Below are 103,584 nucleotides of genomic sequence, written 5' to 3'. Positions count from 1 at the left end.
CCTAAGTGAGGATCAGCAATTACATAACAATAAACAAACATTTTAAATAAAACAGAACATTTGCACATATTAGAATTTCTACAAAAAAAATATTCACCCAAATTCCAAATGTATACAGTAAGTTTTGTCTCCCTCCAATTGAGACAAAGAATTTAAATGACAGATATACTACTAGAGTTATGGTGTTACAAGTTGATAATAAAAATTGTAAAGAACAAATTTTCTATTCACTTGGTATCATTCCAGTGTCCTAAAGAAAGCTGTCCTGAACACTCTTATACATAGGGCTAAAAGCATATTCAACGAGAGCCGCGTCCACGCCAAAATAAATTATCTGACCTCTATGTGCAGAAATATTGACTATCGGGCAGATGTCATCCAGTCGCGCTCTCTCTCTCCCTCCACGAAATACAAACCAAAATCCAATCAATTAATGCAACAAGACCAGCACGCAACGTACCTCCTGTTGTTTAAGTGAAATCGGACGAAACTTGAACAGACATGGGACACTAAGAGTCTTTCGGTGGCCCTAAAAAATCGAAGATATACTGCACCCCACGAAGGACAGTCATGGCCTCAGGGCCTTAATTACGAAGGAGTCTATGGAAGTTGTGATGTGTGTCGATAACATTTATAGAGACACATGTTTGTTTCTTTATTTCTTCGTGTTCCGTTGATCCAATATACAAGAGAGTTGCATGGATATAGAAAGAATCATAATTATATGTGAGTACAATACTTAGAGATGCTAGTAGATACAAATTGTAACATGCGTATAAGAACAAAATGCGCTAATAATTACAAGTTTAGATATTTCCATTAGTGAACAGAGTTGTAAAATGATCAAAATCGTAAATTACAATTATTCCACATTACAAGATACAAATTTGATTGAACTGAAATACATCACTAGCTTGAGCGCCAATTTACGTGTCATCGGCGGTTATAGTGTTCCGTTACAAAGTGGTAATAGCAAATATTACAAGTACAATGTGTCATATCTAAGTTACAATGTGGAAATGTTTACATTAAAGAATTCATTGAGAGGAGTAAAACAGTTTTCCAGAAGATAACACTTTAATTTACTTTTAAATTGCGGCTGTGCACTGGTAAGATGTTTTATGTTCGATGGGAATGCATTAAACACCTTTATATTTGAGTAGTGTAACCTCTTTTGTACTAGACTCAAGTTTTTTCTATCAACATGCAAGTCGTGCTTTGAGCTTCTGTCGTAGTCATGAAAGGCACTAATGGTTCTGTGCATCGAGAGGTTCTTAATAAAAAATCACATAAGGGATAGGATGTATTGTGAGCTCATTGTTAATATTTTATGTATTCTAAAAAGATTTCTGCATGAATGATTTCTGTTGACTCCGCTTAGAATTATGATTGCTATTTTCTAAGCGACAAATACTTTATTTCCATTTGTTGAATACCAAAAATATTATGCCTCGGGATAACAATCTATGAAAATAGCAAAAATAAGCATACTTAACAGCGTCAGTATTAGCAGCTGCTGCTATAACGCGTAGAGCATAATTTGCTGAACCAAGTCTTTTTCTGAAGTCCTGGATATGGTAAGAGCAATTACGTTTATTGTCGATGGGAGGCCTACAATTTTTGAGAAACAAATTTTCTTTATATTATGTTCATTACAGCTTAGACTTACGTCATCCTGAACGTATATAGTAAGCAATACGTGGAAGATTACGCAGCTTATTATTATTATTATTATTATTATTATTATTATTATTATTACCTGTCATTCTCTTGGTGGAACAGACTGTTCGAGGGATGAGTTACTGAGAAGTCGTGGAATTTTCAGCTAAAAAACAGACGATCACGTAGTGGACCCAAGATATATAAGTTTGATAGACGGAAATATGTCCCATATTATACATCAGGTTGGAAACAAAGAGGTTCCGAGTGACTTAACCGTTGGTATCAATGCGACGTCTGGTCGTACTGTCCATATTGGGTAAGACATTATGCAGCTGTGGGTTACAGATTTCTCCAGAAAAACTAGTAATTGTTTCTTTCATAAAACGAACTAGACCAGTCTCTTTGAACAGTGTTAAGTCACTCCTCTAATAAAATAAAAATAAAATCTCAGGATAGGTGTCTTGGAGTTGTATTTGAATCATGAATCGGTTGGGATCCTCACGCGAAAAAAAAAAATGGTCGCCAGTCAGAGTGAAAAACCGCTGATCCTTACGAGACCAGTGACAAAACTACGGCGACGAGCCCAGCCTAAAATTCTGCTTACTTTATAGCATATAAATGTAAATGTCGTGTGGCTAGGGCCTCCCGATGGGTATACCGTTCGCAAGTCTTTCGATTTGACGCCACTTCGGCGCCTTGCGCGTCGATGGGGATGAAATGATGATTAGGACAACGCAACACCCAGTCCCTGAGGGCAGAAAATCTCCGACCCAGCCGGGAATCGAACCCGGTCTCTTAGGATTGACCTTCTCTCGCGCTGACCACTCAGCTACCGGGGGCGGAATTTATAGCATATAGCAAATAAAAATAGTAGAAACCTAGTTGAAAGTGTAGTTCCACGACAAGTACTGAAGAAGACACGTTCAATAATGCTAAATTTAGGCTGGTGTGCCGACTAGGAGCTTGTAAGTGGCCAGTACGCAGCAAGCCACACAAATTAATGATGCCTACACATCCTGTAGACTTTCTCCTTCCAAATCATTTCGATATACAAATCGTTCTAATGACGTATTGAACATAAAACTAACTACGAACTAGAGTTGGACGCTATACATAAATATGCCTTCCTACCTTGTTTAAGCTACAGTTTTAAGTGGCCATCCGCTATTTCACACCTACAGTTAGTGGACTCGAGCGGAACTACTTTGAAGGGCGTAACCAATGTAATACACTCACAAGTAACGAAAACAAATTTTGTAAATTTATAGTGTAGCTAATTCCTGATCTAAATCAACTGCAGTGATCCAAGCCGACGACCAGAAAATGTTCTGTCGTTGAATCACCCACAGGGAAAACAGACAACATTGTGATAGGTTATGAATTATGTGGTGTGATGATGAAGGAAAAAAAATCGCTCTTATTTAGGAAATTTATAAGGCAGTCTTTATCAGCGAAACAAAACACTTGGGCACAGTCACTGATTTGTGAATTACCTTGACATCAAGAGCTGCTCCAAAGTGGCAAACCGCCTACTCCGTTCGGTTTCGCCATAAATATGTCGTTATATGTACCCTTTATGAATCTCACAGTATTACCTGCGAAGCACCACCATGACAACCACTAGCCAGAATTGTTTAAGTAGCTAATTCAGCTCACCAATAAAAATAATAAGCTTTCATCCGATAAAAGTCTTAAGTGACCAGATGCACTCTGGGACAAACAAATTCGGCAGTGCCGCCTTCTTAGCGTATATATGAAAACTAGGTGTACTTCGAAGGTATTTCAAAGAGATTACACAGCTCATGCGAATGAGGCATTGTGAAGCCAAGGACAGCTTATCAAACAAATACTTAGGTTTTTGGTAATCTGGATAAGACACAGAGGAATAGTTTTTCCCGATATTCAGTACGAGTACGTCATCTGACAGCACTGATTAACGCAGCTCACAATCAGATTTCGAGGACCTCGCGTTGTTCTTCTGAAATTTTTGAAATAAGAGCCAACTGATTGGCAACCAGAAGGGTGTAGCGAGTGAGGTCGGAGGGGGAACACGCAGACGCCCGAAGAACCAAACAATATAGTGTATGGCCTTTGCGAGCACGCAGAAGTGCTGCAACACGGCGTGGCATGGTCTCGACTAATGTCTGAAGTAGTGCTGGAAGGAACTGACGCCATGAATCCTGCAGGGCTATCCACAAATCCGTAAAAGTACGAGAGGGTGGCGATCTCTTCTGAACAGCACATGCACTGCATCCCAGATATGCTCGATAATGTTCATGTCTGCTGACTTTGGTGGCCAGTGGAAGTGTTTAAACTCAGAAGAATGTTCCTGGAGCCATTCTGTAGTAATTCGGGACTTGTGGGTTGTCGCGTTGTCTTGCTGGAATCGCCCAAGTCCATCGGAATGCACAATAGAGATGAATGGATGCAGGTGTTCACACAGGATGCTTACGTACGTGTTACCTGTCAGAGTCCTACCCATCCACTCCAAAAGCATACACCCCACATCATTACAGAGCCTCCACAAGCTTGAACAGTCCCCTGCTCCATTCCCCGTCCGTACATGTCCATCCACTCGATACAACTTGAAACGAGATTCGTCCGACCAGGCAAAATGTTTCCAGTCACCAATAGCTCAATGTCGGTTTTGACGGGCCCAGGCGAGTCGTATAGCTTTGTGTCGTCCAGTCATCAAGGGTACACGATGTTTCTTTGAATGGTTCCCACGCTGAGGCTTGTTGATGCCCCATCATTGAAATGTGCAGCAATTTACGGAAGGGTTGCATTTCTGTCACGTTGATCGATTCTCTTCAGTCGTCGTTGATCCCGTTCTTGCAGGATCTTTTTCCGGCCCCAGCGATGTCGGAGATTTGATATTTTACGGATTACTGATATTGACGGTACACTCGTGAAATGTTCGTACGGAAAAATACCCACTTCATCGCTACCTCGGTGATGCTGTGTCCCATCGATAGTGCGGCGACTATAAACCACGTTCAAACTCACTTAAATCTTGATAACCTACCATTGTAGCACCCGTAACCGATCTAACAACTCCGCCAGACACTTGTCTTATACAGGTGTTGCCGCCTGAAGCGCCGTATTCTGCCTGTTTACATATCTCTGTATTTGAATACACATGGCCGGCCTTTGTGGCCGAGCGGTTCTAGGCGCCTCAGTCCGGAACCGCGCGACTGCTACGGTCGCAGGTTCGAATCCTACCTCGGGCAAAATATGTGTGATGTCCTTAGGTTCGTTGGGTTTAAGTAGTTCTAAGTTCTAGGGGACTGACGACCTCAGATGTTAAGTCCCATTGTGCTCAGAGCTACTTGAACCATTTTTTGAATACGCATGCTTATAGCAGTTTCTTTGGCGCTTCAGTGTATTTGTGGTGGCAGCTGCACACAGCAGGGTGAGTTACTTTACTTCTCATAGGGATCATTCGTGGCGCAAGCTTTCCACTTGCACTTCATTCCGGTTGCATTCTTAACCCACATGTCAGATACGTAGTTGTTAGACACAAGTGTCTGTCCTGAGAGTAGAGCGTAGTGACGTGTTCTTTCTGTCGATGGTGAGACAGCAGCAAATCTGTTGAGCATAATGTCGCGCTCTGACCGAGAAATCATCATTATCAGTGATGTTTATATTATGTATCTACATCTACAAGTACATCCGCTGGACATGAACGCGATACTTCGGCTGAATATGAAAAGTGCGAAACTCGTCGAATGCTGCGGCAGATCGGCGCCACGAGTCGACTGATAGTCAGAGAAGATTTCATCAAAGAAATTCACTGAGAAAACGTTAACTCCCCCAATAACCCTTCTTGCTTGATAATAAAGGTCGATGAAACGATATAATCACTCTGAGTTTTACGTTGACAATAATGGGAGCAGATATTATCGATAGATTAGGCTCCTTATCTGAACTGATATTTCTTGATCGCCAAGGACAACCTAACTTTCTGTTGCGCAGCTCCGTCTACTTCACTGATAAACATGTCCGCAGACACTCTTAAAAATGATACTGTCGATTATTTTATAACAAATATTAGCAGAGTAATACAATAGCATTTCATAATGTTAGGTTATTTGATTGGGTTGCTTATATAAAATGTACGTCTTTGATTTTTTTTCACATCCCACATTCCACATCTCACCCTGTCGGTGGCATCCATGGATCGTGCATGTTGTAATCTAACGCAAGACCTACTTCAGAAATCACACTTCAACTTTGGTTAGCAGTCAGTTCCCATGTTACCTGAAATATGGAATCAACCTCAAATAATTTTTGAGCAATGTACACTGCAGCACACTCTTAAGGACGACTATGTCGGCAGAAAGAAAAGAGTCGTGGTGATTGGTAGGAGTCACAGGAAACCTGCAAGACAAATAGTACAGGAAAAGCTAAGCGTAGAATAACAGGTCGGAAGAATCGTAAAACCCAGTGACTATGATTATAGGGGCGGCTTTGTGCAGGGATGTTGACGAAAGGGATCAGGTGCTTGTAGTAGTAGGAGCCGGAAAAAGCCTGGGTAACAACTTAGATTAGAGTAATACAAGGTGAACTAGATAAAGCAGCACACACTCGTGTGGGGTTTGTGGAATTTTTCAGCGTTTGGTTAACACAGCTGTCAGTCGTGTTAATATACAGGATGTTTCCGTAACAGCGTGCAAAAATTTAACAGGACATAGAGAATGCTCCAATGAACAATTTGAGGTAGGGAACCTGGGGTTGGAGAAGCCAGCTTATGGAGATTATAGGAATAAAGCCACATTACTGTGTATTCTGCCACATCTTGAGGCTTTTCCTCATTCCACACATGGCTATTCCCATGACCCGACTTTCTTGCCGGTGGATCCAACTTCGAACGTAGAACACTTCTCCGAACGTAACGCGCGGCAGGTCCACATTCAAACCAAATGTGCCACGAATTTCTCTTCTCTCCCATTCTATTCAATACCTACTCATTAGTTATGTGATCTACCCATCTACTCTTCAACATTCTTCTGTAGCACCACATTTCGAAAGCTTCTCTTCTCTTCTTGTCTAAACTATTTATCGTCCACGTTTCACTTCCATACATGGCCACACTCCATACAAATACTTTCAGAAACGACTTACTGACACTTATATCTATACTCTTTGTTAACAAATTTCTCTTCTTCAGAAACGTCTAGTGTGGATCTGCGTCCCAACATCGCCTCGGATATAACGCTTGGTGGATCATCAATGGAACACTAACTCGGGTCTGCTCTTGGTCGTGGGAGCCTTCCGCGACACAGACGAACCGAAAACAGAGCAAACGCACTGCAACTGTAGAATATATGGTTGGAGGTGACTGGATACATCTGCGTACAGTGATATACAGTGCCGTCCGACCAGAGAAAAAGTGCATCTGCGCTGGCTGGCAAGTGTAATGCAAGCAATTTTAGAATACGGAACGAGAAGTGACGTCATGGTCGAGTGGGTGGAAGTGACAAAGTCGGTGTGTGTGTGTGTGAGTGTGTGTGTGTGTGTGTGTGTGTGGTCTTCTGTCCAGAGACTGGTTTGATGCAGCTCTCTATGCTACTCTATCCTGTGCAAGCTTCTTCATCTCCCAGTACCTACTGCAACCTACATCCTTCTGAATCGGTTTAGTGTGTTCATCTCTTGGTCTCCCTCTAGGATTTTTACCCTCCACGCTACCCTCCAACACTAAATTCGGGATCCCTTGATGCCTCAGAATATGCGCTACCAACCGGTCCCTTCTTCTAGTCAAGTTGTGCCACGAATTTCTCTTCTCTCCCATTCTATTCAATACCTACTCATTAGTTATGTGATCTACCCATCTACTCTTCAGCATTCTTCTGTAGCACCACATTTCGAAAGCTTCTCTTCTCTTCTTGTCTAAACTATTTATCGTCCACGTTTCACTTCCATACATGGCCACACTCCATACAAATACTTTCAGAAACGACTTACTGACACTTACATCTATACTCTTTGTTAACAAATTTCTCTTCTTCAGAAACGCTTTCCTTGCCATTGCTGTAGATTAGCATTTTATATCCTCTCTACTTCCACCATCATCAGTTATTTTGCTCCCCAAATAGCAAAACTCATTTACTACTTTAAGCGTCTCATTTCCTAATCTAATTCCCGCAGCATCACCCGATTTAATTCGACTACATTCCATTATCCTCGTTTTGCTTTTCTTGATGTTCATCTTATATCCTCCTTTCAAGACACTGTCCATTCCGTTCAGCTGCACTTCCAGGTCCTTTGCTGTCTGACAGAATTACAATGTTATCGGCGAACCTCAAAGTTTTTATTTCTTCTCCATGGATTTTAATACCTACTCCGAAGTTTTCTTTTGTTTCCTTTACTGCTTACTCAATATACAGATTGAATAACGTCAGAGATAGGCTACAACACTGTCTCATTCCCTTCCCAACCACTGCTTCCCTTTCATGCCCCTCGACTCATAACTGCCATCTGGTTTCTGTACAAATTGTAAATAGCCTTTCGCTCCCAGTATTTTACCCCTGCCACCTTCAGAAGAGAAAGGTTTGAGGTTTGCCTTTCCTTAATTTATTTTCTAAGATAAGTCGTAGGGTCAGTATTGCCTCACGTGTTCCAACATTTCTACGGAATCCAAACTGATCTTCGCCGAAGTCGGCTTCTACCAGTTTTTCTATTCGTCTGTAAAGCATTCGTGTTAGTATTTTGCAGCCGTCTCTTATTAAACTGATACTTCGGTAATTTTCACATCTGTCAACACCTGCTTTCTTTGTGATTGGAATTATTATATTCTTCTTGAAGTCTGTCGGTATTTCGTTTGTCTGATACACCTTGCTCACTAGATGGTAGTGTTTTGTTAGGCCTGGCTCTCCCAAGGCTGTCAGTAGTTCTAATGGCATGTTGTCTACTCCCGGGGTCTTGTTTAGACTTAGGGCTTTCAGTGCTCTGTCAAACTTTTCACGCAGTATCATATCTCCTATTTCATCTTCATCTACATCCTCTTCCATTTCTATAATATTGTCCTACAGAACATCGACCTTGTATAGACCCTCTATATACTCCTTCCACATTTCTGCTTTCCCTTCTTTGCTTAGAACTGTGTTTCCATCTGAGCTCATGATATTCATACAAGTTGTTCTCTTTTCTCCAAGGGTCTCTAATTTTCCTGTAGGCAGTATCTATCTTACCCCTAGTGATATGCGCCTCTACATCCTTACATTTGTCCTCTAGCCATCCCTGCTTAGCCATTTTGCACTTCCTGTCGATCTCATTTTTGAGACGTTTGTATTCCTTTTTGCCTGCTTCATCTACTGCATTTTTGTATCTTCTCCTTTCATCAATGAAATGAAATGTCGCATGGCTAAGGCCTCCCGTCGGGTAGACCGTTCGCCTGGTGCAGGTCTTTCGATTTGACGCCACTTCGGCGACCTGTGCGTCGATGGGGATGAAATGATGATGATTAGGATAACACAACACCCAGCCGGGAATCGAACCCGGAATCTTAGCATTGACATTCCGTCACGCTGACCACTCAGCTACCGGGGCCGGACTCCTTTCATCTATTAAAGTCAATATCTCTTCTGTTACCCAAAGATTTCTGCGAGCTCTCGTCTTTTCACCTACTTGATCCTCTGCTACCTTCACTTTTTCATCTATCAGAGCTACCCATTCTTCTTCTACTTTATTTCTTTCTCCCATTCTTGTCAATCGTTCCTTAATGCTCTCCCTGAAGCTGTGCACAACCTCTGGTTCTTTCAGTTTATCCGGGTCCCATCTCCTCAAATTCCTATCTTTTTGCAGTCGATAAAATTACGAAAAATGACGGAAAATACGTAAAACTTGAGGGTATATACCTCGATATGCAGGGATATTGAAGGAGTACTTGCATGTATTCTGGTAGGTGCAGAACAATTCTTGTACACGGGAACGAATATGTGACAGCAAGAGGAATACGAGAAAACATGGAAGCACTGGGAATCAGGAAAACAGTCATTTTTTTTCGTCGAGACAGAACTCGACTGTGTGTGTTGAGGTAATAGTGATACACACGACTGCTGCCTTTGATGCTGTCCTGGCAAAAGGAGAACCATCTGCCTCTAAACTTACCTGAATCTGCATTAAAGGATGACAGAGAGTGAATGAAGTGATCGGTTGAAATGGAGCTGTAACGAGGTACGATTTAATGGTAGACTGATGATGCATTCTAGAGAGAGGTGGAATGTCGCTGCAGGTCATTTGACCATTATTTTCCGTTGCTCTGGCGGGATGCATCTGTTGTGTGACATGACCTGCTTTCGACTCGTATACAACTGCGTGTTCTGTGTGTGACTTAGAGCTCTGTCTACTCGCAATCGTTTCAGCAAAAGTCTCAGTCATCAGAGGACTTCCATCTCATGTGTGATGAAACGTGTCCATCCTGTTTCGACACATCTCTCTAGACGCAAGAAGATTTATACGACGTAGTCCATTTCCCTGTCTTGTCTTGGGCATCAAATCGAGTCTTCAGTTTCGTAACTACGGTGATTCTAAGTTAGCGCCGTGTGTTTATGAGGTACTGAAATCCCCGTGGATACATCTGCTTGATAGATGTCTGTCTACGTAGTTAGTTAACGGAATGACGTGTAATTTCACATATTAAACACCACTGCTATGCGTTTGTCTCTTTCTTTGTAAGAGATGTTCTCCGTTACTAACGATCATTTTGTATAGGACTGATGTGAGCATAGTGTAATTTCTGAACCGTGATCGGATGTGAACTGTGGGCGCTATACATCTCTGGAAAGCTATATTGTGCATGTATCACACAGAATCGATGTTTTAAGGAAGTAGTTTTTTTCATTTAACAGTTTGTCTCTATAGTTTATCGTAGAGAAACCTGCAAGGAGAGTGTATGTCATGCGCTGGAAATATATTTCTTACATTGGAATATTAACAGCGTTGCATCTCACACGACTAATAGGTCGGAAACCGCGCCGCTCTAACATTATAGCCTGTTTTAAGTGCAGAACCGTGTGGCCTTAGGACTGCATGTGTTTATGTTCTTGGTACAGATCCCAGACACTAAAACAATAGAATTTATAGCGCAGTTGATTTACGTAAAGCGCTTCAAACTCATTCTGTCTGGAGCTTCATCATGCATAAAAACCACCCTTTCTTCTTCTTCCTAATCGTCTGCTATTACATAACAACACTTTCATATCTACTACTATACGCCGATAAGGGTTGCTAACCTCCTCGACATGCAAGCATCTCGGGAAGTCTTGTGCTATTGGATGGGTGTGGGACAGTAGTTGCATACTTGGTTAACTCTAGTGAAGCGTTGAGTGCTATTGACAAGGGATTTCAGATCGATTCCGTATTTCTGGATTTCAGGAAATCTTTGTACCACACAAGCGTCTCGTAGTGAAATTGCGTGCTTATGGAATATCGTCTCAGTTATGTGACTGGATTTGTGATTTCCTATCAGAGAGGTCACAGTTCGTAGTAATTGATGGAAAGTCATCAAATAAAACAGATGTGATTTCTGGTGTTCCCCAATGTACTGTTATAGGCCTTTTGCTGTTCCTTATCTATATAAACGATTTAGGAGACAATCTGAGCAGCCGTCTTCGGTTGTTTGCAGATGACGTTGTCGTTTATCGACTAATATAGTCATCAGAAGATCGAAACAAACTGAAAACAACTTAGAAAAAATATCTGAATGATGCGAAAAGTGGCAGTTGACCCTAAATAACGAAAAGTGTGAGGTCATCCACATGAGTGCTAAAAGGAACTCGTTAAACTTCGGTTACAGGATAAATCAGTCTAATCTAAAAGCCGTAAATTAAACTAATTACCTGGGTATTACAATTACGAACAACTTAAATTGGAAGGGATACATAGAACATGTTGTGAGGAAGGCTAACCGAAGACTGCGTTTTATTGGCAGGACACTTAGAAAATGTAACAGACCTACTAAGGAGATTGCCTACACTACGCCTGTCCATCCTCTTTTAGAATACTGGTGGGCGGTGTGGGATCCTTACCAGATAGGACTGACGGAGTATATTGAAAAAGTTCAAAGAAGGACAGCACGTTTTGTATTAGATCGCGAATTATGGGAGAGAGTGTCACAGAAATGATACAGGATTTGGGCTAGAAATCATTAAAAGAAAGGCGTTTTTCGTTGCGACAGAATCTTCCCACGAAATTCCAATCACTAACATTCTCCTCTGAATGCGAAAATATTTTGTTGACACCGACCTATGTAGGGAGGAACGATCACAATGATAAAATACAGGAAATCAGAGCTCGTACGGATAGATATAGGTGTTCATTCTTTCCGCGCGCTATACGAGAGTGGAATAATAGATAATTGTGAAGGTGGTTCGATGAACCCTCTGCCAGGCACTTAAATGTGATTTGCAGAGTATCCATGTAGATGTAGATGTAGATGTAGATACTCCTTCACGAATCGCGGAATGTAGCGGTCTACTTCCAGTCAGCTGCAGATTAAATCGGTGACAGTGTTGCAGAGAGTGTTGGTCAAAGAGAATGCGAGGTGATCTTTCAGTCTCTACCTTTATCCTAAGAATGCGAGAATGCTCTGTAACTCCCATCTGCATAGGGAAAGATCGTAAATTACGCACTATGCTCGAAGTGCTAGAAATAAATAGATCGCTGTTGGTATACTTTGATGTATATGTTCAAGAATTAACAGTGAATGGACGTACTGCATAGTTATCTGTCTACATTCGCAATGGAACTCTCAAGTAGAGGAGGGGTAGTTTAATTATGATACAAAAACTAGGAAGCATGCTGCTGCGTCATTGGTCGGTGTTGAAATTATGTTAAAATTGGTAAAATTGGTCACACTATCAACTGTGATGCTTATTACAGTGCATCGACGGTGTCTTTCCCATCCCATCCATTCACTCTTTGAGCTGGAGAAAGAGTCTCGGTGGAGAACCAACGCCTTCCGGGGATGGCTAAGCACCGAAACAGTGATCGCGTGCATGACTGCAATAGGAGGAATTAATCGAAATTGAGCACTGAGCCATCAACTATTCTATCACTGTGAAAGATGAGTTTAACTGTAGAGGCCGTCAATCACCCTCGGACGCTCCACAACGCCGCAAAACTCTTCCAGTTAACCATACGTTGTGGCTGCCTTTTTTAAAAAAATCATTCAATGTATGTGATGTGGTAAAAGCAGCAACATGATATACAGCGGCCGACGTCTAGTTTTCTGTGAGAGGCGGTGGATGAAAACGTGGTAATGGCAGTTTAGAACCTGACACAGACATCGAAGTGGAGGCGGAAAAAACAAAATATTTGGCAGTGTACATACAGTGCTACAGCACAAAAAAACAACAAAGCAGGGACCCTCGCCTGCGACTGAGTCTGTGGGGATGGTCCTCCTACAGTACACTGGTCTGTGCAAGAGACTTCGATCACGGGTCACCTGCTCCTATGGATCAATAACTGTATATTTAATAGGATCACCACATATGCTCGATGCTGGTACTTAGACGGTATTTGTTTTCGATATCGGATGAGAGAACTGCGGTAAAAATATTATCGGTCTCTATCGGATGAAGTTAGCGGAGTTTTCATATTTCGTAATATTTCTCTGTTGGATGGTACAGAATAATGATGATAAAATGTTTGGATGGTAGACGTGAATGGACCCTTATGGATGCAGATCTGCTTGAGACTGCAGTACCTATATGATGTGGGGTCTTCCTAATTTTCCCAATAATAAACACCACCATAACTCTTCGTACTGTCTTTTATTCTACTTCGTGTTGCAGGAGTAGGCATCGTTTGACGCTGACCTTACACTTCGTACATGGTTGGCGGAGCTACGTCAACATTTTCCCATTTCCATTGAGTGGTCAAAACGCTATCCTGTCGCATTAACTCAGCTCACTCCATTTCTACACGGGTTGCAGAAGATGTAGATATAGCGCTCTCCGACTTCTGCTCAGATCTGACTTAAATTAGAATGATCAAATGATCAGAGCTGCAGGGATGCTGGGGCAGAGATTGAGGAGCAGATACAAGATGCATAGGGACTATTTAAAACCAAGTTGGAATTTTACTGTTGCAAATAGATTCGAAAAAGGTGACTCGTTTCGAGACATGAGAGTGGGACGAATATTCGCCAGTGGCTGTAATCATTAAAAGACGTCTCCATAGGATCCAACCCAAGTATGTGACTGAATGGAGAGACTTGATTCCATCTACATCTACATCTACATGGATACTCTGCAAATCACATTTAAGTGCCTGGCAGAGAGTTCATCGAACCACCTTCAAAATTCTCTGTTATTACAATCTCGTACAGCTCGGAGACAACAAATACCTATATCTTTCCGTACGAGCTCTGATTTCCCTTATTTTATCATGGTGATCGTTTCTGCCTATGTAGGTCGGTGTTAACAAAATATTTTCGCATTCGGAGGAGAAATTTTGTGATTGGAATTTGATGAGAAGATTCCGTCGCAAGGAAAAACGCCTTTCTTTTAATGAAGTCCAGCTGTGATGCTATCTCCCATTCTCCCATATTTCGCGATAATACAAAACGTGTTGCTCCTCTTTGAACTTTTCCGATGTACTCCGTCAGTCCTATCTGCTAAGGATCCCACACCACGCAGCAGTATTCTATAAGTGGATGTTCAAGCTGTCTACGTAGTAGATCTATTACATCTTCTAAGTGTCCTGCCAATAAAACGCAGTCTTTGGTTTGCCTTCCCCACAACATTTTCTATGTATTTCTTCCAATTTAAGTTGTCCGTAATTGCAATACCTACGTATTTAATTGACTTTAGGGTTTTAGATTAGACTGATTTATCGTGTAACCGAAGTTTAACGAATTCCTTTTAGCACTCATGTGGTTGACCTCACCCTTTTGTTATTTAGGGTCAACTGTCAATTTTCGCACCATTCAGATATCTTTTCTAAATCGTTTTGCAATTTGTTTTGATCTTCTGATGACATTATTAGTCGATAAACGACAGCCCCGTCCACAAATAACCTAAGACGGCTGCTCAGATTGTCTCCAAAATCGTTTATATACATAAGGGACAGCAAAGGGCCTATAACACTATCTTGGGAAACGCCAGAAATCACTTCTGTTTTACTCGATGACTTTCCGTCAGTTACTACGAACTGTGACCTTTCTGACAGGAAATCACAAATCCAGTCACATAACTGAGACGATATTCCATAAGCACGCAATTTCACTACAAGCCGCTTGTGTGATACACTGTCAAAAGCCTTCCGGAAATCCAGAAATACGGAATCGACCTGAAATCCCTTGTCAATAGCACTCAACACTTCCCGTGAATAAAGAGGTAGTTGTGTTTCACAGGAACGATGTTTTATAAATCGATGTTGACTGTGTGTCAAGAGACATTCATAATGTCTAAACACAATTATGTTCCAAAATCCTGCTGCATATCGACGTTAACGATATGGGCCTGACAGCATTTCTACCAGAAAGCGTTATACTGTCTAGACTCTTGTGTGGGCCTATAGAACCAAGACTGCTTTTCTATGCAGGGTGACGGCAACAAAGTCGTTATGATCTTGTTTTTAATAGCGCGGACCTTATGTGTGATGTATTTCCCTGGCGGTGGAATCCTTCTGTGGTCAGCAGCAAATGTCAGTTCCTAATAGTGTTCGTCGAAAAGAACATCGTCTTCCTTGCATGGATTCCCGTTTCAACTGCGTGGTGAGTGTAATTCGATTACTGGAAAAGGAAGATTACCCGCCATGCAAAGTGACTCTCATTATCAATTTAATTAATTAGTCTATCAATTTGATATTAGTGATATGCCACCTGGCTGGTGTAGGCGATGGCTAGGGCACCATGGATATGATTCTTCAATTGGTGTTTTTTTATTCATTGCGGTGATATCTTTTAATAATATTTCAATAGTCCACCTATACAAGAGGAGACAACCATCGTAATAAAAGTAGATGTGTTACTGATTTCATAAAGTAATACGTCGTATAAAACTTATATTTACAATTTCTCTGTGCTGTTACTTTAAGAGACTTGTACTGCATGTGGAAAAACATTTGGTTACCTCAAGAGGGAGTTCGAAAGAAAGGGGGTGCCCTGTGACAGTGGCAGATCTTGGCACTCTGTCATGAGCCAAAAAGGAGTTTAATATTCTAGTCCTGCGATGCGTGACGTGGCAGGTAAGGAGAGATATCTTTTTGTACTTGATGAATGAATACTTAGAGGGAATATAGTCCATGCCATAGTCCTGTATGGGGTTTTCACAACAAGTAATGATACTTTAGCGACGTGAAAACGCGTGTATTGTCCGATTTCTTCTGCCTTCGAAAATAACTCGTATAAACGGGAGGAATCTACATTTCGCGTGAGAAATTCGAGGTGTATGGTCAACAAAAACGCTGCCTCTGATTGGTTAAAGTAGATTTTTCAAACTGGTGGGTGTATATGGGGGTGGGATTGTTTACAATTAGTGTACATGTCCAAGCTGCAGCTGCTCGTTTCGCAGTACGTCGTGGCTGCCTGCAAGGGCGGTCACGAGGAGTCGGCGGCCGGAAGTGCTGGATGAGCTCAGCCTTTAATGTGTACAAAGAATGCGCCTACCTGTCTGATCTTGCCCACGGTAGCGAGGGCCGGCGATGTGACCAGTGTGCTGGGTGAGCGCCACAGAAGCGAAAGTGTGCGTTTTACATGAGAGAAGATTCAAAACGATGGACGTTTGCGATGGACGTATTGATAACATCCGGATTCTTACCACTCCAGTCATTCCCGGATACCCTCCGTGGCTGGGGGTGCTGTACTCTGGCATACACGTGTGTCCACGCCTGCGACTGCGGCCGCGGCGAAAATTTTCACTGACGTCTTTGCGTCGGAGCTGGCGGTGTACATGGGACGGGGGACCCCGGGACAGGAGCGCGTGGAGAGGTACGAATGTTCCCAGCTCTCTCCGACATCTAGCCCTGACAGCTTCTTGCTACGGACTGGATAGTGGTTTAAGTGTGTCGTATGTAGTGCTTCTCAATACATGACAGTGGACTCTGTCTTGCCTCTTGCTGTTGCCTCTATTCTATCATGCAGTAGAACCTTCCTTCCTCCTTCCAAATGTAGTGGAGAGAATCAATTTAGCAAGTCGATTGTAGTTTTAAAAACACAGTCGCGACGTCAAATTCCTGATTGATCAATTTATTGTTTCAGATAGTTGTATTGCATACATGCATGCGGTCAGGTCTGGGTCTCTCTCCCAACTTGCGCGGACGGGGGCTACGCTGTAGACGGCGGATAACACTCGCCTTGCGTTCGCGAGTTTGTGTGATCGTTGGGAATTTTTTTTTCATCAAATATGTTTAGTGGAAACGTTGTGGTGGAAGAGGGCGCGTACAAGGCATCGGATGCATTTAGCGCTAGGATCTATTTGTGACAGAGATCTCATTACTTGATTTGCATAACGTTTGCGTATGATACTCAAACATTGAAAATATGTATTATTACGAAGAAGGATCAATGTAAGGTGGAAGTGAGTGTTTTAAGCGATCTAATTGAGTTGTTAAACAAATAATCTGACAGGGTAGTGCAAATGAATTATTTCACTCAATTTTTGATATTTAAATTGTGTCAGACTTCCCTTTGTCTCCAGCATGAGCCAATAGAAATATAGTATTCTGAAGAGAGATGAAAACCTTACTCTTCGTTTTTGGAGACTTTGGTTCAGACAGACAAGCGGGGAGTGGCTCCTTGGAAGCGACAGAGACAGAAAGCGGGTCTGGAATTTGCCGATCAAGAGAATGCCCCCACTTGATGTTTGATGTTTGGGGGCCGCCAGATCAACGGAGGCCGATATCTGGTCTGTGGTTGGTGGTATTTAGTAACATGATATGTAATTAGGAAATGGGGTGTTTTGACCTGCGTGGCGGGGCCCTGACTATAGACACAGACGTGGGAGGCCTCAAATGATGATTACTATATCATACTCCCAATCCATTCCTTTGTGATTACAGCTGTTATGTCATGGGGAGTAAGGCTTGGGGGGGGGGGGGGGGTGCAGTGATGATGTCTGCCTAAGTATGGGAACCCCGTCCCCCGCAAACTGATTAAATCAAGAATATGTATCAAAATAGTTACAGGATGTATGTATAGCCACCCTGGTTTTTCACATATGGTGTAATTACATGTAATGCTTTGCAATAAAGACTGCCTTAGCTACGGTCGCAGTTTCGAATCCTGCCTCGGTCATGGATGTGTGTGATGTCCTTAGGTTAGTTAGGTTTAAGTAGTTCTAAGTGACTAATGACTTCAGAAGTTAAGTCCCATAGTGCTCAGAGCCATTTGAAGCAAAGACTGCCTTAGTGCAGTCGAAACCCTGATCAATTTGACAATAATTTTGAACAACCAAGGTGGCTATACATACATCTTGTAACTAAACAACGTACGGTTGCTGGATCTCAGCCAATAAAAACGTTTAATTTTATGTATCAACATATTATTGACTTTGGTTTGAATTTCGTGTCGTTAGATATTTATTCTCCAGCACATAGTGAGTCTCTTTCCTACCAATTTGTTCTGGGAGGGCGGGGAGGGAAGGGGCGAGGGACAGCGGAGTGGAATGACCTCTGGTGGTGGCATCGTGCACTAGCTCAGTCGATCCCTGCATCTCGAGGTGAGCACACACAGGAAAGTTTTCCAATAAGAGGTTCAAATGGTTCAAATGGCTCTGAGCACTATGGGACTTAACATCTGAGGTCATCAGTCCCCTAGAACTTAGAACTACTTAAACCTAACTAACCTAAAGACATCACACACATCCACGCCCGAGGCAGGATTAGAACCTGCGGCCGTAGCGGTCGCGCGGTTCCAGACTGAAGGGCCTAGAACCGCTCGGGCACACCGGCCGGCATCCAATAAGAGGACACCTTCAAGCTGTCACTGTGTAATACGTAATAAGGACATGTAGTTGCTGGATACGGGCTCTTCCCACCAAATAAAAGTGAGATACAGCCCCTGAAACTTGAATTTTATAAATAAACAGTACATCGCATGCTATATAATTAAATTTCTTGCCATGAGATCCTTTCACTCCAGTACAGACGGCAGCTTAGAGCCCATGGCAGAATCCATTCTGTCAGGAATTTGCCTCGGAAAGGAAGCATCTTGCATACTTCGGTATTCTGCAGGAGTCTACTGGGTAATTGCTGCTTTGTTTGTCGTTCAGTCTGACCGCAACTGACGGCGCGTGCAGGCTCGACAGGACACGAGGAGAAATAGAGAAAGAGCACGTGTTTCGACAGTAATTTTTTGATTTTTTGTTCGAGGACTAGCCTGGCATCTGGCATGTCAGTCACGGGGCCCAAGTGGACACTGTCAGATAGGTGTATGGTGCAGCCGTGCTTTGCGGAACGCGAGTGAGCTGCTGGTACAATGCTGTGAGATGGCATTGGGTGTGGGATACGAGGCGGGGGACGGCGGATAGTGTGTGCTTCATGATCGAAAGATTTTTAACAGTGTAATTACGTGTGATGGGTGTATCACGATGGTATCCCATGTGAAATAGGGATAAAATGAAAAGGGATCGTTTTAATTACTTCTTTACAAGATCAGCATCTTCCGAAACAGCAGAGAATGATGAGCAAGACAATTTTTTATAAATAAACAAAACACCCTCTTCTATGTAATTGAATTTCCAGCCATGAGATCCTTCCTCTCCACCACAGAGCCGCCAATTCGCAGGTAGGGAAGAGGAGAGAGGTGCCCGGAGCATTGGGGGGTATACCAGAGGAGGAGGGGTTAATTAATTGATCAGTTTAATTAAATGGTCAATCAGATTGATAGAGTGAGGGGTGGGGGGGCTATTTGAAAAACTCAGGCCTGAAAGTGTACCTGTACCAGCGAAGGGTAGAGGGAGGATTCAAGGCTTTCTGAGGGGATGGAGGAGGAGGGGGAAGGGGAAGGGTGTGTGAACAGTGGGTTAATGATCTTTCAATCAAAAGGAAGGATTATCCTGAGGGTATCAATAGGTTAAAGGCCTGTCAATCAGAAGAGAAAAATAGGTTTCACCCTGAATGAATACTTGCCCCTGATGTAGGCAACACGCACTAACAAAATGTACCTGTGCCCACTTTGTGTCCCTACTCAAGATGTCCAATAGAAGATAGAGGCGAGGGAGGCGTGTTGACTGGTCCACTGTTCTTTACACTGCTCATATAAAGGGCAGTTGCCTGTGCTTGGACAGTTATCAGTTCCAGCTCTCCAAGGCATAGGCGGGGGGGGGGGGGGGAGGGCTGAATGTCATAACGTACTTTAAATATGTGTTCTGTGGATAGATAATAACTGAAAGCTGCCTGAAGTCTGCGACCTATCGCCGCTGGTAGGAGAGAGGACCTGTGTCAGGTGATTGAGTTTTGATGCCACGTAGCGGTTCAAGTATTCCACATGTTTCATCTGGTTCAAATCCCAAAGCAAGTTCTTGTGCACCATCATGTGTGTAACCTGTAGTAGCCGTCGATAGTTCGCCACAGCCGTTCCGTGCCTGTTCTTCATAAAAGTGACCCTCGTACCAATAGGCTATCAGAGCATACTCCACAGCCAGACCGAAACTTCCACATGTCGTCAACCATGCGTCTACGTGGCATATTCGTACATCCATTATGTATATTCCCATACAGAGGAGACATTTTATTTGAACATTGACAGAGTATTTTTGTTTTTCCATAGTCCGTAGTATGGCCAGTCTTTATACAATGGTCAGCCACGGCTGATTTAGTGGCCTGGCGTAATTCAGTATGGCGCTTGTGTTCACGGCACCTCTCTTCTACAGTGCGGACTGTCTCCCCAATGTATAAGTTTCCTCACTGACAGGGAATTTGATAAACGCCTGTCAATACTATGTCAATCCTCCTACTTCTGGGACTGCGTTCCAAAAAGGCCATCGAAATCCGACTACAGGACGATCTAATTAACAAAGACAGCGGTCTTCAACTTAGACAGGCTTGGAACCCTGCACTCAGCCTGGAGAGAATGATGCGGTCCCAGAGATCGAGGACCGCCCCCGACGGCGGCAGCAGGGAGACTGCAGACCCCAGTTCAGACCCAGGCGCCGCTACCCCCACCACCTCCAGTAGCCGCCGCGCCGGCCGCACCAAAGACACCAGCAGAGGAACGGTGGAGGGTGTAACGGCTAGTATATATAGGACGCCGAGAGGAACAGCACAGCATCCGTCAGGAACCGCCTGAAGATGGCAGCGTGTACGTCTGCCGAAGTATTGTGGAGAAATTACCCCGCTACCCGGTCGGATACCCGAGTACTGTTCAAAATGACTATGAATGTTGCAGGGAGTCCATTGTTTGCTGTCAGACGACAGGCGCAATATGAATGGGTTTACGGTGTGATTGTTGCACAGTATGGCGATCTTCCCCTGTGATGATGGGACGTAGTCGAACGACTCCTTGACGACGACTGTGCATGCCCTCACGTTCCCATGCAGTCTCACATAAGAACACTGTCGCATCCGAATGCCTCACAAATGTGGAGATTGCGCGATTCGATCTTGTAGCCCTTTCAGACACTGTACTGCTAATGCAGTCTTACACGACATACTCGTGTTCTACATAGCAGTCACTCAACAGCTGACGCTATTCACGTCCATTACAGGGGTTGGTTATAGAACATTTTTCTTAAGAAAAAACTTATCCTTAGACTCAACCCCTCCCTCCATTTTCCCTTATACCCATACATTCGCCTGTGTCAGTTTTCGCTACTAATTGTGATACGCACTATATACTACGAGTGTTGATATTTTTAAAAATATCGGGAATCGATTATATCGATACTTAAGAGAATTGGGTTGTCGGAACTCGATATATCGACAAAAGGTACCGATCTATCGAAGGAAGTAATACCGACGTACCTGCATGTAAAAATATCGGCTTCACATTGTAAATATAGTGCCGGTTTCAGAGTTGCATATTTAAGTATTGGTTTATGACTAGATATTCCGTACATCTACATCTACATCTACATTTATACTCCGCAAGCCACCCAACGGTGTGTGGCGGAGGGCACTTTACGTGCCACTGTCATTACCTCCCTTTCCTGTTCCAGTCGCGTATGGTTCGCGTGAAGAACGACTGTCTGAAAGCCTCCGTGCGCGCTCTAATCTCTCTAATTTTACATTCGTGATCTCCTCGGGAGGTATAAGTAGGGGGAAGCAATATATTCGATACCTCATCCAGAAACGCACCCTCTCGAAACCTGGCGAGCAAGCTACACCGCGATTCAGAGCGCCTGTCTTGCAGAGTCTGCCACTTGAGTTTGTTAAACATCTCCGTAACGCTATCACGGTTACCAAATAACCCTGTGACGAAACGCGCCGCTCTTCTTTGGATCTTCTCCATCTCCTCCGTCAACCCGATCTGGTACGGATCCCACACTGATGAGCAATACTCAAGTATAGGTCGAACGAGTGTTTTGTAAGCCACCTCCTTTGTTGATGGACTACATTTTCTAAGGACTCTCCCAATGAATCTCAACCTGGTACCCGCCTTACCAACAATTGATTTTATATGATCATTCCACTTCAAATCGTTCCGCACGCATACTCCCAGATATTTTACAGAAGTAACTGCTACCAGTGTTTGTTCCGCTATCATATAATCATACAATAAAGGATCCTTCTTTCTATGTATTCGCAATACATTACATTTGTCTATGTTAAGGGTCAGTTGCCACTCCCTGCATCAAGTGCCTATCCGCTGCAGATCTTCCTGCATTTCGCTACAATTTTCTAATGCTGCAACTTCTCTGTATACTACAGTATCATCCGCAAAAAGCCGCATGGAACTTCCGACACTATCTACTAGGTCATTTATATATATTGTGAAAAGCAATGGTCCCGTAACACTCCCCTGTGGCACGCCAGAGGTTACTTTAACGTCTGTAGACGTCTCTCCATTGATAACAACATGCTGTGTTCTGTTTGCTAAAAACTCTTCAATCCAGCCACACAGCTGGTCTGATATTCCGTAGGCTCTTACTTTGTTTATTAGGCGACAGTGCGGAACTGTATCGAACGCCTTCCGGAAGTCAAGAAAAATAGCATCCACCTGGGAGCCTGTATCTAATATTTTCTGGGTCTCATGAACAAATAAAGCGAGTTGGGTCTCACACGATCGCTGTTTCCGGAATCCATGTTGATTCCTACATAGTAGATTCTGGGTTTCCAAAAACGATATGATACTCGAGCAAAAAACATGTTCTAAAATTCTACAACAGATCGACGTCAGAGATATAGGTCTATAGTTTTGCCCATCTACTCGACGACCCTTCTTGAAGACTGGGACTACCTGTGCTCTTTTCCAATCATTTGGAACCTTCCGTTCCTCTAGAGACTTGCGGTACACGGCTGTTAGAAGGGGGGCAAGTTCTTTCGCGTACTCTGTGTAGAATCGAATTGGTATCCCGTCAGGTCCAGCGGACTTTCCTCTGTTGAGTGATTCCAGTTGCTTTTCTATTCCTTGGACACAAGCTAGCAGCCCGCCTATCCCCCTTACAGCGGTAACTGGAAGGAAAACTATACACGTTCACGCTTGGCGATTACCACTTTCCTAACAATGGTAACTGCTTGTAAGTGGCACAGTAAAAGGTGTCCGACGGTCCGTCGTCAGGTTTCATGGGAATTGTATTGAAGACTTCATGTCGACTTCGCTGTTTCTTTTTTTTTCTGCCGACATCAGTGACCTAGCAGTTGTAGTGTCAATATTGAGTACGGGGGCTAAACGACGGAGTTTCTGTTGGTAGCGCCGAGCGCCGATTATGTCAGCATTTGCCTTCAAACGTCTCTACCCACCGCAAAGAATGTCTTGTCATTTAGTTTTTTGTTCATAATTTTCAGTAACCGTTTTTGAAGAATGTCGATGTGAAGAAACAGCACACAAGTAGATTGAAAAACAGTTTTTTAGCACAACTGGTGTGTGTTTATCTTCACATTGTAAATCTTGTTATTCCATTCACACCGCTGCCGCCCAGTGCACTCGGACTTCTTCTTTTGTGCCGCATATATTTGCTACACGCAGTCAAAACTCAAAGACTGGACTTGATGAAAGCTCAAAAAATAGTAATATTCCTTCACACAGTGAAAATAAAATTATGTTCTGTTACAGCTACAAAAGAAAAACTACAAGTACTTACTAAAAATTGTGAAGAAATATAGTAAAAAATAAAAATATCTCTGTTCGATTTTGCTATTTTCATATCGATAGATCGGTGGGAAAAGATATCACCTATATACACCCATACTCTTTGGACAAAATATCGATATTTTATAAATAGCACTACTGTATACAGATATTGCAGAAGATAGCCTATAGCGCTCCTCTCAGCTTTGCGCCCCAACAGACCGCTGCTCTCTGTGTTACGTCTTGTATAGAAACGTTACAGCTGTGGCAGCCCTCCCAGCCTGCCAAGAGGTCGCTTGTGTCACTTGGGCGTTAGACGGCGTTTGGTGTCTTGTATACCTTACTAGGCCCGGTAACAACACTAGTACACTCTGGTGGCTGCTCTAGTAGTCACAGAGAATTGCGACGCTTATCATTGTAGTGTGTGGGGTACGTGTACAAAGTTACGTTCACATTTGATCGTGTCTACTCGTTCTTTCATTATTTTGTCCGGCTGCAGGCTGTCACTTGCTTTAGTAATAAATATATGCCCCAGTGATGGTAAATGTTATTGTCTTTATGTAAAGAAAAGTATTATCTTCTCAATAACCTTCCAATCGTGAGCTACATCCTTAATTTTTTATTTATAAAAATTAGTGAATTTCCTCGTGGTACTTTTTTTGCCTACGTCTGCACTCACTTTCAGAACTCCGGTTCATAATCATATTAAATAATTTTGTAAAACTGAACCCTGAATTGCTGCTTTACCCAAGTACAACCACAATAAAATAAATACAGTGAATAGTTTTGGGAGTATGAATCAGAACAGTCTCGCACAAAAGTAATGACAAGTTTTTATTCATCCTTTTATAACTACAGCGAGCTGATTAATCTTAAAAAAAAAACGACAAACACAAATCATAAATGCTGCTTGATTGGCAAAGCATTCATTGGGGTGGAAACTATACAAATTCTCCCCTAAATTAATTCATTTTACATCGCAAATCTGACTATTTACATGAATCCACCGTGATGCCCAATTCTATTCAAATCGAATATCTATGACCAAGTGCACAACAAACTATGGTTCACCGGAGAACTGGGAGCTGCGTCAACCATGTATGGAAGTGAAACGTGGACGATAAGTAGTTTGGACAAGAAGAGAATAGAAGCTTTCGAAATGTGGTGCTACAGAAGAATGCTGAAGATTAGATGGGTAGATCACATAACTAATGAACAATAGGAATAGGATTGGTGAGAAGAGGAGTTTGTGGCACAACTTGACAAGAAGAAGGGATCGGTTGGTAAGGCATGTTCTGAGGAATCAAGGGATCACCAATTTAGTATTGGAGGGCAGCGTGGAGGGGAAAAATCGTAGAGGGAGACCAAGAGATGAATCCATTAAGCAGATCAGAAGTATCACTAGACGTAAGATAGATACTGCCTACAGGAAAATTAACGAGACGTTTGGAGAGAAGAAACCACAAGTATGAATATGAAGAGCTTAGATGGGAACTCAGTTCTAAGCAAAGAAGGGAAGGCAGAAAGGTGGAAGGAGTACATAGCGGGTGTATACAAGGGCGATGTAGTTGATGGCAATATTACGGAAGTGGAAGGGAACGTAGATGAAGGTGAAATGGGAGATACAATACTGCGTGAAGAGTTTGACAGAGCACTGAAACACCTGAGTCGAAACAAGGCCTTGGGAGTAGACAACATTCCATAAGAACTACTGATAGCCTTGGAAGAGCCAGCCCTAACAAAGCACTACCATCTGGTGAGCAAGATGTATGAGACAGGTGGACTTCAAAAAGAATATAATAGTTCCAATTACAAAGAAAGCAAGTGTTGACAGGTGTGAAAATTACAACTGTCAATTTAATATGTCACAGCTGCAAAATACTATCCCGAATTCTTTACAGAAGAATGGAAAAACTGGTAGAAGATCGAGGAATATCAGTTTGGATTCCGTAGAAATGTTGGAACACATGAGGCAATGCTGACCCTAAGACTTAACTTAGAAGATAGATTAAGGAGAGGCAAACATACGTTTCTACCATTTGTAGACTTACATAAAGCTTTTGACAATTTTGCCTGGAATTCTGCCTTTCAAATTCTGATGGTTGTAGGGTTCAAATACAGGGAGCGAAAGGCTTACAATTTGTACAGAAACCTGATGGCAGCTATAAGAGTCGAGGGGCACGAAAGAGAACCATTGGTAGAGAAGGGTGTGAGACAGGGTTGTAGCCTATCTCCGATATTATTCAATCTGTACACTGAGCAAGCAGTAGAGGTTACAAAAGAAAAATTCCGAGTAGGAATTAAAATCCATGGAGAAGAAATATAAACTTTGAGGTTTGCCGAGGACATTGTTATTCTGCCAGAGACAGCAAAGGACTTGGAAGAGCAGTTGAACGGAATGGACATTGTCTTGAAAGGAGGATATGGGATGAACATCAACAAAAGAAAACGAGGATAGTGCAATGTAGTCGAATTAAATCAGGTTAGGCTGAGAGAATTAGGTTAGGAAATGAGACACTTAAAGTAGTAGATGAGTATCGCTATTTCAGGAGCAAAATAACAGATGATGGTCGAAGTAGAGAGGATATAAAATGTAGACTGGCAATGGCAAGAAAAGCGTTTCTGAATAAGAGAAATTTGCTACCATTAAGTATAGATTTAAGTGTAAGGAAGTCTTTTCTGATAGTACCTGTATGGAGTGTAGACATGTATGGAAGTGAAACATGGACGATAAACAGTTTAGACAAGAAGAAAATAGAAGCTTTCGAAATGTGGTTCTACAGAAAGGTCCTGAAGATTACAGGGGTTGATCACGTCACTAATGAGGAGATACGGAGTATAATTGGGGAGAAGAGGAATTTGTGGCACAACTTGACTAGAAGAAGGGATCTGTTGTAAGGACACGTTCTGAGGCATCAAGGGATGAAAGTTTAGTATTGGAGGGTAGCAAAGGTAGGGTAGGATAAAAGTCGTAGAGGGAGACTAAGGCATGAATATACTAAACAGATTCAGAAAGATGTAGGTTGCAGTATGTATTGGGAGATGAAGAAGCTTGCACAGGATAGAGCAGCATGGAGAGCTGCATCAAACCAGTGTCTAGACTGAAGACCACAACAACAACATGCAGTTCCACCATCGGTACAGTTGAAAACTGCCACTGGCTCTTAGCTCATCACAAGTTACAGACCACAAGCCTCATCCACTGGCCAACCCTTGTTACGGGAGTCGAATCATCATAAAAAAAAGAAAAAGAAGAAAAGTCGCCTCCACATTGTACGAGCCAATCAAAATGCTCATTGAACCTCACCTCTTGACTGTTCTGCTGACCTGGTAGCCGATCCAGACACAGCACCGAGGTTCCCAAGCTGGGGAGGCAAGCGCCTGTTTTGTGTATCCTGAGAGGAGCCAGTCAGCGACTCAAAATCTCTCTTGTCTGAAAAGGAAGATTTTAGACTATGGAGGCGTCGTTCGCACGCATACATGACCGTGTTTCGGCAAAAAACGTCTACCTAGTTGGAACTTCAGTCCTTCGTTTGTGGACAGATGTAAATTTTCTAGGCCGACTGTTTCCAATTTCTGGAAGAAGGTTGTTAAGCTTCCCGGACAGCCGTACCCGTGGAATATATGTTTTTACCACTCGCTAAAGGAACATGGTGACTTCTTGGCATCGGGGGAGCTACAGTCTTGCTTCCACTAAACACATGCACCAGCTGCTCTGTCTGTATCGTCCCAGCTTTTAATATGAGAATGCTTGGAGTCATATGAGCATTCCACCGTTTGCACGAAAGCTAAGATTACAGAAATCCCACTTTCTGCCAACTGGCCTCCTTTGCAACGGTCTGTTGCTTCGTCCAGGTAAAATGTTTTGTGAACTCGCACCTTCCTGCTCCGACCCTAAGTGGGAAGAGGGGAGTGCCACTGCCCAAAAAAGTCTCTCTGCAGGTATAATCCACAAGGCACTGCTTCCCAGAATCACTCGCACAGCCAGGCCGTTGGACGCAGCATTTATGGTCCTCAATCCATCTTTCTTCCTGTTCTGCATTACCCCCACTACCGCCCCTCGGGTACAAGTCCTCTACAGGCCACAGATGCAGTTATATGAACATTCTGCCTACATTTTCCTCATTTAAAAAGTCATAAACCTCAAATAACAAATTTAATACTGGGAAATACCGAGATTATCACCAAAAATATGTATATTAATCTGACAGTGTTGTTAAAGTGAGAGAGTGGCGTGCCACCTCTCAAGGCAGTGTATATGAATGATCTTCAATTTAACGTTTATCAAAGAGGATTAGAGAGTAAGCAAGAGAAGAAATTGTTAACAATGTTTTTCAAATGGAAATTTTACTTTGAGAAAACATGCAGTATTCAGGTCAGTGCTTCAAATAGTCATACCTCCACCTGATGTACCCTGTGCAGAGTACTCAGTAAACTGAGTAGAATACATCAAATCTTTGGATGTACATATTAATCAAACTTCATGCTGGAAGAAACATACAGCTAAATTGCCCAAACAATGAAGTTAAGCTACTTTTCCTCTGAGGATAATTGCTTGTCTTGGAATCAAAGGAATTAACATCCTGGATATTATGGATAATTGTACTCAATAATGTCGTATAGAATAATTTTCTGGGGCGTCGCATGACTTATGACAAAGTACTGATTGTCCGAAAGCGAGCGGTAAGAATAATATTTGTTGTTTCACGTGCAGTTGTCTTTGTAGGTACCTCGCCAAAGGGTTCGACTTTTTAACTGCAACTTTACAATATATATTATTTTCATTTAGGACATTAATGCTCCACTGTTTGTCATTTAAACAAAATATTTGATTTGATTGATGAATTTGTAAGTTATGTTGCTCAGAAAGAAATTCAATATGCAACAACTACAGTTATTGATCATTTCCCAGGTAACACAAAGTTATGACAGGTAGTAAAGCAAGTTTTAAACAAAGGCTAGAATCGTTTCTTCTGGACAACTGGTTCTATTCCATAGACGAATATTTATACAAAAACGTATAGTCTGTAAAAAAGTAAAAAGTAATTGTAATTATAGTTGCATGAGTAGGGTGAAGAAATATATGAAGAATAAAGTTAAATTTAGGCCAGTGTGCTAAACTTGTAGCCTCCCACTCAGACTGATCATGTATACATATTCTGTAAACTATCTTACTCCAAAAAATTTCGATAAAAATTCGTGATGACGTATGGGACATTAAACTGACTACGAACAGCGATTCCACTGCCACGGATAACTTTGTCTACCTACTTTGCACGTCCGCTAATTTGCTGTGGGAGATACTTTGAAACACGTAATAATTTAATATACTAATAAGCGGTGAAAAAAAATTTGTGTATTTATAGTAAAACTAATTTCTTATTCAAATTAACTGCAATTATCAAAGTCGACGACCAGCAAATACTTTCTTTCACTGAATCATCCACAAGGAACTTCGTCAACATTATGGCAGGTTATGAATTAGGTACTGTGATGATGTAGAAAAAAAATGTCCTTATTTAGGAAATTTCGAAGCCATTCTTTGTCAGCAAAAGAAAGCGTTTGAACAGAGTAGTGGATTTGTAAATTAAATTGGTATCAATAGCTGCTGCTAAAAGCGCAAAACACTTGCTGCCATCACTTTGGCAAATCATATATCGTGATATGTACCCTCTATGAATTTCGTGGTACTGATTGTGAAATGCCATCATGAAAAACAACTAGACAGTTTTTTTAAGTACTTCGTTCAACTTACCAATGAAAATGAAATATTTTCATCTGATGCTAAGTCTCAAGGGGCCTGATGAATACCGGAACATATTTAGTAGTGCCAACTTCTTAGTTTTTATACCAACACTATATGTACTTCGAAGGTGTTTCAGGGACTTACACAACTTATACGAATGAGGCACTGTTAAACCAAGGTCAGTTTATCAAAGAACTACTTAGATTTTTCGTAATATGGATAAGATGTAGAAGAAAGGTTATCTCCTCTTATCGAAGTACTGATTAACACTGCTCACGATCATATTTCGAGGACTTTGAAATCACTGCTATAAGAGTCAATTGAGTGGCAGGCCAGAACAAAGCAGCTGCTCAGAACAGAGGGAGAACATGCAGACGACGGCGTCGCTTGTACTGCTGCTGGTGGCAGCCGCAAACTGTGTGGCGGGTAAGTTAGTTTACGGCTCTTTCATGAAGAATGCCTACCAGTTGCACTGAATTCCAGCCGCATGCATGTCCCACATGTCAGATGTGTAGTTGCACAAGATTAGTGTCTGCCGTGAGTGCGCAGTGTCGTGTTCGTTTCGTCGATGATGAGAGAGCAGGAAGTCCGCTGACCTTAACGTCCTGCTCTGGAGGAAGAATCACCATCAACAGTAATGTTTATCACGTATCTACATCTACATGTAGACCCATACTCTACAAGAAGGTGTGGAGTGCATGGCAGAATTAACTTCCCGTTGTAGCATTTATGGGAATTCCTTTCGCTCTATTGCGGTATGGAACGCGGGAAGAATGACTGTTTAAATGCCTCTGTACAAATTGTAAGTAATATAATCCCTAAAGGAGCGATATGCAGTTTATTGTGGAATATTCCTAGAGTCATCTTCTAAAGCTGGTTCTTGAAACTTTCTATGTAGGCTCTCTCTGGAGAGTTGGAGTCTTTCCTCAGGTATCTGGCAGTTCATTTCTTCAGAAACCTGTCAACATTTGTGCTACTCATCTCCGTATACCTCCAATACGCCCTGTTAAGCCTGTTGGGCGTCGGTCCTATAAATTTGAGCACCATCTTAGGAGGGGCCCCGCAAGTGATTTGTACGCAATCTCCTTTGTAGACTGATTGCATTTCCTTAATATTCTACTGCGAAGGGGAAAGTTATAATGTGACTAGGAGCCAGAGACTGACGCTGTTCGGGCCTCACTGGAGTCAGCCAGTGCCGGTCAGTGACCCGCGTGTTGAGTGGAGCGCCACCTCTTCCGCTTCGCGCCTTCCACATGACAAAACGAGACAATTCATCAGGAACTACCACGGCTGTTGGTTATGACACCGTGTCATTGCCTCACTTCCAGATAATTTGGCGTGACACACAAACGTCAACATTAGCGCGAAGTCAGTGGAGAGTAGCAGCATTTAAGCCCACCCGAATTAGCGCGTCAACACTCACACAGCTGAGGCGGTTAGGTGACGTCGAGACAATGGTGCTCGGCAGCGTTCCGATGACGTTCTCCCACCACCAGGATACGAACTGCTGCCTCCTGCATAACTACCAGGGGGGCCACGGCAGCCACGCACTTTGCCGCCATCCACGGAGCACGACGTGAGGGTCCAGTCATCCCTACCCTGTGTACACCGGCCACTGGAACGTGACGCAGCCAGGCGTCCTCGAAGTAGCCGGCACTGGCCACACCTTCACCGACAAGTCAATCCGAGAATTCGATGACGCAAAAGTTGTAGCAGCAGCAGCAGGGCGTGCCGTCAGCAACAGGAGGTTGATGAACTGGGGATCAGCGAGGTGGAGATTTGCGCCTAACGTCTCGTCGACAAAGAGCTCATTAGAGGCGGAGAACAAACTCGAATTAGGGAAGGGTGTGGAAGGGAATCGCCCGTGCCCTTTCAATGGAGCCATTCCAGCATTTTGCTGAAGCTATTTAGGAACATCACGGAAAAACTATATCGGGAACAGAGCGAGCTGAGTTTCGCATGATCTCTGTTCGCAGAATTCATGTTGATTTTTATAGGAGGTTTTCGTTCTCCAAAAACGTCATAATTCATGAGCATCAAACATGTTCCATAATTCTACAAGAAACTGACATCAGAATGAGATTTTCACTCTACAGCGGAGTGTGCGCTGATATGAAACTTCCTGGCAGATTAAAACTGTGTGCCGGACCGAGATTCGAACTCGGGACCTTTGCCTTTCGCGGGCAAGTGGTAGAGCACTTGAAACTTCCTGGCAGATTAAAACTGTGTGCCAGACCGAGATTCGAACTCGGGACCTTTGCCTTTCGCGGGCAAGTGGTAGAGCACTTGCCCGCGAAAGGCAAAGGTCCCGAGTTCGAGTTTCGGTCCGGCACACAGTTTTAATCTGCCAGGAACTTTCAATTGACATCAGCATTATGGGTCTATAATTGTGTGCAACTCTCCTAGAGCCCTTCTTGAAAACGGGTATGACCTGCGCTGTTTTCCAGTAGCTAGGTAACCTTCGTTGTTCCTCCAGCGACCTACGATAAACTTCTGTTAGAAGGACAGCAAGTTCTTAGCTATAATCTTTGAAGAGTCTGATTAGTATCTCATCTAGTGCTGAGGCCCTTTCACTAACTACTAAGCGACTGTAGTTGGCTCAGCCATCGGTTATCACAATATTTGCACGCTGATTGAAAGGAGGGGCCGTGTTACGATCTTTCGCAGTGAAACAATTTCGGATGAGCAGATTCAGTACTTCGGCCTTCTCTCTTTTGTCTTCCGTGTCGGTGCCACTATGGTCTCTAAGTGAATGAATACACTGTTTCGAACTGTTTCCAGATTTTAGGTAAGACCAAAACCTCTTAGGGCGTTTAGTCATATCAATTGGAAAAATTTTACTTAAAGAGACATTGAAAACTTCTCTCATTGCTCTCCTTACGATCATTTTCGCTTCGTTCAGCTTGTATTTGTCAACTAGGTTATGGCTTCTCTAGAATCTGAGATGAAACTCTCTTTGTTTAACGACCATCTGTCGGGTGATTGAACTGTTTTCAAAGATCTGGAGGTCAGTACGCCCACGCAGCATTACATCTCTCCGCACCATAGCATAGCACCAAAACGATCATGTTCGGCAAAGTTTGTGGGTACATTATGTGTTACCACCTATCGCCGGATGACGGCACGTCAAGCAGAACTAACATATTGTAATGCGTGAAAATTTATGATTTATTTTTAGTTGTACGACCAGTTCCGGCCAGACTCAACTTTCCAGTATAGTCCTCGTTACTCTCTGGTGTTATACCAACACATCATAAAACCGGCTATTAACAAGAATTGTATTGTAAAATGATCTCTGACTGAAACCGGTCGTACAATTACAAATAAACAGCAGCTTTGCACGTTAGATAATGTCATTTCTACGATTTATGGAAGCTCTGGAACACGACCAACAATTTTGTGGTTTGTCGGCGAGATTGTAATTCTATAAGAGATGGAAATGGTCCCGAAAGGTAGTTGCAGAGAGTGGAAAATGAAACTTCATGGCAGATTATACTGCGTGCTGGACCGAGACTCGAACTCAGGACCATCGCCTTTCCTGTCAAGTGCTGTACCGACTGAGCTACCCCACCACGACTCACGACCACGACCCCCCCCCCCCTTCTCACAGCCTTACTTCCACCAGTACCTCGTCTCCTGCCTTCTTTCCATGAGTGGAAGCCTTGCATGTTTCGCAGGAGAGCTTCTGTGAAATGTGGAAGGTAGAAGATGAAGTACTGGCGAAAGTGAGGCTTTGAGGATAGGTCCCGAGTTCGAGTCTCGGTCCGCCACACAGTTTTAATCTGCCAGAAGTTCCATGTCAGCGCACACTCCATTGCAGAGTGAAAATTCATTCTGGAGAGTGGATAATGCCTTGAAAACAGGTTATAACATAACTATCAACAACAGTAAAAAAAGAGTAAAGAAATGCAGCCAAATTAAAACAGCTGATGATGAAAATAGTAGACGAATTTTGCTATTTGGCAACGAAACAGCTGGTGATGGCAAAACTAGAGAGGATAGAGACTGGAGACTGGCAACAGCAACTAACATTCTGCGTGGTTTCTCTTTGTTCTAAGTCGTGTCTCCCTACCACTTTCGCACAACGACGCTCTGAGTGTGTTTTTTAGGGAATTGACTAGTTTGAATCTGGGACGTGTTAAAGTAAGGAGACGCCAGACCACACATGACATGTAGAGTTTAGAAGAGTTCAGTGAGACTAGTAATGATATAACCAAATACTTAATGGTTTCAGCGTCAGCTCCACTGCACTTCCTGTAAAAGAATCTTAATGCTAACTAAATTTAGTGGAAGAGGTTCAAGGCTTTCCTATTTTTAGTTAGCTGGTAAAATAACGTCGAAAAAGCAGTTAAGTTTACCATTGGAAATTTTATTATACTCACAAAACATTGTTTATAAATTGCACTATTGATAAATGGAAATGTTTTAATACAGGATGATAAAAACCAACTGCGTTCAACAAAAATGTAAACGAATATTCCCTGAATGGGTTTACAAGTTCTACAATGGATCGAAGGATGACCTATTCCATATCACATCTATAATCTAGGTTTAAATTAAATTTCACAAAAGAGAAAACTATCAAAAATGGTCTACAGTGACCCTCAATTATCTTTAATTACTTATCTAACTTGTCGTAAGTTACAGTGGCTGATGTGGCTTCGCAATAATTATATAACAGAAAAATCATCGCGTTTCAGATTTTTACTTCAAGTAGCAAATGTGAACACCATGAGATTTAATTGACGATCGACACTAGTATTACGTAAAAAGGGGGTGTAACAGATTCAGACTTCTGCAGTTCTGAGTGAAGCTTTATGCGCTGTTATGCGGCATCGCATGCGTTCATTACCTTGTCGTTGGTTAGGCAGCGTCAGGAGGCGGCGGGCGGCGCAGCTCCATACAGCTCGCCATCTCGGAAGCAACTCATCCTAATTTCTCCTTACTACAATTTACCGAAGTTGGTTTAAAAAAAAAACTATCTGGCTGTGTTTTCATCTGACCAATCAGGGTCTCAATGTTAACCTTAAGCTCTGCCTACAAAAATTCTGTCTATCGAATGAGAAACGTTATACTTTTCGTGGCGGGGCAATGTTTTTAACGTTTGCAACGTAACAGAGTCGCGAAAAAGTCTCACGCTAAAACTTGCAGCTGGTGTGGCCTATTAGTGTTATCGTAAGATCTATACTGTTCTTCTGGAGGGCTCTATATTTTAACATGGGCTGGGGGGTGGTCCTGGCGGTTGGCTGGCGACGTGGGTGTCCGTCCCTTATCGTAGGGCCTTCTAGCTTAACACGGTTCTGCTCTCGGCTTCTGTTCTCGTTTCTCCCTCGGAACTGCGTCTGTTTCATTGTGGGAAGGTATGACATGCATTTAGGCATTCTTATGTAAGTCTGTGGTATTCCATTTGCTCACTCGTTAATCGTATTACTTTGGTTAATTTAACGTCACGATTTATTCGGAGCTATGTGACATACTGCTGGATTTGCTTATCATGTCAGGGTTTTCATGGAAGGTGTTGGGTTTGCCTGACACCTTACAAGCAAGAAAAGGGATTCTGAAAAAGAGAAGTTTGTTAATACGGAATATGAGTTTAAGTTTTACGAAGTATTTTCTGAAGGCTTTTATTCGGAGTGAAACCTTGCACTGAAGTGGAACGTTGTCGATCAACTGTTCAGATGAAAAGAGTGCGGAAGTTTAGGAACGACTTGCTACGAAAGAAAGCTGAAAATTTGATGGTTGGATCAAACAATTAATCAGGAGATAAAATAAAATAAGGTTCTCATCAACCTGGAGATTGATTTAAATACCACAGTGCTTTACTAGCCATTCTTCTATAGGATTTGGTATTCCTTTACCTTCCTTCCACATTTGACATGATTTACCTAATTATTTTATTTATTAACGCAGATTTCGAACCATAGCGCAGCCCGGCCAATTTTTTGTTAACAAACATTGCCATAGGTGAGGGAAGTGATAAGCGGCGATCAGGCGACAGTGAATCGAACTGCATAGAAAAAAAATTTGTGACACAACAAATTAGAGCCAATACAGAGGCTTACCGACAATCATTCTTCCCTTGCACTATTCGGGAGTGGAATAGGGTTGGCGGGATCAGATAATGGTACTGAAAGTACCTTCCGCCACACACCATTAGGTGGCTTGCGGAGTATGATGTGGACGTAAATGTGAACTCGACTAAAAAAAAGTACCGGTCGACAGGACATATCCTGAGGTGTCATGGAACCATTCATTTGGCAAAGGAGTGAAGTGTGGGGAGGTAAAAAATGTATGGGGAGAATAATAAGTGAATAAAGTAGGCAGGTTGAAAAGGATGCTTGGTGCGGTAGTTATGCAGACACGAAGAGGTTTTGCGCAAGACACACTAGTGAGGAGAGTTATATTCAAACAGTCTTCGGACTTGATGATACATGGGAAGGAAAAGAGGAGGGTACATAGTTAGCGCACGAGGAAGTTTTGAGTCAAATGCGAGACGCTCGTATTGATCATGAGGTTATCATATTGCAGTTGTTATGACTGTACTGAACAACTTGTTTATCTATTCTCTGGATCACGTTTAAATGTAAATTTGTTCGTTGAACTGCGGGGGCAGCTTCCTGTCAAACGCATTTCTCGTATGCCCTCTAGCGACACGATGCTGGTTGAAACAACAGCGGGAGACATTAAAGCTCCGGAACTCTAGGCCATTAGGACCTGCTGTAAATGAGAGCTGAAGATGGTCATTTCTGGTCGAAAACGGTAGTCTAAGGACCAAAAGGTTTTCTGATCCATGACAGAAATTAATGATATCTATTCTTCTTGAATAGCACAGTTCTGGTTGCAAAAATATTGCATTAATGACGCATTTCGTCTCTTTAGGACATCAGATTGTCAACTACTGAGGAACATGCGTAGAACTATTATGCTAAGGAATAAGCATGTGTCCAGGCGGAGCTAACTGGCGCGTGTGCTTATTCCACATCATAACTGTTCTACAAACGTCTCTCAATCCATGTTAGTCTTATGACGCCCTAGAAAGGCGAAACGATTCATTAAAGCAATATTTCCGCAACCAAGACTGTTGCATTCAAGAATAATCTTTATATGGTTACTGTACCAGTCGGCCAGATGGAGCGGGAGATGTTTTATATCAAACTCTGTGCCCGATGCTTCGCTCGCGTAGACTGTATGATCTGCAGATGTTTTTCTTTTTTTTGTTTTATTTAATAAAATTTTTATGTTGTTCACAAACTGCAACAATTCTGAAACTTCCAGGCAGATTAAAACTGTGTGCCCCACCGAGACTCAAACTCGGGACCTTTGCCCTTCGCGGATAAGTGGTCTACCACCTGAGCTACCGAAGCACGACTCACGCCCGGTCCTCACAGCTTTACTTCTGCCTGTATCTCGTCACAGTTTTAATCTACCAGGAAGTTTCATATCAGCACACACTCCGCTGCAGAGTGAAAATCTCATTCTTGCAACAAATCTGTTTTTCACCCCAATTAACGCAATATAAGCACGGTCTTTTCCGAGCGTACTTCTGAGCACAAAGCGATTCTGGCAGCTGCAGTACAAAGTTTTTGTTAATCATGGCTTTTGGGTTCTTGCGCAGATACTTCCATAACAACTTTCATCCCAAGACAAATATTTCTTTACATCTAACAGAGAATTGAAATATAAATTTTCATAAATTTAGGTTTAAAATTTTTTTTAATGCAACGAAATATTTTCTTAAAAATTTTCACCCCTACTGCACTTTCTTAGGGGTTGAATTTCGAGAAACACCTATTTTTTTATTGCTAACCTAGAAGTCAAATACCATCTTTCAAAAATGTATCCTTAAAAATCCTTTAGTAGGTCTTTATCAATTATTTATTTTAAAAAAAAAACTTTCACCCACTGTCTTACTTAGTGGTTGAATTCCCAAAAAATACTGTAACACGTATTTTTTTATTTTCTGACTGAGAAACCAAATACAATATTTGGTAAGTCTAGCTTTAAAATTCCCTTAATAGTGACATACTTTCGAAAAGCCTTTCATCCCCTATTTCATCCACTTAGGAGTGGAATTTCGGAGAATCCCTTATTAAACCATGCCTACAGTATAAAACCTACACCCTCCCCAAACTTCAAGTTTCTGTCCTTAACGGTTTCGGCTGGGCGATGATGAGTTAGTGAATAAGTCTGACCCTATTTTTACCCCGTTAGAGGTTGATTTTCAAAAAAACAGTTAAACACATATTTTTTATTACTAACTGAGAAGCCAAATTTAAATTTTCATAGATTTAGCTTTAAAAATGCTTTCATAATAAACATTTTCATAAAAAAACTCGTCCCCTATTTCACCCCCTTAGAGGTTCAGTTTCCAGAAATACTGAAACATGTATTTTTATTTGTGTCCAAGAAGTCAGAAATCAATGTTCACACATGTAGCCTTAAAAATACTTTAGTAGTTTTTTTAAATAATGACATATTATCCAAAAAAAGCTTTCTCCCAATATTTCACCCATATAGCGCTAAATTTCCTAAAATGCTAAAACCGGTATTTCTTTATATTTCTGATCGGGAAACCAAATTCCAATTTTTGTATGTCTACCTTCAAAACCGCCTTAATAGTGACATTTTTTAAAAATCCTGCGTCCCCCATTTTATCGCCTTAGGGTTGGAATTTCGAAAAGTCCCTTCTTAAACGACGCCTTTAGTATAAGATCGATACTCTGTCCAAGTTTCAAGTTTCCGTTCTTAGCGATCAGTGAGGACACTGTCCTTTATATGTATTGTTTATTGTACTCTAGAAGACAATTGTTGTCATACGATGCTCTGCTCTGATTGTTCCAGGTGGAACAGCGCCTCGTGCTGTGTCCGTAGTGAATGGCCGCATAATCAACGGTGAGCCCGCTGCTGTGGGGGAGTTCCCTGCGCAGGTGAGTCCAGACTCCTACGTAGGCCGAAAGGCGCTGCCTCACTGTGCGACATACGTAGGCTACAAGTAGCGCAACTGCAACACAAAATTATATCAGCCCTTTGAAAAGGTACGCTGTTCATTTCACTGTACGTTACGCCTCCCATATTAGAGCGAATAGCCACCACTCACTGAATAACTGCCTTTTATACGAGGGCTTTTTCTTTTTCAAGGTCCGGTCGGTCGCGAAATGGAAACTACAATGAGAATCAGATATGTTTTATTTGCAACGTTTAGCTACACTTTCCAACTACTTCTCCACATAGCAGCCGCTGCGAAATTTGTGGTAGCATGATACCAACTTTCCAATACCCTCAGCATAGAAGGCAGCCGCCTGTGCTTTCCGCCAATTCTCTACTCTCGCATGCAAACCGCCGTCTTTGCCAACACTCTGTCCTCGAAACCAGCTGTTCACGTGAGCAAAGAGATGAAGATCAGAGGCAGCTAAGCCCGGACTGTATGGCGTGAGGTGGAACGCTTCCCACCGAAAACGCTCCAGGAGCATCATTGTTGCAGCTGCAGTGTGAGACCAACCATTGTTACGTAGGACGATGCCTGATGACAACATTCCTCTTCGCTTGTTCTGAATTGCCCTTAGTACACGATTTTCTCGAAACGCCTGATCCACTCGCTGAACAAGATCATCATTTGACAATCGCTTCCTTTCCTGAGCGCCTGCACTATGAACGTCTGTACGCGCTGCTTCCAAATTCCTGCACCACTTTCGAACTTTACTGTCACGCATGACAGTTACGTTATGTGGGTTGTGTGAAATTAGGCGGAACACCTCAGCATGAAGAAATCGAACGACAGCAGGCACTTTTCACTTGGTGGGAGACTCTGTTGTTCTGTTGTTGTTGTTGTGGTCTTCAGTCCTGAGACTGGTTTGATGCAGCTCTCCATGCTACTCTATCCTGTGCAAGCTTTTTCATATCCCAGTACTTACTGCAACCTACATCCTTCTGAATCTGCTTAGTGTATTCATCTCTTGGTCTCCCCCTACGATTTTTACCCTCCACGCTGCCCTCCAATACTAAATTGGTGATCCCTTGATGCCTCTCTGTTGTTCTATGCAACTTAAAAATACTCACTGCATACTTAGAACTGAAAACTGCAATGTGACGTGATCGACAGGTATACTCAACACATCTGCACAAAGCTTCATTAGATTTTCACTGTGGTTTTAACTTCGCTCCTCGCGTGTTTTATCCCGCCAATGTGCAGCGGTTCCATGTGATAAGCATTCTGAATGTCTATGGAAGTCTCATAAAGACGTGTCCATCCAAAGCGTTAAGTCACTCTTTTGTCTGAATGATTAATGTTGATCTTGCATTTCTGCAGCATCGAACATAATCGATAGTGTGTTTTACGTACTCTGATCCTTTCCTGTCCCTTCAGTTTCCTCTCTACAGCCTCCAAATTAACAGTTCTTCAATGATTAATGTGTTATTTCCTATGCAACTAGTTTCCTAGGGATTTCTTACTTGTTCGCCATAGTGCTGTTCAGTCCATTAGACGTTCATGATAATCCACTCACGATGTGTGATCTTGCTTCTTATGTAGTTAAAAATCTTCTGTCTTATTTCTCGTTGTACGAATATCAGTGAAGGTATAAAGGAAATTCGCATGGATTTAAAAGTTATTTACTAGCCATTTAATAATGTTTTCCAGTCCGACACCACGTAAATTTTTTTATATGCTCGGAACAGTGCAGAACTCTATCCAATACCTCCTGGAACAATAAATCTGTCTATAAAACTTAACTAAACAGATGGAAAACTGAAGTGATGTGTTTCACCTCGTAACGTTTGTCGCGGATATGATCTGTAATACATAGATCGCTGAATTTCACAATTACCATAGCTCCAAAAAATTTTCTGAAACATTTATCCACTTGCAGATGTGATTACACATCATAAAAAATTCACTGACCCTAACCGGTCGATTACGGTTGCCAGCAAGATCTATTGTTCTCACAAGTGCAAGCTACTGACATCATCGTAACAACGTTATCAGTAACAAGTACGCATTCTACTGTGAAAAATTTGATCGACACAGCAGCTGCATTGGAATACTGGGCAAGAAACCTGAACACTTCCCTGTTTTCCCACCTTACTGTACCCAGGTGCTGATGATGCAGGTGTTTGGTGTTGCAGCTGTCCTTGCAGAGGAATGGTCGCCATTCGTGCGGAGCGTCCATCCTAAACGAGAACTGGGCCCTCACTGCTGCTCACTGCGTGGATGGGCTCGACAGGTGAGTGCATCTCTGAATGGCTGAGTACCGAGCAACTAATGCCCACAACTGTGAAGTTACGAACACTGGGCGACTTTTCGTTGACCTTCGACAACAATATCTGAATGACATCCAACAGATATTAAAAAATGCTTGTAACCCTACAACCTAGTGCCTCAAATATTTTTTGAGTTCCTTCAATGAAAACATTCTTTTTAAGTATATGTATTTATGAATGTTTGTCAGTAATTAGAGTTTCTGAAAATATAATTTATGCCAACAGAAAATTAAGAAATAATTATCTCAAATCGTTGTAGTAAACATGGTGGCGACCTCAGGGAGATTTATAGTGTACTAAACCATCGAGATAAAAGAAAGGGAGATGGCGCTTGTTTTGAAGACGTTGACGCGGTCTGCCGCCATTTTAAACAGACCAAAACATTAGCAGACTGCTGTTTACGATTGCTTCTTGTTCATTATTTATGTTGTGTGCACGCAACAGCTGTTTTGAATACTAAAAATTATAGCGCTTACGTGAAAAACAGTGTCAGGAAGGCAATTTCGAACTTTTTTCTGTCCTTGAATGAGTATTTGCCCTAGCAATACGACAAAACTGGGTTCCTTGAAATAACTTATTTTTCTTTGATATATTTTGAATAACCAACGAGAGACGGTTGTGATGTGAAAAGGATGCTTTCGTAATCAATTTAATTCCACTTCTAGTGTATTTGAATTGATTGACTATGGAGCTGAACTCCAAAACCAAAGCTTATTTGCTTTCTGATCACGTTTTCAACTTTCAGCTCGTATGCACAACATTTTTAATATTCGCGTTTGTAAAAAAAAGTTACCTGCGCATTCTTTGCTAGCCCATAAACGTGTGCGCTGTGAAAGGAAGAAAGGCATGCTGTCGTATCTTGTTCATGTCAACAAACTGAACGATTATTGAAATGTCAACGAAACAGAACTGCACAGGGGTCGATAGGCAATCTGATGTCAAGGGACAGAAATAAAATGATTCAAATGGCTCTGAGCACTACGGGACTTAACATCTGAGGTCAGCAGTCCCCTAGAACTTAGAACTACTTAAACCTAACTAACCTAAGGACATCACACACATCCATGCCCGAGGCAGGATTCGAACCTGCGACCGTAGCGGTCGCGCGGTTCAGACAGAAGTGCCTAGAACCGCTCGGCCACACCGGCCGGCGACAGAAATAAAACCACTACAGTAAACGTAAACAGTGCAAGCATAGTTCATTTATACAAAAGAAAATATTGCTTGAACGGCAACACTTAAGAATGAAATGTGAGTCCTTTAAACTTTAGATTACGATCGGATCGAAGAGTACACCCATAAACGAGACAAGCTAGCATTTTTGACGAAATGCACCCGACGCTATTTGGGACGCGACCACGAAATTCAATAGATATCCCCAATGGTCGAAACTGGGCACGAACAAATCAGTGACGTCACGGGGATGTACCATCGCGGTGAACCACGGAGGCATAATTGCGGTGAACCTAATATTTTGGACTAACGGCAAATGTCGGCTTCAAATTTGTGTCGTAATGACAACTCCCTTAGCTTTTTACCTCCATGTATGAAACACAAAGAATAGCTTCCATGAAACAATAACATCGTTATTGTTACGAGCAGCCGTAGAAGTGAAGGCAGAGAGGAGTTGCCCAGCATATGTGTATCGGCGCGCAGATGTCAAACGAGGATTGTGCTGTAAACGGTATTATAATATGTGGCAAGGCGTAAATATAAGTAAGCGAGTATGGGCACAGGACATGGTCGCAGGGACATTTTGGAATAAATGAAAATATACTGTGTGGCCCACATTAATTCAAGCTTCTCGCTGATCAGGAAGAGCTGTTTGCCAATAATGAATTTCATAATAAGCTTTAGGTCGCACCAGAAGCAACTGATCACAAAGTAAGTTCCAGCCAGTATATTTTTAGCCGTGTAATAGGCATGCCAGCGTGACAGTGACTTTTTTGGAACGTTAGAGTGTGCTTAGTCAATGTATGAACTTTGCGAGTGATAGTTCATTGACCCAAGTCTTAACCATCAGCAACGTCCTAACCTCTTCACCATATATTCCGATGAAGTTTTTAGGGCATCATTTGAAAAATAGTAAGTAAAGAACATTAAATAAATTTGCCTACGTTTATGCAAACATCCAAACGGACAGCATTACCCTGATTTACACAACAAGTACGGTTTTCGAGAAGCGTTGCTACTCCTTGCACGTTATCGTTATTCGTGATGGTAATTACAATTAATATCATTGTACACCGATGTGCCAAAACATTATGACCATCTGTTTAATAGCTTGTTTGTCCATCTTTAGAACTAAATACATCGCTGATTCTGCGTATCAGGGATCCGACAGTCTGTTGGTAGGTTTGTGGAGAATACGTGGCATTAGAAGTCTATGCACAGGTGATGTAATTCGCATAAATAACGTGCCGCTAATATGCGTACGAGGTGATAGTGCGAGATAGCGACGCAGATGGGGTCCATACGATTTACATCAGGCGAGTATGGTAGCCGAGACATTAACGTGCGTTCACTATAATTCTCCTAAGATCACACGGTTCTGACTCAGAGATACGGACAATTAGACTACTGAAAGATAACATCGCCATCAGGGAAGACGACATCAAGCGTGGAGTTATGCAGTTGGTTCGCAGCTGTCAGCGTGACTTCGATTACTACCACGGGTCCCAACAAATGGCAGGAGAATGCCTCCCATAGCATAATACTGCTCCCACCAGCCTGCGTTCGAGGGCGGGCTGCACATTTCGAGCCGCCGTTCCCCTCGATGACGGGATTTGTAGAGATGACCATCGACCTAGTGTAGCAAAAATGTGATTCACCCCAACAACCGACACTTTTCCATTGATCGACGTTCGAAATCCGATGGTCCCGTGCCCACTGCAATCGTCGTCGGGTCAACACGTGAGCTCGTGGGAGCGGTCAACTGCGGAGCTCCGTGTTGAAGAGTGTACGATAGTTGATGTGCTCCGAAACACTTGTGCGTGCACCAGCATTGTGCTCTTTCGGTAGGGATGCCACAGATCACTATCTCCCCAACTTTACAGAGAAGACAAGCCTCCGAACACCACGTGCTGTGAAGAGTCGTGTATGTCCAACCATTTAGCGCCTAGTAGTAGTTTCACTCACTGTCCTACCCCTTTCCGTAGATGCTGACGACAGTAAAACGTGGACATTCGAGCAGCTTCGCCATTTTCGAGATACTCGTTCAAAGGTTTATCTAATAATAATCTGCCGTCGCTATGGTGATCACCCGTCCTTGTCTGATCGGCTTACATGCTTTTGTTATCGTCTCACTCGCCATCAACGCCACCAGATGGCATACAACGTTGCGGTGGGCAGTCATCATAATGTTTTGGCTTACCAGTGTGTACTAAATTAACGTCTTTAGCGTTCATGTTAGACGTGTTTTCTGTATCTAAGCACACGAGAGTGCGCATTGTTCCACTGCTGCATTGTCATTCTTGCCGAGTATTTGCGCGATTTCAAAGTCATTACAGGCATTTATCAAATACAGCTTTTGCTCTTTTTGGTACTGGCGTTCGCTTTTATTCTGCAATCCGAATTCATTCAGACATTTTCTATACAGGATTACGGCTAACGACGTTGAATTTTTAACTTACTACTATGTTTTAGATTTAGATCGTTGTTGCGCACAATAAACACTCGTGTGATAACGATCAAATTTTAATTACCAATATTCAATCAGTAAGCACTGATTTTCGGATTTGATGGCTTGTTTCCATTAATTAGGGAACATTAGGAACACGTGTCACAAAAAAACTTTTGTACGCTCAACAGTACAGGTATGTTACATGTTATTTTTTTCATAAGGACAAAGTGTAAGTACTATTGGACAATCTATTACGGACAGTCAAATGAAAAGGAGACAAGTCATAAAAGAGTAAGTAAACTGTTCGTTATTTCAAAATTAATCGCGATAACCGTTAATCCATTTATCCCACTGTGATTCAAGTCGTTCGATACCTTCATGGAAAAATGTTTGCAGGTGGAAACGGCTCGTCCAGGTATTGGCAACGTTGTTTCAATTAGGATGCAGAATATTTGCTGGGAAGCCTTTACATTTCCTCCATTATGTCCCGATCTTCCCCGTGTGATGTACGTTGTTTAGAGTTGGCCACAGAAGATTTGCTGGGCATCCTCTAAACATCCTCCATTAAGCCGCGATCTCTCCCCAAGTGATTTATGTATTTTCGGAGCCCTGAAGGAAGACATTTGTGGCGTTGCTTCGTTACGAGGAGGTGCACGCCTGGGTAAAATCATGGTTCCGTAGCAACCACAAATATTTATCCATGAAGGCATTGACCGCCTTCTTTCTCAGTGGGATTCATGTATTAACAGTTCTGGCGATTACTGTTGAAATAATTTGAGTGCCCCTTACATATAGCAATCAGATGTCCGTAGTTATTTTCTACATGGGAGTTAGACTCTTTTAAGAATCAGGGGACTGAGTGAGGTGGCGCAATGGTTAGCACGCTGGACTCGCACTCGGGAGGACGACAGTTCAAACTATAGCTGCTGGTAAACTATCGATATACTGACATTTTTTCAAACGATATCGATATATGTTCGGGAGGTATCTTACCACGACATATCGATATCAGTATGGCCATATCAAAAGCCGTTATTTTTATTTTATATTGTATTGTTTTCACAATTTTCAGTACGTATTTTACGTTGTTCTTTTGATATTGTTGCAGAACATAACTTTTCTGTCACTGCGTGAAGGAGTCTTCCTACTTTTTGAGCTTTCAACACGTGCAGTCTTTGTCTTTGCTTGTGTGAAGCAAGGATATATGGTGCGAAAGAGTCCGATTGTGCTGGGGGGGTGGCGGTATGAATGGAATAAAAAATGTCCGATGTGAAGAAATACCATAATATTTGGGTTAAAAAGCGATTTTTAGCGTAACTAGCGTACCATTTCTTCACATCAGCGTTCTTCAAAAACAGTTGCTGAAAATGATGAACAGAAATGTAAATGACGAGACTGGTCTTTCCGGTGGGCCGAGACGTGTGAGGAAATGCTGACGTAATCGGCGCTATCAACAGAAGCTGCAACGCTTAGCTTCACCACGCAGTTTTGACACTTCAATTGCTAGGACGCTGACGTTGGCAGAAATGAAAAAAAAAAGAATCATGAAGTGTTCCCGACAAATTCTACACTCCTGGAAATTGAAATAAGAACACCGTGAATTCATTGTCCCAGGAAGGGGAAACTTTATTGACACATTCCTGGGGTCAGATACATCACATGATCACACTGACAGAACCACAGGCACATAGACACAGGCAACAGAGCATGCACAATGTCGGCACTAGTACAGTGTATATCCACCATTCGCAGCAATGCAGGCTGCTATTATCCCATGTAGACGATCGTAGAGATGCTGGATGTAGTCCTGTGGAACGGCTTGCCATGCCATTTCCACCTGGCGCCTCAGTTGGACCAGCGTTCGTGCTGGACGTGCAGACCGCGTGAGACGACGCTTCATCCAGTCCCAAACATGCTCAATGGGGGACAGATCCGGAGATCTTGCTGGCCAGGGTAGTTGACTTACACCTTCTAGAGCACGTTGGGTGGCACGGGATACATGCGGACGTGCATTGTCCTGTTGGAACAGCAAGTTCCCTTGCCGGTCTAGGAATGGTAGAACGATGGGTTCGATGACGGTTTGGATGTACCGTGCACTATTCAGTGTCCCCTCGACGATCACTAGTGGTGTACGGCCAGTGTAGGAGATCGCTCCCCACACCATGATGCCGGGTGTTGGCCCTGTGTGCCTCGGTCGTATGCAGTCCTGATTGTGGCGCTCACCTGCACGGCGCCAAACACACATACGACCATCATTGGCACCAAGGCAGAAGCGACTCTCATCGCTGAAGACGACACGTCTCCATTCGTCCCTCCATTCACGCCTGTCGCGACACCACTGGAGGCGGGCTGCACGATGTTGGGGCGTGAGCGGATGACGGCCTAACGGTGTGCGGGACCGTAGCCCAGCTTCATGGAGACGGTTGCGAATGGTCCTCGCCGATACCCCAGGAGCAACAGTGTCCCTAATTTGCTGGGAAGTGGCGGTGCGGTCCCCTACGGCACTGCGTAGGATCCTACGGTCTTGGCGTGCATCCGTGCGTCGCTGCGGTCCGGTCCCAGGTCGACGGGCACGTGCACCTTCCGCCGACCACTGGCGACAACATCGATATACTGTGGAGACCTCACGCCCCACGTGTTGAGCAATTCGGCGGTACGTCCACCCGGCCTCCCGCATGCCCACTATACGCCCTCGCTCAAAGTCCGTCAACTGCACATACGGTTCACGTCCACGCTGTCGCGGCATGCTACCGGTGTTAAAGACTGCGATGGAGCTCCGTATGCCACGGCAAACTGGCTGACACTGACGGCGGCGGTGCACAAATGCTGCGCAGCTAGCGCCATTCGACAGCCAACACCGCGGTTCCTGGTGTGTCCGCTGTGCCGTGCGTGTGATCATTGCTTGTACAGCCCTCTCGCAGTGTCCGGATCAAGTATGGTGGGTCTGACACACCGGTGTCAATGTGTTCTTTTTTCCATTTCCAGGAGTGTATATGTGACAAAACGGAACGACGGAACCATCGGACACCTTTTACTGTGCCACTTACATGCACTTACCGTTGTTAGCAAAGTGGTTATCGCCAAGCATGAAGGTGCATCGTTTTCCTTTCAGTTCTTGCTCTAATGTGGATAGGCAGCCTCCTAGTTTGTTGATGCACAGAATATCTAACAGCAAATCAATACTCAAATACACACCTTTAAAAGCGGCAATATACACTCCTGGAAATTGAAATAAGAACACCGTGAATTCATTGTCCCAGGAAGGGGAAACTTTATTGACACATTCCTGGGGTCAGATACATCACATGATCACACTGACAGAACCACAGGCACATAGACACAGGCAACAGAGCATGCACAATGTCGGCACTAGTACAGTGTATATCCACCTTTCGCAGCAATGCAGGCTGCTATTCTCCCATGGAGACGATCGTAGAGATGCTGGATGTAGTCCTGTGGAACGGCTTGCCATGCAATTTCCACCTGGCGCCTCATTTGGACCAGCGTTCGTGCTGGACGTGCAGACCGCGTGAGACGACGCTTCATCCAGTCCCAAACATGCTCAATGGGGGACAGATCCGGAGATCTTGCTGGCCAGGGTAGTTGACTTACACCTTCTAGAGCACGTTGGGTGTCACGGGATACATGCGGACGTGCATTGTCCTGTTGGAACAGCAAGTTCCCTTGCCGGTCTAGGAATGGTAGAACGATGGGTTCGATGATGATTTGGATGTACCGTGCACTATTCAGTGTCCCCTCGACGATCACCAGTGGTGTACGGCCAGTGTAGGAGATCGCTCCCCACATCATGATGCCGGGTGTTGGCCCTGTGTGCCTCGGTCGTATGCAGTCCTGATTGTGGCGCTCACCTGCACGGCGCCAAACACGCATACGACCATCATTAGCACCAAGGCAGAAGCGACTCTCATCGCTGAAGACGACACGTCTCCATTCGTCCCTCCATTCACGCCTGTCGCGACACCACTGGAGGCGGGCTGCACGATGTTGGGGCGTGAGCGGAAGACGGCCTAACGGTGTGCGGGACCGTAGCCCAGCTTCATGGAGACGGTTGCGAATGGTCCTCGCCGATACCCCAGGAGCAACAGTGTCCCTAATTTGCTGGGAAGTGGCGGTGCGGTCCCCTACGGCACTGCGTAGGATCCTACGGTCTTGGCGTGCATCCGTGCGTCGCTGCGGTCCGGTCCCAGGTCGACGGGCACGTGCACCTTCCGCCGACCACTGGCGACAACATCGATGTGCTGTGGAGACCTCACGCCCCACGTGTTGAGCAATTCGGCGGTACGTCCACCCGGCCTCCCGCATGCCCACTATACGCCCTCGCTCAAAGTCCGTCAACTGCACATACGGTTCACGTCCACGCTGTCGCGGCATGCTACCAGTGTTAAAGACTGCGATGGAGCTCCGTATGCCACGGCAAACTGGCTGACACTGACGGCGGCGGTGCACAAATGCTGCGCAGCTAGCGCCATTCGACGGCCAACACCGCGGTTCCTGGTGTGCCCGCTGTGCCGTGCGTGTGATCATTGCTTGTACAGCCCTCTCGCAGTGTCCGGAGCAAGTATGGTGGGTCTGACACACCGGTGTCAATGTGTTCTTTTTTCCATTTCCAGGAGTGTATTTACAATGTGAAGCCGATATTTTTGTGAGTCGGTACTTTGATTTTTTTGCCGCACTTAATCGGGCAGGTAGGTTAGAAAACTTAAAAAGGGAAATGGATAGGTTAAAGTTAGGTATAGTGGGAATTAGTGAAGTTCGGTGGCAGGAGGGACAAGACTTTTGGTCAGGTGAATACAGGGTTATAAATACAAAATCAAATAGAGGTAATGCAGGAGTAGGTTTAATAATGAATAAAAAAATAGGAGTGCAGGTAAGCTACTACAAACAGCATAGTGAACGCATTATTGTGGCTACGATAGACACGAAGCCCACACCTACTACAGTAGTACAAGTTTATATGCCAACTAGCTCTGCAGATGATGAAGAAATTGATGAAATTTATGATGAGATAAAAGAAATTATTCAGGTAGTGAAGGGAGACGAATATTTAATAGTGATGGGTGACTGGAATTAGAGAGTAGGAAAAGGGGGAGAAGGAAACATAGTAGGTGAATATGGATTGGGGGAAAGAAATGAAAGAGGAAGCCGTCTGGTAGAATTTTGCACAGAGCATAACTTATTCATAGCTAACACTTGGTTCAAGAACCATAAAAGAAGGTTGTACACATGGAAGAATCCTCGAAATATTAGAAGGTATCAGATAGATTATATAATGGTAAGACAGAGATTTAGGAACCAGGTATTAAATTGTAAGACATTTCCAGGGGCAGATGTGGACTCTGACCACAATCTATTGGTTATGAGCTGTAGATTAAAACTGAAGAAACTGCAAAAAGGTGGGAATTTAAGGAGATGGGACCTGGACAAACTGATTAAACCAGAGGTTGTACAGAGTTTTAGGGAGAGCATAAGGGAACAATTGTCACTAATGGGGGAAAGAAATACAGTAGAAGAAGAATGGGTAGCTCTGAGGGATGAAGTAGTGAAGGCAGCAGAGGATCAAGTAGGTAAAAAGACGAGGGCTAGTAGAAATCTTTGGGTAAGAGAAGAAATATTGAATTTAATTGATGAAAGGAGAAAATATAAAAATGCAGTAAATGAAGCAGGCAAAAAGGAATACAAACGTCTCAAAAATGAGATCGACAGGAAGTGCAAAATGGCTAAGCAGGGATGGCTAGAGGACAAATGTAAGGATGTAGAGGTTTATCTCACTAGGGGTAAGATAGATACTGCCTACAGGAAAATTAAAGAGACCTTTGGAGAAAAGAGAACCACTTGTATGAATATCAAGAGCTCAGATGGAATCGCAGTTCTAAGCAAAGAAGGGAAAGCAGAAAGGTGGAAACAGTATATAGAGGGTCTATACAAGGGCGACATACTTGAGGACAATATTCTGGAAATAGAAGAGAATGTAAATGAAGACGAAATGGGAGATAGGATACTGCGTGAAGAGTTTGACAGAGCACTGAAAGACCTGGGTCGAAACAAGGCCCCGGGAGTAGACAACATTCCATTAGAACTACTGACGGCCTTGGTAGAGCCAGTCCTGACAAAACTCTACCATCTTGTGAGCAAGATGTATGAGACAGACGAAATGACCTCAGACTTCAAGAAGAATATAATAATTCCAATCCCAAAGAAAGCAGATGTTGACAGATGTGAAAATTACCGAACTATCAGTTTAATAAGCCACAACTGCAAAATACTAACACGAATTCTCTACAGACGAATGGAAAAACTAGTAGATGCCGACCTTGGGGAAGATCAGTTTGGATTCCTTAGAAATATTGGAACACGTGAGGCAATACTGACCTTACGACTTATCTTAGAAGAAAGATTAAGGGAAGGCAAACCTACATTTCTAGGATTTGTAGACTTAGAGAAAGCTTTTGACAATATTGATTGGAATACTCTCTTTCAAATTCTAAAGGTGGCAGCGGTAAAATCCAGGGAGCGAAAGGCTATTTACAATTTGTATAGAAACCAGATGGCAGTTATAAGAGTCGAGGGGTATGAAAGGGAAGCAGTGGTTGGGAAGGGAGTGAGACAGGGTTGTAGCCTCTCCCCGATGTTATTCAATCTGTATATTGAGCAAGCAGTAAAGGAAACAAAAGAAAAATTCAGAGTAGGTATTAAAATCCATGGAGAAGAAATAAAAACTTTGAGGTTCGCCGATGACATTGTAATTCTGTCAGAGACAGCAAAGGACTTGGAAGAGCAGCTGAACGGAATGGACAGTGTCTTGAAAGGAGGATATAAGATGAACATCAACAAAAGTAAAACGAGGATAATGGAACGTAGTCGAATTAAGTCGGGTGATGCTGAGGGAATTAGATTAGGAAATGAGACACTTAAAGTAGTAAAGGAGTTTTGCTATTTAGGGAGCAAAATAACTGATGATGGTCGAGTAGAGACGATATAAAATGTAGAATGGCAATGGCAAGGAAAGCGTATCTGAAGAAGAGAAATTGGTTAACATCGAGTTTAGATTTAAGTGTCAGGAAGTCGTTTCGGAAAGTATTTGTATTGAGTCTAGCCATGTATGGAAGTGAAACATGGACGATAAATAGTTTGGCCAAGAACAGTATAGAAGCTTTCGAAATGTGGTGCTACAGGAGAATGCTGAAGATTATATGGGTAAATCACATAACTAATGAGGAGGTGTTGAATAGAATTGGGGAGAAGAGGAGTTTGTGGCATAACTTGACAAGAAGAAGCGACCGGTTGGTAGGACATGTTCTGGGGCATCAAGGGATCACAAATTTAGCATTGGAGGGCAGCGTGGAGGGTAAAAATCGTAGAGGGAGACCAAGAGATGAATACACTAAGCAGATTCAGAAGTATGTAGGTTGCAGTAAGTACTGGGAGATGAAGAAGCTTGCACAGGATAGAGTAGCATGGAGAGCTGCATCAAATGAGTCTCAGGACTGAAGACCACCACAACAACAACAAGAACATATCTATATGTCGATACTCTTTTCGATATCGGATTCACAATATTTTTAAAAAAATATCAGTAGCCCTAGTTGAAACCGGCATCCGGCCATCCCGATTTAGGTTTTCTGTCATTTCCCTAATTCCCTTCAGGCACGTGCTGGGATGGTTCCTTTGGAAACGCACGCCGACTTCCTTTCCCATCCTTCTCTAATCCAATGGACCGATCACCTCGTTGTTTTGTCCTCTTCGCCAAAACAGCCAACCTACCAACCAACCAACAAGCAAGCAATCAGGGATATGGAGCCGGCCGCTGTGGCCGAGCGGTTGTAGGCGCTTCAGTCTGGAACCGCGCGACAGCGACGGTCACAGGTTCGAATCCTACCTCTGGCATGGTTGTATGTGATGTCCTTAGGTTATTTAGGTTTAAGTAGTTCTAAGTTCTAGGGGACTGATGACCTCAGATGTTAAATCCCATGGTGCTCAGAGCCATTTGAACAATTTTTGAGTGATATGGATGGGGATGATTGCTGATGTGTTCTGAATCGGTCTAGTAGCTGTACGGAATATATCGCTCCATTCTGCTGTCTGCAGTGACATCGTTCTGGAGGTGTTGGCGGGCACCATCACGCTGGATGATGGAGGCACGCGCCACAACGTGGAGTCCTTCACGATACACCCGCAATACGACGAGTCTGACTCCTGGGTCAACGACATCGCCCTACTGAGGGTGCGTATACAGCAGTTAAGGATCTGTTGTTGCGTATGTCGGCTATCACATTTGTAGGTGTAAGGTGAATCATCTCACAGTACAGTTAAAGATAACTGTGTGTCTAAATGTTGCAACATTGATCACTACTACCGACTTTCTAACAAGACGAAATTGTTCGTTATTATTTAATAAATGTGCCAAACCTACATTTCTAATTACTAAGTAATCTAGTAGTTGTTACTATTTTTCAATGAAACTGTTAATGAAAAGGAATGAAAAGATAACATTGACGGCTGGGATTCCTCACCTGGGAAAGTTTGGCAGCCGAGTTAAAGCCTTTTCAGCTGACGCCACATTGTGCGAACGATAATGATGCAATGGTGATGTGGACAACACCCAGTCCCCATTCGCGTTACGAAATTTCCTCTCTTAGACACTGTGTAGGTGATCATTCAATGATCATTCAAACATATCTCGTCGTACAACGCGCACTTTAGCAAGTGAATAGCTCATATTAGTGTTTCTGGGATGCCCAATTTCTATCAATAGCACATTTTCGTGCGATTCTGCGTGTTCTCTCGTTAGTGGGCAAGCATCAGACTTTCATGCGTTCATTTATTTATCAATTTTCATTATCCAATAACGCAGGGCAGGCAGAGTACAAGAAGCACCAATGTGGCGAATTTACCGTCCTGGAGTCATTTTCTTCTGAAGCTCCAGGGCGAAGGGGTAAGTGGAGGGAAAACCTAGCTCTGTTTATCTACCAGGGCACACCCTGGGAATTATGAGGATACCTTGTGTCTCGCAATATTGCCATGAATTTCTCTTCATTGCAGTACAAATCGTGATAGAAAACGTAATATTTCTTCGGGTGCAGAAGATTTATCCACTAGTGGGAGGTTTCAGCCACAGTATTAAATGCTGAAAAATACAGAATAGAAACGTACGTAATACGTGACAGGAAACTATGGAAAACGTATAATCTCCCTTATTGACAGAATGAATCTAAGGGTCGGGTACAGTAGTCACCCATATCATATTTCCGGTAACCGTTGCCCCAGATCTTCCATGTACAAACGTGGCAAGCTCAGTAGTAGACACTCGCAACTGCAGACTTCGCAACTAAATTATGAGAAACTGCTGCTGTGCATCTATTTTATGCCGATCGAGCTCCCCGAAACTACTAGATGGTCCAGTGACTGGAATCAAGGGCCCTCAACTGAGCCTGTAAGTCCGTGTAATCCAGCCGAGGCTGGTTTCCTGTTTTCTTATGAAATTAACTAAAACCGCTGTGAACAATCCAGTAAGAGCAATTCTCTCTTCTTATTTTCTGTAGTGACGCAGGATCTCGTTTCCATAACCTTTAAATCAATACTTGACAACAAATAGCTCACTGAGGTAAGCTCCGCTAGGGTACGATACTTGACAAGGCAAAGCACACTGCAAAAACACTTTGAAGTTTCCAGGTTAGAGTCCTGATCCGTCATGCAGTTTTACTGTGCCAGGAAGTTTCAAAACTGCAAATGGTTCAAATGGTTCTGAGCACTATGGGACTTAACATCTGAGGTCATCTGTCCCCTGGAACTTAGAACTACTTAAACCTAACTAACCTTAGGACATCACACACATCCATGCCCCATGCGGGGTTCGAACCTGCGACCGTAGCGGTCGCTCGGTTCCAGACTGAAGCGCCTAGAACCGCTCGGCCACACCGGCCGGCTTCAAAACTGCGTACAATATGCTGCAGAGCGGAAGAACCACTCTCCCACTTTGAAATAATTTGCCTTTTGGAGAAGATCAATGTACAGAATGAATTTTCACTCTGCACCGGAGTCTGGGCTGACTTTAAACTTCCATATAGATTAATACTGTATGCTGCACCGGGACTCGAACTGGAACCTTTGCATTTTACGTACAAGTGCTCTATCATCTGAACTGTCCTAGAAATATTCACGATCCGTTCACACAGTTAATTTTGCCAGTAATTCTGCCAGTATTTCATCTCCGACCTTCCAAACTTCACGAAAGTTTCCCTTCGTACCTTGCTCAATTAGCATTCTCGAAAGATACACTGTTGAGGTGAAATGGTTTCGGCACAGCCTAGGTAAATGTTTCCAGAATTAATTTCTGAAGGAAGCAGAGTGACACTGAATTTAAGCTGTGAAGATGGAACGGGAGGAGGTAGGTTGCCTCGGCCGGTAAGGCACCCACTCGTGAAATAAAAAGGTCCCGAGTTCGAGTTCCAGTCATGCATACTGTCTTCATCCGCCTGGACGTTTCGATATTGTTATGAGTGCACTAACTGAATGCTACTATTAATTCAGCCCAAACATCCACAGTAGCAGAAAACTGTTGTAGTTCGTTCGAGGTAGCCACTGCACGCTTGTTAATTAACAGTTGGTTGACAGGGCACTCTATAACGGGAATGTTGTAGCACTATGAGACATAACCAAATAACGTTTATTACTGGTGTGTTACAAAATAGTAGTTAGCTTCAGTACAACTTCATGCATGGCACTTGATGCCTCAAACCCTAATACAGTGAGATCTTGTAACTTTGCCGTTTCTCGGCAGTCTGTGATGTGCGGGGTGTTTCCGTAAGAGCGTGCACAGATTTAACAGCACATAGAGGATGCTCCTCTGAACAACTCTAGATATCGAACCTGCGGTCGGAGAAATCTGCTTAAGGAGATAATAGGAATAAAATCACTTTACTGTGTACTTTATTCACATTAGTTACAGTTAACTGCAATGATCATCATTGAAACAATGAACGTACCATTTGTTCTGTATCTTGCAAAATGTGCTGAATCTGACGGCAATTAACCTCAGTGCAAGCATGAAATTGGCGAACCAGATTCTGACGCACCCCGACAAATATCCCTTGTGTGTTTCGAATCACACCACAAGCAGCTATAATTCTGGCAACTAATTCAATCTCCGTATCCACTGGGATCTCATACACAAGTGACTTTAAATATCCCCATAAGAAATAATCAAGGGGCTTCAGGTCAGATGACCTCGCAAGCCATGGAATCCAGCGACCAGGAAATACAGCATTGAGATGGTTGCGGACATCCACACTGAAGTGAGGTGGTGGACCGTCATGTTGTACCGTATTTACGCTGTCTCATGACAGAACGTGCTACGAATCAACGATACAACAGTGCCTCACTATGGACAAGAAGAATAAAGAAAACCTGCATCATGACTTCCTAGTAATCAGGCTCCTTCACCTTGTTTCCTTGCAGGAAATAAAGAACGTACATGTAAGTAAAGAGCACAGTATGTGTAAACTGTTACGCTTATTAGTTGTAAATAAGGCAGAAAACAGTAATGCTAGATAAAGGGGTAGGTAAGTTTACTTCCATATCCCCTTAAGCTGCTTCTCCGAGCCCAAGTTCCCAACCTCGAATTTTTCAGTGGAGCATTCTCTATGTCCTGTTACAGTTTTGCACGCTCTTACGGAAACACCCTGTATAACTGATAGTAATTGTGCACAAACTCCATAGTGGTCCAAGCTCTCCGTAAATAGCGACTGCCAAGTCGGAAAGTGTTCTTCAGAGGACTCTACTGAGCAAGTTGTGGGCACTGAACTGTCTGAGCGCTGGTTCACAACTGTCCCAGTGTCTGTGGCGCATTAGCCGGCCGAAGTGGCCGTGCGGTTAAAGGCGCTGCAGTCTGGAACCGCAAGACCGCTACGGTCGCAGGTTCGAATCCTGCCTCGGGCACGGATGTTTGTGATGTCCTTAGGTTAGTTAGGTTTAACTAGTTCTAAGTTCTAGGGGACTAATGACCTCAGCAGTTGAGTCCCATAGTGCTCAGAGCCATTTGAACCATTTTCTGTGGCGCATTGTCGGCAAGGTAAAGCAATGTAGTGTGCAGGTGACGATGTTCCCTATTGATTGTTGTCCTCGCCTTCAGCAGACGTATCGACGGGCTGAAGGAAGGGGCGCGGAAGCAGGAACAGGTCTGTGTTTCTGAGCGCCATCTGGCGGCCGCTGCACAGTACTGATGTTTCAAATGGCTCTGAGCACTATGGGACTTAACTTCTGAGGTCATCAGTCCCCTACAACTTAGAACTACTTGAGGTCATCAGTCCCCTATAACGTAGAACTACCTAAACCTAACTAACCTAAGGACATCACACACATCCATGCCCGAGGCAGGATTCGAACCTGCGACCGTAGCGGTCGCCCGGTTCCAGACTGTAGCGCCTAGAACCGCTCGGCCACACCGGCCGGCGCCGCACAGTACTGGCAGGTGACAGGCTGGAGGCTATTCCTGTGTCGTGGTGGTCTCTCGCAGTGTTTGTTGTGAACCTCTTACTTGGAACACGACAAATATGTGTTTAAGTATAATTAATAAATGAATGTCTGCATATTATACCATCATCTCCCCCATTACTACCGTCCATTAAGTTTAAGATGATGTGATTGCCGCTATGGCCTTCTACCAGTGCTTGGTAAATCCAGAGTTGAAGGCCGGGAGCAGTGTCGATGTGTGATAAGATTAATACCAGATTCATTTAAGTTGTTCACTGATACTGCACTAATCTTATAGACGTCCAAGGCCTATCAGAGGTAAGTGGGTCGCAAAATGTCGTTTATGGCATTTACTCTTACTTTCACTTACACTGTATTTTTAATGAAATGGCGTATTGATTTGTTCTTTGTTCCGATTATGCCTCAACGTAATAATATGATGACAGGTGTCTACCCCGTTTCCGCTGAATGGCGAGACCGTGGCGCCGATCCAGCTGCCTGCACAGGGGGAGGACACTCCTGCTGGCTCGCCAGTTACGGTGGTCGGTTGGGGACGCCTCTGGGTGAGTACTGGCTGCCTTACATGTCTGTCATCAGCACTGGGAAAACTGCAAAAGCCCACACTTACACAGCCATGAAGCACTGCGTAGAGCAGCTACATAATATTGTAGTACTTCCAGTTGGTGTAAGTGTCTTGTATATTCAAATCACTCTTGGTGCAAAGCAGACCAGCAGACCAGCAGACCATAGTCTAATGAGTGGCTGGATAAGAGACACATATTCACTACCAGTTCTAACATTGTGCTCGACAATGGAAACAAGACTTCAGGAATATCAATACAGGTTCATAGGAATAGTCGATGTAGAAAAGCATTCGCCAATATAAAAATTTGCAAGATGTTCAAATTCCCTAGAAAAATTGGCGTAAGCTCTAGCGAAAGCCTTATAGTATATAATACGTAGAAAAACCAAGAGGGAACAGATAGAATGGAAGACCAACAACGTAGTTCTCGGATTAAAAAGGATGCAAGACAGTGATGTTGCCTTTCGCCCCTACTGTTTATTCTCTACATGCAATGATGCAAGTAAAGTAAAGGCTCAGGAGTCAGATTAAAAGGATATCAATGATAAGATTCTCTTACGACAGTACTATCCTTAGTGAAATGGAACGAATAGTCTGTCGGGCACTAGTATGGAATGACAGCAAACTGGAGGAAGACAAAAGTAATGAGATTTGAGATTAGCGATTCACATAACTTCAAAATCTTCGACCACGCCGTAAACAAAACGAAGTGACATAATTCTGCTATCCCGGAAGTAAAAGCCATATGGCGGCTGAAACAAGGAGGATGTAACAGATTAGCATAGGCACAGAGGACATTAGTGCCTAAAATATCTGTATAGGAAAATTTGTTTGAGATAGCTACTTTGGGCCTTGAAATAATTTAACACCTGTACTTGAAAATAGAAAATAATTATGACAGAAGTGATTGACCGGTTTCGATCATCACGACGGACAGTGGCTGTAGGTCTGAAGATGATCATGGTATAATAGAAAACGGTTACCTTTCAATAAATGTGCCTTGCGATTTAGACTGTTATAATCACTTTCAGGTATTATATTTTGATCGCTGATATCTCCAGGAAAGTTTTAAAAAATAATTGAAAATTTGTGCCGGACCGATACTCTAGCCGGAATTTCCCGCTTAACTAGAACAGCTCCCTCATCCACCTTGGTCATCCGGACACGCTTCCCGTCCGACTCAGATTCCCAAGTGCTGCTCACCATTGATGATGTGACGCCGTTCATTTCCCCATTGCTCGCAGCCTCACTGTATTCCCACAAGGGGACGAACGATTACATCTGCATTGTAATAGTCGTATGCCAATCGAGGCGTATCTATACATGCATCGTGCCTGTTCTTTCCGACATGTCCGAAAGAACAGACACCACACATATAATTGTAAAATAACTTTCTGGTCTTAATTTGAGGAAGAAATTTCTAAGGGCGGGCGTTTAGATCATTATATTGTATGGAAGTGAGTGATGGATTATGGGAAAACCAGAGAAGAAGAGAATCGAAATGTTAGAGACGTGGTGTTATAGAAGGATTTCGAAAATTAGGGAGACTAATAAGGTAAGAAATGCGGAAGTTCTCTGCAGAGTGGGTGAGAAAGTGAATGCATGGAGAACACTGGCAAGAAGTAGTGACAGGAAAATAGGACACATGTTGAGATATGAGGCAATAACTTCCGCGGTACTAGAGGGAAGGCCGCGTGGGGTAGCCGTGCTGTCTGAGGCGTCTTGTCCGGTTCCTGTGGCTTCCCCCATCTGAGGTTCGAGTCCTATCTCAGGTACGGGTGTGTGTGTTGTCCTTAGCGTAAGTTAGCTTAAGTAGTGCATAAGCCCAGGGACCAATGACCTCAGCAGTTTGGTCCCATAATCCTTACCACAAATTTCCAATACTAGAGGGAACTGTACAGCGTAAGAGCATTAGTGGAAGGCAGAGACTGCAATACGTCCAGCAGGTAATTGAGGACATTGGCTACTCCGTGATGAAGTTGGTATGGGAGAGGAAGTTGTGGCAGGCCGAATCAAACCACAAACCAAACGACTCTCCACCTTCAACCAGAGTATGTAAGGTCACTGCTAGCGTTTGAATTTGGATTCTCTTGAAAATAAATCCAAATATAGCCTGATTTGAAAATTATTTCATCTCATATATAAAATTTTCACCCGCGAATAAAATTTAGCAAACGAGATTGCACAAAATCACCTAGACAGGGCAACGATCTGAGCTGGGCATTCCAAAACGACGACTGAAATTAAGTAAATATGGACGACTATATCAAATATCTCACCAAGCAAAAAAGCTACATTGCTTACAGATGTTTGCAGTTTAATGGGAATGTATTCCCAATTTGTTAAAGTAACACACAAAAAATAGGACATCGAATAAATACACTTTCTACCCACCAAAGAACTACATCCCTGCCACCTGTGTCAGCATCAAAATCTACCTTGTCTGCTGCACTGAAACGTGATTACTACTATTTTGGACGTGAACTGTAACGTGAAAACTGGGAAATTCTTCCACTTGAGGCGGCCAGGTAACACGTTTAAGATCTAGTAGTCGTGTACCAACTATTGCGCACAAGGCACTTTAATCAGTTTAAATAAGAAAAGTATAGCAAGTAGAATCATTAAGAATGTATAAACGTAAATTCATATAACTGAACTCAGGAAAATGATTGAGTGACAACAGTACAGGTATTAATTGTGCTTAGAGAATACTTTCTATACAAGTAAAGAAAGTTAAGAAAATTTAACAAAGTATAATCTAATATAAACGGCAAAAATACTTACAAGATTTACTAAAAGCGAGTGTGACTAGCTTGACTGTGTCACCTTTCGGATGAATCGATAACAGGCAGGTTCTGTACCGAGCCTCGAAACATCCTCGCCTCACAAAGACACAACCACATGTGAGACACGAGCTCAACACTTCAAACTTATAGCGATTTCGTGACGACAACCAAGATGAAGTTAAACATGACTCACGTTCTGAACGAGTAACGAAATCGTACTGTGCAACATGACTCACGTTGTGAACGAGTAACGAAATCGTACTGTGCGAATCCAACCTACACGTTGCCATATTACCGTACAGCATCATGGCCAACTGCGGCATTCGACACAGAGTAGGTCTGCTCTTCGTCCAACGGAAAACAAGAGTCACTACAAAAGAAAGGCACACTATTTTTGTAAAAATACAGTTTTCATTCTGCATGTGTGAAAGTTTTACAGTGTGTAGATACATCCTTCCCGCTTGTTTTCAAACTTAGTTCACCCTGTTCCCGTGAGTGGTACCGTCACAGCATGTCTTCAAGATGGCTGCTACACTTGACGTTCGTCAGAAGCAACGTGCTGTCATAGAATTCCTGTGCTGTGAAAACTAGACAGTGGGAAACATCCACAAGAGGTTGAAGAAGGTGTATGGACATGCTGCTGTCGATCGCAATACAGTTAGTCGGTGGACAAGCAGGTTACGTGATGAAAGCAGGCACGGCAATATTAAGGATTGTCCTCGCAGCGGCAGGCCTCATACTGCACACACTCCAGACAATGTGCAGGGAGTCAACGAATTGGTGACTGCTGACAGACGCATCACAGTGAACGAATTGTCACGCTATGTTGGGATAGAGGAAGGAAGTGTTTGCAGAATACTGAAAGAGTTGGCGTTAAAAATGGTTTGTGCCAGGTGGGTTCCCAGGATGTCAGTCTAAAAACCATGGAAGCGATCACTAAACTCGGATGGACAACACTGAAACACCCGTCTTACATTCCTGACCTGGCTCCATGTGACTATCATCTCTTTGGGAAACTGAAAGACTCTCTTCGTGGAACAAGGTTTGAAGATGATGACTCCCTTGTGCACGTTGCCAAACAGTGGCTCCAACAGGTTGTTCCAGAATTTTACCGTGCAAGTATATAGGCGCAGTTGACAGGGATGGAAATTATGTGGAGAAACGAGAATATTGTTCCTAAACAACATTCAGACATGTAGAATAAAAGATGGATTTTTTAAAAAAAAGTGTGTATTTCTTTTGGAGTGACCGTCGTATAAAGAATCCGCCAAATTATTCACTATTGCTGACGCGCTGCAATGTTAAAAGTTCTCAAAAACAAGAGTTCTCTGTTCAAACACATGTCCCAGCATTCTCTGCAGGTGGGCAATGATCTCATTGTGTCTCTCACCTAGAACACGAAGGAGATTTCCAAGATGCCCCGTAAATAAATTAAAAAGATAACTAAGTTCTATTTAGTCGATACTAGGTACATAAAAGCATATCTGCAGTAGCCCTGCGATAAATACTACGCAAAAATGATTGATTTATACAATAACAAAATTAAACTTTGAATACTACGAGCCAACTTTCAATATGTAAATATAGGCATAACAACATAATTTTCTCAAATTAGACTATGTGTGATCAAAAACATACGTTTTTCGTATTAAGTGCATTGTGCTGCCATCTACTGCTAGGTATTCCATATCAATGACCCCAGTAGTCATTAGACATCGTGAGAGAGCAGAATGGAGCGCTCTGCACAACTCACAGATTTCGAATGTGGTCAGGTAATTGGGTGTCACTTGTGTCATATGTCTGTACGCGAGATTTACACACTCTTAAACATCCATAGGTCCACTGTTTCGGATGTGATAGTGAAGTGGAAACGTGAAGGGACACGTACAGCACAAAAGGCTAAAGGCTGACCTCGTCTGTTGACTGACAGAGATCGCCGCCACTTGAAGAGGCTCGTAATGTGTAATAGGCAGACATCTATGCAGACCATCACACAGGATTTACAAACCGCATCAGGATCCACTGCAGGTACTCTGACAGTTAGGTGGGAGTTGCGAAAACTTGGATTTCATAGTCAAGTGGCTGCTCATAAGCCACACATCACGTCGGTAAATGCCAAACGACGCTTCGCTTGGTGTAAGGAGGGTAAACTTTGGACAATTGAACAGTGGAAAAATGTTGTGTGGAGTGACGAATCACGGTACACAATGTGCGATCCGATGGCAGGATATCGATTTTGCGAGTGCTCGGTGGACGTCACCCGCCAGCGTGTGCAGTGCCTACAGTAAAATTCGGATTCGGTGGTGTTATGGTGTGGTCGTGTTTTTCATGGAAGGGGCTTGCACCTCTTGTTGTTTTGCGTGGCACTATAGCAGCACAGGCCTACAATGATGTTTTAAGCACCTTCTTGCTTCCCACTGTTGAAGAGCAACCCGGGGATGGCGATTTCATCTTTCAACACGATCGAGCACTTGTTCATAATGCACGACCTGTGGCGGAGTGGTTACACGACAATAACGTCCCTGTAATGGACTGGCCTGCACAGAGATCTGACATGAATCCTATAGAAGACCTTTGAGATGTTTTGGAACGCCGACTTCGTGCCAGGCCTCACCGACCGACATCGGTACCTCTCCTCAGTGTAGTACTCCGTGAAGAATGGGCCATTCCCCAAAAAACATTCCAATACCTGAGTGAACATATGTCTGCAAGAGTGGAAGCTGTCTTCAAGGCTGAGGGTGAGCCAACACCTTATTGAATTCCAGCATTACCCATGAAGGGCGCCACGAACTTGTAAGTCATTTTCAGCCAGGTGTCCGGGTTCTTTTGATCACATAGTGTATTAAACATTTACATTAATAAGCATATGCCGGCCTCGGTGGCCGAGCGGTTATAGGCGCTTCTGTCCGGAACCGCGCGACTGCTACGGTCGCAGGTTCGAATCCTGCCTCGGGTATGGATGTGTGTGATGTCCTTAGGTTTAAGTAGTTCTAAGTCTAGGGGACTGATGACCTCAGATGTTAAGTCCCATAGTGATCAGAGCCATTTGAACAATTTAGTAAGCATATAACGAAAAATTCACAAGTATTCAAGTGCAATATTATGCTTTGCAAAATTCTGGACAATGTTTGACATAAAATGAATTTTGACACAAGTTGATTTTGTATATGAAATTTTGTATGATACTATCTACCTAGCATTTCTACCAGAAAAATTTACAGTTCTCCTTAATTAAGTAATTACTTTCATTAACAACACTTCCACAAGATCTCACTTCGGAGTTGTATATTTTAATTAAATTCGTTTCTTATGTTATGGTAAATACTACTAAACAGAACTAATGTTATTATGTCGTTTTTCTAGAATTCTGGAAACAATAAGTTTTCAAGAAAATAGTTGTAGTACAAAATCGAAATAGTGATAAACTCGTACAACATTAAATGACAAATAAAACAAATGAACTATGCTTATAAGACATTACATTATTCAGGATTTCATATCGTGTAATACTTTATAAATGTATATCGTATTCTCTAATATGTGCTCCTTGCTCTTTTACATTACAACAGCCGCTTTTAAGTAATCAGATCCCTTGCCGCTAATTTCCGCTGCTACTCTAACGGAAGACTGTCTTTGTCTGCAGTACGACGGATTTCTACCAAACAACCTGCAGAAGGTGGACATCGAGGTCTGGAGCCAGGACCTGTGCGCGTCGCTCTTCTGGGACGCCTTTGAGTCTCCGGTCTACCCCTCCCACATCTGTGCCGCTGGTGTAGATGAGCGGGACTCTTCCTGCAATGTGAGTGCATCGGCTATTTCGCTAGAGGATATAGTACCAAAACTAAGTTGCCCTGCAAGACATGTTATTGGTTCAGGACTCGTTAGATCATCCAACACAGTCACAAAATCAATTACTGTAGGATTTTCCGTCTTAAACATACTTCAACTGAACATTATTTTACGGCAGATGTGTGTCGCTTTTATTTATAAAGCACCATCTGTGTCACTATTCTGCAAATATGGCATACATAACGTTTCTATATTTTGATATTTCTAGATTAAAAACAGTATTTGATTACAGGGTGGAGTAAATAAAGGTGGCCCGGAGAACGGGAGTTCCAGGGTAAAAAGAAACACAGCAGAGGAAAGGAAATACAGTACTAACCTAACTGTAGCAGATGTTGGAAGTGATCACCATTGATTTCTTGGCACTTTTGGCCATGGTCAGCATGTTGCTGAAGGCGGATTGAAGCTGGACTGCTGGAATTTTTGCAGTCTCATCCGAAATTTTCTGCTGCAGTTCTTGAAGACTATGAGGGTTGTTGCTATATATCTTATACTTGAGGGTTCCCCACACAAAATAATCGCACACTGGCAGATTAGGTGACCTAGGTGGTCAAGTAGGACTGCGACCAGACTGACCTTTGTTAATATCTTTATCAGAAGTGAAGATTGTGTAAATGTGCTCCAAGGTCTGGCCGGCTGTATGGGCAGTTGCACCATCCTGTTGGAAGTAAATGTAGGTCTTTTCCTCCTCCGCTATGTACACACATTGAAGTCCAATCGTATCCACTCGTCCAGGCCACTTTTATTTGCCCTATCCTGTATAGTACTGGCGTACTATTTACTTAGGAATTGTGCCTCTTTTTTATGTTCTAGTTCACAGTTTTTTTCTTTCGTATTTAGCAGAAACCTAGTTTCGTAATCTTTTTTCATCTTCAGAAGATATAAGCAAGAGTGCGCTGGCGGAGGTGCAAAGGAACGTCGCTCAGGCAAGTAATGTAGAAACGTTTTATTTGACTGTTCAAGAACACAAGACTCCTTCGTGCAGTTTCAGTTATAAACAAATGAAAGTTCGACTGGCACTTTCAGTTCTGTCAACGAAAGCAAATAATGATTAGTAACCAAAAGGATTAAGTCCAAATTCATTTGGAATGTTCTGGTGTTAATAACACAATGAGACTTGAGATCTCGGACAGTATGCAATTAGTCGACGTAAGGCCAAAGTCTGAAAAAGTAAAGTCACTGCCCTAAGCTCGGTAGAAATTTGGTGGTAAACACCACGCAGTAACTGTGCAACGATGGTTCCTCACGAGAGCTATGACTGATGGGATGCGGTTGCAGCCAGTGTCTGGTCCAAATAAGTCAAAACAAGGACTGGCTCCATAGCCGCGACGGAATTGTCAATCTGTGGTTGAGTGACGGCCTAATTACTGCCTTGGCGTTCGGATACTGTACGAGCTGTTGGCAAGCACTTGACATGCCTTAGGAAAATACCGTCCACGATCGTAGCGGCACGGTCGTGGAAGCGTGCTCTGCCAGCATCCGACTTAGGCCTCTCATGGCGACTGCAAGAGACTCCGTGAATAACGAACGTGAGTGGTGTTGTCCAGAAAATGTACTACCGGATCAAGATATTACTGTGGCCGTTATGAGAAGCAAGCAGTGACGTTACTACACTGGTGACAAAGGAAAGCGCATCACACTCTGAATGATTTCAAGACGGTTGTGCATATACTGTGAAGTGGTTCAGAGTGTCCTTGTGAAACATCACAATAAAAACTTGCTCCCACGCTGATTATCATTGTGGCCGAGTAATAAAATACTAACATGCGGGGCGAGCGCGTTTCGTAGTTTGACTTGCAAGCCATCTGCCCGTTGCGGTGGACGATGCCTTGAAGAAGGGCTACCCGCGAGACGCGATTGTGTTGCAGGTTTCTGTCTTGTAGGGGGGCATTGCAGAGAAGCAAAAATACACTCCTGGAAATGGGAAAAAGAACACATTGACACCGGTGTGTCAGACCCACCATACTTGCTCCGGACACTGCGAGAGGGCTGTACAAGCAATGATCACACGCACGGCACAGCGGACACACCAGGAAACGCGGTGTTGGCCGTCGAATGGCGCTAGCTGCGCAGCATTTATGCACCGCCGCCGTCAGTGTCAGCCAGTTTGCCGTGGCATACGGAGCTCCATCGCAGTCTTTAACACTGGTAGCATACCGCGACAGCGTGGACGTGAACCGTATGTGCAGTTGACGGACTTTGAGCGAGGGCGTATAGTGGGCATGCGGGAGGCCGGGTGGACGTACCGCCGAATTGCTCAACACGTGGGGCGTGAGGTCTCCACAGTACATCGATGTTGTCGCCAGTGGTCGGCGGAAGGTGCACGTGCCCGTCGACCTGGGACCGGACCGCAGCGACGCACGGATGCACGCCAAGACCGTAGGATCCTACACAGTGCCGTATGGGACCGCACCGCCACTTCCCAGCAAATTAGGGACACTGTTGCTCCTGGGGTATCGGCGAGGACCATTCGCAACCGTCTCCATGAAGCTGGGCTACGGTCCCGCACACCGTTAGGCCGTCTTCCGCTCACGCCCCAACATCGTGCAGCCCGCCTCCAGTGGTGTCGCGACAGGCGTGAATGGAGGGACGAATGGAGACGTGTCGTCTTCAGCGATGAGAGTCGCTTCTGCCTTGGTGCCAATGATGGTCGTATGCGTGTTTGGCGCCGTGCAGGTGAGCGCCACAATCAGGACTGCATACGACCGAGGCACACAGGGCCAACACCCGGCATCATGGTGTGGGGAGCGATCTCCTACACTGGCCGTACACCTCTGGTGATCGTCGAGGGGACACTGAATAGTGCACGGTATATCCAAACCGTCATCGAACCCATCGTTCTACCATTCCTAGACCGGCAAGGGAACTTGCTGTTCCAACAGGACAATGCACGTCCGCATGTATCCCGTGCCACCCAACGTGCTCTAGAAGGTGTAAGTCAACTACCCTGGCCAGCAAGATCTCCGGATCTGTCCCCCATTGAGCATGTTTGGGACTGGATGAAGCGTCGTCTCACGCGGTCTGCACGTCCAGCACGAACGCTGGTCCAACTGAGGCGCCAGGTGGAAATGGCATGGCAAGCCGTTCCACAGGACTACATCCAGCATCTCTACGATCGTCTCCATGGGAGAATAGCAGCCTGCATTGCTGCGAAAGGTGGATATACACTGTACTAGTGCCGACATTGTGCATGCTCTGTTGCCTGTGTCTATGTGCCTGTGGTTCTGTCAGTGTGATCATGTGATGTATCTGACCCCAGGAATGTGTCAATAAAGTTTCCCCTTCCTGGGACAATGAATTCACGGTGTTCTTATTTCAATTTCCAGGAGTGTATTTTAAGTAATAAGGAAATATTGTTTTTAATCTAAAAAATAAGAAAATGTAGAGATATACCATGTCCACGGTACTATATTTCCACATAACCGCAGAAGATATTTCATAAATAAAAGCGATATGCATCCTATGAAAAGGTTCTTTAATTTTAGTAAGGTTAAGGTGGAAAAACCAATAATTATTGATACTTAGGGACGTCATTAACGGGATGAAATGCTTGTAAGGGTGTTTCAGGGCAGATTGTGCTGAAAAACAGGTCGAGTTAATTAGCATTTAAGTCACCCGATTAGGCCGTTGTGCGTTCAAATTCAAGCGGACAGCCAGATTTAATCACTGTCAGTTATTATCACAGCGTAGATGATCGTGCGTGAGACTGCCCAGCCTTTGGGTCTCGTGTTAGGTTTTAGGAAACCAAACGAAGAACATGTTTAGCCACACCGTATCTGGAGGATCGCTGAATTTACGTACGCAGCGGCCTGATTGGCTAACTTCAATACTAATCAACTCGGAAACGGCACAGCGTATCGAATTTTTCTCTTAACGTTAATTTCTTAGCGCAACTTATCCAGCAACACCCTTTCTGACCATCCTGTACGACAGTTTCTGAGGGAGATGGCCATGCAGGAAAACATATTACAGTCGTAGAAATTTTGCACCGTTGTTTTTGGAGTCTTCCTGGGCTCTCCGCATCAATGAATGCGTCTGTGATCAAGCAGCTGGACGCATATACCTTTTTAGTCTACCCGTTTCGGTTAAATAACAATCTTCACAGTATGAAAAATGGTACAACGATGAGTCACGAATACACTGCTTTTAAATCAACTCCAATCATGTTCATGCAACTGCTCCATAAAATCAGACGAGCTAAAAATACAATTCTGTATTTGTGTCAGACAAAATAATTTCAGTTCATCTCCGTTTACTCATCGTTGTACAGCAGTTTCTCCTGTGAAGATTATTATTTATTATTTCACCGATACCCGCAGAGAATGAAGATGTACTTGTGCAGCTACTGGCTCAGAGATGTATTTCTTCAAATATTTGACAACTGTAAGCACTTACCTTGCGAAATTTCTCTCTACATGAACACTGGACAAGAAGCATGATGAGACAACCAAGGCGTAAGTAAACTTAGTGGACAAACAGTAAGTCACATTAATCCTAACAACATAAAACGACACACCAGGAAACAATAGCGATTCGCTGTGACATGCACTTTAGAGTATTTTAGATGTAAGGTACCTGTACCAAATAAGGCCCACCTAAGGTTTAGGAATTTCATATGCACTATGTGTAAGTGGTAAGATTCCGAGATCGTACGTGCAACATCCAAGAACTACATTCAGTTAAAAAATAAATGGACATTTAAAGTTTATTTGATTAATATTATCACTTTAAAGAAAATGTTTAACTCTTACAAGTGGGCCTTGTTAGGAGACCCTGCTCCTAATATGGCCTGTAGCCACATCTTGTTCATATTAACGTTCTGGGGCATGTAAATGGCAGAAAAACTGTTTAAATACACTGCCGCAGTTGTAATGTAATTTTATTTTAGAAATAAGTGGAATGAGATGATACATAAACTTTTATAATTTCTTGTTTCTACAATCGCTTCATACAGAACTGTTGGTACTTCTGCTTATTAACTCTTCAGATTATTAAATTTAATCAGCCATCAAAATTCTTCTGACAGCAGTAAGTTTTCTTATCGTAATAGGGCCAATAATTCTAATCATTACATTTTCAATGAACACATAAATAATGATTCGTGAAACTGGTTTGGCTCATTTAAATCATTTTTTACATGTGGGGCACAGGAAATTTCGCACTTTGTCTTTGGGTGTCAACCCTACCCTATCTTCATGCACATATTTCACACATTTTTCGCAAAGTTTCATGTCGAACATCCTGTCTTCATAGCACACGTGACAAAACCAGCCAACCTCTTTCAACACTTTCTTAGAGGTACAGCTGCTGCTTACTTCAGCGGAGTCTTTAGTTTTGCATTTTTTCTTCTGAATGTTTTTTATTGACAGTGAAATTTTTTGCGACTTGTATCTTCCTTAGACCCAGTGCTTTTGTTGGTACCATCTTTCTTTTGATTCTGCGTGGCCGGCCGGTGTGGCCGGCCGGTGTGGCCGTGCGGTTAAAGGCACTTCAGTCTGGAACCGCGTGACCGCTACGGTCGCATGTTCGAATCCTGCCTCGGGCATGGATGTGTGTGATGTCCTTAGGTTAGTTAGGTTTAATTAGTTCTACGTTCTAGGCGACTGATGACCTCAGAAGTTAAGTCACATAGTGCTCAGAGCCATTTGAACCATTCTGCGTGAACAGTGCGTTACATACGACTTGGACCTTGTAATTTAATTCCTTCTTCCCTGGTGTTTGCTTTTCTTTCTTCAGCTTTGGGGTTTGCAAAATTTATTTGAAAGAACAATCGAGATCTTCGACTGCATCACTATCTTCAAGACTGAAGTCACTTGAACTGTCCTTTACTGAATATGCTTCGTTTTCTGATGAACTGGAATCAATGGACTGGCGTCTCTTTTTCGGGAAGTCTTTGGGACTGGCTGAGTCTCTGGCAGTTTCCCTGTTTCAGGGGCAATTGTCAAGTCCTCTTTAGGTCAGGACGCTTTGATGGACGAGAGGGAGCAAATACAGTATCTGGAATACTTTCTGGGTCAAAAGGATAAATCCCTGTTGCACGGAACCCAGATATGACATTTACTGAGGATGCTGCTTTTGGCCACACCTTGCTGAAGAGTTTTCCCAACGCACGTCTATTAATTGCTGTGTTTTCTTCCCTTTCATATGTAGACAAGTACAGCTGACCTTCGTTATCCCAGTAAGACTCAAACGACTTGAATACTGATTTATCCATGGGTTGCAGCTCATGTGTTGTGTTGCTGGGCAAGCAGTTAAATATGATGTTGTGCTCTTTAGAAACATCGCAAATTTCAGGGTCCAAATGTGACGATGCTCCACCATATATCAAAGTAACATCTTTTGCAGGCTTGTATTTGGCAAAATGATGTATCCAATGTCGCAGTATTGATTGAGCCCTTATCTGTCATTTCTACTGCTGTCCCAGGTGGCAAATAGTCTTCCCAATTTGGCTTGCGTCGCTTTCCTTTGAAAAGTATCATACGAGGTGTTGTGACTGACAATTCGCAATCTTTCACAACACAATCTTTAATAATGTAAGTTCACAAGGTTGATGTCTGAACATACAAACGAAAGGTAACAATAACAAAAAAGTCTCCTAATTGAGGCAAACAAAATTTCACTTCTTATATTCCACAAAGGTTCGTGGTAACACACTCATACCCTAGTAACAGTTCAATTCCGAGACGAAGATGTAATCTTCGACGGTTGCAGTACACGCAACCCCCAGAGAAATTTCAACTGAACGTGTTATACACACTCCTTACTATCTAGGTACAAATACTATGAAGGTAAGATACCCCTAGCACCACTACGAGTTGGAAGGATATGAAATGGAAAAAAAATGAAAAAAACTGTCTACCTTAATGTCCAATTCTCAGTTTTCGGTATTACTAGGCTAACTGGTGACCGACTTGAATACACTTCACTGACAGGAATGAAACTGTGTGTGTGGAAAGGAAACGATATGTAAAAATAATCGAAAAGAACAGACTTGTTTGTGAGGCAAGTGTCGTACTACCTGCTAGGCGAACTTGCTTACCGGTGGCTTGGATCCTGCACCTGGCACTATGTCCCAGTCATTGCAAACAGTTACTACATCCGTTGAAGTTGTCCCGACGACCAACACATGGCACAGACGGACTGCTGACCAGAAATCGAAAGAGAACGGAAAGAAAATAATACTTACGTGTGTGTCCATAGTGCCACAACATCCAGCAAATAATTGAGGACCAAGTTTCCAAATGCTAGGCTGAGATGAAGAGGTTGGCACAAAAGAGGAATTAGCTGCACTTTTGGGGTTCTTCTACTGGCGTGTGTCTGCCATCTGCTTTTTTTCAATTAGTTGTATGTACTGTTAAAATATGTAGGAGTGATTTAAGTTCGAACGACAACCTTAAAACAGTCTTAGAGATTTTAACAGTTGTTAATCGCCAAAACTGTAATAAAACTTGGTACGGTGTTACAGCTTATTTGTATACAATATGCTACATCTATCTATGTTTAGGATCAACTGCCAATTCCAGTATTTCGCGCAAATTGGCTGTCAGTCTTTGTTCTCCAATTTTCTGTTGTGCTTCTGGGTATATCATATGCACATTTAGTATTATTTACAAATATTTTGTATTTATCTTGTCTTCGTCATTGGTGGTATTACTGACTGTTTATCAGTACAATACTGTGTGTTAATTACCGGTTGGCCAACTGCCAAAGAGGTCTGCTGGGACTAGAGAGAGCAAGTCTGGGCCCCACGTAAACGGCTACCACGCAGGGGACGTGCAAGGGGGGGGGGGGGAGGGGGGGTGACAAACCCAGCCTGCCTCCACAATGCAGGAACCTTAACCTGTGCTTCATGCTTCTGCGAAAGCACAAGTCATTAAATGAAAAATCTCTTAAATATTGTTTAGCATAGAAACTGAAATAGACTTCTGAATTGACGTGCGTAATAAAGATCCTAACTGTAACAATTACATTTGCTTTCCGCAGGGAAAGAACACAGTACGAAACATAGTGAAGCACAAAACAAAAAATTAGCAGTCGAAAATGACTCTCTGCTAGGTAACGTTGGCTGCAACCAAAAACAAAAGACTATTGTCGGAACCGTACTGACGTCTGCCGATTCAGTTCTGGGAAACTAATCAGCCAACTTACAGTTAACATACACTACTTATATTTCTAGCAATGGATGTACTTCAGTGCATTTTTCATGTAATGAGTCGTGGAAGGGGGGATGGAGCATGGGGTGGGGGGTGGGGGTGTGTTTAGAATGAACTGCGCCATTACAACAGCGATTCAACGAGGTCAGGAGTCCACTACACACAGCAGGTGGCTACACGGGTAGCAGGGGTTGTGTGGCGTGGACTGGGCGGTTCTTTAGGTTGGATGGCCTCGGGCAAGTACAGAAAGGGCAACTGCCTCGAAGGGTGTGGGGCAAAGTCAGGACATGCGGGGACCAAGCAGCAATCGATATTGTAATTGTAAACTGTCGAAGCTGCGTTGATAAAGTACCGGAACTTCAAGCATTGATAGAAAGCATCGAAGCTGCAATCGTTATAGGTACGGAAAGCTGGCTGAAGCCAGAGATAAATTCTGCCGAAATTTTTACAGATGCACAGACAGTGTTTAGAAAGGATAGATTGCATGCAACCGGTGGTGGCATGTTTGTCGCTATTAGTAGTAGTTTATCCTGTAGTGAAATAGAAGTGGATAGTTCCCGTGAATTATTATGGCTGGAGGTTATACTCAACAACCGAGCTAGGTTAATAATTGGCTCCTTTTGCCGACCTCCCGACTCAGCAGCATTAGTGGCAGAACAACTGAGAGAAAATATGGAATACATTTCACATAAATTTCCTCAGCATGTTATAGTCTTAGGTGGAGATTTCAATTTACCAGATATAGACTGGGACACTCAGATGTTCAGGACGAGTGGTAGAGAGGAAGTAAATAGGAATATAAAAAAAGGGAGGAAGTTTTATCTGTCTAGCAAGAGTAATAGGAGGCAGATTTCAGACTACCTAGCAGATAAAAATGAAAATTTCTGTTCCGACACTGACAATGTTGAGTGTTCATGGAAAAATTTCAAGGCAATTGTAAAATGCGTTTTAGACAGGTACGTGCCGAGTAAAACTGTGAGGGACGGGAAAAAGTCACCGTGGTTCAACAACAAAGTTAGGAAACTACTGCGAAAGCAAAGAGAGCTTAACTGCAAATTTAAACGCAGCCAAAATCTCTCAGACAAACAGAAGCTAAACGATATCAAAGTTAGCGTAAGGAGGGCTCTTCGTGAAGCGTTCAGTGAATTCGGAAGTAAAATTCTATGTACCGACTTGACAGAAAATCCTAGGACGTTCTGATTTTACGTTAAATCAGTAAGTGCATCGAAACAGCATATCCAGACACTCTGGGATGCTAATGGCATGGAAACAGAGGATGACACACGTAAAGCTGAAATACTAAACATCTTTTTCCAAAGCTGTTTCACAGAGGAAGACCACACTGAAGTTCCTTCTCTACATCCCCGCACGAACGAAAAAATGGCTGACATCGAAATAAGTGTCTAAGGAATAGAAAAGCAACTGAAATCAATCAACAGAGGAAAGTCCACTGGACCTGACGGGATACCAATTCGATTCTACACAGACTACGCGAAAGAACTTGCCCCTTTCTAACAGCCGTGTAAGTCAAGTCTCTAGAGGAATGGAAGGTTCCAAATGATTGGAAAAGAGCACAGGTAGTTCCAGTTTTCAATAAGGGTCGTCGAGCATATGCACAAAACCATAGGCCTATATCTCTGACATGGATCTGTTGTAGAAATTTAGAACATGTTTTTTGCTCACGTATCATCTCATTTCTGGAAACCCAGAATCTACTCTGTAGGAATCAACATGGATTCCGCAAACAGCGATCGTATGAGACCCAACTCGCCTTATTTGTTCATGAGACCCAGAAAATATTAGATACAGGCTCCCAGGTAGATGACATTTTCCTTGACTTCCGGAAGCCGTTCGATACAGTTCCGCACTGTCGCCTGATAAACAAAGTAAGAGCCTACGGAATATCAGACCAGCTGTGTTTCTGGATTGAAGAGTTTTTAGCAAACAGAACACAGTATGTTGTTCTCAAAGGAGGGACGTCTACAGACGTTAAAGTAACCTCTGGCGTGCCACAGGGGAGTGTTATGGGACCATTGCTTTTCACAATATATATAAATGACCTAGTAGATAGTGTCGGAAGTTCCATGCGGCTTCTCGTGGATGATGCTGTAATATACAGAGAAGTTGCAACATTAGAAAATTGCAGCGAAATGAAGGAAGATCTGCAACGGATAGGCACTTGGTGCAGGGAGTGGCAACTGACCCTTAACATAGACAAATGTAATGTATTGCGAATACATACAATTATTGTATGATTATATGATAGCGGAACAAACACTGGTAGCAGTGACTTCTGTAAATATCTGGGAGTATGGGTACGGAACGATTTGAAGTGGAATGATCACATAAAATTAATTGTTGGTAAGGCAGGTGCCAAGTTGAGATTCACTGGGAGAGTCCTTAGAAAAGGCAGTCCGTCAACAAAGGAGGTGGCTTACAAAACACTCGTTCGACATATACTTGAGTATGGCTCATGAGTGTGGGATCCGTATCAGGTCGGGTTGACAGAGGAGATAGAGAAGATCCAAAGAAGAGAGGTTATTTGGTAAGCGTGATAGCGTTACGGAGATGTTTAGCAAACTCAAGTGACTGACTCTGCAAGAGAGGCGCTCTGCATCGCGGTGTAGCTTGCTGTCCAAGTTTCGAGAGGGTGCGTTTCTGGAAGAGGCATCCAATATATTGATTCCCCCTACTTATACCTCCCGAGGAGATCACGAATGTAGAATTAGAGAGATTCGAGCGCGCACGGAGGCTTTCCGGCAATCGTTCTTCCCGCGAACCATACGCGACTGGAACAGGAAAGGGAGGTAATGACAGTGGCACGTAAAGTGCCCTCCGCCACACACCGTTGGGTGGCTTGCGGAGTATAAATGTAGATGTAGATCTAGATGTAGGTATCAATGGGAATCGTTTGATTAACATATATTCATTCACACAACACAATGTCATCCTCTATATCAATGAACTTGAGTTTGGTAATTCGATAAGTAAAGATCCTCAGTGTGTTTCAGTTGGTTTGGGCCACTGATATCGTTAACAGCGATTTAATGCACAATGGTAAGTTTCACTGGCAGATTAGCTAAAGAATATGAGATGGTGCATGGAGCAACTTGATGCGTATCTCAGCAGTTAAATTAATTTCCTTTTTGTAGCATTTTTTACATCTTGGTAACAAGTTAGCTTGCAAGAAGGGGTAAGGTTTGGATTCATGCGGTATATTAACAAAAGGAAGTGGTCAATGATTACAAAGAATGCACGTTTATTGTCTCTAAACACACACTTTTTTATCAGTCTTTACAAATTACAAATAAGAACAGCCTTAGCCAAAGGTACATGGACAACAAGGAAAATGGTATGGACTTAATTATGTGTCCCCTGAAACAATAACAGACATTACTCAAAATGGGGATGCTACGCAGACGTAGCTTGTTTGATATGCACAGTGGTCAGAGCGGGTTGTATGGAACAATGGCGACGGAAGCAATTCACCCAGATTCAGAAAAGTTATCATACTGGGATTCAGACATAGATTTGCTAAGGACCTGAGTGCGTTCAGTTACTACAAGTTAATTGATTGCAGTGAAATCAGGGCGAGTAGAGGAACGTCTCTTACCAGATAACAAACTCCTGAAAAACGCCTTACATTGTAAATGGGTACAACCAGAATATATTCGTAACGCGTTTGTTCAGCTCTTAATCTTATGTATGATAATATGAAACAGAGTACTGCTTATTGGATGCAGGATTAAAGACTTGTGTCGGATTTTGCCTATAACTTCTGTGCTAAACACTGGACGAAAATTCTTTTATTCGGATCAAAATGTTCCCAGAGAAGAGGCAGCGAAATGACTACACGCAGTTGCTGAAGACAGTGGTGCATTCATTTACACGCCACCAAGAGAAGATCTACAATAAAGCAATGAACACTTTAAAATCACAGGGTACTTCATTGAGACGTCTCCTACATATGAAAACTGATTGAATACATCTGAAAATGTAACCAACAATTAGCTATTGAATTGCAGCACTAAACGAACACTGATTGAAAGTTGCTGCATGATTAAATAATTACTCGTTGCCTACCTCCAAACTGTATGTGTAATCATAAGGAAGGTACCACAACATACTTACAAGGCGCTGAGTACAAGAAAAGTGCCGGACCATTCGTAGATCTAGGATGACCCATCCTCACTAGGGAGACGGGAGAAGTAGTACCGTTAACTACGTTGCCAGCAGGTAGACAGTGAGATTCCAAGCAATGCAATATCAGTCACACGACATGCGTTTACCTCTATCCCTGCAACCACCAAAGTACTGTGAGGTTGATTTAGCTCATGAAGGGGTTGGGTTTGAGTCTCTGGTTTCCCAGGGAGCTTTATAAACAAAACTCGTCCTTCCTCCAAACACTCGTCGTAGTAGTACAACAGTGAGATTCAAAGTTACTCTTGTATACAGGGTGTTACAAAAAGGTGCGGCCAAACTTTCAGGAAATATTTCTGACACACAAAGAAAGAAAATATGTTATGTGGACATGTGTCCGGAAACGCTTACTTTCCATGTTAGAGCTCATTTTATTACTTCTCTTCAAATCACATTAATCATGGAATGGAAACACACAGCAACAGAACGTACCACAGTGACTTCAAACAGTTTGTTAAAGGAAATGTTCAAAATGTCCTCTGTTAGCGAGGATACATGCATCCACCCTCCGTCGCATGGAATCCCTGATGCGCTGATGCAGCCCTGGAGAATGGCGTATTGTATCACAGCCGTCCACAATACGAGCACGAAGGTTCTCTACGTTTGATACTGGGGTTGCGTCGACAAGAGCTTTCAAATGCCCCCATAAATGAAAGTCAAGAGGGTTGAGGTCAGGAGAGCGTGGAGGCCATGGAATTGGTCCCCCTCTACCAATCCATCGGTCACCGAATATGTTGTTAAGAAGCGTACGAACACTTCGACTGAAATGTGCAGGAGCTCCATCGTGCATGAACCACATGCTGTGTCGTACTTGTAAAGGCACATGTTCTAGCAGCACAGGTAGAGTATCCCGTATGAAATCATGATAACGTGCTCCATTGAACGTAGGTGGAAGAACATACTGACGAAACTAAAATGAGCTCTAACATGGAAATTAAGCGTTTTTTGGAACACCCTGTATACAGGGTGTTTCAAAACGGACTTAACAACTTTAAAAATTCATATAAATTTATTGAAAGAAGATACAGAGCTTGGTTTAGTGTTATTTTGTAGGGAAACACATCAAGTTTCTTGTTACTTTAAACTAAAGATTTTGTATGTGCCTTCTGTTGGTTTCTCAGCACACATCCCACCAAAAGTCACTTTCTTCCCAAATTCACTGTAGCATTGCAGGTGTAAATTGCTCAATGGTGGTGTAAATTCTTGCTCTAAGTTCAGGTAGAAAAGCCAGCACAGGAGGTAAAAACACGAGTCCTTGATGTATCCTGTTGACAAAACGTTATCTCACTCGCTCGATCTTATCGTCAGATGTGCTTGGACAACCTGATGATTTCCCATGTCTTTCCACAAAACATTTACGCCAGTCATAAATTTTATGCCTAATGGCAGGACCTTTAGCACGCTTGGTAAGGAAATTACGCTGAACTGTTGTCGCTGACATCAATTCTTCGAACCAAAACACACAGCTAGCACGCTCGTGTCCAGTGAAGGCAGCTATCTTTAACGCAACTGCCACTAGCGCTCCTTATGATGCGATTCCGCACTAGCGAACAAAGTGAGCCATAATGTGATGTATTTCTCTACAAATTGACACTACAATCACCTCTGTAGGTACTATGGATTACTTTATATGAATTTTCAAAGTTGTGTAGTCCTTTTTGGAACACCCTGTATAATCCGCTTGGAGATGCTAAACGACAGACAGTATGAAACGGAACTGGCAGTAACGTTTCAGGCAGACTTCTGAAAGGGGAACAGTTCTTTCTGTTTACCTTTCTGTAACTGAATACTATGAAATGTTGTTTCCAGGGCGACTCTGGAGGCCCCCTGCTGCATGAGGGCGTCGTCGTGGGTCTGGTGTCGTGGTCCTACCTCTGCGCCACCCCTCCCTTCCCCACAGTCTACACCAGGGTCTCCAGCTACGTCGACTGGATCAACCAGCAGATCAGCGTCTGACGGGCGGCTCCAGGCCTTCACTGAACCACACGACGCACTATGTTGTCACTTTATCAGCAGGAAATTGTTATACACAGTTACTGACTATGGATTCTCAGAAGTGACTCAATAAAAAATACCGTAAACTCAGAAGAAACTGTCTTCATAAAAAAGATCCTTTGTAGAACATTTCGTATCTTTTCAAATGCATCTGCTCAGTGCACAAGTAACAAACACAAAAAAATCCCCAGTAATATTATCTCCATGGAGGAAAACTAAAATACAGGACGAGTATGAAGTATTTCCGTAATTGCAAACACTCATTCCAGATACAGCTAAGAGGTTTTTTCAAATGGTAGTATAATTCTTAATGCTTTTTTATGGATTTCCTTCCACACGTACTCCTCTTGTTATACGTAGACGATCTAGGCTGTACTGAGTTTCTCTCCATGTCGTTTGCCAACCTCTCTTCCATCACCGACTCCACAGTGTCTCTCCTCTGAGGCGACACAACTCGTGCGATACCTCCTCATATCCTGTCGGACCTCCTTTTGCCCTGCATAGTGATGCATCACGACGTGGCACGGACTTAACAAGTCACTGGATGTCCCCTGCCTCCAAGCAGTCCATAATTGCGGAAGTGTTGCCGGTTCAGGATGTTGTGCACGAACTGACCTTTCGATTATGTCCCGTATGTGTTCTGTGGAATTCATTTTGGACGATCTGGATACCCGAATCATTCGCCCGAACTGTCCAGAACTTCTTCAAACCAATTTCGAATAATGATGGCCTGTTGGCATAACAAATTGTCGTACATAAAAATGTCATGGTTAAGTGGCTGCAAAATGTCTCCAAATAGCCGAAAATAACTATTTGCTGTCTGTGATTGGTCCAGTTGGACCAGACTATCCAGTCCATTCCATGTAAATAGAGCTCACACGATTGCGGAAGCACAACCAGTTTGCACAGTGGCTTGTTGACAATTTGGGTCCATGGCTTCGTGGGGTCTATACCACAAACGAACCCTACCATCTACTCTTATCAGCTGAAATAGGGACTCATCTGACCAGTCCACGGTTTTAGAATCGTCTAGGGTCCAACCAATATGGTCACGAGCCCAGAGAGTCGCGGCCGACCGATGTCGTGCTGGTAGCAAAGGCACTCGCATTGGTCGTCTGCTGCCATTGTCTACTAACGCCAAATTTCGCCAGACTGTCCTAACAGACGCGTTCATCCTACGTCCCACATTGACTTCTGAGGTTATTTCACGCAGTGCTTCTTGTGTGTTACCACTGACAACCGCTGTTCTCGGTCGTTAAGTAAAGGCCATCGTCGGCCAATGCGTTATCCCTGACACTGAATTCCCCAACGACTTCCGATATGAAATGTCCCATGCGTCTAGCGGCAACTACCGCTCCGCATTCATAGTCTCTTAATTCTTGTCGTCCGGCCATAATCACGTCGGAAACCTTTCCATGTGAATCGTATGAGTAAAAATGACCTCCATCAATGCACTGTCCTTTTATACGTTTTGTACATGAAACTACCGCCATCTGTGTATGTGCATATCGGTATGCCATGACTTGTCGTCATCTCAGTGCAAATTGTTCCATAAGGGCTGGCACATCAGGATCTGGTGAACTGAACACTACATCCTTAATGTAACCCCCAAAAAACAGTGGGTTTAAATAAAATATGTTTGGCATATAGCTGTCTTGCCGTTTTTCTCAGAAGATGTAGATTTACATAAGTAATTTATTCTGCAGATAAAATAATGCTTCAGGTGCAGCATTAGATTGGACATAAAGCGCTTCTTCCGCAAATTTAGTAGCTGTAAAAAAGTGACCACTATTTATAAACTAGAAACTTCTCAGTAATTACAGTGAAATGTTTCTGAGTGAGATAATTCACAAACTTTCGTAATTAGCTATGTGCCTTAGCTGAATGAAAATTTAGTGTCTCAGCCAGTCTCCTTGTTTACCACTAGCTTGAAGTTTCAAAAGCTTCTTCAACAGATCCGTTACGTTTCCACTGTTTAACACATAAGAAACTGGATTACATAGCCTTTTTTTCCCAACCAAGAACTCATGTCTCTAACTGCATTGTTATTCTTATGTGTCGCACACTGAGTTGTTTTATATGCTTCTTCAGTAGCTTATTCTCTGCTCATACTCCGGCATATTGTGCTTTCAGTTTTTGTAGACTTATAGACTGTAACTGTGATTATCATAAACAGGTGTTCTAGACACCAAAAGATAGAAAGTCCAACATAAGAGTATAAAAATAATTTCACTGCATAGAAAATAGATGTTATCATGATCTGTCGGTGTATCGAGACTTAATCAAAATCTGGAGCTAATGCGCCTGATTTTAACTCGTCGGTATTAACCACTCTACAAAATATTGACTCATTAGTTGAGTTGTTTGTGATATCGAGTTTCAGATGTGAACAAGGGCTAAAAATTTCAAAAGGGCGATAGAAACAGAATGCTGAAGAATTTATAAGGTGACGGCGGTGACAAAAGAAGAAAAGGGAGTCATTATTTACAATCTCTCGTATGAACAGCGGACCAACGCAGAAAGAGACGTCGCTCCTTATCAGATTATCATTCTCATTCTCCACAGAATGACCACAGCACGTGCGAAGACCACACAAAATAAAACTTTAATATCAATGTACACTAGTGTTAAATGTTTTTTGTACTGCCACTATAGCCGGATCATGAAGTCTGACCTCGCAACTTGCTACTAATTACATAATTTATATAGTCAACAAATTTTGTGACTGGTAGTGGGATTTCATATCTAGTCCAGTGTTTGACCATTTTGTTCTTATACGCCGTACAAACGCCTGGTATTTTTATTTTTTAGTTTTCCGATGATTTTAGAACCTCCCAATTCATTCTTTGAAAGTAAGCGAATAATAATGTGATGTGTGATACGTGAATAATAATCAGTAAAATCATCGTACCTGTCTCTTTGAAAACGCTAATCTTCAAAACTAGTAGATGAATTTTCAAGGAGTTTTCACAGGTAACTCGAGCGTAGCTTGGGGCAACATATAGGCTTTTTTCATCAAAATCGAATCACAGAACAAAAAGATATCGTATTTATAATTTAAGCTAAAGCCTTTGTGTCTCTGTGTTTCAACACGCTACTCTCCAAAACAACTAGACAAATATTCATGGGACAGATAACTTGAACGTAGCTTGGGGCAACATATAGGCTTTATGAAATCAAAAACGGGTCACAAAAAAAGATATCGTGATTTAAAGTTTTATTTAAGACTGCCTTGTCTGTCTGAGCATACTAATCTTCAATATTATTAGACGGATATAGATTCCCACAGGTGACTTGAGCATAGCAGGGGCAATGTAAACGATTTATTCCTTGATAATCGGACCGTAGGAAAAACGACACGGGGTGATCTGGCAGCAGCATAGGCACCGCTCTTCTATCAAGAAACAGACAGTAAGTACAGAACATGGAGACATTTAAAACAACATAAAAGAAGAAATACGGCGAAACAGGCATATAAAAGGGGAAACATAATAGAAGATAGCGTATAAAAAGAGGGTGACTGTAAGAATGGTGATAAAAATCTAAAAACTGTACATAAAAGACCACACACTGTGACGATTAAAAGAAATACTTGGCGACGGACGGCCAGAGCATAAAAGTAGAGATTGGGTGGCGTAGCACAGAACAAGCACTGACAGTAACACTATGTACAAGTCCAGCATGCGATTAAAATCACAGCTCTTGACGTCACAGGAGAACAGTACCAAACACAACACTGGTGATGCATGATGACGATGAAAAAAGTGAGAGGATCTGCCAAGGAGATGGAGACGAGAGAGAATGGAAGGAAGGGGGGGAGGAGGAAGTGTGGGGGGCACGCCCAAGGGGGGGCTGGGAAAGGAAGGATGTGGGAGGGAAAACAGTCAAGGAGGGGGTGCAGAGACTCAGGGGGGAAGGAAGAACATCCACTCTCACAGAAGCAGGGGAGAGGAAAAGAGGGGCCCTGGTGTGGGGGGGGGGGGGGGGGGAGAGAGACAAGGCCAGGATACAGTTGCTAGAAAGGTGTAGATGTCACAGCGAAGATTAACATCCGGGAGGAGGAGGTGCTGGAAATTGTCCTGATGAAGCAGATGGAGGGTGTGAAGGTGCAGACAGGGAGGGATACAGCGATAGAGGTGTGGCAATGGTCTGGGGATGGAGAAGGAGGAAACCAGGGTTGGGGGGGATCAAGCTTGCAGTGTAAAGTATGCGGATATGTTGGAGGAAAAGGAGGAGGTGGGGGAAGGGGATGAGGTCATACTGGAGTCGTGTGGGGGAAGGAAGGTGGATGCAGAGGGCAAGGAGGAGCATGTGGCAGTCTAGGATTTGGTGGGCCTTTTAAAAGTGGGGGAGGGGGGGGGGGAATACTACGGGATAGGACAGATGAGGGATTTGTAGGGTGGAGGATGGTGGAAGGATGCAGTCCCCATTCCGGCCAAACAGGAGTTTCAGGAGGTGGAGGTGGGAATGGGCTTTTTGCTGGATGGTCAGGAGATGAGGGGTCCAGGTAAGCTGACGGTCGAGGGTGAGGCCGAGGTATTTCAGGGGGGGGGGGGTGAGCTGGATGAGACGATCATAAGTGGTAAGGTAGAAATCATGGGGACGGAAGGAGCATGTGGTGTGGTCTATGATGATTGCCTGAGTTTTGGAAGGGTTGATACGAAGGAGCCACTGCTTACACCAAGTGGTGAAATGGTCAAGGTGGGTTTTGGAGGGTGCGTTGGGACCGTTGAAGGGCAGGATAGAGAGCCCCAAAGGCGGTTTCGTCAGCATTTTGGAGGAAGCGGACAGGTGGGAGTGGCTTGGGCATATCTGCGGTGTACAGGAGATAGTGGAGAGGAGAGAGGACGGAGCCCTGGGGGACGCCAGCAGTGGGATAAAAGATACGGGAGTTGGTATCATGGAGAGTGACATAGGAAGAATGACGTGAGGGGAACGAAGCGGCCAGACAGACAAAATTAATAGGCAGGGCATAGGTTTGGAGTTTAAAGAGGAGACCAGGATGCCATACGCGGAACGACATCGTTATTTGAAGTTTTATGTGACACTGTGGCGTCTGTCTGTTTCCATGAACACGCTAACCGGCAAAACACAGTCAATTTGGGCGTAGATTGGGCAACATACAGAGTTTATTTCTTCAAAATCGGAACACGGAATAAAGAGATATCGTAATTTAAAGTTTTATCTAAAATCGTCTGTTCAGCTTAGTAGTTAGGATGTTTAATCATCACGGCATAGTACACCAAAGAACCATTAGATGGCGCAGTTAGTTCTGTAGCACACCAAAGAACCGATAGATAGCGCTCTTAGTTCTTTTTTTTTAACACAGTAACTTTCGAAAATTTTCGTCAGCGATAAAATTAAGCGCCAAAATTGTATCTTACAAATAGAAACTAACAATAAATTTTCTTGGATCGGATATGTGCATTTACTTACTTCACTTTGAGTATAAAAAGCTTAACGATTTTGCTTTGCTTCTTTCTATAGGTTTTATCTATATCATTTTCTAGGAAAAATGGATTTATTGAGTTTTCAAGTTGTGATACAGTCACGAAGAAGTGCAGCCCCATGGGGAATGCTGTTCTCGAACACAGAATGAGTTGGCAAAATATATTATACAAAACATACTCCATCACTTAAATTGCATAATTAATGCTGCAAAAATTTCTTGTTAGACACCGTGTTGTTGTGTTACATTATTTTCAACGGTGCTCTTTGCATATCAGTGTCATTGCTTTGACGAAGCCGAAATGAACAAGAGTTCTGACTGCAATATCACATGTAACAGCGTAATATGCGTAATGCAACTCGTTTTTATTCAGGTATTGATACACTGTGCAACTGTTTTAAAGCTGTTTTCTGTTTCACATTTGTATAGTTTGGAGTGTTTTGTAATTTAGGCTACCTATATGTGGTTACATTTTCTATCTCTGAAGTTGGTCATTATCGACCGAAATTAATGATCTGATTACAAATAAACATTGAGATTCAACACTGGAGCTGTAATAAAACAATTATTAAGTTTGCTTTGTGATCTGGGTGCCTATTAATTGTGCAGTATTTTTAATTAGCCTTTACCTAAGGAAGAGGAAATGGCTACATATTTTGTGGGCCAGTTGTTTGTTATATGCAGTCTTACATCATGCATTACATTGCAGCAAGATCTATTGTGCTGGCCAAGAATGACGATGGAAAGTACCGCGACATTTAAGCCATAATTAAAAGCTGCAAATTCATCATACTGTAGTGCTCACCACCTTTGAAAAGACTAAAGTATGTGTTTTATTGGTGCAGTTCAATGTATGAGTTTTCATACTAGGATGACATATTGTAAAAGTCATGACCTTCTTTCTCTTTTTGTGAATATATTTAAGCTAGTTATAAATATGACATGTTCTAAATTTCTAATACTGGCATAATTGAGTAAAAACTTATAGTGCTGCCAAAGAATGTTTACCAGCTATTTTGCCGTAAATATTACCAGAAATTGGAAGCAGTGTTGCAGAAGCAAACACCAAAAGGTACTGTCGAATTTTAGTTACGTGCAACAGAAAGATATTGTAGTGGCACTTGAGTCTAGACGACTGCATAAATTTATTTGCGTGCGATGACAGTAATTTCCAGTTTTATAAAGTGAATATACACCGTTTTTTGTTTAATGAAAATGTAATGACATCATTACAGGCTAGTTTCGACATGTGCAGTGTTTTAACAATAGCACAGTTCTATACAGAGCGATCAAATATTGTAAAGAACCACCACAGTTGCTAAGCATCTTCAATGGTTAGCAGGTTATTTCCACTGAATATCTCACTTTACATTTATTTATAACTGTGTCATATCTAAAAGAGAGGAACTGTGCAGATGAAAGTATCCATTTTCCCGCTAATTAACTCAATACATGTGTGGTGTCCATGTTATTCATTGGCAGTGTAACATTGTCATCTCAGAATGTTGCCCATTGATATTTGTGACCTCCTCTCCAGTGTTTTTAATAATGGCACGTTGTTTGTTCGTTAAATCAAAATTTTACTTACGTGGTAAGATATAAGCTCCAGAGAGAGATCAGCAAAGTGAAATCTGATTTCTTACTAAACGTGAGAGTAGGCTCACAAACATTTAGGAGTCCGATCGCCGCTCGCGGTCGTTTATAGGCTAATACGTATCCATATTAGGATAAACTGGGAGAGCATCGCAAGCTGATCCCAGCTCTCAGTTAGAGGTAAAATTAAATGATCGTATGGCATTTATTGGCCGGGATATCCCATTCGGGGTTCGGCCGCCGTACTGCAAGTTTTTTAGTTGACGCCACTTCGGCGACTTGCGTGTCAATGATGGTAATTCAAGTCGACGACCAACGCAGACGCTCCCTCAACATTACAAAGTCGTCGACATTGCGATGGGTTATGCATTAGTTCATTTGATGATGTAAAACAAGCAATCGCTCTCATTTAGGACATTTAGAGGCTATTCGTTATCAGTGAAACACGATATTTGGCCAAATTCATAAGTTAACTGGATTCTAAGAACTGCTCCGAATGCGGCAAGGGGGCTGCTGACTCCAGTTTGGGTAAAAATATATCGTGGTATGTAGCCTATACGAATTTTGCGGATATGACTGTGAAGCATTTGGGTAAAAATATATCGTGGTATGTAGCCTATACGAATTTTGCGGATATGACTGTGAAGCACCATCATGAGAATAACTAGACAGTATTTATTTTAAATTGTTTATTGAGGCTACCAATATAATTGCTTCAATCTATTAACAAGTTCGAATGACCAGTTGCACCGCAGAATAAATATATTCAGCAACGCAAAGTTGTAAGCATACTAGGTGTACTTCGAAGGCGTTCCAGAGATATTTACAAAAGTCATACGAAAGCAGCATTCCTCAGCTAACATCAGATTATCAAAGACTTTTTTAGATTTTTCGTATTCTGCGAAAGACGTAATTGAAACCTTATCTAGTGATTTTAAGTACGACTACTTCACCTGACAGTCGTTATCGGAGCGCTGATTAACGCTGCTCACGTCTCGAGGACCTCTCGCTGTTGTTGTGAAACCAGTGCTCTGAGAGCCGCGGAGCGGCAGTGCAGAACCCAGTAGCTTGCCAGTACGGAGACAGAACATGCAGAGGACTGGGCGGCTGGTTCTCGTGTTGATGGCAGCTGCGCTCAGCACTGCCGGTGAGTCACGTAGCCCATTTCAGATTTGTAGCTGTACAACGTCGATATCTATCATGAAGTGTGCGGTGTAGTGTCGTGTCTGTGTTGACGATGAGACAGCATGAAATCCGAAGCGGGTGCATAGTGTATCCTCATTTAAGAGCACCGTGGGGGCTGCAGAGGTTAACCTCCCCCTCTGACGGACGAATCAGTAGCAACAGTAAGGTTTATCACGTAGACGAGAGTAAGTCTGTACAGGATGTTTGTTTCAGCATGAGGCAAGCAAATATCTCGAAAACGACGCATCGTACGAAAAAAAAGTTCTAAGTGGAAAGTTAATATTAGTAAAGGGGACATCTGTCTGTGATACAACTGGCCACCTCATTAACACCCCTCCTGCGTGGGTGGTGTCGACTTTGTATTTTCAAGTCGAAACACACCATTGTTATTGCATATTCGGCTTCTACGCCTAAACAAACGCACAGTTTACTCACCCCACTGTATCCCATTCGTAGTAGATGTCGCTGTTATTGACAAACATCAAGTGTGCTTATTTACTGCAATTACGAACCAACGCGTTTGATTCTAGATTTCATTTGCGATGTAAAAGTAAACCCCTTTTGTCGTAACAGATGATATTTATCTTCAAAACTTACTTTAGTGTTGCAAATTCTATTGTACAGTACAATATGGTTAGACGTGCCAATACCTAGCTAGAAGCTACGTTTAGTGTAATCCAGGAACAAGGACGCGGAAGTAACAGCTTTCGTCCCCATCAGAATGCTTCATGTCGGCCACTTGCCTCTCACCATTTGGATGCTTCATTTCGGTGCGCCCTCTCGCCTCTCACCATTGCGTTGCTTGATTTCGGTGAGTATCCATGTCTCGTACACCTGTCACTATCACTTAATGGACGTTTTATCTTAGTACAATGGTTGAGGTTTGTATTCCGCCGGTAGCCAGGTAATTACGGTGAAACTTCCCGGCAGATTAAAACTGTGTGCCCGACCGAGACTCGAACTCGGGAACTTTGCCTTTCGCGGGCAAGTGCTCTACCATCTGAGCTACCGAAGCACGACTCACGCCCCGTCCTCACAGCTTTACTTCCGCTGCAGAGTGAAAATCTCATTCTGGAAACATCCCCCAGGCTTTGGTAAGCCATGTCTCCACAATGTCCTTTCTTTCAGGAGTGCTAGTTCTGCAAGGTTTGCAGGAGAGCTTCTGTAAAGTTTGGAAGGTAGGAGACGAGATACTGGCAGAAGTAAAACAGTGAGGACAGGGTACGAGTCATGCTTCGGTAGCTCAGATGGTAGAGCACTTGCCCGCGAAAGGCAAAGGTCCCGAGTTCGAGTGTCGGTCGGGCACACAGTTTTAATCTGCCAGGAAGTTTCATATCAGCGCACACTCCGCTGCAGAGTGAAAATCTCAATCAGGTAGTTACGGTGCTTGGAAGAATACACACCGAAACCCGTCACCCTTATGGCGAAGTTCGAGGGCGGTCAGCGAAATCAAGCATTCCAATGGTTTGGGGGACTCACCACAATCAACTTCGTAGGGAACAGAAAAGTACGTTGTCAGAAATGTCGTCTAACCATATTAATTGTACTACACAATCATATTTGCAACACTAAAGTAATGTTTAAGAGACAGTATCAACCGTTAGAGGTTTACGTTTACATCGTAAATGAAATGTAGAATCAAAAGCGTAAAAAACAGACACGCTTCATATTGTTGATTACAGCACCATCTACCACGAATGGCAAACAATGATTTGAACAAACCGTACGTATTTTCTGGCGTAGGATCCGAAATGGGGGAGGGGTTTCCATTTGAAAACACAGTGTTGGGTCCACCCACTCAGGAAGGTTCGTTAGGAGACGGCCAGTTGTGGTTGGTTGGTTGATTTGGGGGAAGGCGCCAAACAGCGAGATCACCGGTCCCATCGGATTGTGGAAGGTTGGGGAAGGAAGTCGGCAGTGCCCTTCGAAAGAAGCCATCCCGCCATTTGCTTGAAGCGATTTGTGGAAATCACGGAAAACCTGAATCAGGATGTAGGGACGCGAGTTTCAACCGTCCTCCTCCCGAGTGCGAGTCCAGTGCGCTAACCACTGTGCCACCTCCCTCGTGGCCAGTTGTGACACAGACAGATGTCGGCTTCACTAATCTTAGCTTTTTATCTAGAAAATTTTTTTCGTACGATGCGTCGTGTTCGAAGTATTTAGATGTCTCAAGTTAAAACAAACACCTTATAGGTGTTTAGCAACAAAGTGCTACATTATTTTTACTAAATAGCTTTCACCTTGCGTAAAAGTCTGACAGCAGTAGAGCGATGACATATTGTAAAAAATGGCCGTCTCCGACACGTAAAAGTTTGCAGGCCGTACAGCAATGTCGTATTGTAAAAAATAACTGTTCCCGATGTTTAGAACCATGGGTGCAGTGCCTTTCTTTACAGCGGCCACGGTACATCCAGAAAACTTTTACGTTAACTGTTTCAAACAGCGGAAGCCTGTGCTGTTTCACCATATCATATTACGCATCTTCAGTGGTCCGCGAGGCAATAAAAGAGATATCTGTTCAACACTAGATATTTACTTTTGAGATATGCAGTATTTCGTGGCAGCACGTTTCGTTTATTTTAGTGTTTACACTATTTGAAATTATAGTAATCTGATTTAGCACCTATTTATCTGCTCTCTTCTTTATTTCTTTTCCCTCTGGTTTTTACGGTTTCTCTACAAGTTCAGCACTGTTTTACTACATCGGTTTTTGGCAGTTTAGTAGTGTTTGGTGGCTAGATGGCTTTTCTGACGCCACCATTCTTTCTCGGGAAGGAATCTGTGTAGCACGTAAGTTTGCATCTAGTGTAGATCTCCTGTTCAAGTGTGATAACGTTTTCTAAGTGCTTGTGTAATGTGTATCCCAGCGTTGGTCGTTAGTGCGCTGTTCACCTACCCGGGACCCGGAAGCGTGCTCTTTAGCGGTCCATACCATCCAGGTCGGTCAGTTTTAGGCCTTTTATGCGTTATATATTTCCACTGGCTCTTGTGTAAGTATATATCTTTCAAATAAACTCTACGTCAAAATTTTGTACATCGCTGCACGTAATCTTCCCGTACACTGCATATGATCTTACTGTCAGGGTAATTGAGGGATCATGATCAATTCAGCAGCCCTCTGCAAGCTCGTATTTGGCTGAAAATATACGTTGGTACAGCAAACTGTCAGCTCTATAGTCAGCTGCATTTATGAATCATGTAAACTAGCTATGTAGTTGAAACTACACTCGTAGGTTTGGTTCCACAACCTCCAGTTTTCGAAACAGTAAATGTGACGAGGAACATGCGAACTGACGACGAAATACCGCACTTTGAAAAGATCTTGAAAATAGTAATCCAGACGTGTGTAGCGCAAAGAAGAATAAGTTGTTGTTCTTCCCCTTCAGCGTATACAGGTTGAGGTGGCCCTGTGGTTAAGTTACTGTACTCAAATTCAGCATAAGAAAAATTTCAATAGAGCTTCACCATGCCCGCTGTCATTTTCTGTGCCAAACGTTTTATAACAACGTCAAGCTATTAAACTGATCACATACTTGTAACAGTAGCTACATCCAAACCTCCGGATTGTTTTGTTAGCTATTTCCTATACCTTCTATTCTCATATTGACAAATAGATTTTTGGATAAATTAACGATAATTTATAATTCTGAATGACGGGAAGGAAGAGACGAGGAGACAAGATACCGTACAGTAGGAACTTCAGGGCCAAAATCGAGAAGGTGTCGCTGACAGTGGGCGTATCATGCTCTCCTTCTTACGATTTATTAAGTAACCACTGAGCGCATTACTAAATGAGATGTGTCCATATTGGGACATCGATTCAATGGAAATTGATTTTTACATCGATGCGAGGTGGATCAAACATAAGATACTGTACTCACATCCTGGAGGACGTCGATTAAACCGATAACCTCGCTGTTTGGTCTCTTCCCCCAAACAACCAACCAACCAACGTCGATTAAAAGCTAAAATTACTGTTTGGGCACCCAAATCTACATTTACCGTATTGTCCCTAAGTCATTCATTGCAAATTGCAAGATGGTCTCCTTGATTTCCTTCTGCATACTTCCAAATTTCGAGCTTATGTCACCCATAAAATAACTGGCCTCGGGATCTTCAACGTTAAACTTCCTTCCTTCGTTCTTTCTGCTGTGATCGCAGTCAAATTCAAAATTGAAGTGCCTCTGAGCACTATGGGACTTAACATCTGAGGTCATCAGTCCCCTAGAACTTAGAACTACTTAAACCTAACTAACCTAAGGACATCACACACATCCATGCCCGAAGCAGAATTCGAAGCTGCGACAGTAGCGGTCGCGCGGTTCCTGACTGAAGCGCCTACAACCGCTCGGCCCACCCGGCCGGCTCAGAATTGAAGCTCAAGGCAAGATCTTGTAACTGAGCAGCCGATAAGGAAACAAAATGATGTGAGATCCGTACTGGTCAAGGAGCAAAAAACGCCCACTGTAAATATTAGTAACCGATTGAAAGCACAGTGCTTTTCAGAAATCTATTCCTCATTATGAAGTCTACGGCCGTACTCTATAAGCCACTGTGAAGTGCATGGACAGGGTACTTTGCATCGTACCTCTTCTTCGGGCTTTTTCCAGATCCGCTCACGTAAGGAGTGCGGAAATAACAATAGTTTAAACGCTTCTATGTGCGCTGTAATTAATCCAAATTTGTCTTCGCGATCGTAGCCATACGTTTGGGGTTGTAGTGTCTTCCTATATACGTGACCTTCCACACAAGGATCCTTTACACACTCCTCAAATTCCCACCTCTCGTCCCGCGCACTGAACACCTCCGAATAACCTACACCATCCATAACCTCGGCTCCTACATTCATGTTGTGTCCTCCCTCCTTTCCAATCCTACCATGGTCCACGGACATCCGATCAACCTTGCACCAGCACATCCTCCATGTCCTCACCCCAAGAATTTTCAACCGTGTCCGTCTCCTGGACCACGAACTCCACCACGACACATACCTGTCCTACCAACTCTGAAACCCATTTCCTATCGTCCCCACCCCCTTTAGCTATCCAGTCTACAGATCTCAATAAAAGTTATCCCTCTCTCTTTCTCCCCCACAGCCACTCCTGTCTCGTCGCCACCAGTCCTCAGCACTCATGACCACCATTCTCCCATTTCCATCCACACCCACTCTTCTTTTCGTCTACAATCTACCATGCCAGGGCAGGTCCATCTCCAGTTTTGCCGGCCGATGTGGCCGAGCGGTTCTAGGCGCTTCAGTCTGGAACCGCGCGACCGCTGCGGTCGCAGTTTCGAATCCTGCCTCGGGCATGGATGTGTGTGATGTACTTAGGTTAGTTATGTTTCAGTAGTTCTACGTTCTAGGGGACTGATGACCTCAGATGTTAAGTCCCATAGTGCTAAGAGCCATTTGAACCATTTTTCCTCCAGTTTTAGTGAAACTGCACCGTGCTCCGTTCTTAATGGTCAGCGTCTCTTCAGTGTTATTCAACTGCTTTGTTCAGGTGTTTTGTGTTCTTGAAGTGTTTCTCAACCGTTTTTAACTGTGCTGTATGTACACATTTTTATCATCGTCTTTAAGCAGCATTATATTATTTATACTTATTTAGATTTATTTATATATTTTATTATAATATATATTATATATTCACCTCCCCTTTTAAAATAATTTCAGATTCGTCGTACATATGTCTCCTTTTTCTGTTTTAGCATCTAGGTTAGCGTTAAGTTCTGTAGATTGAAGACAGGTTATTTGTATCGTTGCCAGCCCACACCCTTCCCAGCCCACATGGGACTCAGGGGATTAAATAATAATAAAGGAAAAAAACTAATTTATTGCAACTTATCACCCATACGTCAACAATACTTTTCATTATGGCCTATGTTAAAGATATAGACACTCCACAAGTTGTATTTGTTTTTTCCCATGTTTTGCTGCAGATCTGAAGATGGTCATCGCTGACTGGAGCAGGTAGCGTAAGGACGGGACAATTTTGTGATCGTAGACGGAAATGAAAGAAAATTATTGTAATCTCAATTTTACCCGCAATTATTTTTATGCGATCGTTCCACTTTAAATTGCTTCGTATGCAGGCTACTAGATAATTAATGGGTTTCGCACTGCTTCCATTGACTGTTCTGTAGTAATCCAATCATACAATGATTGATATTCTTGTTTGTTTATACTAGATATGTAACATTTGTTTATGCTGAGAGTCAGTTGCCACTCCCTGCACCAAGCGTCGGTCCTCTGCAGGCTTTCCCGCGTTTCGCTACAGTTTTTTTAGCGTTGCGAATTCTCTGTATACAACAACGTCATCTGCGAATTGCCTCACTGAATTTTCGCCGTTATCCACTCGGTCGTTTATAGCAGGCAAGTAGTACACTTACACTTCGGGCCAATCCGTCATTCGTTGCCTGCGGCCATTGCGTGTGTCGTAACTCGTATTTGCCAGCAGCGTACGAAAAGAATGCCACACGATGGACTGATCCGCTTGTTCCAGGTGGGGTGTCGCCGCCTGCCTTGTCGGAAGTGAGTGGGCGCATAATCAACGGGGAGCCTGCAGCCCTGGGGGAGTTCCCTGCACAGGTGTGTGTCTGCTTCCACAAGGGTCAAAGGAAACTCGATGACTTAACAACTTGCGCGCAACCTTTACACGAAATTGGTCCAGCCCCCTAGAAAATGACATTATTAAAAATTTCCCTCCGTTGTGGGTCATGCATCCATCTTACGGCAAATTATTAACCGGATGAATTATTTACTTGACTCCAGTAACTATTTATTCGAAGGACCATAGCGCAGCTGTCAGCAGGCCAGTGCCTGCACGGCTGTTTTAAAATTAGTACACCTGGAAAGACGACGTCGATTTCGATCCGATGATGGCAAATGACACCTGGGCGGTAGTAGAGGTACAGATAGTGGTTTAAACGTCGTCCTCCAACAGATGGCGTTGTGGCATAGCTACCAGGGCTCTATCTGTGTCTACCCTTTAATAGGGAACGTTCGCAGCCAGAAGGTTGAATGTGAAGCAAGCAGGCAATTATGCCAATGAGACGCACTCGTCCTTCCTACATCCAACTGAGCCAGTTTGAAAGGGGTCAAATTGCGGTCTTCCGAATGGCGGGATGACCCTTTCAGGGAAATGCCACACAAGTTGGGGGTACTGGGTCAGATGTGCAATGATGCTGGTATCAGTGGTCACGTGAACAATGTCACACCGGTAGACAAGGTTCTGGATGTCCACACAGCAGAGGCACCCACCAGCATCGTCGTAAGGGCAGCAATGGCAGATCGTACAGATACCATAGCACAGACAAGAGGGCTTGTGAGTCCAGACGTGTCGACACGAACTGTTGCGAACTGGGCATTAGCAGTGGGACTACGGGTGTGCTCACCTCCACTCACGCCACAGCATCGAAGTGCACAGCCCGACTGGTGCCGCAGGAGGATCACTTGGAAGATGGAATGGCGCGCTGTGCTCTTCAGACATGAAAGCAGATTCTGCCTGCACGCAAATCATGGTCGTCTGCGCGGACGACGTAGATTTGGTGAGCGCTGTCGTGTAGAGTGCATTCGTCCAAGACACACTAGCCCCACCCAAGGCCATATGTTCTTAGGTGCGTTAACCTACAACTCTCGTACACCTTTAGTGTTTCTGGTGCAACAAGAAGGTGCTGTGTTTCTCCAACAGGGTAATGCTCGTCCACACACTCTCCGTGAAACTCAACATGCTCTTCAAGCCGTGCAGAAAATTCCCTGTCCCGCACTATCTCCAGACTTTGGTCGTCGCAGCTAGGGTGCGATCGCCAATTTGCCTATTAAAGCTTTCTTGTATGAATGTATGTGGGCTCCAGTGTAAGCAGTCAGAATCTTATACGATCTGCAACGGGCGATCTGTGTCCTGCAGACGTGCGTCATGACGATATGGTGTGACTGCAGCGTGTGAAAGTAGCTGAGAGGTTCTTACAGAGTAGTTACATTCTCTGGAACTACAAAAATTAATAACTGATCTAGAAATAGCCTGAGGAACTTCATATTAGGTACATAACCTTCTGTGGTGTAAAGGAACAATCTGTCAAACTCTGAAGTCAATAACTGTCACAATTTGGAAGTTACCAAAAAAAAGTTAATAAAAGACGTAATTATCAGACACTTAAAAAACTAAATCAATATATATATATATATATATATATATATATATATATATATATATATATATATATATATATATATATGTTAATAGTTCACGAAGTGTGACTATTTGAAAAGATATGATAACATCCTCAGTGTTCAGATTCAAATTTGGAAAGTTTTCATTTTAGAAAACCTTTCGTAATTTTGCTGTAGTAATAACTTTAAGAATTTCAAGTAGATATTTATGTTTTGTGTTAGGGTGAGTGTGAAAGAGAGTACTTGTGTGAGTATATATGGGACATTCGCCAATATTAAATTTTCAGTTTGTAATTTTCTGTAGGAACTTGCAAGTGTTCCAGCTTTGTATCGTGGGAACGAATCCACCAGTGGTTCCCCTACTAGTGGATAACGGATGTCCAAGCATGTTTGAATATGTAAGACACAGCCAGAACATTCGGGACTATATAGTTAAATTGCAGACGTGAAGTACAGCTTAAAGTTTATTTCTTTTTTTTTTTTTTACCTAGAGAGTTTTGAGTTGCTTATATTAATGACGTCAATGAGCTGAGAGCACTGATTGGTTCTTGCTAGATTTTGGCGCGAGCCGCGCCCTGAAGGTCAGTTTTGATTGGCCGTAATTCTGTACAGCGAATAAGACAACCACTGAATGTCGAGTGCAAAAGTAAATAGCAGTTTATTGACTGTGTTACTCTCGTAAATGATTTCGGAATTGTATAGGAAAAGTTCTGGCTCTTTGAGTGTGACGAGGACTGTGAACAGGAACTTTAATGATTTGAACACTTGTGGGCTGATGATCTTGCTTCATAGCAATAAAAAAAAATCCTAATGCAAGTTTAAATGGACCTTTGAACTTTGAAATTTGAACAGCAACCATTTCCGATTTATTCTTTAGAGTTTACAAGACTAGTTTCAGCTTTTTGTACTTATAGCGGCCTCCGACGTATAGTTATGAAATATCAGTTTCTTCAACACTGCTTTTCTGAGATCTTTTAAGTAGCTGCAACTAGTCTCCATTCGAAAACGTGTAGAATATGATGGGACGAGGAGTGACTCCTATGACCTGTCGACCAACAACTTTTACAAAACTACGTGAACAGGTCGACCAGGCGTGGCATAATATATCCCGGGACAGTATTCGCCATCTGTAAGGTCGACCGAATGCCAGAGTTAGCTCCTGCATTGTCAATCGTGGAGGCCGCACCACGTACTTGTATGCGTGTTTCAGCATAGGTCGATACTGCTTGTGCTACTGATTTGTAAATGTAATTATTTCATGTACTTCGTATCCATTGCTGCAACAATAAATCTTGAGTGAACTGGAAACTTCTAAAAGAGTATACTAACTTTTATCTGTCAGAGTATATATGTTCCCCCTGCCAAGCAACATTGGTAAGAAATGCCTACATCACTATGCAGAATTTCCTGCCACTCAAATTTGTTAAGCAGCACTCTCTGTCATGCAGCATCATTACAAAGGACTGTGTACCACGTAAAATTATAAGAATGACCCTTTGCCATCCAGCGTTGGTATGAAACATGCCACACATCTGCAGGTTCCACAGCCGGTCAAGCTACACTGACATGAAGCAACCTCTGCTATGCTTCATCAGTGTGAAGCACCCACTGCCAAGTACCATGGTACAAAGCACCCTCATCCACGCAACACTGGTACATCTGTCACGTAACAATGGTACGATGCAACCTCCACCACGTAACATGAATAGGGCGCACCCTCTGTACCCACAGGACTGATATAAAACACCCTCTGTCTCTACAGTAAGAGTTAACATTAAAACATCTAGTAATTAATTCAGATGACTTAAGGGCTGTAGCAGAAGGAGTGGATGGTTGTGATAACTTAATCAGTGAGTAAAAACGGGAGTTGTATCGTGAGAAACGGAAAGAACATTACTCTAGAGCCACATATGTTTGTTTAATATTTACAAAAATAGCTGTAATAAGTTGATGTTGTTCGCATTGCCATTACTGTAGATATGTGATTTAGTCTTTCAGGACTGGTTTCAGGGAGGAATTTGTTGCCAGTCAATGTGTCAAAACGACAGTGGTAAATACCACAGGATCCACGAAATTAAGGAAAACTGAACGGATAGATGGCGGGGAAACATATGACAGATAGCCTCAAGGGGAGGATGACACATTGTGTCTAAAAAGTAGACACTAAGAAAAAAAATGTTGTTAAATTTGTAAGGAAACGATATAAAAACCTGTGTAAGAAAAATCTTGAAAAAGGTAATATTAGTAGTATTGGGACTCAGCTTAGTACTCATTAAGTATTCTCGTGGAGGATGTGTTATGGCTGTCCATTTGATTAATTTAATAAGTGTCGCTCACGAACGCTTGGGAGAGCGCACAAACAGGGTACATGAAAGCAGAGGCGATAGGGTAAACAGTACAGCTTGTGAATACGTTTCTAGAAAGGAGACCGTATGTCTGTCACACTGACACACTCTACAGCAGAAATATGGATATGATAGTAAGCCAACTGGATTGAACACTTCTCTAACTTCTTTCTGGAAGGTTTCCAGAACTTGAGAAATTCAGTCAGAAAAAGCAACAAGTAGCTGACAAGACACCCATAGACGGAACTATTACACAATAATGGACTATAAATATGGGACTGACAGGGTAGTTCGCTGTTAGTCACCTAAAGACAAGCGGCGCACCAGGAAGCCGGAATAGCAGCAGCACCGACTCGATATCGCGGAACTAAGAGCCGTGCAGAAGAAAGCGCTCTACAAGAAGTCTGTAATCCATTTCGGTGAGCAACTGACTTAGGTAACAGAGTCCAAAAGTACTGGGTGTATTTGTGTCAGGTGGTGGTTACAAGAACAAGGGCAGTGTGCACTTGTCTCTGTTAGTGAACTCATGCATGAGTTTCCGTAAAGAAATCAGAACGATTCGTAACACAGCACTCGTCTCTGGTGGCTAGAAGCCGTGATTTTCAAAGTAAGTGGAACAGGTTTCTGGTAACATTAATTAGACCAGTGATTCGTAAGAGAGGAGTGGCTGTAGACACCTATACCCAGTAGAGGAAATAAATTGGTAGAGTTCGAACATGACCTGTTTAAATACTGCCTAGTCTGACTGGTAGGAAGCAGGCGGGTAAGTTTAATGGTAAGGTGCCAGGCCATGAATAAGGACCTTCGCACACACAATTTTACTAGCTTTCCACACTGAAAAAATGAAAAAAATTTCTCATGAAATTTTTGGAAAAAAAACAGATCACAGCATTTAATAAGAAATCAACATTTACTCAGTCATTTTCTATAGATTGTTAGTGAAAGCAATAAGCAATGAAGACATTAAAATTACTAACCGAATTCGTTAAATAAATTTTACTTCAGCAAAATTAAAGATATGTACTTCTGAAATAATTAGGTTAACAGGCATTGACTTCACAAGTCTGCTGGAGCCTACAAAGGTCGTCACTTCTTCTTCTTTACTTTCACTGATTCAAACCTACTACTGCTGTTCGCTTAAGTCCGTTTATGAAGAAGTTGCAGGGACTGTCATTTGGCTACGTGCGCTATAATGATTTACACTGTGTTCTACAAGTAAATACGCAGCTGATACCTTCCACCTCCTTGTAAATTAGCTTATAAAATTTGAAAGCGCCTACTCCATGAAACGCATAAAGGTTCTGTAACAAAAAGTTCACCAAAACACCATGTAAACTGTTTCGATTAAAGCATCATAATCCCTAGACATTCTGCTATTCTCTCGTATTATCTGGTGGATAATATCCCTAAGAAAGATTCACTGAGATCACACACAAGCACACTCCAATCACATACAAAACAAACACGTATAAGTGAGGCATATAAACAGATAACACCTCTCCAAATACTATTTAACAGGAGCTGGTGTAACAATAAATAACTCTGCCGATTACTGTTTGCTATGGAAGATGGATATATCGCTAGGCTGTGCAACCTTGTTGTACGGAAACGTCTTTCACAAAACCAGTAAATTTGATGCGTTTTGGCTAATTACTGGTAGCAGTTTAGTTCTGTCAGAATTTCTTGGTGAGGAACTTTCGTTATTAAGCAGTGCAATCAACAAACAAGTAAATGATCCCTGATTGGAATAAAGTTAATGTAAGCACCAAACAATAAGTGATGATATGGCTTAAAATGACGCAGCTGTAAACAGTTTCGACTTTGAGTTGTTGTTAACTGATTATAAATGCCTCTGTTGTTTCAGGAGCACTGTCTTTAATAATTTGAGTTCACAGCATCAACTGAACAAAACAGTTCAATATTTATCCCTAGTGTTTTCAAAACATCGTTAGTTCAATTATAACCGTTGGGTCAAGACTCTTTGTTATGTGACAACTACGTAAAGTTCTGACATTGAAATTCTCTTTAACAGTACAAATGTAATTTCAGTTTGAGGTGTTACTGAGGAAGAGCTGTTAAAAATGACTTGACCCTATGTAACGCATTTCACTCATATTTGTCCATCGAAGTTTATTTGTATTGATGCTCCGTAACAATGAAATGTCAGTTGACAGTCGACAATATGACTGCAGAGATGTGCGTTCTACAGCTTCCTACCTGATGTCGACGCTCCGTTGTCTTGCTGATCGTCGGTCCGTCAGAAAATTCCATAAACAAAGCTTCACCGGTTCAAAATCACAGCGCGCCAAGGCCAATCGATTTAATTTAGTATCAAGAACGCAGATTTCCAGAAACAACAGATGACACCCGGTCGAGCACCACCCCATACACACAGTCCGCCAGATATTTTTCTCTCCAGTAAAATTAAACCATTGAGGAGCTCGACCCTCTCACAGAGTCCACCGTAGTTTCGAGCAAACCAAACCACATCATTGACAGCTCATGCTAAAAACGAAGACAGTCTAGTTCACTTGTAATATTCAGTTTAATTCGCAGCTGCAACACAACATAGCTCGCACTCGCTCCTCAGCTGTTTCCTGTTAATATTATTCACAGATATTAATTTTCCGAAACGGCCAAAGCTCATAAAATTACAACGGAATTACATACATATGTACATACAATAACAATATTGATTCTACACAATACACTACATTGCCCCCCTGATACGGGGGGGGGGGGGGCTGACTGAGCCGAATCATAATGCCAGGATAGTGGTCGCTCCTTGAGCAACATCAGGACAGGCACGTCGGGATAGGGGTTTGTTAGGTATTGGAAGCTTCAATGTTAGGAGGGTCATGGAGACCCTCAGGAACATAGCGGCTAGGGCGGGAAGAAGTCCAACGTTCACTTGATGTGCTTGCCGAGGGGCTTTGTCTGGGATGTGGAAGAGGGTCTTCCGGCGGCTGTCGAGCGTGCGGGGTGCAGCCAGCTGCAGATTGCTGGACATGTCGGCACCAACGATGCCCGTCGTCGGGGTTCCGTGGAAATCCTTGGGTCCTTTCGACGGCTGGCTAAATTGGCGATGGCGGCCTCTATCTCTCGAGGAGTGGAAGCCAAGCTGACGATCTGCGGCATCGTACCGAGGGTGGACCGGGGTCCACTGGTTTGGAGTCGAGTGGAGAATCTAAACCGTAGGCTACGTCGACTCTGTGACGAAAATGGTTGTAGTTTCCTCGACCTACGCTATCGGATGGAAAGTTGTAGGACACCTCTCGATAGATCAGGGGTGCACTACACACAAGAAGCAGCTACATGGGTAGCACGGTACTTGTGGCGTGCACATGGGAGTTTTTCAGATTAGGCTCCTCCCCTCGGGAAACAAACCGTTGGCCTGAAAAATTACCAGTTCATGACACTGATGTAGGCGTGCCAACTGTAAAAGTAGTTAGTTCGCGTAGACACGTCATTCGACAGGATTTAAATATGCTAAATCTCATGTTAGTAAATTGTCGTAGTGTCTGTAGCAAGATCCCCGAGTTACTCCCCGAAATAAACAGTAGTAATGCCAATATTGTGTTAGGTACCGAAAGCTGGTTGAAACCAGACATAATAAGCAGTGTATTTTGAACTCGGATTGGATAATGTTTGGGAAGGATAGGACTGATGCTATGGGAGGTGATGTGTTCATTGGAATTAAAACTTGTTTAAACGTGTCGGACTGTGAAATAGTCTGGATAAAGCTGTCAGTCAGACAGGGATTGACCATTGTATTAGGATGTTTTTATAGACCACCAGCATCCGCAACAAACGTCGCAGAACATTTCAGGGAAAGTGTTGAGTACATAGGAAATAAATATCCAAATTATCCATTAGTTATATATAGGTGGAGACTTTAATCTGGCATCCATTGACTGGGAAAACTACACGTTTATCACAGGGGGCAGAAGCAAAGACTCGTGTGTAGTTATTCTAGGAGCGCTCCCAACACACAACCTTGAGCAATTGGTTAGAAAACGAAATTAGGATGAGAACATATTAGATATCTTGGCGACAAACTGACCTGATATTTTTGAGGATGTTAATCTAGAAGAAGGTATTGGCGACCATAATGTCGTTATGGCTTCTATGTCAGTGGAAGTTTCAAAGCCAAAGCCAAAGAAATTGCGTGGAGTTTTCTTTTTTCTTTTTTAGGAAAGTAAATAAAAGTGTCATTAATGAATATCTTCATAGTCAGCTCCAAGCATTCACTGCGGGTCACAAAAATATTGAGCATCTTTGGTCGGAATTTAAAGGTATTGTCCACCACGTTCTAGAGAAATACACTACTGGCCATTAAAATTGCTACACCACGAAGATGACGCGCAACAGACGCGAAATTTGACCGATAGGAAGAAGATGCTGTGATACGCAAATGATTAGCTTTTCAGGGCATTCACACAAGATTGGCGCCGGTGGCGACACCTGCAACGTGCTGACATGAGGAAAGTTTCCAACCGATTTCTCATACACAAACAGCAGTTGACCGGCGTTGCCTGGTAAACGTTGTAGTGATGCCTCATGTAAGGAGGAGAAATGCGTACCATCACGTTTCCGACTTTGATAGAGGTCGGATTGTAGCCTATCGCGATTGCGGTTTATCGTATCGCGACATTACTGCTCCCGTTGGTCGAGATCCAATGACTGTTAGCAGAATATGGAATCAGTGGGTTCAGGAGGGTAATACGGAACGCCGTGCTGGATCCCAACGGCCTCGTATCACCAGCAGTCGAGATGACAGGCATCTTATACGCATGGCTGCAACGGATCGTGCGGCCACGTCTCGATCCCTGAGTCAACAGATGGGGACGTTTGCAGGAACAGTTCGACGACGTTTGCAGCAGCGTGGACTATCAGCTCGGAGACCATGGCTGAGGTTACCCTTGACGCTGCATCACAGACAGGAGCGCCTGCCATGGTGTACTCAACGATGAACCTGGGTGCACGAATGGCAATACGTCATTTTTTCGGATGAATCCAGGTTCCGTTTACAGCATAATGACGCTCGCATCCGTGTTTGGCGACATCACGGTGAACACACTTTGGAAGCGTGTATTCGTCATCGCCATACTGGCGTATCACCCTGCTTGATGGTATGGGGTGCCATTGGTTACACGTCTCGGTAACCTCTTGTTCGCATTGACGCACTCTGAACAGTGGACGTTACATTTCAGATGTGTTACGACCCGTGGCTCTACCCTTCATTCGATCCCTGCGAAACCCTACATTTCAGCATGATAATGCACCACTGCATGTTGCAGGTCCTGTACGGGCCTTTCTGGATACAGAAAATGTTCGACTGCTGCCCTGGCCAGCACATTCTCCAGATCTCTCACCAATCGAAAACGTCTGGTCAATGGCGGCCGAGCAACTGGCTCGTCACAATACGTCAGTCACTACTCTCGATGAACTGTGGTATCGTGTTGAAGCTGCATGGGCAGCTGTACCTGTACACGTCATCCAAGCTCTGTTTGACTCAATGCCCAGGCGTATCAAGGCCGTTATTACGGCCAGAGGTGGTTGTTCTGGGTACTGATTTCTCAGGATCTATGCACCCAAATTGCGTGAAAATGTAATCACATGTCAGTTCTAGTATAATATTTTTGTCCAATGAATACCCGTTTATCATCTGCATTTCTTCTTGGTGTAGCAATTTTAATGGCCAGTAGTGTATGTGCCTAGCAAAAATATAGGGGAGAGAAGGGATCCACCTTGGTTCAACAAACATATTAGGAAGTTGCTGAGAGAGCAGAGAATTTTGCACAGTGTTTTAAACATAGTCACTGCTCCGCTGACAAACAGAAATTACGCGAAATGAAAGCAGCTGTCAAAAGGTCAATGACAGATTCTTTTAACGAATTTGAAAGCAATATTTTATCTTCAGATCCTAAAAATAACCCCAAAAAATATTGGTCGTGCGTAAAATCTATGAACGCTACAAACAATTAAATACCTTCTCTGGTCATATCAATGTATAAAAAGGGTAGAAAATCGGATGCACATTATTACCGGTCAATTTCACTGACATCGATTTGTGTAGGATTATGGAACATATTTTGTGATCAGACATAATGATCTTTCTGGACTCTGAGAAGCTCATCTGCAGAAGCCAGCACGAATTTAGGAAATAGCGGTCATGTGAGACACAGCTGGCCCTCTTTGTGCATGATATACAACAAGCTCTATATACCGGTTCCCAGATTGATGGCATATTTCTCGACTTTCGAAAGGCGTTATACTCAGTTCCGCACTGTCGCTTGCTCCAAAAAGTGTGCGCTTACGGTCTATCCGATG

At 43.1% G+C, this 103,584-nt stretch overlaps 1 protein-coding gene across 1 annotated transcript; it reads left to right on the top strand.

The window, feature by feature from the left end:
• Positions 1-29,950: 29,950 nt before the first annotated feature.
• Positions 29,951-78,473, top strand: LOC124778596 (trypsin delta-like). Its single transcript, XM_047253655.1, has 6 exons — positions 29,951-30,008; positions 38,424-38,509; positions 40,704-40,801; positions 52,567-52,702; positions 63,962-64,117; positions 78,327-78,473. Exons 1-6 carry the CDS (start codon positions 29,951-29,953, stop codon positions 78,471-78,473), a joined length of 681 nt encoding a protein of 226 aa, XP_047109611.1.
• Positions 78,474-103,584: the final 25,111 nt, after the last annotated feature.

Source organism: Schistocerca piceifrons, chromosome 1, assembly GCF_021461385.2.
Source record: "Schistocerca piceifrons isolate TAMUIC-IGC-003096 chromosome 1, iqSchPice1.1, whole genome shotgun sequence".
NCBI lineage: Eukaryota > Metazoa > Arthropoda > Insecta > Orthoptera > Acrididae > Schistocerca > Schistocerca piceifrons.
The sequence above is the reverse complement of the archived record's forward strand: the minus strand, read 5'-3'. Positions and strand labels throughout refer to the sequence as shown.

Coding starts and splice junctions, on each gene's coding strand:
- LOC124778596 (XM_047253655.1), top strand. CDS start 29,951: ATGCAGACGACGGCGTCGCTTGTACTGCTGCTGGTGGCAGCCGCAAAC. Junction 40,802..52,566: donor TGCGTGGATGGGCTCGACAG/GTGAGTGCATCT, acceptor TGCTGTCTGCAG/TGACATCGTTCTGGAGGTGT. Junction 52,703..63,961: donor ACGACATCGCCCTACTGAGG/GTGCGTATACAG, acceptor CTTTGTCTGCAG/TACGACGGATTTCTACCAAA.